Below are 121,896 nucleotides of genomic sequence, written 5' to 3'. Positions count from 1 at the left end.
AATTACATACACTGCACAACCGTCAATCTGTATTTTTTGCATTTTGTATTTTTAAATATTATTTGAGCGTATAGTAGTCGCAACTTGACCGCAATAGTTGACCTTAGGCTGATTATTCATATCGAATATTTCATTATAGTAATCAAGGGTGCTTAGGGTAGCCATGTATATTTATATTGAATAAGTTTGTATACATTGCAGTATCAAAGTAAATATACTTACATTTGATCAATTAAAACTTTCAAATACACTAATTTTTATTTACATAAATTTATATTTCCTTTTTCTCGTGCAGCTCGTTTTACGTACACTCCTTTTCAATAACAGGTTGTACCTCATTATGTATTATAATACAAAGGTCAACCATCGGGGTCAAGTTGCGTCCACTATACTCCTCGTTTAAATGGGTCAACAGTGTTGTTGTACTTATAAAATACATTGGTCCGGTTTATTGGTTGGCAAAGGGCTACGGATATGCGAAGTGCAATGTATTTTGTCATTATTTTTGGGCATGGATCCTCTTCAGTTTAGAACCGTACATGTTTACAAACACGTTTGTTTATTTTATGATAAGTACTTCTGAAAAGACGACTTGAACAAATAGCATGTACAGAATAAAAAGAAAACAATTTCTTTTAATGGCCAACAAAAACAGATTGTAATTTTGAATAATATGTTACCATTTGTAAGGTATATTGCTATAAAATGATACATTAAAATCCATATACCCTTTATATTCTAAAATAGTTCTTTTTAATAATATATTTCGTAAACAGAATGGCACTTCGGGAAATTCACTGAAGTGAAATTTATTGGCGAAAAGTTCATGTCTCGTCAGTAAATTTTCAACGTCACGTGGCCCAAATATACATATGCCCCGCACGATTTTCCCGTGGCACTGCGTGTTTTCCGTTCCCCACATTTTGTATCTTGAAAAAGAACTCTTGTGATGATCGTACAAATTTGTATATCCTGAAAAGATACATAATTGTTATTATTTCAAAAATTAATAAAAATTAATCAAATGGTAAAATATTTCACCAAATCAATTAGAATTATGTAAAACATTTTCTGCGTGTTTAAACAGGACAGAAAGCGATGCTTACAAGTCATTCTGTAGGGACTAACGGTTTGCCCTCGTCTATCCGCCCGTCAGCCGTTACTCTGTCAGTCAAAAAATGTGGATCATACTTTACTTGACACTTGATAAATCAATACTAGCAATTAAATGAGAGGGATATCCTACTGATTAAGGTGACGACCTCGCCACCTAAAGATCGCGGGTTCGAGGTTCCCTGGATTCACAGTCAGTTCTTAACATATACCATCAGTAATGGTTTTTCAAGGCAGCGGACTCAAGAATGAGCTAAAACAAATTAGTATAAACTAACTATACATGTCATGTCATTTACCTTGTTCCTCTTTATCTACGTGACAGTTATAAAAAATATCGCGTCGGGTATGGCGTCACATGTAAGCGTTATATTAAAATATTAACGTCGGCTACTTTTGTGCGTGGAAAAAGGAGATAAAATATATAATGATACCAGTCAGGATTTGAAAAAAAAGGTACGGGGCTACAGAAAAACAAGAACATCTTCTGCCTTTTAGGCGACAAAAAACGTTGGGTATTTGGTGGTGACCTATATTGCAACATAAACATGACATGTGTTTATACATTATCTGTAACTGATATGTATCATTTTGTAAGTATATGCAGGTCCAAACATTATTCATCAAGTGCAGCTGAGCAGAGGGAAACATTCATAACTCTCCAAGGTCTTTTATTAAAGAAACTGACAATGTATATTTGAGCCGCGCCATGGGAAAGGAAAAGTTCCGGAAAACCAATACAGTGCGTTTGAGAACTGTATGGATCCAGACAAGCCTGCACATCCGCGCAGTCTGGTCAGGATCCGTGCTGTTCGCTTTCAAACCCTATTTCTTTTAGAGAAACCGTTAGTGAACAGCATGGATCCTGACCAGACTGCGCGGATGTGCAGGCTGGTCTGGATCCATGCTGGTCGCAAACGCGCTATGTTGGTTTTCTCATGGCGCGGCTCATTTGATGAGACCCTCATTTTTTAACTCAGTACTTCTGTACAGCTAAAGTAAAGGAGTATTTCTGTATTAAATAGCCTTTTAAACTGACGGTTATTTGAAATAATTGTAGATTTTCTGCATAGGTGCCATGCCAAACAACTGTAAAATGGGACATACGTCCGCTCAGTTGCTTTTCGTTTGCATCAATGTTTTCAGGATGGACGAGCGCTCGGAGCGACCTTTTGGAGGCAGATTAACTATTTTTTTGAAATCAGATAGTGCTTTTTAGCTCACTTGAGCACGAAGTGCTCAAAGGTGAGCTTTTGTGATCGCCCTGTGTCCGTCGTCCGTCCGTCGTCAGTCGTCCGTCCGTCGTCGTCAACAATTTGACTGTTAACACTCTAGAGGTCATAATTTCGGCCCAATCTTAATGAAACTTGGTCAGAATGTTACTTTTAATTAAATCTTGGATAAGTTTGATATTGGGTCATCTGGAATCAAAAACTAGGTCACCAGGTCAAATCGAAGAAAAAGCTTGTTAACACTCTAGAGTTCACAATTTTGGCCCAATCTTAATGAAACTTGGTCAGAATGTTACCCTTAATAAAATCTTAGACGAGTTTGATATTGGATTATCTGGGGTTAAAAACTAGGTCACCAGGTCAAATCAAAGGAAAAGCTTGTTAACACTGTAGAGGCCACACTTATGACTTATCTTCATGAAACAATGTCAGAATGTTAATCTTGACGATCTCAAATTTCAGTTTGAATCTTGGTTATGTAGGGTCAGAAACTAATTAAAAACTAGGTAACTAGGTCACTAGGTCAAATCAAAGGAAAAGCTTGTTAACACTCTTAGAGGCCACATTTATAACTTTATGAAACTTGGTCAGAATGTTAACTTTTAATGATCTTTAGGTCAAGTTAGAATCTGGGTCTTGTGGGGTCAAAATCTAGGTCACCGGGTCAAATCAAAGGAAAAACTTGTTAACAGTCTAGAGGCCATATTTATGACTATATCTTCATGAAACTTAGTCAGAATGTTCATCTTGATAATCTTTAGGTCAAATTCAAATCTGGGTCAATTTGGGGTAAAAAACTAGGTCACTGTGTCAAATCAAAGGAAAAGGTAATAAACACTTTAGAGGCCACATTTATGACCATATCTTAATGAAACTTTGTCAGAATGTTAGTCTTGATGATCTTTAGGACAATAGGTCAGGTGAGCGATACAGGGTCTTCATGGCCCTCTTGTTTACCTAACAACATCTTAATTTCTGCGCAACATCAAATAGTCCCATTCATGACAATGTGGATGAAATATCAATGATAAAATATTAGTCCAGCCTCTGATTACAACACTGAATGCATACAGCTCAAGCAAGCTGACCATTTAGATTATATAAGATTTATCAATGATAAAATAGTTAAGTCAACGGTTATATCACTGACTGCAGTTTATATTATGTAAGTTCCTGATTCACATAGTTTCAGTTGCAGTGAGGCATTAACATATGCATAATAAAGAGTTAGAAACGCACGACTTTCAATGCTTTATACAGGGAGATAATCAAATGATTAAAATACTTTCAACTGTATGGCGCTCCAACGCGTCCACGGACTAAAATTACCTTCATAAGATCCTGGTGCCTTAAGCTTCCTGTTGCAGTTCAGTGTTGGAAAAACCATCTCGTCGGGTACCAGTATTTTTCTTGACCACATTAAAACACGATGTGCTATCTCGTCGGTCAGTAAATATTCGACGAATTTCCTAGTAAGTATGACATGGGTTGAGCTCTTGTAAACATCCAAACCGTGCGGAGGCGGACCCGACTCACGTAAACGGTGACGTCTGTAATCAAGATAGGTATAGATGAATTACCGGGAAGATAGACAACTATTGATTATTTGCAGAAAATAAAAGTCAACATCGGACTAGAAACAGAAAATATATACCCATTTGAATGCCATTTATGTAATGAAATGGCAGCCATTTTGGACACAGTGACATAATCATTCTTTCCCTGGGCATTACCATATATAGTAAATCAAAGAATAACAACTAACAGAAGGCCATATTATAATATGAACCTTTATTTGTGTGTAAAATATGTATCTTTGACGTAAGTTCCTTATTTAGTTATATCTAACATAATTTGCCATAAAATACCTTATTTGGTAATGCCTATATAAGGAAAGAACGGTGAGGTCACTGTGCATATAAATTGCAATATCTTTTTTTGTTTGTGGTCCGAGTTTTCGCCAGTTTATATTTTTCTTTAGACTCTTTCCAAATACATAAACTGTCCAATGTAAAATATTCCTCTTAAAGAGGTACTGAATCCTTAACGACAGTGTGCATTTTCCGTCAAATTATGTTTTTATTGCGAATTCGGCAATTTCCAGATTCTCTGAAAAAAAAATCCGTTGTGGTCAAAGGATACCGAAATCGTATACGAGAATTAATAACTATACGGAATGTACGGAAATTGCCTTTCACAATTACCTGTTTATGCATGTTGGCCTGGCATCAGTTTTGCAAAGCTGACGTTTAATCCGTTCACAGATGTCTTTTAGCCTGTTTATGACTAATATAGGCTGAATGCTAGACCCTGAACCTCCGTGGCAGAAATGTTAAGGTCAAAGTTTGAATCACTTCCCCTCACAGATGTGGGCTCGAGTGTCACTCGGGGAGTCGAATACCTCATGTGAGGAAGCCATCAAGCTGGCTTATGAAAGGTCTAAAGTTCTACCCAGGTGCCCGCCTGTGATGAAATAATGCACGGAGGGGTACATGGGGCTTTCTTCCATAATTCAAGCTGTAAAGTCGCCATATGAGCTATAACTGTGAGGGTTTCGACCCAACAAAAGAAAATGGATGCCGGACCAGTTTCTTGATTAGATATTGGTTTGTATATACTGGTCCTTCGTATAAAGCAGGTGAATTTGAAAACTTTAGGTTAAAAAAGGCAACTTTTTACTAATTCTTATACAACTTACTTAAACCTTTTATTGCATCTCATGTTGTTATGACCGCGAAGTGCTCCAAGTATTTTGGCAATTTCGTAATTAGTTCTTAGTGGAAATTCTTGTCCAGTCAAATTAATGAAATATTTCCAACTCTTTGTCTTGTTTAAAAGGTCTTTCATGCATGACATTTCAGCTTCAAGTATTGAATACTGGCCCCAATAGACGCTGATTAATTTTGTGGCTATCATCACGTTGTCGAAACAGTTTGCAAGGTTCATCACACGGTTTCTGAAAGGTTCCGGCGATTTGGCGTCAATATGTATACAGTATATGTTGTGACGTTTGTAAATTATACGTAATAAGAGCTCTATCATTTCGTAATCTGTATACACTAATATGCTGAAAGCTACTGGCATGTCTAGTTCTTCCTTGAAGACGTAACCATTTATTTTGTCTATCTCTCTGCGCAGCGCCTTACAATTTACGCGCCCCGGATCCGCCTAAAGCAATAATAAAAAGAAGTGTAAATAGCTACGTATACATTTTCAAACAATGAAAAATCGATTCTTAGCGTAATTTTAAGATTTTGTGAGTGTCAGTGCCCCTTGAATGATCATTCCTGGACTTTAGGTGTTTTCAAATATAATATAATTTACTGTTAAGCATAATGTGTATCATTTGCCCTGATCTATTCGCACATTCAACTGTTAGTAACATATACATTTTTTGGTACCTTTACGCCATATAAAAGAAACAAACCAAAAAATTAATTTTTTTTTAACTGTTACTAAACTGGCGCTTTATTATATTTGTAAATTCTCAATCGCAAATGGATAATAATTGAGTCGCTTCGTCAAATTGAAATTTGAAGCGTAAATCTAATTATTGTAATAGCAAACAATACCAAAATTTCTCATACATTCTGCCGACTACTAATAGAACAGTCCGCTGAATATCTATCGATAATAATTCATCCTTGTAAAATCTGTTCAGATAATAAGGCATTTACTACACGTTTCTCTGTGAATGATCGCGAGTTTCTCGGTGAAATATCGATTTCTCGGTGAATGATCGTGTGTTTCTCGGTGAATGATCGAGTTTATCGATGAATGATCGCGACTTTCTCGGTGAATGATCGAGTTTCTCTGTGAATGATCGCGACTTTCTCGGCGAATGATCGCGAGTTTTCGATGAAAGATCGAGTTTCTCTGTGAATGATCGCGAGTTTTTCGATGAATGATCGTTAGTCGGATTTCTCGGTGAATGATCACGAGTTTCTGGATGAATGATCACGAGTTTCTCGGTGAATGATCGAGATAGAGCAGCGAATATATCTGACAATTTCACCGTGAAAAAAATACTAGATATTGTTTCGCCGGTACGAAACTGTATTTGTTTAGAATGAATAAAATACTTTTAAACATTGTAACAAAATGAAGTAAAAGGAAAATATTCGTTTTTTCATTTTACATGAAAGACCACTCGTACTTTTTCATTCGTGTAAATACAGCATCTGTTTTTCTGTGAGTGAAATGTTTCTATATCTTCTTTCTTATACTATTGAATTTTGTTATAAATTTTACACACTCTCTTATGAGTGCCAACTCTAGTGCTTCTACATACCATCTTTTTGAATGTTGTTACGACACATACATTTAGGACAAAAAAAACCAAAACAAAAACAACACAACACAGCAATAATGTGTCATCTGTCCTCTATTACCAAGCGTAGATATATCTATTGTTACATTTTCCTATATAAAGTGTAGTGTTTTAATTCAATGCGAAAATTTTGTGTCATACTGTTATCTTAGTCGCTTTTTAACTGAAAAGAGTAACATTAAATAATGTAAGAGTGGCTTCATACTAAAGCATTGTTTTATTGTCATGTAACTACAAAACGTGTATATGCATGCATATATGACATGAAACCTAGAACAGAATCTGTTGTGTCTCAGAATTGGCTACAAGCTAAAAATTTTGTACACTGGTTTAGTTTTAACATTCATATCAAATGTAGATGAATATCCTATATTTTTAAAATTACTCTTGGCGACTTCTTTCTTGAGTTATGGTCAGTACTCTTGCTATTGTACGCGATTGTAAGGAAATACTCCTTTCACCGGGAACCGAAACCGTGAACTTCATTTTAAAAGCCAGACCCTCTACATACGTGATATACTTACTGTTAAAGTAATGTTGTATTTTGTACGGTTCTCTAGTTTATCGCAGATGTCTTCATTTACGAGAGCCCTCTCTTTCTCAGAAAACAGCAATGCGGATGGTTTAACAGGAACTATACTATCTCTTTTCCACACGTATAAAGTTTTTTTTCTTTGATCTGGTATGTAATTAAATTTCCCCAATGACTCATTAATTCGCAGATTAGAATGTCTAACGAAATCACTTATATTCGCCCCTGCACTACTTTTTGCACTACTTTTAACTGTATTCCACTTAAATGCTATTTGACTTAAAACACTGGAATCTGAATAATACAGAGTATATATCAAAAATATTCCAAGTCCTGTAATCTGGAAAAACAGAAATAGCAGGAAACTAATAGACCGACTTTTGATTCCACTGCAAATGTTATTTCCACAGCAAAGCTCACAAAAGCCTCAAAAGGTCCACCTGTTGTCATCACACACATTTGCGATTTCAGACATATTGCAAATCAAAGATCATACTTCAATGTATTCTATACTTACACAATTTCCACTTGTATTAGCTTTGTTTCCATGGTATTTCATATCCTCTGAGTTCCAATTGTGAATGTGTTAAGTTATAAGCGATCGATGCTAGGTTGACACTTACTCTAAATGACTAGAATATAACGTTACACTGTATGAGTTTTGATGCAGTTATAGTATGAATCTTGATAAATTATTCTCTTTGCACACTTAACATGCAATGCACGTCATCATCTATATATCATTGATTAAAAAAATACATCCGTCTGATTTGTCCTATAATTGTCCATATCCATCACTGAAAATTACACACATTACGATCACACACTTGAATTAAATTCTTGATATATGAAATTAAATTTGGGCATTTAATTAACCAATTTGATCATGGGATCATTATAAACAAACGTTAGTTTAAGAATATTTTATTGTAAATATTACACAAGATACAATCATACACGTACATACACACATTATCGCATAAACAACAGGATATTGACGGAAGTATTGGAATACTTATCGAGTGAGCCTCCGGAATGATAATACTTATTGATGGTTGTTATAGTAATGTGTAACACATGCTGAGTTATTGCTGAAAAGGGGAAAAAACAACAACAACAAAAATGGAAAGAAAAGATGAAATAAAAGTACTAGTATACAGAATTATTAGTATTTAGAATATTTTAGCAATATCAGGTACCCATAAAGTAACGGTATAAAATGCTGTATAAGAAACTATATTCACCAGAATAAAAAGGAAGGGAGAGGAAATGTAGAGAAAACGCATATGTTCAGAACAAATTCAATCATTTGTATTATCCATTTATATATATTCTTAGCCCAACGTAATTAATAAAACTGTCCTTTTTTTGCGTCCAAATTGTTACAAAAACTAAACTTAGATGTTTTGAGATACTCGGCTCATATCATGTTATAACTTAACACAGCGGAATGATAAGAAGGATATGTTAGAAGATGGTCAAAGTGATATTTGTATGAAGTTATTTCAAAACTGGGCTAACGGTTAAAGACATGAAGAACTATAATATTTTCTTTTAAAACTCTAAAGACCTCGTATTACTGCAAATCAATATGGTTTGAAGAAATTTGTGAAAGGACACGCAAGCAATGTTGCTTTGAAATTATTTTGAAATCGATAGATTTCCTAAAAGAAGATTTTCACAATTTTCCTTTTGGTTGCCATTATAACCAAACATCTTTGTAAATGACCTAGAATGAAGAAATCCATATGGGTATGAAGAACAGTGGACGGTGAATTGAAGTCGGTCGAAGGACGGAGACACAACAATCCTTAAACTTCGTACCAGAGGAGCTTACTAAAATAAGCATACGACAGACGAGACAAAATCAGAAACACTCCCAGTGTATATGTTTACACTTGTCCTGTAACAATATGAAAGCAATGGAATAAAGACATTTTGAACTGGCTTTAGACGATGCTTTTAGGCGTTTATATTGTAACGGAAACAGTTTGTACATGTGATATGGTAGTGATTCGCCGGATGTGCCGCCGTGGTCCGCTCGAATGTAGTCAATATCTGTATTATTATAGTGTCATATTCTCGTCTGGTAAAGACCATGTTGATGCGACATGTGATTTGCTAAAACATAAAATGTATCCAGAAAATTTTGAATTTGTACGTTATGCCAATTTTGGAAAAGTGCCGCAGGCATTTTGACGATGCCGCAGCCCCTTCGAGGTGCCGCAGGCACTTCAAAACGTTTCATAAATTTGGCCCATAACTACGTCTCAAATAAATCGCATTCGTACGATTATAATTTATATTTACAAATATAAAAAGTTTAGCAATCGGTTTATCATCGCGGGTAATCTTAAACTATAGTACGCGATTGTTCCGGTCAGTTGAAGCAAACTGTATTTCCAAAACATTATGCTTTTTGAAAATTGCCTTCTCTGCCCGTCCTATGCTGCTCGATATGTTTGGGGTTTTTTTTTCAAAGTTTTGTTTGCAGGGAATAAAATAGGTTTTTACGTACATGTAAAAACTATTAAAATTCTCCCGTTTGGTCGTTTATGAGCTATACTTATCAAGTTCTCCATTTCTCTGAAAACATTTTTAGAATATTTTTTTTTGTAGATATACTTAATATTTCCAGGAAACGTTAGGCTATTAAAATAACTACAGAAAATTTCAAACATCGATATAGTTTCTGATTTTATACCGTAATAACTGTCTAGCTAGTAAATGTCAGCTGTCCACAATGGGCTCTTACACAAATGGTATCGAGATTATAATGTGAATCATCGCAATAATATTAACAGGAAACTTTTGACTATTGAGACTCTTATTAGAAAACTTCGCTTTATCACGATAATTTCTTGAAGTATCGTGACAGCTACCTACCTATCTCGTGGCAGAGGTTATAATGCAGTAATTTGATCAAAAATGTGCTTCCGTGGTGTAGGTGTAGTCGAAAGAAGTCCCTAATAAATAGATCTTAAGTTTTCTATTTTTCGAGCATTTTCGCATAAATCGGGAGCCAAATGGGCATCATTCCACTCGTGAAATGAATTTTACATAAAATAGGATATTTTTCATGCTAATATTCGCTTGTTTTCGAGTTGTTTTACGTGAAAACGAAAGTAGGGTTTTTATTCTGCGGATCGCTTTCTGAAATGCGGCAATATGAGGGTACCTGACTTCAGTTGACTTGCATTCCACTGCATACTATTCAACACCCCTTTTTCTTTTCGTTTTCTTGAAGGAAATGTTGTTTATCTGTTCTTCCATTTGTCTGTTTGTCTAGTTTCGGGCAAATTTATGTCCCGATACTTTTTGAAAGTGCCTGCGGCACCTCGAAGATGCTGCGGCATCGTCAAAATGCCTGCGGCACTTTTCCAAAAGTGGCATAACGTTCAAATTCGGAATTTTCTGGACACATTTTATGTTTTAGCAGATCACATGTCATTTATAAATATAATTTACGACGGCAGAGACGACATCGTTTGGGTCAGCAAAAAGAAATCGAGTCTAAACAGTCACTGATGTGAAAAAATCAGGTTTCATTCTCAACTTATTTGTCCTTACGTTTCTAGGAAATTATTCATTTGCCACAAATTTTAGCATGGATATGTAGATAAGATACATCTACACCCCGCTACATTCCCCGATTTTTGAACAAAATACTCCAAAAATCAAAATGACAAAAATCACTCACCGATCTCGCTCGTTTTGTAAACATTGACGAAGTACCTGCGGTACAGGAAGCGAAGTGCCTTCAATCCTCGTCGGCACAGTCAGTACCGCAGGCACTGTATAGTACCCGTGTAATACGACCAGTGTTTTAGGACAGAAATATTCTGATGTTTCTTCTAACTAAATATGATTTATAAATATTTACATTTCTGGAGTGTTGGAGTGTGTGTATGAGGGATGGGGGTGAGAGAGAAGGGGGGGGGGGGGTATGTGTGGGAAGGCGGAAATATAGGTTAATTAGGGGAATGAGAAAAAACAAAACAATTTTAAGAGACTAAAAGTAAAATAATATCAAAATTCCCGCTTTAACTAAAAAAATTGTACAGAGGTCCACATAGGATCTTTCTCCGCCATTGAAGCTTAATAGTTACCTTATGACTTATGACCTCCAAACAAAGAAATAGAATCCATGGCTGATTAATAGAAAATCTTCGCACGGTTTTCTACAGCTGGTACAAAACACAGTTACAGTCTTCGTGTCGCGTAGTTAAACATCCTGTTGTGTAACAGGCCCGGATCGCGGCCCGAGCCGATCCCCCACCCCCAACCCCACCCTTTTCTGGCTTAGTAGCGACTTATACTCATCTAGGTTGCACCGACTATTTTGGAAATAATATTTTCTCAAAATGTAGACCCAAAACGCCCCAGAGGCGAACATTTTACACTTATTTTTAAAATTCCCCAGGGGGAAGAATCCAAGACCAAAAATGCATCAGAGGCAACCATTTTATACCTGTTTTTCAAACTTTCCCTCCCATAACCCCTCCCATGCACCGACATTTTGAACAAAAAATGCAATAAAAGTCCAGTATTCCATACCTGTATTGTGAAGGGGAAAAGACCCTAACCACCTAAAATAAGGGGAGTGCCCCTCTAGTACGTACCTCAAAAAATAGACAAAAAGCACCACAGGCCAGCATTTCATACCTGTAAATAAAAAACTTTCCCACAAATACGGATAGAGGAACCCTGTACCTACCGCACGTCGCCGGTGACGCTTTTGTTTTTAACTGGTGCCCCCTTCCCCTCCTCCATCAACAATTTCTGGCCCCCGGGCTGTTGTGTAACGAAATTCAGGTCGACTCAAGACATGCGATACAACGCGCGACAATACGGAGCGTGAGCTTAATATCTCATGAGCTAAACAGGACGCCATAGAATTACATATTCAGACCTGAAATAAATTTAGTACTGTGTCGCGTACTAAGTTAGTGCTCAAACCTTTATATATAGCAGATATAACGTATGTATGGTGCGGGACCACTGAAAAGCAAACGTGCAGATTAGAGTGAAAGGTCATTTCAGCCCTTCCAAAATCAACACATTGCATACTGATGCATGCAAGCATGCATTACCCAATCTTATCTCTAACTTGTAAAGACTGTTTAACTTACCTTATTTTGCTGTGCGACATTTAGCGTTGGAGTTGCGACATATAACGGTGGGCAAATTTTTGTGACATTTAACGTTAAAGGTGCGACATTTAGCGGCAGACGATTTTGCGACATTTAACGGTGGTTGCGACATTTAACGTCAACCTTGCGACATATAACGGTGGTTGCGACATTTAGCGTCGTTGCGACATTTAACGTTGCCACAATGTCTTGTATTTTGTCATTCTGGTTTAGCATGGATCCCCTTCAATTTGGAACCGTCTATGTTTACAAACACGTTTGTTTATCTTATGATGAGTATTATTATTATTATTATTATTATTATACCAGATTTATTGAGCGCCCTTTTCATATGGAATATACGTTCAAAGGCGCTTTACAATTAAACATGTGACATATCGCAGATATGTAGGAAAATAACAAAAAAATGACATATGCAATCACAAAACTGAAACTGAACAATTTGATTAAACGCCTTTTTCATGAATGATATATTCAGTGGCGTTGTACATAATAATAAAAATAATAGTTATTACAACAATATCATAAACGAACGATGTAACAAACAGCCATGACCGCACCCCTCCCCTTGAGGTCGATTTACCCCTATTGCCAATACCAGTGCTTTAAGCATCTGGTACGCCCAGACGGGCTTCATATAGAGGTTCAACCCCCCGGTTAATGGTGCCTTCATATACTGTATTAGATACAAATACCACACACTTCAAGTGAAACTCAAGTCTTGCAAAAAACACACACATAGAACGTCATAACACTTAAAATGTGACATGATGAAATAAAAGATGAATTGTCGATTTAGTTAATTGCATGATGAATTGTACAGTTAAGAGATCTTAGTCATCGACGAATGACTTGCCGTAGTTCTGTATCACAAAAATAACGATGGAATATTTATTATGGGTAGAACAGTCACAGTTGGTATCTATGTGTTGTAGAAAATTTTGAAAAGGTGTGTTTTGAGAGCTCTTTTGAATGAATTAAGTGATGAATCTTTTCTGAGATTGTCAGGAAGAGAGTTCCATAGTTTTGCGGCGGCAACTCTGAAACTTCTGTCCCCGTAGGCAACCAGTCGACTTTTTTGTGGCACAAGGGTCGTTGCTGCACTTGCTGACCTCAGATTTCTAGTTGGCACGTACACCTCTAGTAAGTCTCTCATATACACCGGCGACTGTCCATGCAGGGCCTTGAATGTTTGAATGAGAATTTTGTATTTGATTCTGTCTTGTATTTGAAGCCAATGAAGATCTTTAAGGATTGGTGTTATATGTTCAAAACGGGTTGTTTTCGTAATAAGACGTGCAGCTGTGTTTTGGACATTTTGCAGTTTGCTCGTTGTTACTTTTGGCACGCCGACAAAAGAGCATTGCAGTAATCTAATCGTGAGGTTACAAGCGAGTTATAAGGGTTTTGGAGGCTTCAGTTGTCAAATGTGGTCGAATATGACCAATGTGTCGTATTTGGCCGTAGCATATTCGAGTCACAGAATTAACATGATGGTCCATGTGCATGTTCGAATCAAACGTAGCACCAAGGTTTCGAACAGTTTTTGATGGTCTTATGCTCGTTTCGCCAACTTTCAGTTCTAGATTTTCAACATGATTGGAGTGTTTTTGACTCGAAAAAAGAATTACTTCAGTTTTGTCTGCATTTAATTTTAACATGTTTGAATTCATCCATGAGATGATTTCTTTCAGGCATTGTTCAACTCGTTTGATTGTGGCTGCTTTTGATGCTTGGTCAACTGGTTTAAACGATAGATATAGTTCTGAAAAGACGACTTAAACAAATAGCATGTACAGAATAAAAAGAATACAAGTTCTTTTAATTGCAAAAAAACAGATTGTAATTTTGAATAATATGTTACCATTTGTAAGGTATATTGCTATAAAATGATACATTAAAATCCATATACCCTTTATATTCTAAAATAGTTCTTTTTAATAATATATTTCGTAAACAGAATGGCACTTCGGGAAATTCACTGAAGTGAAATTTATTGGCGAAAAGTTCATGTCTCGTCAGTAAATTTTCAACGTCACGTGGCCCAAATATACATATGTCCCGCACGATTTTCCCGTGGCACTGCGTGTCTCCCTTTCTCCATATTTTATATCTTGAAACAAAGCTCTTGTTATGATCGTACAAACTTGGATGTTCTGAAAAAAAAATACATTATTGTTATTATTCCAAAAATCACTATTGTGATAAAAATTCGCGAAATTAATTAAAATTATGTAAAAAAATTCTCTGTGTTAAGATTGGACAGAAAGCGTTGCTTACACGTCATATACTAGGCATAGGAATAGAGATCATAATTGCACCTTTCCTATCCTACCAGTGTTCTGTATTAAAAAAGTGGATCATTGATACATTTTGATACAAGCAAACTGTATTATCTGCACTATTTTTAACTACTGTACTCGTTTTATTATTGCTGTTAAAAGTTATTTTTATTACATATGTAAGTTGAACAGAATCATAGGAACCTGTCTTAAGGGGTAAATCAAACACAAATGAATAAATCCTTAATGATTTTGTTGTACAAAAAAGTATGATATTGTGTCTTAAACAGTTTTCATTTTCCTCTCAATTGTGTAATTGCAAGGGAAGTAAACTAATAGATCTCTACTTATAAGTACTAGCCCAAGGCAAGAGTTGTCATTCTTTGTGGATCACAACTTTAAATTAAAAATTAAAACTTCTGTTATTGATATTAACAAAACTATCATAAACTTCACATTTGTGAAATCATTTTTGGTTGTTTCAAGGACTTGGAAATTAATTTCTAGACTTTATTTAATGTAATTCTATCATAGAAAATTTTAGGGCCTATCTCTACATATACAGGATTTTTACCTGTAGGGACTAACGGTCTGTCCTCGTCTATACATCCGTCAGCAGTTACTCCGTCAGTCAAAAAAATGCTTGATACTTGATAAATTAATACAAGCAATTAAAAGAGAGGGATATTCTAGTGGTTAAGGTGACGACCTCTCTATCGTAAGTTCCTGATTCACGTGAGGTCTCAAATAGTTTCAGTGTCACTGTGGTATTAATTTATGCATAATTAAGAGTTACAAAAGCACGACTTTCAATGCTTTATACAGGGAAATAATCAATGGATTAAAAATACTTTCTGCTACGATAATGCAATATTCAACCCTCTATACTAAGTACAGAATAAGGGGAATGGCTTGAAGTTGATAACAAAAGATGTCTTAGCTGCATTTTAAGTGAAACGTAAATACGTTGTAAGTCTAAGATGATTGATGTTATTCACAGTGCAAAAAAAAAAAATGAAAATAAAGAAAAAAAAAGTAGAAAAAAGGCGCTTCAACGCGTTGGAGTCTTTTCAGATATCGGGCTAAAATTACCTTCATAAGATCCCGGCGCCTTAAGCTTTCTGTTGCAGTTCAATATTGGGAAAACCATCTCGTCGGGTATCAGGATTTTTTTTGACCACATTAAAACACGATGTGCTATCTCGTCGGTCAGCAAATATTCGACGAATTTCCTAGTAAGAATGACATGGGTTGAGCTCTTGTAAACCTCTAAACCGTGCGGAGGTGGACCCGACCTACGTAAACGGTAATGTCTGTAATTGAAATAGGTATAGGTTATAACACACTAAATAGTTGTTGTTCTTTATTCTATATAAAATGGACCTTTTTTCCAATGGCCGAAGCACACATCAGGACCCATTTTAAATGTCTGTAACTTACATTTTCTTGAAGAATATTGTCAGTGCTAAATAAAAATCAAAAGAAAAGAGGGGTCATGTTTGAGGGAAGAAAAAAAAATTCAGTCAAACACACAAACTGCAAAATCAGCTAAAAAATTAGACCCTAAATTATAGTGGTGGTTTATGATCTAAGTTTCTATGAAAACTTCTGTCATGATGTTATTTCATTATGAAAATGCTACCTACATGTCAAGCATAGATCTGTTATGTGATTTTAGCAAAACTATTTGGAAAGAAAATGAGGAAAAATAGCTTTACAGAGCAAAAAATCCCCAAAAAACTGAGAACAATTTGTATCCGACTACCATTTTTTTCGCACCATATTTCTATTTAGTGCCTGTATGCCTATAAGTAAACAAATAGTGCTAAAAAATAGTGGTCAATTACAGGAAAGGGAGACAACTATTAATTATTTGTTAAAAATTGGATTAGCCCGTTCGTAGTTGAACAGGAAATCTTTAATTAAAGTATAAAATCAATATGTATATCTTCCATTCTTGTCGAGCCCGCTTGCGGAAGCGAAAACATAGTTGTCCAAATGGCTGTTTGGTGTATGTGCGTTTGTGCGTTTGTGCGTCCGTGTAATGCGCAAACCCCAGGTTCCTATCTCAAAGGTCAAGGTCACACTTACAGGTCAAAGGTCTAATTCAAAAATGACTTTGTCCGGAGCATTTCTTCTTCATGCATGGAGGGATTTTGATGTATCTTGGCACAATTGTTTACCATCATGAGATGGAGTGTCTTGCGCAAGAACCAGGTCCCTAAGTCTAAGGTCAAGGTCACACTTAGAGGTCAAAGGATACAAGAATGACAACTTTGTCCGGAGCATTTCTTCTTCATGCATGGAGGGAATTTGATGTAACCTGGCTCAAATGTTCACCACCATGAGACGGAGTGTCATGCGCAAGAACCAGGTACTTTGGTCTACGGTCAAGGTCACACTTAGAGGTCAAAAGCCAGATACAAGAATGACTTTGTCTGGAGCATTTCTTTTTGATGCATAGAGGGATTTTGATGTAACTTGGCACAATTGTTCATCATCATGAGAGGAGTGTCATGCGCAAGATCCTAGAACTACTTCCCTTTGTTGTTACTATAAATAGCTTATATTCGTAATTTTTTTATTACTGGTCATAGGGAAAAATCAAGACTTTTCTGTAGCATAACATGCATGTTACATCCAATTTTCAGGTGTATTTTGACCTATCTCTACTGGTGAGGATATTTGTGTGGACTTAGATATTTTTTTTAAGATTTATGTCCCTTTGTTGTTACTTTAAATAACTTATATTGTAACTTTTTGCAATCTCTTTTTTATTTGGCATTAATGTTTGCCTCAATGAGACAAGGAGTGTAATGTGCAACTCCCAGTTCTTTTGACAGCTGGCGGTGTCGACATGTTGCCCATGGGCATCTCGTTGATATACTTCATTCTATTGCCAGTGATAATCTAGATTTAGCTTTCATCAATTGATTATATGTCAAGTAACGTCCATATGGAAAACTTGCAATGTTGTAAAAGAAAATATAGAAATACGGACAGTTTACTAACATCTTAGACTGAACGGGAAGAACGGAAACAGAAACTACGGTACCAGAAAAGTAACCCTTATCATGCTGGACACGATTGATTCTGCCTTAGTGATCAGTGTAGATCATGATCAGCCTGCTCCACCGTGCAGATTGATCAAGATCTGCACTGTTCGCTATTCAGTCAGTATATGTTTTTGGTAAGCAACGTTTTTAACAGTTAATGGTACTGTCCTAATTGAAAGATGGACAAGTTCAGTGTAGAAATTTAGCAGGGTAAGGGCTAATATGTTTCAAAAAAAATAATTTGTTTGTAGAAAACTCTGAAAGCTGTCCGTTTGAAAACATATTTTATTGGTAGTTTGCTAATAACAATATTACAATTAAAGCTTACTTAGAGAGCACATGTGTTAAGTAGCCACTTGCCTTAAGCAGTCAGTCAGCTACCTTCCCAAATTGACTTTTTGTTCTGATTTTCATATGTGTTAAGCAGCAGTCTGCATCAAGTACCCTGGCTGGTGGCTCAGTACAGGTTTGACTCCATTATGCTTCCGAAACCCGGGATTATTTTCTTTCATTTTTAACCTGCTTTCAAATGATCATATTAACACCCAGCATATTATTATCATTCTTTCCTACTTTTGAATTACTTTTGAATTGCCGATCAATGGATGCCAAAATCGCATACGAGAATACATGACTGTAGAGAATGTACGGAAATTGCCTTACACATCCCCATTTACCTGATTATGAATGTTGGCCTGACATCAGTTTTGCAAAGCTGATGTTTTATCAGTTTGCAGATGTCTTCCTGTTCATGTCTAATATCGGCTGAATGCCAGACTGGGGGCCTTTGCGGCCGAGTGGTTAAGGTCGCAGACTTCGAATCACTTGCCCTTCACCGATATGGGCTCGATCCTCACTCGGGGCGTTGAGTTCTTCATGTGAGGAAGCCATCCAGTTGACTTAAATTATGGAAGGTCGGTGGTTCAACGCAGGTGCCCGCCCATGATGGAATAATGCATGGAGGGTCACCTGGGGTCTTCCTCCACCATTAAATCAATCTAGAAAGTCGCCATATGACCTATACTTGTGTCGGTGCGACGTTCAACCAAACAAACAAAAATAAATGCCGGACCAGTATCATGATCATTTCTGGATATTGGTCCGAAATAACAAAGCTTAAATTTAATTAATATAAAACAAATGAACGAGAAAAAAGGCAAATATTTACTAATTCTTATACAACTTACTCAAAGTTTTTACTGCATCTCATGTTATTGTAACCTCGAAGTGCTCCAAGTATTTTGGCAATTTCGTAATTAGTTCTTAGTGGAAATTCTTGTCCAGTCAAATTAATAAAATATTTCCAACTCTTTGTCTTGTTGAAAAGGTCTTTCATGCATGACATTTCAGCTTCAAGTATGGAAAACTGGCCCCAATAGACGCTGACTAATTTTGTGGCTATCATCACGTTGTCGAAACAGTTTGCAAGCTTCATCACACGGTTTCTGAAAGGTTCCGGCGACTTGGCGTCAATATGTATACAGTATGTGTTGTGACGTTTGTAAACTGTACGTAATAAGAGCTCTATCATTTCGTAATCTGTATACACTAATATACTGTAAGCTACTGGCATGTCAAGTTCTTCATTGAAGACGTACCCATTTATTTCGTCCATTTCTCTTCGCATCGCCTTGCAATCTATGCGCTCCGGATCTGCCTGTAACAAAAATGACAAGTGATATATAAAAAGCTGCATCTTTAAACAATTAAAAAATAAAGATTCTTGGAATAGGCCTAAGATTTTAGGAGAGTCAGTGCCCTTTGAATGGTCATTTCTGGGCACCGGATATGTTCGAATAGTGTAAATAAATGCATACATATTATCCATCTAAATTTTATACTCTTAGACATAATGTTTGTTATTTGCCCTGATCAATTCGCATATTCATCTGCATATTTTGTTTCATTCGCAAATGAGTATCACTTATATGAGTCGCTTCGTCAAATTGAAATTCGAAGCGTAAAATCTAATTATTGTAGGCTAAAACAATACACCGGGTTATAGCAAACGACTACAATATCTCATACATTCTGTCAATTATTAATAGTCCGCTAAACATCTATTGATAATAGTTCATACATGTAAAACCTGTTCACATAGTTAAGTATTTACAATATATTTCTTGGCGAGTGATCGCGAGTTTCTCGGTAAATGATCGCGAGTTTCTCGTTGAATGATCGCGAGTTTCCCTTTGAATAGTCGCAAGTTTCTCGGTGAATGATCGCGAGTTTCTCGGTGAATGATCGCAAGTTTCTTGGTAATGATTTCTGAATGGTCTTAATTAAGTTTCAGAATGATTGGGTTTCACAGTGAATTATAATGACTATCTTGGTGAATGATCATTAGTTTCTCGGTGTATGATCGCGAGTTTCTCGTTGGTGAATGATCGCGAGTTTCTCGTTGGTGAATGATCGCGAGTTTCTCGATGAATGACCGCGAGTTTCTCGTTGAATGATCGCGAGTTTCTCGATAAATGATTGCAAGCTTTTCGGTGAATGATGGCGAGTTTCTTGTTAAATGATTTTGAATGGTTTCAAGTTTCCGGGTGAATGAGTTTCACAGTGAGTAATCGTGAGTTTCGTCGTGACTGGTCATGAGTTTCTCGGAGAATGATCGAATTTCTCGTTGAATGCTCGCGTATCGAGTTTCTCTTGGAATGACTGGGAGTTCCTAGGTGAATGATCGCGAGCTTCTCCTTGAACAATCGCGAGTTTCTCGATGAATGATCACGAGTTTCTCGATGAATGATCACGAGTTTCTCGGTTAATAATCGAGGTAGCACAGCGAATATATCTGCCAATTGTAGCGTGAAAAATACTGGATATTATTTTACCGGTACGAAACTGTATTTGAATAGAATATGAATAAAATACTTTGAAACATTGCAACAAAATGAAATAAGAATAAAATATTCATTCGTTCGTTTTACATGTAAGATCACTCGTACATTTTCATTCTTGTAAGTACAGAATCTGTTTTTGTCTGGGTATTATATATATGAGTAAATATTTCAAGATTTTGTATTTGTACACACTCTCTTATAAATGTCATTCAAGTGCTCCAACATACCACCTTTTTGTATGTTGTTACGACATATACATATGAAGGCAATGACATACGTAGGGTGCTTTTATAGGCATATTTAAGAATGGCATTACGCAAAACTGTCCTATCACACATTCAGAACAAAAACAGGCAATAATGTGTCATCTGTCCTATTATTAAAAGATAGCACCTTTTCATTTCGGGTGATAGATATGTATTCTATTGTTATATTTTTGTAAGTCAAGTCTAGTGTTTAAATTCAGTGATATTTAGTTGTTAACTCAAAAGAGTAACAATAAGTAATGTAAGAGTAGCTTCATACAAAAGCATTGTTTTATCGTCATGTAACTACAAAACACATGTATATGCATGCATATATATGACACTGAAATCTTGAACAGAATCTGATGTGTCACAGAATTGGCTACCGTTGCCTAAATGCATAAAGGGCAAAAATTTCCTAGGAACATAATTTCTTTTATTTTTGTGTACTGACTGAGAATCAAGTTTAAAACGGAAATATGTATAAAAAATCATAGGTACTCAGGGTTGATCTTGAATGATCTGTCCTTGAAAGTAGATTTGTTCAGTATTTTCCGACTTTCAACGACAGATAATTCTTGACAAAGACTGGGTCCCTATGGTTTGTTTAATTTCAAATTTCTGTTTTTCATTTGATTCTTTGTCAGCAAAAAAGTTTAAAGAAGAAATTCTCTCTGTAAAAAATTGTTTGCCCCATGTCAATATAGAGACTGTTGCAAATGTCCTTAACTATGGACATGACAAATTGATACCGCAAAGTACTGGTCTTTTCCAAGGACCGAAGTTTTTAAACTATGTATAATGACTGCAAATGAAGTCTCAAACAGAAATGAAAATTAGAATACACATTTCTCTTGCCTAGCTCTTGAATTATCTGCCCTTGAATATTGGATTTTAATTTGTATTTTCTGATTTTCAAGAGCAGATAATTCAAGATCAAGCCTGGGTACCTATGGTTTTTATATGCAATTGTGGCATTTACCTTTAACATTTATATCAAATGTAGATAAAGGTCCTACATTATTAAAATTACTCTTGGCGTCTTCTTTCTTGAGTTACGGTCAGTACTCTTGCTATTATAAACGATTGCAAGGAAATACTTCTTTCACCGGGTACCGAAACCGTGAACTTCATTTCAAAAGCCAGACACTCTACATACATGATAGACTTACTGTTAAAGTAATGTTGTATTTTGTCCTGCTCTCTAATTTAGTGCAGATGTCTTCATTCACGAGAGCCCTCTCTTTCCCATAAAACAGTAATGTGGAGGGTTTAACAGGAATCACACTATCTCTTTTCCACAAGTACAAAGTTTTTCTTTGTTCAGGTATATAATTAAATTTCCCCAATGACTCATTAATTCGCAGACTAGAATATCTAACGGAATCAGATATATTCGTCCCTGCACTACTTTCGACTGTATTCCAGTTCCATGCTATTTCACTTAAAACACCGGAATCTGTATAATACAGAGTATATATCAAAATTATTCCAAGTCCTGTAATCTGGATTAACAGGAATACGAAGAAATGAATAGACAGACTTTTGATTCCACTGCAAATGTTAATTCCACAGTAAAGCTCACAAAACCTCCTATAGGTCCACCTGTTTTCCTCGCATACATTGACGATTCCAGACATATTGCAAATCAAAGATCACACTTCATTGTATTCCATGCTTATACAAACTTGTATTAGCTTCTGTTTCCATGGTATTTCATATTCTCTGATTTCCAATTGTGAATGTGTTAAGTTATAAGCGATCGATGCTAGGTTGACACTTACTCTTAATAACTAGAATATAAAGTTACACTTATTTTGATGCAGTTACAATGTTAATCTTGATAGATATTTCTCTTTGCACACTTAATATGCAATGCACGCCATCGTCTATATATCATTGATGAAATACATACATTCGTCTGTTTGGTCCAATACTTGCACATGTCCACATCTACCACTGAAAATTATACACAATACGATCAAACACTTAAATTTTAAATTCTTGATATATGGAAAACAAAATTAGGTATTTGATTAACCAATTTGATCACGTGTCCCTCATAAACACACGTTTAGAACTAATCCAAGTACTTGTTATCTTTATGTTATCCATTTGTATATGCTTAGTCCAACGTAATTAATAAAATTGATTTTTGCTTAAAGGCGTCCAAATTGTTACACAAACTGAACTTAAATATTTTGAGATACCCGGCCCATATCAGGTTATAACTGTACAGTATTGTAACGAGCCGGGTATATTATAAACAATAGACATGTCAACTACGCTAACTTAAACAATAGCTATGCCATATGATCTGATACAGTTAGTTTGTAAGAGGATACTCTTGTGAAAATATAATTATATCATTAAATAATGATACAATTTAAATTGCAACTATAGTAAAAACACATTTGATGTTGTTCGAAGTTTGTAAAATTATACTTAAAGACAGTAATATAAATAAATAAAATATGGATACCGCGTGCTACTTCGGATCTTTCGAGTGTACTTATTTATTTTTGTGTCCTCATTGTACGTGTATTCATATACTCAATATGAAATTCAGAAAATTACATTTTCCATCCGTTACGACTATTAATAAACCATTAAAATAATGCCTATGTTACAGTATTGAACTATTTCTGCTATGATAATTTGAAAACGTCACCGAAGATACAATGAATTTTATTGAAGCATAAACATACCTTTTTGTATTCCAACTAATATCTTTTTTTTTTTACATAATTATGGCAGCCATAAATTAGTAAATACATTTAGAATAGACACGGACATACTACGCCAAAGGCATGCATTTATGATCATTATTTTTCATTGTTTTAAGATAATTATTTTTGACGTTCTTGAATGCTTTATTGATAAAATGATAAAGTTCTATGACAACACCGAACGTTTAGGTCAAGTTACTTCTATGTTAAACCACTAAAGAAATATAGCTTAAGTGTCAACGAAGAGTAATTAATAGGATGTCGTTGATTTCATAAGAGGTAATGAACGTTTTCAAGGTCTGAATATTATGTAGAGAAAAGGACAGCCTGCCAAAGTACATGATTTTCAAATGTCACCTTCGGGTATCCGTAGATTATGTCTAGGTAGTAATTGCATACCTTGACATGTTATTTGATCGCCGCGATAAACAAAATAACGTGTAAAAATAACGTAGCAATGAATTGTAATAACATCTGACTTGTTTACATACTCCAGGCTATTTTAAAAGTCGTTATTTACCTTAAGTGATGAAATACATATAAAATATATGAAATTTCAAGAGGTTACATTTTGTTACAGTAAAATCTGCTTTCCAAAAAGTTTATTTTTCAAGTCAAAGTGTTCATTTGCATAAACATGTACATTGTACACAATGGCATCGCAAATTATCTTGTTTCTGTAGTTAAATCAATGAACTGACCCTTAACTGCCATATTTACTAGCCACGTGACTTTATTTCATGCGCTAACTGTTCGCTGAAATATATCGACAGACTTTATGCTTCGAGATGTATCAAATATATAACTTCACTAGTATGGAACTGTTACTGAACTCCGAAGTCCATAAAATATAAGTAGCTTATAATATCTAAATTAAAAAATATATATTCATGAGCTGCTTTTAAGTTGTTATTCATTAAAAAGGCTGCGGTGGACAAGAACACTTCTGGTGGAATTTGAAGATGGACATTCATTTCTGCAGATCGGCAAGCTATACTATTGATCTTGATAAATTAAATAAAAAATAGTGTTCAAAAGTTCGAGTCATCAGTTGAAATATCTACGCTACCAGAAGGAACCATGTATTCAGTCGATCTTCTTTTGGGTTTTTCTGTACATGGCCGCACAAGCTCACTTGCATTTCCGTATAAGAATGCCTATCAAATTCATTTTCGTCTCCTCAACATGCGCCCCAATAATAACAGTTTAAGGTATCCGATCCATAAATAAGCAAGTTCTATATAACAGTGCTATTAGATATATCAAATATTGATGCCTGATAAGCAAATATAATTTTGGTATCATTTTAAAGTGTATCGTCTACTGAAAAGAAATATAAATTGCATGACAAAAGCAGTTGTAGAATTTTTATATTTTTACTTTTTAGTTTTCAATGATACTTCAACAGAAATCCAGTTATCAAAATGTAAGATTTATCATTTCGCAGTAAAAAAAGAAAAATGACTGTAGTAATTATGCATATTATCTAAGGTCATCTTATTTTTATGGGGATGTGGTTTACAAACTTCGTAAGATCTTGGGTCATGGTTATTTTCCAAACGTATTTGAAAAGATTATCAAAAGTTTTATTAAAAGAGGTTACGACCCAACTGTTTTGAGACATACCGCATGTTTAGTGTTCAACCCGTTTACAGTTGGACACTACGCTTCCCTCTTTGATTGCGTCTGACGGAAGAGGGGGAGGACTCTATGATGAGCAGTTTTTAAATCCTACCAGGACTGAACTGTTTTGATATTTGTCTTCTGGCCTGTTTCGTCGGGCCCTTAAGGGTGTTTCTCTTGTTGCTCTGTCTTCTGAAAGGCATTGAGTACATACATTTTTGGTTCTTAAGGTTTGCTTTTTATATATTTATACACGAGCATTTTTGTGTTTTACATACCATGCCTTTTTGTTTCCATTACGTGTGTTAGAGATTCTCCTGGAGGGGATTGCTTTTATTTACACTATCCCATGTCTTTGGAACATGGTGGGGGTAAGAGTGAGGTTGGGTGCGCACCATAAACCGGTTTAAGCTCCCCAGTGGTGTTTTTGCTACTGACCGTTCCAAGGCGGTGCCCCACTGTGTTCCTTTGTTTGTTCGTTTTGTCCTTGTGTGTTGACTTTGTGTGCGCGCGTGTGTGTATGCTTATTGTTCGTCTTGTCCTTATGTGTTGGCTTTGAGTGTGTGTGTGTGTGTGTGTGTTGTTCGTTTTGTCCTGGTGTGTGGGCTTTGAGTGTGGGTGTGTGTGGTGCACGCGTTTGCGTGCTGGGGGTTCGTTTTGAGGAGGCTGCGCTTTTGGTGCGTGGCATTCCCTGTTTGATATTTTTCTTTGTTTTTATTTACTAATTCTTGTTCAGCAATGTTATCCATTTGTGGATCGGATACCTTAATTGGCTATTCACACTCTTGATTACCTTATGACAGATTTATCAGAAAACTAAAATAATATCTTACATGGTGCCATTTTCAAGTCAAAAGATGACTAAGTATTCTTTGAGTTGTGCAAAACTTCAAATACCATCAACATTTTCCTTTTGGTTGCCATGGTAACCAAAAATCTTCGAAAATTACCCTAGAATTGAAGAAATCCATAAAGGTATTAAGAACCATGGACGGGCGGATTGAAGTCGGCCGGAGAACGGACACACAACTATCCTAAAACCTCGTACCCGAGGAGCTTACAAAATAAGCATATGGCAGACGAGACAAAATTAGAAACACTCCCAGTAAACAATGTGTTGCATTAGTATTTTTTAATTTTAAAACGTTATGAAAACCCCAAATGTGTAACATCGAAATTTATTTTCTGAATCCATTTTTGTTCTGGCATATGTTCTGAACTCGGCTAGACAGTTCATATATTTTTTAACAGAAGGACAACAACAAAAACAACATAAAAGGTTTGCCTCTTTTATCTTGCACATAGGCAGTCAAAGAATTATAATATTTTATTTTAATTATAGTCGTAGAATTAACCACTGTTGTTGCATGGTGTGAAATCAAGGACGGCAACTTTACGAAAGAGACTGAATAACTTAAATCTTTGATATAGGTGCGCGTGGTACCATTCCTTTTAAGAACTGGATTGAGCGATACTTCTTCGCTTTATAATTAACTCGACTCTTTGAAGCTGGCATATACGGCCTTTAACCTTTTTCTGCTGTTAAACAACGCAAACATTTTGGGGCTATAAAAATGTACATGCGGAAATGGAATAGGTTATGAAATAGTCAAGACATAACATGTTCTTACGTGCAGATAAACTATTTGTACATCATTAGTGTAATGCCCATTTATAGGTATTTGACTGATGTTATTTATCACCGAAGTCAGTGATAAGTAGGGAAATTGATAACAATGAGTTAATTGCCTATAATTCGAAAAGCTTTTTCTATGGTTTTAGTAAAAAATATTGATACACTGAGAATGCAAACGCATTGAAAGAAGGAAGTATTTTGCACAAGCTTCATCTTTTTATTTATTATATGAAATGTCTGTTTAAACTGAAATATAAACATTGGAATTATGAAGAAACAAAACGAAATAGAAAGGTAAGGTCTCTTTTATGTGATAGTTTCTTTGTAACAGATATGAATTTACTGAAATTAAAATGATATGTTGCGGATTCTTATAGCTACAAATGTACTTGAAAAATAGCGAAAAATAGAAAATAAACCGATTTCCCAATACAATTAATACAGTAACAACCTGGGTGTAATATGTTGTGTCAGGTAGAAATGCAATATTTGAATAAATTATGTCTCAGATATACATGTGTATATAACGGAATCATATTCTAACATAAGATAAACACTCTTTTCCTTTTTTTTAGAAAAAGAGTACTCTCATAGATATATACTTTCTTTGTCTGTTTGTAACTAGCTGAAAAGAAGATCTAGCGAACGAGTTTATGCATCATTTCTCCCTTTAAACAAAAATGTTCTTTATATATTCAAAGGATGGCCAAAACGGCATAGATTCTATGTATTGCTGAAGTCACTGCAAATAAAATACATTGCAAATAATTCTGTTTAATTTTGTTTTAATAGTGCTGGGATTTGCAATGGCCTATTCTCTTTAAGCAGCCTTTTCAAATCTTCTCAGCTATTGCCAGTTACTGCCAGGTAAAGTACAACAACGGAATATACCCTATGCGTTCAAAGATGCGCAATGTGAATTATCAATGTATCTTTAAGGACATCACCCACATCGGTTAAGTGATCATTATTCAGGAAGGGTATAAAAGTACGTGAAATATCACCATAAAGAGGAACATGATAGATATCCATCACACACAAAAGTCCGTCTTTTTTCTAGAATACAAAAGGCGAAAGCCCTTGGGCCGTTACTAGATATGCCATTATGATCAGAAGGCACACTGTAGACGTAAATTAACCTCTAAGTACTTCATTGCCATTACAGAAAACTAGTATTGCCCCGGAAAAACAAATTTCTACAATAATATTAAGCCGGTTAAGAAATGCTAAAGATCGAAAGCCAGTGTCCTGTCCGATGTTCTATAACCTTTATTGTTTCATATTTATTAACAGCTATTGACTCTATTATGGAAGCAAGCAATATTTAACCATTTTCGAATGCCAAAGGTTCCCGGATAAAAGTCTGAGAAATGTGAAAGTAAATGTTAGACTTACTTTATCTTTCAGACTTGCAAGTAAACGACAAAGCTCTTTGTCTCATCTCAGTTCACGTTTGTCAACAAACGATGGTGCGATGGCCATAGGATGTGGTAAGTATTTAAAATGTTTTACCTTACAAATTATTCTCACTTTAAAGTTCCACAATGCTTTAGATTTTATGTAAAAGAAGTAAAGTAACTGTCCAAATGGAGAATATGCATTTTACATGGTTAGAAAAGCACTTCTTTCAATGCTGCACATGTACTTGTTAAGTCAGGGTCATAAAGGGAGGTAATCAAGAACAATGGATTAAATAATACGATCTGCTATGTTAATAAAAAAATTAAAGCTATGACAGTTATCTAAGATAAAATTACAAAAAAAGAAAGTAACAAGAAGTTATGTATTTCATGTTCATTATAGAAAATGTGGCAATCACATTTTGTACAAAGCTGCTAGGACCATCAAAATTGCATAAATGCACTACTGTCAATATTTTGCTCTACTGTTACATGCATTTGAGGGTGATAGCAGAACTGTTATCCTGAGAAAAAGCCAAGGCCGACATTAATTTGCAAGGGTTCACAATATTTGCTAATGTACTCAAATATTTCTATATATATATATATATTTTATTCTGCCGAAAAATATTTACTGCAGCTGACAAAATGGAAAGAGCATTGTATAACACAATTTTAACTTTCGTAGTAAAGTAAGTTCTAGTTAGAGCACTAAATTCCATTCACAATGGAGGACCATCTCCCAGAAGGGACTATCTCGCCTAGCGCAAGGAAAAGATCTATTCACATTCTTTCGGTTAAACCCACAAAATCCGCATGTTTGACCGAATTACTGACATTATTTCCACAGTGTCGTTTCTTACAATCTAAATCAATGTCAGTGTTGACCATAAAATGGCAGGACCAGACTCTGTCAAAGACATGCAAAGCTACTTCTGCTAAATACATGCAATAGTCTATCGTATCTGATCTCGGTATCATGTATGAGTTCATTGATACTTACTACATTAATTTCACTCAATTTTCTCTATCATAGGTCGGCTATTTCGTGCAGATTATCTAAGTACTCGTGGGAAATGGTTGCACCTGGGAAAACTTCTCACTGTGGTATTTATACCGATTCTGGGAGGATGGGCGTTTACGCTGTATTCTCTAGCAGACAACGTAGTGGAAAAAGACACAAAGGTGGAGGTAAGAATAAAAACAAAATAGGGGAAGGGGTGCGTCAGGGGCCTGTCATGACGCAAAAGATGGTGAAGTATGAATAATTTCAAGTATTCGGGATGTTTACATGTTACTAAAGCACACGTGATACCGGCTTAAATCACGGATGGTGATAGACATTTGCGAATTAGGATGAAAGACGAAGACTAGACTTACAAAGTCTGTTGCGATCAAATAATCTGTAATAATGTTAATTACTTTCTTCATACTGACACTGATATTGTCTCAGAAAACTATTTTCTCTCTAGGCTCATCTCAACAGACATATAAAATGCGATTCTGAGGTTATATAATGTCATGAAGAGCAATTAGTACCACCTGTCAATAGCCACCCTAAACTGACCGGCAACAAGATTAATTGAACTATTTCAAATTACCTGTACCAGATGTTTGATTTTTCTCTAGAAATGAATGAAAGTAAAGCCTTTACCACATTGTAAATTTCCTGCAGAAGTGCTCAAGCATTTATAGTAGCTCAATAGCTGACGTTTTTATCATTTAGATCTATATACTTCAAAATACTTTTTATTACTTTTGTTGTTATGGACAATATGACAAGAATTTATGTTTTTATCATAATATCATTACAACTGTTTTTGAAATCGTTAGATAGACTTCTGTGGTCAATTAATACAGATATATTTCATGAAAATACTAGTAATATGAATTTACAGAACCAACAATAGACAGAACATGTATAATTTCATTAAAATTTCCTGATTATCTAATAAATTATATATTTGTAAATTATTAAACATCTCCCTTCTTTCAATGTCTCACACAAACTTCGTAAGTATAAATTAAAGACACATTTGAGAAAGTTCTGACTTTGACAGATGAAGTAGTCAATAATTCAGTATTGTTTTATTAAATATTTTTGAACTTTTTATTTCTTGTTGTTGGGGGTATGTAGTTAGGATAGAGTTGTACTGTCACGGTTTGGTCATGCAGTGGCATTTAATGGTAGAGGAAGACCCCAGGTGCACCTCAAGGCATCGTTCCAGGCATGGGCAGACATCAGGTTAGAACCGCCGACCTAGACGGTTTATGAGCATGAAGAATTCAAACATATCATGTGAAGTTTCTAACCTTTACCATTCGGCCATGGAGGTGCCTCTCTTGAAATTATATAGACAGTGCAAAAGTATAATTAAAGTATATCATGAAAGCTACTAAATATAATGACCGCCAGTTACAGTTTTGACCGATTGTGTGATTTGATCAATAAACTTTCTCCCATTAAAGGCACTGGCTTACAAACTTTGGCTAAAAATGATCTTTCTTTAAAATTGAAGTTTTGTCATATCATGAACATCAGAATATGAGTTTTTGTTTCTAAACTATCTTTAGAATGCTCAAGAAAACAAAAGTCGAGAATCGAACCCGGACCGCCACGGCAATGAAAATATTCCTGCTGTCTTTAACAAGACACCACGCAGGAATATGTATACAACAACCCCTAAATGAATATATTTATAATTAGGCAGTTTACCTCGAGTAAAACGTTACAAACGATTTCAATTTCCAGTGTAAAAAATAGTAAAAAGAACATGTGTTTCCATAACATATAGTCTGTCAGTTATTAATTTTCAAAGCTTTATTAAGAGGCATTAATTTCGCGATACCTAAAATTTTCTCTTGATTCTGTTGTCCTATGATCTCGAGAACAGTGCTTTTAATAATCAATATTTGTTTGGTGGTACGAGCAAACTTTTTTTTTTACATACAGGTCAAGTATTAACTAGTTACAGGAAATTACTGTAACTGGTTGAAGGTCAGTAATTCAAATCCTTCTTTGTTTCATATAAAAAACGACAACTTCAGGTCGTTTTTACGTATCTTTATAGAACATCACTTTTTCCTAAATATAATTTTTATGAAAGTTCTATCATAAATTAACGAAAAAATGAAAAGAAAATAGGGGGTTGAATAGCTCCTAGTGAAATTCCAGTCAGTTGTGGTCTGCTACCCAAAAAATGGCGCATATTTACTCTTGTCCGCGCAATAAACACCTACTTCCGGTTTCGATCTGCAAAACTTGCCATGTTGGGTGTATAAACATGAAAATAATCTCATTTCATGCAAAATGAATTCTAGCAGTGAAAAAATGTGATTAAAGCACTCGTTCTACACGAATTTGCGCAAAAAATGGGAAAATTAGGATCTATTTATTATGGACTTCTTTCGACTACACCACGGAAGCACATTTTCGACCGAATTACTGACATTATTCCAACTGCAGCAAAGTTGATTAAAATCTGGAAAGTAGATCCCTCGGAAGCACCGAAAACAATGCAAACAGTGAAAATTGCAGACTCGGTTTGATTGAGTCTGTTCATGAGCAGTAACGGAAAATGCAACACTGCCCACGCCCCCTAGCACAGGCTTAAGCAGTATTCAATCTTCAAATTTAAATTAGTTGAAATCAATGATCCCGAAGGACCAGAAAATAACACCTCTCCCATTCATGAACACATTTGCAATGATCTCTAATGAAATGGTGATTATTATATCGTTAGAGACAGAGGTAAGGGATACATGTATTGTAATTTTTTTGTTCAGAAAGTGCTATTAGAGAGGATTGATTTTATGGCCAAGTGCTTTACGTTTAATGATTCTAACGACTGATGCCAGTCTAGACGAAGACGAGTCAAGGGAGCATTTCAACATAATTTAATTACATATTATGCGCGGGTACGAAACACGCACCTTTAACAGATGGTAAGGTTGGGGTTTTTACGGTGTTCCGTTAGGGCCAGCGCTTGCTCCCTGTGAACGCGAAGCGCGAAGGTACGACGGTACGATGGCGAAGCGCGGCAGTACGATGGCGAAGCGCGACAGTACGATGGTGACAACACGACAGTGCGATGGCGAAGCGCGACAGTACGATGGCGAAGCGCGACAGTACGATGGTGACAGTCCGTCGTACTGTCGCGCTTCGCCATCGTACTGTCGCGCTTCGCCATCGTACTGTCGCGCTTCACCATCGTTGTGTCGCGCTTCGCCATCGCACTGTCGCGCTTCACCATCGTAGTGTCACCATCGTACTGTCGCGCTTCGCCATCGTACTGTCGCGCTTCGCCATCGCACTGTCGCGCTTCACCATCGTACTGTCGCGCTTCGCCATCGCACTGTCGCGCTTCACCATCGTAGTGTCACCATCGTACTGTCGCGCTTCGCCATCGTACTGTCGCGTTTCACTATCTTTTCTCTGTTTACTTACGGGCCGACTTTAATTAAACTCTGTATTGTATAGTATTGTCAACTCTGTCCAATGATCAAATAATTGGAACGCTTTTCGGCACGGGTATTATTGAAATGAATAACACTAGACCTGATGTTATTCAAAAGAAAATTCTCCGGCAGAGTGTCACTCAAATGAATATCATCTGGCATGATGATATTAAAAAATATCATACCTTAATATTGTTTGAAATGTACTATTCCAAAATAGGTTCCGTTGGTCTATGTTTACTTGAGGGATAATAAAAACGAATATCACCCAACCGAGCGTTATTTATGAACAAAATAACATTGTATTCAAAATAAACCTCTCTGTGGAAAAATAAATTAATGATAATGTATTTACATGTAATTAATTGTTTTGCTCATATATTTCAAGCCAGGAAACGTTAAAAGTATATATTGTCAGCTAAAAATAATAAAAATACACTGTTGTATAAATTTTGCTTATAAAGCTTTTGGGTACATTTTATGCAAAAGTGTTAATTAGGTCTAGAATACAGTTGTTTGTTTCCGTTTACCCGACCGACCCTGTCTTTTTACCACTGACCCTAAAGTTTTAATTGAAGAAACGTATTGGATAAAAATGTAGATTTATGTTAAACAAGATTATTAGTAAGTAAATTCAAAGCACGTCCCTCCGTCTGACCGTACAATTCTATACATTAAAGTCGGCCCTTAAGTAAACATAGAAAAGTCGGCGAAGCGCGACAGTACGATGGCGAAGCGCGACAGTACGATGGTGACACTACGATGGTGAAGCACGACAGTGCGATGGCGAAGCGCGACAGTACGATGGTGAAGCGCGACAGTACGATGGCGAAGCGCGACACTGCGATGGTGAAGTGCGACACTGCGATGCCGAAGCGCGACAGTACGATGGCGAAGCGCGACAGTACGATGGTGAAGCGCGACAGTGCGATGGCGAATAGCGACACTACGATGGTAAAGCGCGACAGTACGATGGCGAAGCGCGACAGTATGACGGACTGTCACCATCATACTATCGCGCTTCGCCATCGTACTGTCGCGCTTCGCCATCGTACTGTCGTACCTTCGCGCTTCGCGTTCACAGGGAGCAAGCGCTGGCCCTAACGGAACACCGTAGTTTTTGTATGGTAATGTAGATTTGTCTAAGTCTGTCGGTCCGTCCCTCCGTCTGAGACAATGTATGTTACACATATTTCAAAGAAATAATTAGAAACTTTACAGATATCTTATTCAATATTAGGAGCTTTGCAAATGACGCTTTGATTTTAGCTTAACTGATCATCAATTGCTCAAGGTCCATCGTCGTCCGACACTTTCAGTTTACACACTAGCGGCTACATCCACATATTATGAAACTTGGTCGATGTTTGTCTTAATAAAATTTAGTCATATGGGGTAACTAAAAGCTCACTGCGTCAAATTATAGGAAGCCATTGAAAACTGTTCACTATAAAGCCTTGGTTAAGTTGGAAACTGGGTTATGAGATCATAATCAGGTCAAGTTGTAGTAAAACTTTACTAAAACCCTAGAGGCCATATTTCCTTCTTAACCTGTATGTAATTTAATCAGTATATTTGTCTTTATGAAATTCAAATCAAGTTTAAAACTTGTATATTTGTGGTCAAAAAAGGGGTTAAATCAGATTACGTAGTTTAAATCTTGACCTAGTCCTAGGATCCAAAAACAAGTAAAATGTGTGTAGAATATTGAAATATGTGTATTACTTTGTATATGTAAAAAATAATAAAAAAAAAACAAAAAAAAAAACTTCATAACATTTTTGCGAATAGAATGTTTACTACAATGTAGATTTTAATGAAACTTCTCACCGTTGTAATTAAATATTATGACTTGTAATGTGGTGAAATACAATGTATAGGTCTGTGTGCTTATTTTTGAGATATTTGACCATGATTAATATGAACCGCACATTTCACGTTAATTTAAAGACATTATTTTGAATTTTTTTTATGTGTCAGATGTTTTAATATCATATTTTAACTTTAAAAAGATAGTAAAAATGCCATTGTAATAAATTTGCAGGTTGCAATTAATTCATAAAACGATAAAAAGAAAGAATCCAAAGAGACACATACTGATCAGATAGAAAAAGAGCCTCTAAAGTGTTATCAAGGTTTTTTCTATTGTTTGGCCTAGTGACCTAGTTTATGGTTTCCGGGTGTTAACATTGAAATTGTTATAGACGAGGGATGGATATAGGGAGGTCACAATTTCTCACCTTGAGCACTCTGTGCTCAGTTGAGCTAAAACAAAACATCAGTTATAAAATGTCTAATGTTGGATAATATTTCTATAAAGTTTTATGACTTAATGTCAAAATATTCTAGAGATATGTGCAATACAAATTTCCTCTGAAACGGATGGACGGACAGATAGGCAGACAGACAAAGGTGAATCTTTACCCTAACAGCACACAATGGGGGCATAATTAAGTCCACCTTATCACCGATATATGTTTGTTTTTCTTCCGCACATTTCTGGCTACTTAAAATATCCATCTTCCTAGCAAGTCACATTCGTCTTTGTGTTAATTCGCAAACTGAATACCATGTTCATATAATGAATAACAAGATTCATAACACATTAATCTATGTTAGATATTCACTCCTTGTCAAATTTTGATTAAAGTGGGTAGATATTTCCTGTCCAAAAAAGACGTATGACTTTTCTAAAATGTAAGAGACAATTAGAAAGTTCCTATTATATTTAAAGAAAGACTAACTGTGGTGATTATATAGGTATGTCATGTAAGTATGGTTATCCTTCCAAAAATATAGAGAATAGTCATACCAATAGGAGAGACCTTGCCACTGCTTTGGGTGTCGTTAAGAAAATTGCTGGATGTTGTTTAAGAAATGGTTTATACATGGGGCTAGAGGGCGTGGACGGTAGCATGCATTTCCACTACCATCCATGAACAGGCTCAATCAAACCGAGCCTGTAACATTTTCGTTTTTGTCGTGTCGAGCGACCTGTGGAGTTTCCACTTCATACAGTTATTTGGCGACAAACAAAGCTAAATACGGTTTCAGATATATCATTTCGATTCTAACAAGTTATCGATGATTATCATGTACATCCTTGACGTCATCCACTAACTATTTGCATGTTTTAAGTGGGTTTCTCTTTGACATTTGACGACATGACGTAATAATTGTGACGTACGAAAAATGAAGTGTTGCATAATAATATACAATTTTCAGTCTTCTTGTTTAATAGTAAATTCTAACACGGCACGCTTTATTTCCATATGAACAAAGAAGAATGAAACTGTGTTTTTATGCAACAACACGGCACGCCTTATTTCCCTATGAATGAAGAAGAATGAAACTGTGTTTTTATGCAACACACACACTGTTTGTACGTCACGATTATGATGTCATGGCGTAAAACGTCACAGCGGCGTGCTGGAAAAGAAAACTACACAAAACTGGCGACAATTTTTTGAATATCTTCAAAAATGTAAATTTCCCCTAATAACATGTTGGAAGCAAAATAATATATCTCATTTAGTGATTTGCTCTTGAATAAAATCATTTTGTGTCGTTCAGATGCGTATTATTTTATCACTCGGGCGGCTGCACCCTCGTGATATAATTCTTTCGCATTTGAACTCCAAACAGTTATTTATTCAACGACAAACCACAAAATGAGATATATTACTTCTTAAACAAATCAGGTCTGTAGAATAAACACTTACGCTTAGTCTTATTATAGGCTCAAACCTTGATGCTGAGGGCGATCAAATTGGGTCGGCTAATATATACCATCCAGAAGGAGCGAGACATGAGCATTTTATACATTAGTAGGATCGGACCGGGTACCAAGGCCTTCCTTATCGATGAGTATGACCAGACAGACAAAGCTTTTGCCGACATGTGGGACTGGCCATTAGAATTTACAGTTCATGAAAAGCAGTACTTCCGTTCTAAAAGAAAACTCATTAACCATATCAATTCTCGGAGGAATAAACTCGATCCAAATTCACCAGATGTATACGGCGAGATAAACTTTTACAGCGAAATTGTCGAGTTCTTTATGGAATGGATGATTGAACGGATTCGAGAGAGCGGTTTTGGAAACATTTGGAAATCTCTTGTGGTTTTCCAGAAAATAACACGTTGTATGTTAGACACAGGAGCAGAGAGAGCATATGGAGCAATGTTTTTTGCTCAAGGAAATTTTCCCGACCAAGATCTATACGATAACTACTTCCGGAGGATATTTCGTTTTAACTACAACTACAAAAGCGCTACTTTCTACTCAGACCTAGTGGACCCGCTCATAGATTCAAGATCAGATCAAGTTACTTACACCAAATCAATAAGAATATTGAGGGACGAGATAAAGAATAGCAACTTCTCTGGGAATTACAAGTCTACAGAAAAGGCGGAAGATTACTTCGACAATTCAACTTTTCGGGTGGACTATTTATATTCGATTCAGGAAGCGGTTGCATCAAGGGTAATAGGGCGTATTAATACAACGGTCAAAGGTTACACAGAAAACATCATTATCTACAGCGTGACGGCTGCTCTCGTTATCATTGCATGTCCTTTTATCATGTCGTTTTCTGAAGCACTGACTAGCAACATGCAAGAATATTCCAAAATCCTTGTGAAGGCCTCAGACGAACTGAACAAGGAAAGATCCAAAACAGATTCCCTGTTGTATCAAATGCTGCCAAGACCAATTGCCGATCGACTCAAAAGAAAGAGTGCCGTAGAATCCGAATTTTTCAAATCGTGTACTGTGATGTTTACCAGCGTAGTGGACTTCATTCAACTGAGTATTGAGTATTCGCCTATGGAATTAATCGACCTACTGAACATTCTGTACTCGTCTATAGACAACAAGATAGAAATGTACGACGTGTACAAAGTGGAGACAATCAATGACACCTATATGGTTGTTTCAGGTAAGATATCGTTCTTTGGCCTGAGTTAAAAATCTGAGATTGGAAACCAGTTTTAGAATTTTCCCATCTATTAATTCTAAATTTAGCTTAATTAAGGTAGTTTTGCACATTCGGATCAATATTCTTTCAACAAAGTAGAATTTGATTAAACCCTGATTTTTCAATAATTCAGAATGTACATAGAAAATTAGGCAAATAAAAAGATAGGGTCGAGTGCCTGAAATTTTGCTGGGCTGATTTGAAAAATTTGTTACCCACATAAGTTTTCATAATGAGAGTCTATGGGAAAATCACAATTTTGATGACATTTTTGTGAAAAGTTTTCTTTTCTACCATGTAGATTTTAATGAAAGTTCTTGCGATTATAAATTAACCTATGGTCTATATATGGTGAAATGAAATGTACAGGTATGTGTGCTTGTTTTTTAAGATATTTGACCACCATTAATAAAGGGATTCGCACATTTCAACCTTAGAGGTGGAGTTTTAGACTGGTTTGGTTCTCGGTTTTACGCCTAGAGTTTGAAAGCTAGTCTCAGAATGCAGCAATAGTATTGGTCACACACCATTAAATAGTTTTCCCTATATATTCTATATAAAACCGACATTTTTTAAAGAGCTACCAAACATAGCTAGACCCATTTCAGAGAACAAATCCTTACCTCATTTTAAAGAGTTATGATAAAACTGATATAAAATGAAGAGAAAAGTAGGGGTCATGTATCTTCTAAGAGAGATTTCTCTTGTCACATTTGCTTATTGTAAAATCACATCAAAATCACACTGCTGTGACCTGTAAGTACTACTCATACTAAAATTGAATTTCACTTCACCAGATACAACATCCTCTCCAATTTTTCCTACTAAAATGTCAAAAATACGTCCACAATTAAATTTAAACAGAAACCAGCTTTAATTAAGACCTCTGTGGCCATGTGAAAAACTGGTGTCCAAAAACATGTCCGCCATTACGCGACTAGAACAGATGGCTCCCATGCTGGTTCCTTTACTATAGTTAAAATGTGTGCTTACAATCTGGTAGTCATGCCTTGGAGATTTTAGGCTGGTCTCCAGTCTCGATTTTGTAACCTCGGACCCTGACCAGCCTTAATATTAAAATCATCTTTGAGAGATTACAGGAGGTAAGAATTATTTTGTTATAATTGTACAGGAACCCTCTGAAACAAACTTTACAAGGCGTAGTCTTCATTCGGAGCTCGTACTTAGTACGTGTATTATCCATATAACAATTACAGTTGTAACATTCACTCAAAAAACTCAAAAATGATGTTTTAAATCGACTTACAATAAGGTTGCCAACGAAGCCACTTTTTAAAAAATAATGCAGATAAAATGTTGTTTAAAGTGTTGTTAAATAGAAATTAGAAAATGTTTCTTTACAATGGAAAGCAACTCACTTATGGTTTTATAAGGTACAGAAAACAAACATTTTGTATGTCAGACATTAAATAACAAAATGAGACAGGTGTACTGATATTTAACAAACAAAGAAAAGCGGTTGTGCTATGCATCGTTTATCTAATAATTAGGCATGTTACAGTGTTAACAATGCTAAAAAGAACAAGGATAAATATCAAACAGGGAATGCCACGTTCCAAAAACGCAGCTTCCCAAAACAAAACTCACAGCACGCAGATGTGCACAATGCAAACACACACACTCACATACAAAGCAAACACACAAGGACAAAACGAACAAGTAAAGGAACACAGTGGGGTACCCCCACCATGTTCCAAAGTCACGGGACAGTGTAAATAAAATTAATCCCCGCCAGGTGAATCTCAACATTGTAAGGATGAAGGGAAATTGCTGCTTTATGCGGTATTCTTTGTTTTATCCAGGAGTGCCAGTCCGAAATGGTTCCAGACATGCGTCGGAAATTGCATACCTTGCCTTGGATGTAGTCTCTTCAGTGAGGTACAAGACGCTGTTGTCAGTGAGCACCAAACAACCATTGCAATTGTTAATTGGCATAAGCACTGGTAAGCCATTCTATTACCTCGTTTTAGTTTTGTTATGGAATTAGAATGTGTATTCGGAATAATTCGGTTACAAGCCTGATGAAAGACTAGAGCCCAAAGCTCAATACCACATATTAAAGAGCTATCAGTGGACCATTGTTACAAAACGCATTTTTACAATTTTTTTACAATCATAGTCACTTTTATATGCTAGCATGAACTCGAGTCTCTATTACATATAATTTTATTTCCTAACACGTAAAACTCCTTCGCGTTTCCCGCAAGCAAGAATTTATCTATGGTTGGAATACAGGGATGGGGAAAAACTTTAGCAGTAAGCATTGTTCAGTTGATGGTGAGTAAGATAGTTCATTCCCTTTCATGGAAAGCGTTTCATAAAGCGTTTTATGTTATATACCATCTTGATTATCATGTTTCGCTCTTAATCCAAATGTTTCTGCGCAGTTCATGCGAAATAATCTTTATAATTAGTCCCTACCTCGTCTGTAATAATGTGCATTATAATATATGTGCGCTCTGAACTGAATTTGTTCACAGGTAGAAGGTAAGACACGTGTAAATGAGTAAATGAACCAAGCAAAGTAGTCCACCGGATAAAAATTTAAAGTATGCTCTCAATTGAATTATCAGCCTTTTACTCCTGATTGAATTGTCTTTCTAGAGGAGAGACCTGCCAACTATAGGACATATTCATCTACAATATGGATACCCCGATATACCAAAATCGGCTACATATCGTAATCTCTAAGCCTTACAGTTTTGCGTTTGGAACAAGGAAAAAAAGTCAGGATAATATCAGCATTGACATAAAACACTTAAAACCTGTTTTCTAGGTTCTGTATCAGCTGGTGTTGTGGGCACAGTGATGTTGAGATACTGTTTGTTTGGAGATACGGTCAATACAGCATCAAGAATGAAATCAAACGGGTTACGTAAGTTCTTTCATATTTTCAATATATTTTTAACTTACACCCCGCCTACAAAAGAAACAAGCAGTGCTAAAAAAGAAAATGACGATAATTCTCTAACTTATCTGCTAATAATTTGTGATACAGTTAGTTCTTTGTCACTACTGACAATAATCTATAGATTCTATTCCACTATGTGCCATGCCTGTACGATGTGTATACATAATTAGTATTACCTGTCAATTATTCCTATATCAGTACAAACTAGATAAAAGTTCCAATGACAGGATTTGTGGTACACATTTGCGTCATTGTCAAGGATTTACCTAGGCAAAATATCAGAATAAATTATATGCTTATGCGTTAATATTGTCCTATTACGGGTTGTGTTTTTCGAAATGACTTGTGTTTACTTTTGCAAAAAGATAATAAATCATATCATGGAACGTCAAGCATAAAAAACTAAACCGTTTAAACTTTAAATAACATTTCCGCTTTCAGCGGACAGGATCCATATCAGCGAATCAACTTACAGAAACCTAAACAAGACGGGAATCTTCATCATGTCACCAAGAGGAAAAATTGAAGTCAAGGTAGGTCTCAGCAGTATTCAAAGAGTACTGACACAGGTGTTATCAATTTGTTGTCCCCACAAGCCATGAATCATTACCGTCACTTCGTATGACGATGCTATCTTGATCAAAATCAATGCCATTTGCATGGAATGAATGAAAATCAAACAATATTTTTCTAACATTTTATAACCTGCATTAGAAAATGTTGTTTTTTTTTTTGAATACCTGAAATTATCTCAGTCAATAGCATCTAAAAATGAAAATATTTTTATAAGAATTCTGTTCGAACATTTCTGGTGGCACAGATATATAATTCAATATAAAATCTAGTTATGTAAGTGAAAACGAGGTTCTGGAAAGTTCGTATAGAAGCTCCTTGCATGCAAATTACACTACATTACACTGTTAATGTTAGGGTGGTCCTCAATACTTCAGCGCCTTTAATAAGTCATGTGTAAATATACAATAAGAGAATATATAAGCATATATATAATATAATAACATAGTAAAACTTGCGAGGATCGACCTGTATCTCGCGGCGTATAAAAACTTTATTACTCACATGTTTGGTGAAAATAATTTTGGTTTAAAAACGGATTTGCGATAAAAAGAATCAGACATATCCTGTTTGATGGTCATGTGAAATATATTTTAAACAAGAATACATTGACCTTCTCTTACCTTTCAAGGAGATATTATACTTTAAGTTATGATGAAAACATGATGTTATCACAATGCAAAAATGTCCATGTTTACGGATGAGAAATTAATGATATCATGCTGACATTGAAACAACTCTAACTATCGGATTGGCACTGAGCATATTTTTAACTTGACCTAGACAAAGTTGAAAATGTCGACTGACCATCAAACTCAGTATTATTTATAACACTTGTCAAAAAGTGGCAAGACTGACTTTGGAAACCATTTTTAGATGGCAATTTTGCCGTTGAACAATTTCAACATTGATGTCAAGATCAACCAATTAAACCTTGCACTGAAGTATTTAGTAAGTTGCTATTACATCCTGTTACATATAGCTTTACTTTCAGTGAAATATTAAGTCGATTTGGTCATTTATCTGGTTCCCTGTCCTATAATGGTTCCCATCAAAATGTCTTCCCGTTATAATATGGTCATATAACTTGCAGGGTAAAGGAGAGATGAACACGTACTGGCTTACAGAAGCAGTCCGTGCCAGAGATAAAGACCCCTCCAAATATACACTTCCTGGGGAAGTAGACGTCTTACCGGAAACTGAGGCTACAGAATTTACATCGAAAGCACAGGGAACCAGCAGTGACATGCGCACGAGTACAAACCGGAAGAAGATTTCACGAAGTGTGAATCCGATTAAAATGAAGGGTGATTCGGAAACATCAACACAAAGGAAAAGTGTAGCCTCTGGTTTAGGGGGCGAATGGAACTACTGAGATTACCATTTGACTTAAGTGTTGTTTTTATTTCTGGTCCTTTTGTGTCATGTTGTCCATTTACCAATTCAATGTTTCTGTAAAATATAGTTCCACTAAAGCCTGCTCTAGGGGACGTAAGTAATGATATGTTGAACTTTCATAACATACCTAAAAAGCCCAATCAGACCGGGTCTGATTTTATATGTTTGCGGTCTTTGTTTCAGTCAGTCTTAAAGAAATTTTAAAATTTTCGTCAATGACATTTGTCAAGAATTTATTATATAAGCGTCATTTTGAAGAATTTTATATTATCTTTTTTTTTCAGAAACAATATCTAGTTGTTTTAAATTTGTGATAAAAACATAATTCAATGGATATTTTTCATTGTTAACTTCAATAGAGCTTTGTTACCTGATATTATCGAGCAAAATAATCTCATACTCTCCTACAGGTAGTGAAAAAGTCTTATATGTCAGACAAGTGTTTGAAAATCAGGAAAATATCACGAAAGCAATGAGAAGTAACGTTATTAAAAAGACAATTTATCACAAATGTGTACTGTCTGCCAATGAAATCGACGTGAAAGTATCACTATAAGAATTAAAAAATATAGAAAACACTTTTCTAATCATTTTCAATTCTATTTGTCTGGAATCTTAAAGAAAAAAGTAAGTATTTTTGCCATTAAATTTTATTATCAAACTTATCAGCTGTCATACCCCTACCTCATATAATAGAAAAACTGCTTTTACTTTTCAGTGCTATCATAACTAAGATTTGAAAGTAGTTATGGTAACTGTAAATGATACAAAGATAATTTTGGTAAAACAGAGAAAACAATGACAAAATGTAGAAATTCCTATAGAGAAGAGGTGATTTCTATCCACCATTCAGTTGTTTATTAATGTCTGGATCAATATAAAGCAGTCACAGAAATAGTATTATCTGTAAACTAAAGACTAAGAGTCCAACGTCACGTGATTGTGATTTTTGGGATTATTTGTGCATAAAAAATACGGCATACCTAGCGTTGTGTAATAATCAGTTACAGTTTTAGTTTTATTTGGCAAATCAGCAAATCATATTGCAAAGGAAGAGAGACATTTTCACCGAATGTCATACATTCATCTGACCTTGAACAATAAAGCCCAAGTATGACCATACGTTTTCTTCTATTCTTTTGGTTATTTTTTTGAAACTTTCAGAATTACACGTTTGTAAATTTATATTAATAAATGTTTGTTTGACAGAAACGAACTTTATTTTCTTTTTTTATACCGAATAAGTTTGTTTAAGGTAGTTCTGCACATTTTGATCGAATTTTGTTCTACAATGTAGAATTTGATTAAACCCTGATTTTTCAAAACTTCAGAATATACTTAGAAAATTCAGCAAATAAAAAAGATATGATAGTGTGCTTGATTTTTCACTAGACTGATTTGAAAAATTGAACCATACGCAATTTTTCATAAAGGGGGTCAACGGCAAAATCACAACTTTCATAACGTTTTTGCAAATATATTTTTTTCTACAATGCAGATTTTAATGAAACTTCTGACAGTCGTAAACGAACATATGGTCTATAATATGGTGAAATAAAATACATATGTCCGTGTGCTTATTTTTGAAATATTTGACCATAATTAATGTGAAATGCACATTTAAAGACACTTTTAAGACATTATTTTGAATTATTTAACGTGTCAGATGTTTTAATATCATATTTTAACTTTAAATAGACAGTAAAAGTTCCATTGTAATAAATTTACTCATGGGTTGCCATTCATTCATAGAATGATTTTCATTTCCGTACGCCGAATCCAGGCTTTATCCCACGTTTTCCGGATAAATGACGCTACGCTATCACTTCCGGTTTACCAAACGTGCATAATTACCTTAAATTTAATAATTACAAAGAATAATTATATAGACTGCACAAGCTTCAATCTGTACATTTTGTATTTTGTATTTTTATATATATTTGAGCGTACTTCTGAAAAGACGACTTAAACAAATAGCATAGAATAAAAAGAAGACAATATTTTAATTGCAAACAAAAACATATTGTAATTTTGAATAATATGTTACCATTTGTAAGGTATATTGTTATAAAATGATACATTAAAATCCATATACCCTTTATATTCTAAAATAGTTCTTTTTAATAATATATTTCGTAAACAGAATGGCACTTCGGGAAATTCACTGAAGTGAAATTTATTGGCGAAAAGTTCATGTCTCGTCAGTAAATTTTCAACGTCACGTGGCCCAAATATACATATGCCCCGCACGATTTTCCCGTGGCACTGGGTGTTTCCCGGTCTCCATATTTTGTATCTTGAAACAAAGCTCTTGTTATGATCGTACAAACTTGGATATTCTGAAAAAAATACATGATTGTTATTTTTTTTCAAAAATTAATCAAATAATAAAAAATTTCGCGAAATCAATTAAAATTATGTAAAACATTTTCTGCGTGTTTAAATAGTACAGAAACAAGCGATGCTTTCACCTGTAGGGGCTAACGGTTTGCCCTCGTCTATCCGCCCGTCAGCCGTTACTCTGTCAGTCAAAAAATGTGGATCATACTTTACATAACACTTGATAAATTAATACTAGCAATTAAATGAGAGAGATATCCTAGTGGTTAAGGTGACGACCTCTCTACCCATAGATCGCGGGTCCGAGCTCCGCTAAATTCACGGCCAGGTCTTTAATATACCATCAGAATTGGTTTTTCAAGGCAGCGGACTCAAGAGTGAGCGAAAATAAATCAGTATAAACTAACTTTAACTATACATGTCATGTCATTTTATCTTGTTCCTCTTTATCTACGTGTCAGATATAAAAGATAACGCGTCGGGTATCGCGTCACATAAGTTTAACGTCGGCTATTTTTGTGCTTGGCCAGAGGAGATAAAGAATATAATGATTCCAGTCAGGATTTGAAAAAAATGTACAGGACTACAGAAAAAAAAAAGAAACATCTTGTGCGTTTTAGGCGGCAAAAAGACGTTGGATATTTGGTGGTGCCCTTTATTTCACAACATAAACATGACACGTGTTTATACATTACCTGTAAGTGATAAGTATTACTTTGTAAGTGAATACTTATCCAAACATTATTCATGAAGTGCAGCTGAGCAGAGGGAAACATTTATAAGTCTCCAAGGCCTTTTATTAAAGAAAATGACAATGGACTTTTGTTGAGACCCTCTTTTAAGTCAGTACTTCTGTACTGCTAAAGTAAAAGAATATTTCTGTCTGGAATGGCATTATACAGCCTTTTAAATTGACGGTAATTTACAATAAATTTAGACTTTCTGCATGGGTTTCATGCCAAACAACTATAAAATGGAACATATGTCCGCTAAGTTGCTTTTCGTTTGCACCAATGTCTTGAGGATGGACGAGTGCTCGGAGATTTTTTTTGGGAGGCGGGTTAACTAATTTTCTGGAATCAGATAGTGCTTATTCTATTCCTAAAAACTTCTTAATTTCTGCGCAACATCAAATAGTCCCATTCATGAGCAATGCTGGTGAATTATCAATGATAAAGTATTGGTCCAGCCTCTGATTACAACTGAATGCATACAGGTCAAGCTGTATGTAAGATTGATCAATGATAAATAGTTCAGCCAACGGTTACATCACTGACTGCAGTTTAGTTTATGTAAGTTCCTGATTCACGTGAGATCTCACATAGTTTCAGTTGCACAGAGGTATTAATATATGCATAATTAAGAGTTAGAAAAGCACGAATTTCAATGCTTTATACAGGGAGATAATCAATAGATTAAAATACTTTCTACTATATGAGGGCGTGGGGGGAGGGGGGCGCTCCAACGCGTCCACGGACTAAAATTACCTTCATAAGATCCTGGTGCCTTAAGCTTTCTGTTGCAGTTCAGTGTTGGAAATACCATCTCGTCGGGTATCAGTATTTTTCTTGACCACATTAAAACACGCTGTGCTATCTTGTCGGTCAGTAAATATTCGACGAATTTCCTAGTAAGTATGACATGGGTTGAGCTCTTGTAAACTTCCAAACCGTGCGGAGGCGGACCCGACCCACGTAAACGGTAACGTCTGTAATTGAGACAGGTATCGATCAATTACCGGACAACTATTGATTATTTGTAGAATATTGTTTCTTTAAAAAAAGATTAGTCCGTTCGCAGCTGAACAAGAAATTTTCAATTTAGTATAAAAATCAATATTTACACTTTTCCATTTCTAAATATACGTCATTCTTCTGCTAGTGTTAATCTAGTTTTAGCTTTCAATCAGTTGATTATATGTCTAGTAACCGTTCCATACAGAAAACTTGCAATGTTGTTATAGAAAACATAGAAATACGGACAGGTGACCAAAAACTGAACAAGAAGAATAGAAACCGGAAAATCAATAAGTTTCAGTAGAAACAATTTGTTGCCAGATTACTCTGACAGCTGTCCGTTTGAAAACTTATTAAATTGGTTGTTTGTAAATAACGTTTGTGTTAAGCAGCCACTTGCCATAAGCAGCCAATTACCTTAAGCAGCCGTCAGCTAAAATTCCAAAAGTGATCTTTTGTTCTAATTACAACTTGTCTTAAGCAGTCGTCTGCCTCAGGTATACATTTAATACGACGTTGACTGCATAATGCTTCCGATACCCGGAATACATTTTTTTTTCATTTTTAACATGCTTTCTAACGTTCATTATAACAATCAGCTTGCATAAAATTATTATCCTGACCTGCTTTAGAATTGCTGGTGGAAAACTGTGTTCATTAAAGGGAAATATGTAATATTTCGCAAAATTCCTTATAAGAAAGAACTAACCGAAACGTTTGTATTGACGAAAAAAGTGTCAAAATCGGACTACAAACAAAATAGCCATTTGAATACCATCTATGTGATGAAATGGCAGCCATTTTGGGCACAGTGACATAATCATTCTTTCCCTATATGGGCATTACCATATATGGTAAATCAGTGAATAACAACTAAGTGAAGGCCATATTATAATATGAACCTTAATTTGTGTGTAAAAGTGTGTATCTTAAACTTAAGTTCAATGTTTAATTATATTCAACATTATTTTGCCATAAAATACCATATATGGTAATGCCTATATAAGGAAAGAACGATGAGGTCACTGTGCATTTAAATTGCTATATCTTATTTGTTTGTGGTCCGATTTTCATAATATTTTTGCCAGTTTATATTTTTCTTTAAACTCTTTCCAAAAACAAACATTGTCAAATATTAAATATTCCCCTTTAAGCTACAGAACCCTTAACGACAGTGTGCATTTTCCGTCAAATTACGTATTTTCCGACTGCGATTTCGGCAATCTCCAGATTCTATGAAAATAAATATTTTCCCTTGTGGTCAAAGGATGCCAAAACATAATTATAAGGAATGTACGGAAATTGCCTTTCACAATTACTTGACTATTAATGTTGGCCTGGCATCAGTTTTGCAAAGCTGACGTTTAATCGGTTCACAGATGTCGTTTAGCCTGTCGGACCTCTGTGGCCGAGTGGTTAAGGTCACTGACTTTGAATCACTTGCCCCTCACCGATGTGGGCTCGAGCCTCACTGGGGGCGTTGAATTCTTCATGAAAGGAAGCCATCCAGCTGGCTTATGGAAGGTCGGTGGTTCTACCCAGGTGCCCGAAATAAGGCACGGAGGGGTACATGGGGTCTTCCTCCATCATTAAAGCTGTAAAGTCGCCATATGAGCTATAATTGTGTCGGTGCGACTTTCAACCCAACAAAAAAAAAATGAATGCCGGACAAGTTTCATGATCAGGTATTGGTTTGTACATATTGGTCCGAAATACCAATGCTTATTAATATAAAACAGGTGAATTTGAAAACTTTAGGTAAAAAAGAGGCAATTTTTTACTAATTCTTATACAACTTACTCAAAGTTTTTATTGCATCTCATGTTGTTGTGACCTCGAAGTGCTCCTAGTATTTTGGCAATTTCGTAATTAGTTCTTAGCGGAAATTCTTGTCCAGTCAAATTAATGAAATATTTCCAAGTCTTTGTCTTGTTCAAAAGGTCTTTCATACATGACATTTCAGCTTCCAGTATGGAAAACTGGCCCCAATAGACGCTGACTAGTTTTGTGGCTATCATCACATTGTCGAAACAGTTTGCAAGCTTCAACACACGGTTTCTGAAAGGTTCCGGCGACTTGGCGTCAATATGTATACAGTATGTGTTGTGACGTTTGTAAATTGTACGTAATAAGAGCTCTATCATTTCGTAATCTGTATACACTAAAATACTGTAAGCGATTGGCATGTCTAGTTCGTCCATGAAGACGTACCCATTTATTTCGTCCATTTCTCTTCGCAGCGCCTTGCAATCTATGCGCTCTGGATCTGCCTGTAACAAAAATGAGGTTTAAATTGCTACATTTTTAAACAATAAAAAATTGATTCTTGGCATAGCTCTAAGATTTTGTGAGAGTCAGTGCCCATTGAATAATCATTTCTGGACATAAGGTGTTAGCAAATAGCGTAAATATATGCATAATTATATATTTATTTAAATTCCGTAATGTTAGACATATGTATTATTTGCCCTGATCTATTCGCAGCATATTCAAGTGCTGGCAACATATTTATATTTTGGTGCCTTAAAAACGCCATATAAAAGAAACAAACCAAGAATTAAATATGTTTAACTATCTGATATCATAACACCGGCGCTATAATTATTTTACCGCAAATGAATATCTAATCAATGTAGGTTAACCTTTAGCCTGCTGGCGGCAAGTGATTCTGCTTTTGCGACGAGCGCAGACCAAGATCAGCCTGCACATCATGGTCTGCACTGTTCGCTATTCAGTCAGTAAATTTTCAGTGAACACCCCTTAAAATAATAATGGTACTGCCCAAATTGAATGATGGAACAGTCCATTTTAGAAATTTAGCAGGCTAAAGGTTAAACAATGCACCGGGGTAGTACCAAAATACTACAGAACCTCATATTCCGTCAATGTTTTTAACTGATTAAACTAACAGTTATCAACCGAACAGCTACCGATAATAGTTCAACCTTGTAAAGCCTATTCTACAACAGTGAATATATCTCATAATTTTACCGTGAAAAATATTGGATAATGTGTCACTGATATGAAACTGCATTTGTATTAAATGAAAAAATACTTAAAACATTGCAACAGCATTAAAATAAAAACAAAAAATGTCCGCTTTACATGTAACATCTCTCATGAACACTAGCTCTTACATTTTCATTCGTAAAAATACTGCATCTGGTCTTCTCTGGGTAAAAATATCTCTTATTCCTGTATTTATATATATACCCTCTTTTATATATGGCATTCATTTGCTTCCACATGCCATCTATTTGTATGTTTTTACGACATTTACATATAAACCGTAACACAAATTTGAACAAAATTTCTGTTCTGTTCAGTTTGATATGAAAATGCCACGCTGGTTATCTTATCATGATACCTTAATATCAACCATAATGACCAAACCTTTAGTGGGAAAGGCAACTTTCATTCAGTTGTAATTCCGTCTGAAAAGTTCCCCGGAATCCTAGGTAGGCAGTGAAAGAATTTTTCAAAATTGGCAAAGAAATAAGAAAATTATAAATATTTCAATCTTGCACCAAGATAACGGCCATTTTGTTTCCATGGCAACATGAAACATTCAGTTTGTGTTTAGATATTTGTTTGAACTGTATTTTCATAATTTTGCAACTTTTCCCAACTAGAAAGAACGAAATTAACACGCTATATATCTAAAAATCAAAAGAGTAACAACATTTAATACTTTATACTGAAGCATTGTTTTTTTTTCGTCATGCAACTATAAAACGTATGTACATGACACTAAAATCAAGAATAGAATCTAGTGTGTCCCAGACAAGCTAGAAATTAAGTACATTGGTTTTAGTTTAAATCTGATTTAACATTCATATCAATTTTTTGTAGATAAGGTCCTACATAATTTTTAATTGCGCATGACGGCTAGTTCCTAGAGTTGTGGCTAGTACCCGTGCTTTAATAAAGCACTGTAAGGACATACCCCTTTCCCCGGGTATACTTACAGTTAAAGTGATGTTGTTTTTTGTCCGGTTCTCTAATTTAGTGCAGATGTCCTCATTCACGAGAGCCCTCTCTTTCCCAGCAAACAGTAATGTGGAGGGTTTTACAGGAACGGCACCATCTCTTTTCCACACGTATAAAGTTTTTCTTTGTTCAGGTATATAATTAAATTTCCCCAGTGACTCATTAATTCGCAGACTAGAATATCTAGTGAAATCAGATATATTCGTCCCTGCAATACTTTCTGCACTACTTTCGACTGTATTTCAGTTCCATGCTATTTCACTTAAAACACCGGAATCTGTATAATACAGAGTATATATCAAAAATATTCCAAGTCCTGTAATCTGGATTAACAAGAATACGAGGAAATGAATAGACATACTTTTGATTCCACTGCAAATGTTAATTCCATAGGAAAGCTCACAAAACCTCCTATAGGTCCACCTGTTGTCCTCACATACATTGACGATTTCAGACATAATGCAAATCAAAGATCACACTTCATTGTATTCTATGCTTATACAATTTCAACTTGTATTAGCTTCTATTTCCATGGTATTTCATATTCTCTGATTTCCAATTGTGAATGTGTTAAGTTATAAGCGATCAGGTCGACACCTATTCTAAATGACTAGAATATAACGTTACTCTGTATTTTGATGCAGTTATAATGTGAATGTTGATAAATATTTCTCTTTGCACACTTAACATGCAATGCACGCCATCGTCTATATGCCATTGATGAAAATACATATACATCCGTCTGTTTGGTCCAATACTTGTCCACATCCACCACTGAAAATTATACACATTACGATCAAACACTTACATTAAAGTTCTTGATACATGGGAAAAATAGGTATGTTTTTAACTCATTTGATCATGTGATAAACACATATGGAGAGCGAATCCAAGTATTTGTTATCTTTATGTTTTCCATTTGTATATTCTTAGTCCAACGTAATTAATAAAAACTAATTTTTGCTAAAAAGCGTCCAAATTGTTACATGTTTTGACTGAGATACTCGGCCCATATCACATTATAATTGTATTGTAACGAGCCGGGTATATTATAAACAATAGACTTGTCAAAACTGTTTTGTAAACTACGCTGAATTAAACAATATGATGTGATACAGTTAGTTTGTGAGATGGTACTATTGTGAAAATTTTATCATTAAATAATTAATGAAATTTAAATTGCAACTAAAAACACGTTTGATGTTGTTCAAAGACAGAAATATAAAGAAATAAATAAAATCTAGATATCGCGTGTTTCTTCGAAAATTTCGCGTGTATTCATTTATTTATTTTGGTCTCCTCATTATAAATACAACAACATGTATATTCATATACTTACGCAATATGAAATTCAGAAAAATACATTTGCCATTCAAGAAGACTATTAATAAAGCATTAAAATAATGCCAATGTCACAGTATTGAACTATTTCCGCTATGATAATTTGAAAACGTCACCGAAGATACAATGAATTTTATTTAAGAAATAATTAGTTCTTAAGTGTGGTTTATCGTAGAATAACCCGTGTTTTGAGTTCTTATGCGTAAGAATATATCACGAAAGCCGTAGGCTTGAGTGATATATTGTTTCGCATAAAAACGAAAAACTCGGGTTATTCTACGATAAATCACACTTGGGAACTTATTATTTCGATTCTAACACGACATTTTAGTATCAAAAATGTTAGAAAAAAAGTGGTAACTACTTTTTACGACCGTACTACGCACCTGGATCCGATGACGGCATTGCACGCGAGTGGTATATTGCAGAATAACCCGAGATAGATTTTGCTCTAAATGTATATAGGTTATTTGCTGGTCGTGTTAGAATGAAGCATAAACATACCTTTTTATATTCCAAATAATATCGATCCTTACAAAATTATGGCAGCCATAAATTATTTTACATTTAGAACAGAGACGGACATACTATGCCAAAGGCATGCATTTATGATTATTATTTTGCATTGTTGTAAGATAATTGTTTTTGTTGTTTTATCTGATTTTTCTTGAATGCTTTATTGATAAAATGATAAAGTTATGTGACAACACCTACGTTTAGGTCAAGTTACTTCTATGTTAAGACAAGATTATGGGCCAATTGCAAGCTTAAGTGTCAACGAAGAGTAATTCATAAAATGTCGTTAATTTCATATCAGGTAATGAAAGTTTTCAAGGGTTGAATATGATGTGGAGAGAGGGACAGCCTGCCAAAGTACATGATTTTCAAATGTCACCTTCGGTTTTTCCGTAGATTATGTCTATGTAGTACTTGCATACCTTGACATGTTATTAGATCGCCGCGATAAACACAATAACGTCTAAAAGTAATATAGCAATGAATTGTAACAACATTTGTTTTGTTTACATACTCAAGGTTATTTTGAACGTCGATATATACATTAAGTGATAAAATAGATATATAATATGAAACTTCAAGATGTTACCTTTTGTTACTGTAAAATCTGCTTTCCAAAAGTTTTGTTTTTCAAGTCAAAGTGTTTATTTGCATAAACATACACATATCGGTAGCCCAAATTAGCTTGATCCGGTAGTTCAATCAGTGAATTGACCAATTAAATGTCATGCTAGCAGCTTACATGCCACATGGCTTTATTTCATGCGCTGAAATATATCGGCTGACTGTATGCTGATAATAGACCTTTATCACGGACACGGACATGGAAATGGAAATGTAAACGTACTCTGTACTTCGGTCAAATTTGGGTTTTTTTTCTTAAACATGTTTTAGGATTCCTAAGCGTGATAGTGTGTATTGAGAATATGTATAAATTATGAATTATTGCGCACATTTTTTAAAATTAAGTACATGGATAAAAAGTTGCATGTCGTATAAGCTTACAGAAAACAGTGAATGCGGTAGAAAATATGTACAGATCTTTTACCTTTTTGTTTACACTTAGTGTGTGGGAACGGGTTGGGTGTATTAAAACAATATAAAGAAATACGACGAATTGAAGAAAATATGAATAGAAATTATAAAAATAACTGAGGGGCGGTGTATGAGTGTATCAGGGGAAGGTAGAATGGTATAGGTCTTTGGGTGATACTAAAATATTAAAAGAGGAGATAGTATAAATTTATTTATTTATTTTCTCATGTATTGGTGGTCAGGGTGTAAGAGTCGGTGGGTATGAGGAAAATAGATACTTTGAAACAATATGATCTATAACACAGCCTGTAAACACTGGTTCCGCCTGTTTTGGTGCCGAGTGAGGTGAGTGGAAGAAAAAGTTAATAATACTATCAAGGTGGCGCAAAGTAGTAAAGAAAGATTACATTCTGTTACAATTTGGAACCACGTATTTCAATAATTAGAGGTTATTATACAGGGCTGGTATGCCGTAAGGCGATATTGGCATACTAGGAGAGGTATAAGCTGGAGGGCAAATACCGGTCTAGTATGCCGATATCGCCTCAAGGCACACCAGCCCTGTTTTATAACCTCTTTATTGCATATGTTCCACTCTACTGTTATGTGAAGTGAAAACGAGATTTTAAAAAATAATATTGCACACCGTCATTGAATGTTCATGTAATGCGCGGGAACGTCAACGTTGTCTGATGACAATGACGTCTTTTTCTTTCCTAGCGGGGAAAGTATACATTTGTCCGAGCACGCGCCATGAATAGATATTACTGTCTTTCCCTAGGGAAAAACCTTGTCTAAAATAGCGTGCACTTAGGTGACGTCACATAGTACTGGCACTATTATGACGTCATAAACATATAAATAATGTCAGGAAATACTCAAATTTATTTGTCTCCATAATCTATTTTGAACGTGATAGGCAAGCAAAATGATCTAACAAGTCTGCCTATGTAAGACGGCTGTTTTCCCAAACCTCGGGACAGCTTAGATAGAAAACCTCGCTAACGCTCGGTTTTCCATTCCACGCTGTCCCTCGGGTAGGGAAAACCCCGTCTTACACAGGCAGGCATGTAAGATCCTTATATTCTTTCAGACATTTGTTATAAATTCATGCATTCTAGGACCGTAGTTTCTTGTGTCAACCTTATTCAACCACACTAGGAGAGGAAGCTAGCGAAATTATTGTAATATATATTATGCATTATTTTGTAAAAAGATGTTAATTTATAAATAGATCTACTTCACATCTTGTCAGTGGAAGTAAAAAATCTGGATGTTTTGTGCAGCTGGAAGTGTGCCTGATATCGCCGGAAGTATATCTGGTGATATCTGGTGATGCTCATTGCAGAGCTGGAGCAGTCTTCTGCTGATGTCCGGAAGTGGTTATTATTGGAGCGCACAGCAAAAGTATGCAATTCTAACACGACCCGATTTGTTTCCTATTAAATAAAGAAGGCTGAAAACTGTGTGTTATTATTCAACAATTAATTTTTCTGACGTCACAATTATTACGTCATAGCGTTAGACGGTATAACGGCGCGCTGGAAAAGAAATCAACAGAAATCAGGCAAATATTTGATGGATATCGTCAAGGACGTACATAATAATCCTTGATAGCGTGTTAGAATCGATATAATATATCTCAAACAGTGATTTGCTCGTGAATGAAATCATTGTTTGTCGATTAGATGCGTATTATTATATCACGAGGGCTGTGCCATCGTGATATAATTCCTTCGCTTTTAAACTCCAAACAGTGATTTTATTCAACGACAAATCTCTGTTTGGGATATATATTATTTCTTAAATAATTGCGTGTCCGCATATCGATAGCAGGCACACCAGCTCACACGAAAACTAATATCGGTCTCATGCTGCTCAAATACGTTTAAATTCAGTGCAAATTTGTTACTATATTTAGTAACATATGCAATAAACGGGCAATATTTAGTTCCTATCATAGATGACTTTAATATGTAATATGTAATATGAAACCGATTTGCAAAGATTTACCGTTTTACGGTAGCACTTTTGAGAGTAGTAACATAAAGTCTATTCAAAATGAAAGTTTAATTTTGGCCATGTATTCCGCTGGAAAAGAAATCAACAGAAATCAGGCAAATATTTGATGGATATCGTCAAGAACGTACATAATAGTCCTTGATAGCGTGTTAGAATCGATATAATATATCTCAAACAGTGATTTGCTCGTGAATGAAATCATTGTTTGTCGGTTAGATGCGTATTATTATATCACGAGGGCTGTGCCATCGTGATATAATTCCTTCGCTTTTAAACTCCAAACAGTGATTTTATTCAACGACAAATCACTGTTTGGGATATATATTATTTCTTAAATAATTGCGTGTCCGCATATCGATAGCAGGCACACCAGCTCACACGAAAACTAATATCGGCCTCATGCTGCTCAAATACGTTTAAATTCAGTGCAAATTTGTTACTATATTTAGTAACATATGCAATAAACGGGCAATATATAGTTCCTATCACAGATGACTTTAATATGTAATATGTAATATGAAACCGATTTGCAAAGATTTACTGTTTTACGGTAGCACTTTTGAGAGTAGTAACATAAAGTCTATTCAAAACGAAAGTTTAATTTTGGCCATGTATTCCGCTGGAAAAGAAATCAACAGAAATCAGGCAAATATTTGATGGATATTGTCAAGAACGTACATAATAATCCTTGATAGCGTGTTAGAATCGATATAATATATCTCAAACAGTGATTTGCTCGTGAATGAAATCATTGTTTGTCGGTTAGATGCGTATTATTATATCACGAGGGCTGTGCCATCGTGATATAATTCCTTCGCTTTTAAACTCCAAACAGTGATTTTATTCAACGACAAATCACTGTTTGGGATATATATTATTTCTTAAATAATTGCGTGTCCGCATATCGATAGCAGGCACACCAGCTCACACGAAAACTAATATCGGTCTCATGCTGCTCAAATACGTTTAAATTCAGTGCAAATTTGTTACTATATTTAGTAACATATGCAATAAACGGGCAATATTTAGTTCCTATCATAGATGACTTTAATATGTAATATGTAATATGAAACCGATTTGCAAAGATTTACTGTTTTACGGTAGCACTTTTGAGAGTAGTAACATAAAGTCTATTCAAAATGAAAGTTTAATTTTGGCCATGTATTCCGCTGGAAAAGAAATCAACAGAAATCAGGCAAATATTTGATGGATATCGTCAAGAACGTACATAATAGTCCTTGATAGCGTGTTAGAATCGATATAATATATCTCAAACAGTGATTTGCTCGTGAATGAAATCATTGTTTGTCGGTTAGATGCGTATTATTATATCACGAGGGCTGTGCCATCGTGATATAATTCCTTCGCTTTTAAACTCCAAACAGTGATTTTATTCAACGACAAATCACTGTTTGGGATATATATTATTTCTTAAATAATTGCGTGTCCGCATATCGATAGCAGGCACACCAGCTCACACGAAAACTAATATCGGCCTCATGCTGCTCAAATACGTTTAAATTCAGTGCAAATTTGTTACTATATTTAGTAACATATGCAATAAACGGGCAATATATAGTTCCTATCATAGATGACTTTAATATGTAATATGTAATATGAAACCGATTTGCAAAGATTTACTGTTTTACGGTAGCACTTTTGAGAGTAGTAACATAAAGTCTATTCAAAACGAAAGTTGAATTTTGGCCATGTATTCCGCTCCGATTTGTACAACATTAGATTTTCACAGAAATATACCGCATACTTTATTACAAAATGAATGATGTGGTTGACTGATTGTTCACTCGTCTATATACACGTTTGATATACGAGATGGAGCCAACACCGCTGTGTAGGCGTTAAGAACCAGAATAGGAGCCTATATGTTTTATTAAACTGAACATGGTATTTTATTTTCATAAGATGCAGATATAAGTGTTCGTCTGTGTTTTCCTTGGAGACAAGATTTATCCCAACAAACACCCACTTGTGACGCCGTTCATATCGGCACAGTTAAGACTACAAAATGGCCGAGAGCGCAGGAAGCGTGCCAAATTCAACAATCTTGTACATAAGTGTCCATTTAAAAACGGAAATGAAATGCTACAAAACTGTTGGATTAGTATGGCGGCAGCAGATTATAACACTGCCAAGAGTTGTAAAGATATGCTGTGCCTTGATAATTAGGCGAAAACATTTAAATTTGATATCTTAAAAAATAAATTTTCATGTTTTGAGAAATCCCCAAGATTTTGACCCTTAATAACATTGTACGTCTACATTGTACGTGTCAATAGGAGCTTCAAGCAGTATCATCTATATAATTTCACTCTTACGTAACTGTAATTGAACTCCAAAGTCCATGAAATATAAGCAAGCAGAATTTCATATAGCTTATAAAATCTAAATTTAGTCTAAGTTGTTATTTCTTAAAACATGTTATTTTTGTTTTTGGCTGCGGTGGGCAAGGTACCTCTATTGGAATTTGAAGAAGGACTTTCATTTCTACAGATCGGCAAGCTACACTATTGACCATGATATGTTAAATAAAAGGAATAGAGTTCCGAAAGTTCGAGTCTTCAGCTGAAATATCCCGTTACGCTACCAGAAGGAACCATGTATTCAGTCGATCTTCTTTTGGTTTTTTCTGTGCATGACCGCACAAGAAAGTTTAAGTTTATGTGCCTATCAAATTAAATTTCGTCTCCTCAACATGCGCCAATAATAACAGTTAAAGGTGTCCGATCCACAAGTTCTATATAGCAGTGCTACTAGATATATCAACTATTAATGCCTGGTAAGCTCATATAATTTTGGTATCATTATAAAGTGTATTGTCTACTGAAAAGAAAATATAAAAACCTTTGCCATAAATATATTATAAAATATTTATAGTTCTACAGTTTAGTTTTCAATGATATTTCAACAGAAATATAGTTATCAAAATGTAAGATTTATCATCTCGCAGTCAAAAAACATGACTGTAGTGGTTCATGCATATTATCTAAGGTCATCTTATTTACTAATTCTTGCTCAGCAAACACAACTCTTTCATATGATACCAACAAAGATGAGGTCACCAAGCATCGAACTGTTGTCCATTTGTGGATCGGATACCTTAATTTGCTATTCACACACTTGATGATTTATCGTAAAACTTAAATAATATCTTGCATGGTGGCATCTTCAGTTAAAAAAAATGCCTAAGTATTTTTTGAGTTGTGTAAAACTTAAATATTACCATATTGTTTAAAAATAACACAGCAGAATTATCTGAAGGATATGTAAGAAGTTTGTCCATGTGATATTAGTATGAAGTTATTTCAAAACTGGCCCAAAGGTTAAAGAGATGAAGATCTATAATATTGTTTTTAAAAAAGACTCTAAAGACCTCGTATTACTGCAAATCAATATGGCTTGAAGAAATTTGTGAAAGGACATGCAATCAACTTTTCTTTGAAATTATTTTGAAATCGATCGATTTCCTAGAAGAAGATTATCAACATTTTCCTTTTGGTTGCCATGGTAACCAAAAAACTTCGTAAATGACGTAGAATTGAAGAAATCCATAAGGGTATGAAGAACAATGGACGGGCGGATTGAAGTCGGCCGGAGGACGGACACACAACTATCCTAAAACCTCGTACCCGAGGAGCTTACAAAATTAAGCATATGGCAGACGAGACAAAATTAGAAACACTCCCAGTAAACAATGTGTTGCATTAGTATTTTTTAACTTTAAAATGTTGTGAAAACCCCAAATGTGTAACATATAAATTTATTTTCTGAATCCATTTCTGTTCTGGCATATGTTGTAAACTCGGCTAGACAGTTCATATATTTTTAAAGAGAAGGACAACAACACAAACAACATCTTTTATCTTGCACATAGGCAGCCAAAGAATCATAATATTTTATTTTAATTATAGTCGTAGAATTAACCACTGTTGTTGCACGGTGTGAAATCAAGGACCGCAACTTTTCGAAAGAGACTGAATATATTAAATTTTTGATATAGGTGCGCGTGGTACCATTCTTTTTAAGAATTGGATTGAGCAATACTTCTTCGCTTTATAATTAACTCGTCTCTTTGAAGCTGGCATATATTAATATATTAAAGGCCTTTAACCTTTTTCTGCTGTTAAACAACGCAAACATTTTGGGGCTATAAAAATGTACATGCGAAAATGGAATAGGTTATGAAATAGTCAAGACATATCATGTTTTTCCGTGCAGATAAACTATTTGTACATCATTAGTGTAATGCCCATTTATAGGTATGTGACTGATGTTATTTATCACCGAAGTCAGTGATAAGTAGGGAAATTGATAACAATGAGTTAATTGCCCATACTTTGAAAAGCTTATCTATGGTTTTAGTAAAAAATATTGATACACTGAGAATGCAAACGCATTGGAAAAAGGAAGTATTTTGCACAAGCTTCATCTTTTATTTATTATATGAACTGTCTGTTTAAACTGAAATATAAACATTGGAATTATGAAGAAACAAAACGAAATAGAAAGGTAAGGTCACTTTTATGTGATAGTTTCTTTGTAACAGATATGAATTTACTGCGGATTCTTATAGCTACAAATGTACTTGAAAAATAGCGAAAAATAGAAAATAAACCGATTTCCCAATACAATTAATACAGTAACAACTGGGTGTAATTTATTGTGTCAGGTAGAAATGCAATATTTGAACAAATTATGTCTCAGATATACATGTATATATAACGGAATCATATTCTGACATCAGATAAACACTCTTTTCCTTTTTTTTTAGAAAAAGAGTACTCTAATAGATATATACTAGAGTTTATGCATCATTTCTCCCTTTAAACAAAGATGTTCTTTATTTATTCAAAGGATAGCCAAAAACGGCATAGATTCTACGTATTGCTGAAGTCATTGCAAATGAAATACATTGCAAATAATTTTGTTTAATTTTGTTATAATAGTTCTGGGTTTTGCAATGGCCTATTCTCTTTAAGCAGCCTTTTCAAATCTTCTAAGCTATTGCCAGTTACTGCCAGGTAATGTACAATAATGGAATATACCCTATGCATACAAAGATGCGCAATGTGAATTATCAATGTATCTTTAAGGACATCACCCACATCGGTTAAGTGATCATTATTCAGGAAGGGTATAAAAGTACGTGAAATATCACCATAAAGAGGGACATGATAGATATCCATCACACACAAAATTCCGTCTTTTTCTAGAATACAAAAGGCGAAAGCCCTTGTGCCGTTACCAGATATGCCATTATGATCAGAAGGCACACCGTAGACGTAAATTAAGCTCTAAGTACTGCATTGGAATAACAGAAAACTAGTATTGCCCCGGAAAAACAAATTTCTACAATAATATTAAGCCGGTTAAGAAATGCACAAGATCGAAAGCCAGTGTCATGTCCGATGTTCTATAATAACCTTTATTGTTTCATATTTAATAACAGCTATTGACTCTACTGTGGAAGCAAGCAATGTTTAACCATATTCGAATGCGAAAGGTTCCCGGATAAAAGTCTGAGAAATGTGAAAGTAAATATTAGACTTACTTTATCTTTCAGACTTGCAAGTAAACGACAAAGCTCTTTGTCTCATCTCAGTTCACGTTTGTCAACAAACGATGGTGCGATGGCCATAGGATGTGGTAAGTATTTAAAACGTTTTACCTTTCACATTATTCTCACTTTAAAGTTCCACAATGCTTTAGATTTTATGTAAAAGAAGTAACTGTCCAAATGGAGAATATGCATTTTTACATGGTTAGAAAAGCACTTCTTTCAATGTTGCACATGTACTTGTTCAGTCAGGGTCATAAAATGAAGTTATCAAGAACAATGGATTAAATAATACGATCTACTATGTTAATAAAAAATTTAAAGCTATGACAGTTATCCAACATAAAATTACAAAAAAGAAAGTAACAAGAAGTTATGTATTTCATGTTCATTATAGAAAATGTGGCAACCACATTTTGTACAAAGTTGCTAGGACCATCAAAATTGCATGAATGCACTGCTGTCAATATTTTGCTCTACTGTTACATGCATTTGAGGGTGTTAGCAGAACTGTTATCCTGAGAAAAAGCCAAGGCCGACATTAATGTGCAAGGGTTCACAATATTTGCTAATGTACATCAAATATTTCTATATATAATATATATATATATATATATATTATATTATATAATATATATAATATATATATATGATATATATTTATAATTATATAATATTATTATATATATATATAATATTATTCTGCCGAAAAATATTTACGGCTGTTTACAAAATGGAAAGAGCATTGTATAACACAATTTTAACTTTCGTAGTAAAGTAAGTTCTAGTTAGAGCACTAAATTCCATTCATAGTGGAGGACCATCTCCCAGAAGGGACTACCTCGCCTAGCGCAAGGAAAAGATCTATTTACGTTCTTTCGGTTAAACCCACAAAATCACATGTTTGACCGAATTACTGACATTATTTCCACAGTGTCGTTTCTTACAATCTAAATCAATGTCAGTGTTGACCATAAAAGGCCATGACCAGACTCTGTCAAAGACATGCAAAGCTACTTCTGCTAAATACATGCAATAGTCTATCGTATCTGATCTCGGTATCATGTATGAGTTCATTGATACTTACTACATTAACTTCATTCAATTTTCTCTATCATAGGTCGGCTATTTCGTGCAGATTATCTAAGTACTCGTGGGAAATGGTTGCATCTGGGAAAACTTCTCACTGTGGTATTTATACCGATTCTGGGAGGATGGGCGTTTAAGCTGTATTCTCTAGCAGACAACGTAGTGGAAAAAGACACAACGATGGAGGTAAGAACAAAAACATAATAGGGGAAGGGGTGCGTCAGGGGCCCGTCATGACGCAAAAGATGGTGAAGTATGAATAATTTCAAGTATTCAGGATATTTACATGTTACTAAAGCACACGTGATACCGGCTTAAAAGACGGATGGTGATAGACATTTGCGAATTAGGATGAAAGACGAAGACTAGACTTACAAAGTCAAATAATCTGTAATAATGTTGATTATTTTCTTCATACTGACACTGATATTTTTTCAGAAAACCATTTTCTCTCTAGGCTCATCTCAACAGACATATCAAATGCGATTCTGAGGTTAAATAATGTAATGAAGAGCGATTAGTACCACCTGTCAATAGCCACCCTAAACTGACCAGCAACAAGATTATTTGTACTATTTCAAATTACCTGTACCAGATGTTTGATTTTTCTCTAGAAATGAATGAAAGTAAATCCTTTACCACATTGTAAATTTCCTGCAGAAATGCTCAAGCATTTATAGTTGCTGAATAGCTGACGTTAAATTTTTTTAACATTTAGATCTATATACTTCAAAATATTTTTATTACTTTTGTTGTTATGGACAATATGACAGAAGTTTATGTTTTACCATAATATCATTACAACTGTTTTTGAAATCGTTAGATAGACTTCTGTGGTCAATTAATACAGATATATTTCATGAAAATACTAGTAATATGAATTTTTTACAGAACCAATAATAGACAGAACATGTATAATTTCATCAAAATTTCCTGATTATCTAATAAATTATATATTTGTAAATTATTAAACATCTCCCTTCTTTCAATGTCTCACACAAACTTCATAAGTATAAATTAAAGACGCATTTGACAAAGTTCTGACTTTGACAGATGAAGTAGTCAATAATTCAATATTGTTTTATTAGATATTTTTGAACTTTTTATTTCTTGTTTTTGGGGGTATGTAGTTGGGGTAGAGTCGCACTGTCACGGTTTGGTCATGCAGTGGCATCAATGGTAGAGGAAGACCCCAGGTGCACCTCAAGGCATTATTCCAGGCATGGGCAGACATCAGGTTACAACCGCCGACCTAGACGGTTTATGAGCATGAAGAATTCAAACATCTCATGTGAAGATTCGAACCTTTACCATTCGGCCATGGAGGTGCCTCTCTTGAAGTTATGTAAACAGTGCAAAAGTATAATTAAAGTATATCATGAAAGCTACTAAATATAATGACCGCCAGTTACAGTTTTGACCGATTTTGTGATTTGATCAATAAACTTTCTCCCATTAAAGGCACACAAAATTTGGCTAAAAATGATCTTTCTTTAAAATTGAAGTTTGGTCATATTATGAACATTAGAATATGAGTTTTTGTTTCTAAACTATCTTTAGAATGCTCAATCAAGAAAACAAATGTCGGGAATCGAACCCGGACCGCCACGGCAATGAAAATATTCCTGCTGTCTTTAACAATACACCACGCAGGAATATGTATACAACGACCCTTAAATGTAAATATTTATAATTAGGCAGTTTACCTCGAGTAAAACGTTACAAACGTTTTTCAATTTCCAGTGTAAAAATTAGTAAAAACAACATGTGTTTCCATAACATATAGTCTGTCAGTTATTAAGTTTCAAAGCTTTCTTAAGAGGCATAGCATTAATTTCGCGATACCTAAAATTTTCTCTTTATTCTGTTGTCCTATGATCTCGAGAAAAGTGCTTTTAATAATCAATATTTGTTTGGTGGTACCAGCAATCTTTTTTTTTACATACAGGTCAAATATTAACTAGTTACAGGAAATTACTGTAACTGGTTGAAGGTCAGTAATTCAAATCCTTCTTTATTTCATATAAAAAACGACAACTTCAGGTCGTTTTTACGTATCTTTATAGAACATCACTTTTTCCTACACCTATTTTTCATGAAAGTTCTATCATAAATTAACAAAAAAATGAAAAGAAAATAGGGAGTTGAGTAGATCCTAGTGAAATGCCAGTCAGTTGTGGTCTGCTACCCAAATAATGGCGCATATTTACTCTTGTCCGCGCAATAAACACCTACTTCCGGTTTCGATCTGCAAAACTTGCCATGTTGGGTGAATGAATTCTAGCAGTGAAAAAATGTGATTAAAGCACTCTACACGAATTTGCGCAAAAAATGGGATAATTAGGATCTATTTATTATGGACTTCTTTCGACTACACCACGGAAGCACATTTTCGACCGAATTACTGACCTTATTCCAACTGCAGTAATGTTGATTAAGACCTCTTCCATTCATGAACACATTTGCAATGATCTCTAATAAGATGGTGCTTATTATATCGTTAGAGTCAGAGGTAAGGGATACATGTATTGTAATTTTTTTTCAGAAAGTGCTATTAGAGAGGATTGATTTTATGGCCAAGTGCTTTACGTTTAATGACTCTAACGACTGATGCCAGTCTAGACGAAGATGAGTCAAGGGAGCATTTCAACATAATTTAATTACATATTATGCGCGGGTACGAAACACGCACCTTTAACAGATGATAAGTTGGTTTTTTACGGTGTTCCGTTAGGGCCAGCGATTGCTCCCTGTGAACGCGAAGTGCGAAGGTACGACGGTACGATGGCAAAGCGCGACAGTACGATGGCGAAGCTCGACAGTACGATGGTGACAACACGAGAGCGCGATGGCGAAGCGCGACAGAACGATGGTGACAGTCCGTCGTAGTGTTGCGCTTCGCCATCGTACTGTCGCGCTTCACCATCGTATAGAGATAGTACCTAAGTTTTTCAAATCATAGGTTTGAAGTTAAAAAGCTTTGAAATGAAGAGAAATGTCCATATATTTCTCAAAAACAGAAATATAGACAATATTTTAACCAGAAGTGCGGAGTTATGAGCATTTAATATTTTCATGATAACGAAAATTTTGTGATCAAGGAAATGTAACTCTTCTTGAACATGGAGAGCATAACATCAAAGGGACATAATATAGTCAATATTTTTCTAATTGGGTGCATTTGATTTAAACATCAACTTTGATCTGGATTTCTAAATACTGATCCATGATACTGTGTGCTAAAAATTTAGACATCTGGAACAGTCTATTAACAGCAAAACTATGCTTAGCAGAATCTAAATAGAGTTAAGCTCTAACTGGGACTCGAACCCTAGGACCTCTCACCCCTAAGGCAGACACTCTACCACTTCCCTATAACAGCAGTAGCTAATAGCTATGCGTTTAATTGCTGGATTACATTGCGTGAACTGAAACAATAATCGGTGAACTCCGGATTATCGGCGTATTCGCTTTGTTACCTAACGGCAATTTTTGTGTAAAGAAAAATTATAATCTAATGCTGCCAACGTCATTATGGTCAAATCTGCCCAAATTTCTTGACGTGTTGTTCAGAGTATGAACTTACTAACTGGCAGTACCAGTGAAATATACTTACACTGAATCTTTTATATTTGCCCTTTTTGCAGCTGCCGAACGGCGAAGACGATGAGATTTGTCCAAATATAAGTAATTATTTTACCAGTTTTGAGAGGATTTCAATTGATGGCAAATTACAGTTACAAACTAAATACCTTTCTGCAACACATGGAGTCATTAGCATTCACTGTCAATCAGTATTATGACTGAGATCGACTGTCATTCATTCATTTCAAAGTTTCATAGACAGAGTCCGTTGTTTACATTTTTATCGTAACCGGTGCACTTGTAAAAATCACTTTAGTTTGAAAAATCAAAGTATGCGAAGAGCTATGGTACGGTCTCTACATCGTAGTGTCGCGCTTCGCCATCGCACTGTCGCGCTTCTCAATCGTAGTGTCACCATCGTACTGTCGCGCTTTGCCATCGCACTGTCGCGCTTCACCATCGTACTGTCGCGCTTCGCCATCGCACTGTCGTGCTTCATCATCGTAGTGTCACCATCGTACTGTCGCGCTTTGCCATCGTACTGTCGCGCTTTGCCATCGTACTGTCGCGCTTCGCCATCGCACTGTCGCGCTTCACCATCGTACTGTCACCATCGTACTGTCGCGCTCCGCCATCGTACTGTCGCGCTTCACCATCCTACTGTCGCGCTTCGTCATCGCACTGTTGCGCTTCACCATCGTAGTGTCACCATCGTACTGTCGCGCTTTGCCATCGTACTGTCGCGTTCCACTATCTTTTCTCTGTTTATTTAAGGGCCGACTTTAATTAAACTCTGTATTACGGTGTTTCGTTAGGGCCAGCGCCAGCTCCCTTGAACGCGAAGCGCGAAGGTACGACAGTAAGATTGCGAAGCGCAACAGTACGATGGCGAAGCGCGACAGTACGATGGTGACAACACGACAGTACGATGGCGAAGCGCGACAGTACGATGGTGACAGTCCGTCGTACTGTCGCGCTTCGCCATCGTACTGTCGCGCTTCACCATCGTAGTGTCACCATCGTACTGTCGCGCTTTGCCATCGTACTGTCGCTCTTCACCATCGTATTGTCGCGCTTCACCATCGCACTGTCGCGCTTCACCATCGTAGTGTCACCATCGGACTGTCACGCTTCGCCATCGTACTGTCGCGCTTCACCATCTTTTCTCTATTTACTTAAGGACCGACTTTAATTAAACTCTATATTGTATAGTATTGTCAACTCTGTCCAATGATCAAATAATTTCGGCACAGGTATTATTGAAATGAATATCACCAGACCTGATGTTATTTAAATGAATATCACCCGGCAGCTGTTATCCAAACGAATATCACCCGGGTGTTATTCAAATGAAAATTCCCAGGCAGGGTGCCACTCAAATGAATATCATCGGGCATGATGACATTAAAAAAATATCATACCTTAATATTGTTTGAAATGTACTATTCCAAAATAAGCTCCGTTGGTCTATGGCTATTTTACATTATTTACTTGAGGGAGAATAAAATTGAATATCAACCGGTAGGGTGTTGCTTAAACGAATATCACCCAACCGAGTGTTATTTATGAACAAAATAACATTGTATTCAACATTAACCTCTCTGTGGAAAAATAAATGATAATGTATTTACATGTAATTAATTATTTTGTGAGAAAATGTTGTTAAATCAGCTCATATATTTCAAGCCAGGAAACGTTAAAAGTATATATTGTCAGCTAAAAATAATAAAAATACAACGTTGTATAAATTTTGCTTATAAAGCTTTTGGGTAAATTTTATGCAAAAGTGTTAATTAGGTCTAGAATGCAGTTGTTTGTTTCCGCTTATCCGATTGACCCTGTCTTTTTACCACTGACCCTAAAGCTTTAATTGAAGAAACGTATTGGATAAAAATGTAGACTTAAGTTAAACAAGATTATTAGTAAGTAAATCCATAGCACGTCCCTCCGTCTGACCATACAATTCTATACATTAAAGTCTGTCCTTAAGTAAACAGATAAAGGTATAAACAGTCAAAATGGTTTAGTTTTATATGAAACAATATGCTAATATAATTAGACTACCGGTATCGTGGAGAGCCGCATGCCGCTTTTTTGAATTTTTGAACACCTCACCTTCTCATTATGTTAATATATGTAAAAGAAATCGGTATGTATAAACACAGTCAATTCATACACTTGAAGTACATAAGGACAGTGTAAAAACAAATTTAGGAACTAAATAAGTCAGGAAGACGACATATTGAATGAATATGATACTGTGCACCTGTACTATAGAATCATACTAGAATTTAGGTATCGTAAAATATTGGCATACAATTTGGAAAATATATATACTATAAAGGTTTTCATGAACTTAAATATACCTTTTATTTCGTGTCATAAAAACCAAAACATTTCTTTTACCCAATGATATGAATTTAGTATATTATAAGAATACAATGATAAATACCCGTATTTTGTTTCACTTCTGTAAAAAAAGTTCATTTTCAGTATTATATAATTATATGAATCGCGCCATGAGAAAACCAACATAGTGCGTTTGCGACCAGTATGGATCCAGACCAGCCTGCGCATCCGAGCACGCTAGTCAGGATCCATGCTGTTCGCCAACGGTTTCCCTAATTGCAATAGGCTTTGAAAGCGATCAGCATGGATCCTGACCAGACTGCGCGGATGAGCAGGCTGGTCTGGATCCACACTGGTCGCAAACGCAAACGCACTATGATGGTTTTCTCATGGTGCGGCTCATATCTTTTTTTTTTTTTTTTTGCATTGGGCACTCTTTATTTCACAATGGATGAGAAGTAATTTATCTCGAAATATTACAGGGTTTTGCATGATTATAAGTTAACGAAACAATAAAACCTTACATTCAACGGGTATTTTTACTTATCCTACCCTCATATAAGATATAGCGCAATATCGGCCTGCCTAATAAACTTTGCCTTATCTAGTCAGTGTCAATATATCACTTTTGCGGGAACTTGAAATCACTTATTTTATCAAAATTTTGCATTTAAATCATCACCATTGTATTGGAAATGTCTGAAATTAGAAAATGAGTGGTCAAATCAAAGGTTTTTATCCTGAAACAAAAAAGTTATTGCTATTTTTCACTTTTACAGCACTTCAGCCGGAAATTTTGAAAACATTTTTTTTTCCGAATTTTTCTTTGAAACTGTAATCATTGTATTGGAAATGTTCTAACTAAGAAAATATTTATAGGTTATTAGATTTGTATCGAGAAATAGCCACGAGAAGAACGAGCGCATCTTCCTCGAAGCTAAGATAATAATCTTTTATTTGACGCTCGAATATGGTCAGATGATAGGCATGTAATAATACATTTTCTATGGCTTTGCAAAGGAAGAGAGGCACTTTCACCGAATGTCATACATTCATCTGACCTCGAACAATAAAAACCATTGTATGACCATACATTTTCTCCTATTCTTTTGGTGATTTTTATGAAACTTCCAGAATTACACGTTTGTAAATTCATATAGTTGTTTGCTTCACAGAAACGAACTGTCTTTATTTTCTTTAATTATTATACAGAACAGAACAGAACAGAACATATTCTTTATTTCCAATAACTTAAACAATATAATGTTTCTCGTTACATAGCATCAGTATAGAGTATATTTATGTGTCACTAAGGACGGTGAACAAAATCAGATAGTGAAATAAATACATGTGCTTATAGAGGGTGAACTAAAATAGCAACCGTAACATGTGATATTTACTTGAAGTATACAATATATGAATGCAAAGCAAATGGAACATTTTTGTCGTCGGAGCTATGGGTACAGTATTAGCAATGATATTCACCTAGATAAGTAACCAGTGAAATAATTAAGACAAAACAAGTGTCTATCATTATCGGTGCTATGCTGATAAAATTGCCGAGTATAATAAATGTGTCAGAATACAAATGCAATAGTATATCGAATGATAATGATTAACGATACTAATAGGTACTCACATATAAATAACTAAGAAAGAAAATATAGAAATGCGATAGGCCTTACCGAAACGAAAATGTAAGGATAACCAGGCGCGTGCGACAAACGGAGAACAAGCACGGATACATAATACCTCAACATGCCTTGTAGAAAAAAAAAACAAGGCATGAAGAGTTACGAAGAGTGTAAATAACTAAAAAGTGCTAAAATATGCCGCAGTATGACAAAAGAGAGGTATCTTAAGTCGATATATGCAGCACTGGTGCGATTGCATGACAAAGTAACCATAGCTCCGGCTACAGATATAAATAAATTATATACATCAGCAGATCATGATGTTTGTAAACATGAAGGTAATGTCAATAGCATATTATATTAAACTCCTACTGTATAGCTACAGAAAGACCTTTTCGTAATATGAAAGCATTATAAATAAATTTACTAAGCTTCAATAAAACTGAACGTTGAGTATTATGCATTAGTTGAGTAAATTTGTATACACTAGGTCGACGATAATAATATGGCTTGATATACAATTTCCTAATGGTGTCATATACTGGAAATTTAATAATAAAATGGTACTCATCTTCTATATCGCCGCTATTACACAATAAACAATATCTTTGGTTATGATCAACCCTGTTAGCGCCATAACGGCCAGATTCGATTTTTAATTGATGCGATGAAAGGCGAAGACGAGAAAATGCAATTTTAAGTTTAGGCGATAAGAAATCTAGATAGTTTTCAAATCCAAATGTGGTTTTAAACAACTTATATGAACATAAGCATCTGCTGTTGTTAATACCATTATAACAATTTTGTACAAAATTTTCAATCACTCATTCTTGAATACAATATGGAACGTATTAAGATCCACAATATCTGGATTAATCCATACATACGAAAACCCGTAACTATCTAATAATTGTTTAACGTTAGATGCCCAATTCGTTCTACCCATATCAATATCACTTACTAAATAATAATATAAATTTTGTATAAAAATATATGTTAATCAGACTTAACAACCTTCAACCAGTATTTTATAATACGTACATATCTGTTTACATATAATGGGTATCTGCCTAGTTCGCTATAAATACCATAATTACAAGTAGATGTCTTAACATGAAGAAGCAATTTACAAAATTTCATATGGATTCTTTCAATTGGTTTTGATTTACCAAAACCCCATATCTCAATGCCATAACATAATGCTGACGTAACAAATGAGTCAAATAATTGCAAAACAGTACTAGGTTTAAGAGATAATTTACTAATATTGTTTAGTAGAACGTTCATAGCTTTAAGGCCCTTTCCAGCAATTGTTTCTTGATTTGATAGAAATGTACCAGTATAATTAAACACTGTTCCTAAGTAGTTATAACTGTCAACGACTTCGAGGGTCTTATTGTCATAATACCAAACTTCATTACGTCTAACTGGTCCACGCTTTCTAAAAACAACTATTTTACTTTTATCTGGGTTAACTTGAAAACCCCAGTTTACACAATATTCCTTTAACAAATTTAAAGGATTTTGTAAATCCTCTGGATTCTTACCAATAATGACCATGTCATCGGCGAACAACAATAAAATAAAAGTAAACTCATCTAAATTGAAGCCGTTATCGACACCGTCAATCAAAGATACCTCTATGTCTCCTAGGAAAAGAGAAAAAAGAACGGGCGAAATTACTTCCCCTTGTTTTAAGCCCAATGAACATTAAAAACAATCCGAATACGTCTTACACCCCCGTATACAGGGCTTAACTTTAGAATACATGTCTCGAATAATACGCAGAGTTTTACCAGCAATTCCTAGTTTAATTAATTTGAACCACAATCCATTATGATATATACTATCAAAAGCTTTCTGAAAATCAATAAAAGCACATGACAGACGGCCATTATTATTTAAAACTTTTTGAATGAGTGCATTTAATATAAAAATGGCATCAACAGTCGAACGACCCTTTCTAAATCCAAACTGAGCATCACTAAGTATATTATTACTTTCAATCCAGATATTAATTCTTTGGTTAAGGATACCTGTAAATATTTTCGAAAAACAACTAACTAATGTAATACCTCTATAGTTACTGGCTAATTCCGGATCGTTTTTCTTATGTAATGGTACAGTTATGCCTTCCTTTCATCCAACTATCAGGAAAAAATCCTGAATTGAATATACCGTTAAAAATATCAGCCAAATGTGATGCTAAAATATCTGATGTCTCAATAAAATACTCATTTAGTAACTGATCACCAGCAAAAGACTTACCTTTTTTGTAAGAGTATGTAAGACCTTCATAATTTCTGATACCGTAATCGGAACATCTAACTCTTCGAAAATACAGTCATCAACATTCAAGTCGTGATTATTACAAAAGGTGTCAGCGTCATTATTAACACAGTTAGGTAAATCATCATTCAATGTCGATAAATAGTTATAAAACTCATCAAGCGAAATATTGTTACTTGATGATTTCTTATTACTTTTGAAACATTTCCAAAACCCTTTAGGTTTGCTATGTCTCAAACGTTCAATATCTTTTATGCGTTGAAACTCATAACGCCTTTTCTTAGTTTTTACAAGACGCTTATAAACGCCATTTAAAGTACACATATTAGGCCTATTTTCGTCAGTTTTATGACAATTATATCGATTGACTGCAGCCAAATAATTATTTTTTTTGCAATCTGACAGTCATTATCGATCCAACCAGCCTGTTTGCTCAATTTATTCGATACTTTAGGCCTATTAGACACTGTTACATTTCTAGTAAATAAAGGCTCTGCTACACTAAGCATAGTATTCGTAAACTCGGAAACACAAGAACTTAATGCAGCTCTGTTGTTAAAATCAGTATTTAATGTTATAGCATTGAAATCTGCAAGCTTCGAAATGATATCGTTACGAAACTGATTACGTAATTCGTCATTCCACTTTATACTCTTTCTTTCATACTTATCATTATTATTCAATGTATTTGTGTTACAATATAACGAAAAGTTGATAGCTGCATGATCAGACAAATGGGAAAAATGCTTAATGCAAAAATCCGCAAGTGTACCAAAACATCGTTCGTACACAACCAAATAGTCAATAACACTAGCTCCCGCAGGGCATGCATAAGTATAATTGCCTACACAAAAGTCTTTTCCAAGTCTACCATTAACGATACGCATCGAACAAGATTTACATAAATCAAGCAGTTTAATACCGTTATTGTTGTGCGCATTGAGTCCATTGATATACGGTCCATCGGTATATCCGGACAATAGTCATCATTGTCAATGAAATTCACTGATCTATCATAAACAATATAATCCCTTCTGTCCCCATTTCCGACCCTTGCATTCCAGTCACCAACTATCATGACGTCACCACGTGGTTCAAATTCATGAATGTCATATTGAAGCAGTTAAAAAAAAAATCATCTGTTATCATGTTGTATGCTGGCGAATTTTCGACCCAAATATGAATTCCTGCTAAGTATATGTCATTTTTCGTATTGAAGAAATTTTTATCAAGCCGCAACCAAATTATAGTATCATGGTGATTTTTAACGATTTTAGCTCCTTTACTAATAGAATTTTTAATATATAACACTAGGCCTCCACTGTTCCTTTTAGCCCTCCTATTCTGGTACTTTCTATAGAAATTATAACATTTGTAACCATCAATATCCAAATCCGACTTCCAGTTCCCCCATGATTCGTATAAAAAGATAATATCATTTTTCGATAAACAGTTCAAAAAGTCCTCATCTTCAAGTTTAAAACGATTCAGACCGTTAATGTTCCAAGAATGAATAGAGAGTTCATCCTCAACGCGCCCCTATACAGAATAAGTTTGTTTTCTTAATTACAAAGAATAATTATATAAATTGCAAATAATTCAATTTGTAATTTGTGTATTTTGTATTTTTAAATATATTTGAGCGTACTTCTGAAAGATGACTTAAGGTGATGTCACTTTTTGAATTTCCGGTGAATAACAAAAAACCAAAGAATATTCAGTTGTTTCCAAAAACCGTTATATCATGATTCAACCAAATAGTTTCCTTTGTATACCAGAAAGGAACAATTCTTATATCTTAATATTGAGATTTGGTACCTTTATAACAGACAATAAACTAAAACAATAGACATTCATATGTGACGTCGGTGAGCTCAACAAAGCAATTTCAAGCACATATACTAATGTGGAATGTAAAGTAAGTTACACATTACAATATCCGTCCAAGATACTTTCAAAAACAATGCATTTGCAGAATAGAGAGATAAAAATAATTTTGACAGCTCGTGAAAACTAATGACAAATTTTGACAGGTATATGATGACTCATGACCTAATTAATTTTTTTCTGTTATTTCTAACTAAAATGGGTATTCTTTATTGTAGCTTACAACTCATACATTAAAACAATAAAAGAATATATTGTTACCTCACTGATGTTTTGTCCATCCATCTCTCGTACGAATTCCTATTGTTTCAGTCTTTTGTCAGTAATTAGAGCAACTCACAGTGTTGCAATTATACAAAACACATCCCATATTTTCATATAGATATTGAGGATTTATCTAATGAGCACATGTATTACAAACACAATTTCAATACCGACTGTGTATTGTAATAAAGCTAAACTATCTCAGCCGTGACGTCTCCTTAAGCAAATAGCATGTACAGAATAAAAAGAATACAAGTTCTTTTAATGACAAACAAAAACATATTGTAATTTTGAATAATATGTTACCATTTGTAAGGTATATTGCTATAAAATGATACATTAAAATCCATATACCCTTTATATTCTAAAATAGTTCTTTTTAATAATATATTTCGTAAACAGAATGACACTTCGGGAAATTCACTGAAGTGAAATTTATTGGCGAAAAGTTCATGTCTCGTCAGTAAATTTTCAACGTCACGTGGCCCAAATGTACATATGTCCCGCATGATTTTCCCGTGGCACTGCGTGCCTTCATGTCTCCATATTTTATATCTTGAAACAAAGCTCTTGTTATGATCGTATAAACTTGGATGTTCTGAAAAAAATTCATAATTGTTATTATTTCAAAAATCAATAAAATGATAAAAAATTATTTAAATTAATTAAGATAATGTAAAACATTTTCTACGTGTTAAAATTGGACAGAAAGCGTTGCTTACACGTCATATACAGGATTTTTACCTGTAGGTACTAACGGTCTGTCCTCGTCTATCCACCCGTCAGCCGTTACTCCGTCAGTCAAAAAATGCTTGACACTTGATAAATTAATACAAGCAATTAAATGAGAGGGATATCCCAGTGGTTAAGGTGACGACCTCTCTATCCATAGATCACGGATTCGAGCTCCTCTGGATTCACGGCCAGATCTTCACATATACTATCAGAATTGGTTTTTCAAGGCAGCGGACTCAAGAGTGAGCTAAAATAAATTAATATAAACTAACTATACATGTCATGCCATTTTATCTTGTTCCTCTTTATCTACGTAACAGTTATAAAAGATATCGCGTCGGGTATCCCGTCACATACAAGCGTTACATTAAAATTTTAACGTTGGCTATTTTTGTGCGTGGCCAGAGGAGATAAAAAATATAATGATACCAGTCAGGATTTGGAAAAAAAATGTACGGGGCTACGTAAGATAGCAAGAACATCTTGTGCGTTAGGCGAAAAAAAAGACGTTGGATATCTGGTGGTGCCCTTTATTGCAACATAAACATGACACGTGTCTATACACTACCTGTGTGTGTTATGTATTACGTATAGGTTAATAAATGGGAGAGCAGTGCCTTTGAGTGATAATAGCCCTAGCAAGGTGATAATAGCCCGAGGGCTTTAGTCCGAGTGCTATATTATCTTCTTCCAGGGCCATTATCAGTAAAAGGCACCGCTCTCGCATGTATTTACCTGTTTATTACATGTTGCCTATAATATAGTAAGAAAAGTTTAGTGTGTCATTTTTATGAGTGCTGGCATCTACTGGCATAATAATTTTCAGCTTTTCAGTTTCTACATTAGATCTATATGTATAAGAGACTATATACAGTATAAAATCAAATGCCTTGATAGTTGTACTATGTTGCTTATAGCATAGTTCAGGGTTGAAAATAAGTTATATGATGAAGATACGACGTTATGCACAAGATAATAAAACTAATAATTGAAATAATTCGCTTTTTTACCTCCACGAAACGTCATGGCGTCATTTCTGTTTACGGACGTTAATTTCCCGCGCTAACGTCAGGGCCATTATCGATAATGGCCCCGGGGCTAATTACAATAATATAATGCATGACGCAATGCGATAACAGGAGAATTTTCAGCACAAATGTGTTACTATTTATAGGTACTCATGTAATAATTTGATAGTAAATGCACATCCAAACATTATTCATCAAGCGCAGCTGAGCAGAGGGAAACATTTATAACTCTCCAAGAAAAAGACAACGGACATTTGTTCAGACCCTCATCTTTTAAGTCTGACTCAGTACTTCTGTACTACTAAACTGAAGGAATATTTCTGATTTAAACTTCATTCTATAGCCTTTTAAACTGACGGTAATTTGCTATAGATTTTCTGCATGTGTGTCATGCCAAACAACTATAAAATGGGACATATTTCCGCTAAGTTGCTTTTCGTTTGCACCAATGTCTTCTGGAAGGACGATCGCTTGCAAACAGTTTTGGCGGTTAAACTAATTTTCTGAAATTAGTACTTATTTTATTCCCAACAACATCTAAATTGGTGCGCTACATCAAATAGTCCCGTTCATGAACAATGCGGATGAATTATCAATGATAAAGTATTGACCCAGCCCCGGGTGCATACAGGTTAAGCTGACCAGTTTATCAATGATAACATAGTTCAGCCAACGGTTACATCACTGACTGCAGTTTAGATCATGTAAGTTCCTGATTCACGTGAGGTCTCAATTAGTTTCAGTGGCACTGTGGTATTAATTTATGCATAATTAAGAGTTAGAAAAGCACGACTTTCAATGCTTTATACAGGGAAATAATCAATGGATTAAAAATACTTTCTGCTATGATAATGCAATATTCAACCCTCTATACTAAGTACAGAATATGGGGAATGGCTTGAAGTGGATAACATCGGGCTAAAATTACCTTTATAAGATCCCGGCGCCTTAAGCTTTCTGTTGCAGTTCAATATTGGAAAAACCATCTCGTCGGGTATCAGTAGTTTTCTTGACCACATTAAAACACGATGTGCTATCTCGTCGGTCAGTAAATATTCAACGAATTTCCTAGTAAGAATGACATGGGTTGAGGCCTTGTAAACCTCCAAACCGTGCGGAGGCGGACCCGACGTACGTAAACGGTAATGTCTGTAATTGAAATAGGTATAGGTTATAACACACTAAAAAGTTGTTGTTCTTTATTCTATATAAAATGGACCTATTTCCAATGGCCACATCAGGACCCATTTTGAATGTCTGTAACTTACATTTTCTTAAAGAATATTGTCAGTGCTAAATGAAAATCAAAAGAAAAGAGGGGGTCATGTTTGATGCAAGAAAAATAATTTCAGTCAAACACACAAACTGTAAAATCAGCTAAACAATCAGACCCTAAATGGTGCATCATCTATGTTTCCATGAAAACTTCTGTCATGATGTTGTTTCATTATGAAAATGCTACCTACATGTAAGCATAGATCTGTCATGTGATTTTAGCAAAAATAATTGCAAAGAAAATAAGGAAAATAGCTCTACAGAGCAAAAAAACTGAGGACTATTTGTATCCGCCATTATGCGACTACCATTTTTTTCGCGCCATTTTTCTATCAGTGTCTGTATGCCTTTAAGTAAACAAATAGTGCTAAAAAATTAGTGGTCAGTTACCGGAAAGGGAGACAACTATTGGTTATTTGTTAAAAATTGGCTTAGCCCGTTCGTAGTTGAACAGGAAATCTTTAATTAAAGTATAAAATCAATATGTATATCTTCCATTTTTGATATACTTCATTCTATTTCTAGTGATAATCTAGATTTAGCTTTCATCAGTTGATTATACGTCAAGTAACGTCCATATGGAAAACTTGCAATGTTGTAAAAGAAAATATAGAAAAACGGACAGTTTACTAATATCTTAGACTGAACGGGAAGAACGGAAACACAAACTACGGTACCAGAAAATTAACCCTTATGCTGGACACGATTGATCCTGCCTTAGTGACCAGTGTAGATCATGATCTGCATGCTCCACCATGCAGTCTGATCAAGATCTGCACTGTTCGCTATTCAGTCAGTATAATTTTGGTAAGCAACCTTTTTAACAGTTAATGGTACTGTCTAAATTGAAAGATGGACAAGTTCATTGTAGAAATTTAGCAGGATAAGGGCTAATATGTTTCAACAGAAATAATTTGTTTGCAGAAAACTCTGATAGCTGTCCGTTTTAAAACATATTTTATTGGTAGTTTGGTAATAACAAAATTACAATTAAAGCTAATTTAGAGGGCACATGTGTTAAGTAGCCACTTGCCTTCAGCAGCTAGTCAGCTACCTTCCCAAATTGACTTTTTGTTCTGATTTTCATTTGTGTTTAAGCAGCAATCTGCATCAAATACCCTGGCTGGTGGCTCAATAAAGGTTTTACTCCATTATGCTTCCGATACCCGGGATTATTTTCTTTCATTTTTAACATTATTTCAAATGATCATATTAATACCCAGCATATTATTATCATTCTTTCCTACTTTTGAATTACTTTTGAATTGCCGATCAATGGATACCAAAATCGCATACGAGAATACATGACTGTAGAGAATGTACGGAAATTGCCTTACACCACCCCAATTACCTGATTATGAATGTTGGCCTGACATCAGTTTTGCAAAGCTGACGTTTAATCGGTTCACAGATGTCTTTTAGTCTGTTCATGTCTAATATCGGCTGAATGCCAGACTTGGGGCCTTCGTGGCCGAGTGGTTAAGGTCGCAGACTTCGAATCACTTGCCCCTCACCGATGTGGACTCGATCCTCACTCGGGGCGTTGAATTCTTCATGTGAAGAAGCCATCCAGTTGACTTAAATCATGGAAGGTCGGTGGATCAACCCAGGTGCCCGCCCATGATGGAATAATGCATGGAGGGTCACCTGGGGTCTTCCTCCACCATTAAATCAATCTGGAAAGTCGCCATATGACCTATACTTGTGTTGGTGCGACGTTCAACCAAACAAACAAAAATGAATGCCGGACCAGTAGCATGATCATTTGTGGATATTGGTCCGATATAACAAAGCTTAAATTTAATTAATATAGAACAGGTGAAAGAGAAAAGAGGCAAATATTTATTAATTCTTATACAACTTACTCAAAGTTTTTACTGCATCCTATGTTGTTGTGACCTCGAAGTGCTCTAAGTATTTTGGCAATTTCGTAATTAGTTCTTAGTGGAAATTCTTGTCCAGTCAAATTAATAAAATATTTCCAACTCTTTGTCTTGTTGAAAAGGTCTTTCATGCATGACATTTCAGCTTCAAGTATAGAAAACTGGCCCCAATAGACGCTGACTAATTTTGTGGCTATCATCACGTTGTCGAAACAGTTTGCAAGCTTCATCACACGGTTTCTGAAATGTTCCGGCGACTTGGCGTCAATATGTATACAGTATGTGTTGTGACGTTTGTAAACTGTACGTAATAAGAGCTCTATCATTTCGTAATCTGTATACACTAATATACTGTAAGCTATTGGCATGTCAAGTTCTTCCTTGAAGACGTACCCATTTATTTCGTCCATTTCTCTTCGCATCGCCTTGCAATGTATGCGCTTCGGATCCTCCTGTAACAAAAATAACAAGTGATGTAAATAGCTGCATCTTTAAACAATTAAAACAAAAAGATTCTTGGAATAGCCCTAAGATTTTATGATAGTCAGTGCCCTTTGAATGGTCATTTCTGGGCACCGGATGTGTTCGAATAGTGTAGATAATAGTGTAGATAAATGAATATATATTATCCATCTAAATTCTATACTCTTAGACATAATGTTTGTTATTTGCCCTGATCTATTCGCATATTCATCTGCATATTTTGTTTCATTCGCAAATGAATATCGCTTATATGAGTCGCTTCGTCAAATTGAAATTCGAAGCGTAAAATCTAATTATTGTAGATTTAAACAATACACCGGGTAATAGCAAATGACTAAAATATCTCATATATTCTGTAAATTATTAATGAATAGTCCGCTAAACATCTATCGATAATAGTTCATACTCGTAAAACCTGTTCACATAATTAAGTATTTACTATATGTTTCTTGGCGAGTGATCGCGAGTTTCTCTGTGAATGATCGCGAGTTTCTTGTTGAATGATCGCGAGTTTCTCGGTGAATGATCGCAAGTTCGGTGAATGATCGCGAGTTTCTCGGTGAATGATCGCAAGTTTCTTGGTAAATGATTTCTGAATGGATTCAGAATGATTGAGTTTCACAGTGAATTATAATGACTTTCTTGGTGAATGATCATTAGTTTCTCGGTGTATGATCGCGAGTTTCTCGTTGAATGATCACGAGTTTCTCGTTGGTGAATGATCGCGAGTTTCTCGTTGAATGATTGCGAGTTTCTCGATGAATGACCGCGAGTTTCTCGTTGAATGATTGCGAGTTTCTCGATGAATGATTGCAAGTTTTTTTCGGTGAATGATTGCGAGTTTCTTGGTAAATGATGTTTGAATGGTTTCAAGTTTCAGGGTGAATGAGTTTCACAGTGAGTAATCGTGAGTTTCGTGGTGACTGGTCACGAGTTTCTCGGAGAATGATCGAATTTCTCGGTGAATGCTCGCGTATCGAGTTTCTCTTGGAATGACTGCGAGTTCCTAGGTGAATGATCGCGAATTTCTCGGTGAATGATTGCGTTTCTTTGTGAATGATCGCGAGTTTCTCCTTGAATGATTGTGAGTTTCTCGGTGAATGATCACGAGTTTCTCGGTGAATAATCGAGATAGAACAGCGAATATATCTGCCAATTGTAGCGTGAAAAAATACTGGATATTGTTTCACCGGTACGAAACTGTATTTGTATAGAATGAATAAAATACTTTGAAACTTTGCAACAAAATGAAGTAAGAATAAAATATTCATTCGTTTACTCGTACATTTTCATTCTTGTAAGTACAGAATCTGTTTTTGTCTGGGAATTATATATATGAGTAAATATTTCAAGATTTTGTATTTGTACACACTCTCTTATAAATGTCATTCAAGTGCTCCAACATACCATCTTTTTGTATGTTGTTACGACATATACATATGAAAGCAATGACATACGTAAGGTGCTTTTAGGTATATTTAAGAATGGTATTAAGCAAAACTGTGCTATCTAACATTAAGAACAAAAAAAGCAATACTGTGTCATCTGTCCTCTGTTACCAAGCTTATTATTAAAAGATAGCACCTTTTCATTTCGGGTAATCGATATGTATTCTGTAGTTATATTTTTGTAAGTCAAGTCTAGTGTTTAAATTCAGTAATATTTAGTCGCCTTGTTAACTCAAAAGAGTAACAATAAGTAATGTAAGAGTGGCTTCATACTAAAGCATTGTTTTATCGTCATGTAACTACAAAACACATGTATACGCATGCATATAATTATATGACACTGAAATCATGAACAGAATCTAGTGTGTCTCCGAATTGGCTACACAGCCAAAATCAAAATTTTGACCCACTTATAATTAGAAAAATCTTCAAAATGTGAAAGTTAAATAACAGTTCTTAACTTGAATTATTTAAAAGTCCAACATCTCCTGGTTGGTTCTGAAAAATTTCTATCACAACATTGGTAGCGTTTAAACAATATCGAATGTTGATACATATGTCCATTTACTCTTGTTACGGAGGGTAGATTTTAGTGACCATCTATATTTTTAGACATAAAGAAATTAAACATTAACGCAGTTACTTAATGAAAAGAAACTCTTTAATGCAACATGTTTGAAAAAACATCTGATACATAATACATAATACGGTGTTCCGTTTGGACAATCGTGACTTTTTATTGAATCATAAACCGCGATGTACGATGGTACGATGATGAAACAATGATGGTACGATGATGAAATCTCGATAATGCGATGGTACGATGGTGAAATGTCGATGTAATATCGCGTTTTCATCATCGTACCATCGCGTTTTCACCATCGTACCATCGTATCATCGCGTTATCACCATCGTACCATCGCGTTTGCACCATCGTGCCGTCGCGTTTTCATGATCATACCATCGCATTATCACCATCGTACCATCGCGTTTTCACCATCGTGTCATCGCGTTTTCACCATCGTACCATTGCGTTAACACCATCGTACCATCGCATTTTCACCATCGTACCATCGCCTTCCGGTGGTCATGCGTAGTGGTACAGTTTATGTGTCAGTAAAATACAGGCTTGATACAATCTCATTTTTACATTGCACTATATACCTTCTAAATCCTAACAAGAATAAGCTGAATTTGAATAATATCATGTGACTATTATACCCAGCTTTTTATTTACTTTTATGCATACATAAAATACAAAGGATGTGGCCTTGAAGACTTTATACAGTTTTAATAAACTGAGCACTGAACATTTTGTAAAACATTTTGCGAAACAGCAGAATCTAAATAGTAAATTTCTTCTCATAAAATACATTGAGATACATTCATCTATTGTTAACAAAAATACAAGTGCACGAAACTACGCATTTCTAACCGGAAGGCGATGGTACGATGGTGAAAACGCGATGGCACGATGGTAAAAACGCGATGGTACGATGGTGAAACCGCGATGTAACGATGATGATAACTCGATGGCACGTTGGTGAAAACGCGATGGTACGATGGTGATAACGCGACGGCACGATGGTGAAAACGCGATGGTACGATGGGGAAAACGCGATGGCACGATGGTACGATGATGACAACGCGATGTCACGATGGTACGATGGTGATAACGCGATGGTACGATGATGTAAACGCGATATTACATCGACATTTCACTATCGTACCATCGCACCATCGCGATTTTGTCATCGTGCCATCGCATTTTCGTCATCGTATCATCGTGCATCGCCGTTTAGTATTAAATAAAAAGTCACGATTGTCCAAACGGAACACCGTAGATACACAATCCAATCAATATGACATTTTCTACCGTCAACACCGAGAGAGTAAAAAGGTATATGACTAACAATTTGAAGCTGTATTCTTAAAACAAAAATTTGAAATTATATTCAGGACAGATTTCCCCTTACATGTGCATAAATGTAAAATCACATTTACTGTTAAACAATAAATTATACTGTAGTTTTTCATTCTGACATGTTCAGTGTTAGACAAATGGCACAGGCACAGATTGGCATGTCTAATGAACAAAAGTTTACAATTAATTTATTTAAAAACATAGAGAAAAATAACAAGAGTGTTGTATGGCCTAGGCCGAAATATAATGAAGTTGTAGCAAAACTTCTCACCGGAAAGAAAACTTGTGCATCGGATTATTATCACAGTCAAAAGTAAGTACGCTACTATTTTGTATTTGCCTAAATAAGTATAAGTTTAGTTTAATCATATTTTATTGCATATAATTTTCATTTCTACATATATACATAACATACATAATAAATAATTATATATAACAGAGTAAGTACATCAATTATCCATATTATAATCGTTAATTATAATTATCTTCAAGACATCTTTTTCTATAAATAAAATGATAAATCTTAAAGTGTATTACGATGTCTTCCCTTTTGAATCCTTATAAAAAGCAAAGGGGGGTTTTGTCCTCCTTATGGCGGCTGAAAGGGCGCTGAATCATTTTCAGATCGATTGTCAAATATTAATGACATTGTTGATAAAAAGCAATACAAATAATGATTTTAAGTTTTTGAAAATATGTGAAATGAAAATACCAAGTTAAATATGAAGCGAACGTATATAATAAAAAGGCCAATAAACGACTGGTTGTGCCCTCTAGCCATAATGGCACACCTACTTTCATAATGGCCCTCGGGCAATTATAACGCTAGGTGCGCCATTATGGCAAGAAGGCACAACCCAGTCGTATATTAACCTCTTACTATCACACGTTTGACGTCGCGGGAGGGTAATAAAGCCATTAAATAAAAACGATAATACACCAGTGTAATAAAGTTTTGACGTTGACGTCGTTTATAGTAATTGAAAACGTTGGTCGAGTTGACTTATTTATATAGTAAAAGAAAGTAGAATTTTTGATGTTTCGACAGGAAAGACTTACATGTGATAAAAGAATATTACATTTGTGACTTTCCATACTTAATTTATTAAATTCGTTGAATAAAATTGATAAAATGCTCGGCCGAGCCTCGTATATTTTTCATTTTATTCAACTCGTATAATAAATTCAGTATGAAAAGACACACATGCAATATCCTCTATATCTCTGCTTTCCAGATTTTATGTACTTCACAACAGCGGGTGTTAAGTGCTGTGTGGCGGCCGTAAAAAGTCGCCCAGACTTCATCTCAGTGTTGTTTTTCGTTTTTCAGGGACCAATTTCGGTTATCATTCGGTATCATTCGGTCCATATGTAGACACATTGGTCAAGAAGGCTGACCCAAAAGGGCGAGACATAGTTCAAGTATTCAGAGAAGATATTGCCGATGTCCACGGTACGATCTTTTATTTTATGACAATATTATTGCCATTAATTTCAATGTCCGTATTTTAATGGTCTTTAAAATAATGTATAATAATCAAATGGCTCATGATTTAATAGCCCATTATACTAGTTACGTAAATGAAATAGGCAAATGTATCGAAAACCTTGTAACCTTTGCCTAATATACACTCATAGACATTTATAATCGGTCACCTATGATATTCGTATATTTCGTTTAGACTACGCTGAAAATAAAACAAATAGCATATGGAAATAAAGGTGATCGAGAAAATTTCAGTCGTGTAATTCAAATATTATCCAAGGTATCGCAATTACAACATTATTTGTGTATTTGTACCCGTTTAGCTGTTTGACCATCATATTTATGTCCGGATAGACTGAACTTGTAAAGTAAAATAAATTTGAAAAGAGACAGTGACAGCGTTTATACACATTAAAGTGATGTGCAACGTTCAAAGCAAACATAGATCTATACCTTTTTTAAATTCAGATCTTGACATGTTCATGAATACGCCCAAAGATCAGTTTTATCGTGCGGCACGAATTCACCAAGACCCTCAATGGAAGTTTTTATTGAAAGCCTACACGGTTCCTAAATACGCTAAGATTTTTACCAACTTCATCTTGTTTCCGGGTTCTCTAATTGCCAGATCTACGAAGGCTGTAGCGGAAGTGCCACAAGTAAGCAACTCACAATACTTTCTTTGAAATAAAAAAAAAACACCCTTAGTCATTTCGCCGCTATTTTTGAAGAAAATAGTACAATAGCTCATACATGCATTTTTGACGAAGATGAACACATAATTAAACATATTTAATCACGACAAATAATTAATGAAATAACTATTTATTTTGGGTACAGATAGGAAGAAATTGCCAAACACTTCTATGTTATGGTAAAAGGTATTCCATTCATTGTGTTGAAGTAGCTTAGACTTGTATTGACTAAAATATGTAAAGATGTTTTGATTTGTATACAAATTTTCTACTTCAGTCGGTCTTTACGCACAATAACCCAGACGTACGTGAGGTGCCATTGTCTTCAGCTTTCACTTCCGGTACCGCACGTGGGTATGCTAAATTGTACGGTATTCTTGCTAACGGAGGGGCGGATGGGAAGTATCGCTTGTTGTCAGAAAATGCTATTTATAAACTAGGGACGTCTGTAGTGTCTGGTGTGGACGCAGTTTCTGGACTATACGAGTCCTATAGCACAGGGATGCACATAATGGAGAATCCAAAGGTAAGGCTTGAAATTTACCAGCTGTTTGACCTTTTGCTTTGTTTTAATCTCAGTCATTTAAAACATTTTTCTTAATTTTATTCTACTCAATTTATACCAAACTGCAAACGTTTTACAAATGCGTTTCTGAATCATGGAGCTAATACGTGTGGCTATTGTTTCGGCTGAAATATAGCGCTTTAATATCATCATGCAAACCAATGAAACATGATTTTGTATTTTATAGGAGTATGAATTATATTCTTTCATGTAAGGAAACCACCCTGCATGCCCGCGGTATAGGCTGATAGTTCTACCTAGATACCAACCAATTCCTGAAACAATGGAATAGCCATTATATTTTCTTGTCAAGGTCGTTGGTTCTACCCAGATGACTGTTCATACCGAAACATTTCCCTTGAAGACCTTTAGGGGGTCTTTTCCCGTCATCAAAAGCTTGAAAAGTCGCAGTATGACCTAAATTGTATAGGTTCGACTCTTAGACCTATTAAATGAATTACATTTTGGTCTGTTTCAAAGATATTGCTGCCCAGAACCAAACTCGCAATGAACAAAATCTTTTTGATACGAAATGCTGTAATACTGCTTAAAAATACAGACAGAATGATGTCATTAAAAAAAATGATTTTAGTAATTAGTAAATTTAAATAAAAATAAGTACTTCAGTGATGACAATTGTTTTTGAAAGTACATAATTATGTAGCCTATAAAATTTATAGAAGGTTTTTTGATTTTGAAAGTATGTAATTATGTAGCCTGTAAAATATGTCATAGCTTTTGTTTTTGAAAGTACATAATCATGTAGCCTGTAAAATATGTAGAAGCTTTTGTTTTTGAAAGTACTTAATCATATAGCCTGTAAAATATATCTATAGAAGGTTTTGTTTTTGAAAGTACGTAATCATGTAGCCTGTAAAATGTGTAGAAGCTTTAGTCACATGATAGAAATGCTACGTAAATAGAAGGAATTTTAGCTGTACACTATATCATAATCATAAATCATATTTATGATTGTTTAATAACATACATAAAATGTTTGATGCCTATTTAAACTTGTAAGACATATTTTCTTTTCAGAGACAACCAGTGTTTGGACATCCGGGTCACGGAGGTCAGATTGCACTAGCAGACTTGAACAATGGTCTTGGTATAGCATTTCTCACTAACTACATAACAGTCTATGCGCAAGGTGACCATCCACGATATTTGGCTCTTGTCCAAGAAATTTATAATTGTTTGGACGATTATTTAAAGAGCAAACAATAAAAGTCATTATAACTTGGTTTAAAACAGCGTGTGTATATCTTATAGGTAGCTATGTATCATGTATCTGTTAACTATTTAGATGTTTAACCACATCAACTTCTCCACGAACATAATGGAAGTTGTGTGCAAAGATATGAGCATTGAGCTAAAACTTAGTTGTTAAGCAGAAACAGGACAGATTAGGTTAAGATGATATGAACAAAGTTGAACTATAGTCAATCTACTGCTAAATATTTTATTGTGTCTCCAAATTTAGACACTAGATGTGTGCCAAAAGGACACTGGCACCCCCATGTCCTGTCACTGTACACGGTTGACTCTAAGTGAAATAGTTTTAAAGACCTGCTCCAGTCCTACCTTTTAACCTAATATAGTCACTAAAAAGCATGAAAATCCTGACTATGAACTATAAAATAACGTGTAGCGCGTGGCCTTTAACTGTTACCAATTGTAATCACGGGTTGCATACACGCAAATGAATTTGAATTGCCGCGGAGCAGTGCTTTAAGATATATGCAACATCAACTTTTAAGAACATTACGAGGGGTATTCAGTAAATACCCGGAAAAGTGCTCTCCATTCCATACTTCATGTATCATCAAACATAATTGAAATCGCTATAGATATAATGTAGACTAGGGAAAAGATTCTACTGAGTATATATGTCAAAATTTTATTGTCTCTGGATAAATAATAAGTACATGCTAGTCCCCATGGCAATGTCATGTAACCTCATCCGGTCCAAGTTTTTCTCTTTTTCTATTTTACATGCGCAACGTACCTTTTCTTCAAGCTACCTTTCCTTAAATTGGGCGAATATTAATGTGAAGTGCATGCATTACGCCAATAACGTCAAATTATAAATGTAACATAATTAAAATGTTTGGCTGGTATGTTGTGATTTCATGGATTGAAAATCAGAGTTGAACGCAGACATGGGATAACACTTTATGTTTTGAATCGAAAATCAAGGAAAGAGTCAAATGCTGCAAAATGTTAAAGGGCCTGAAGAAAACAAAAATCAAATAGTGGAGATGGAACGTTCAAAAGTGGTCAGGAGGATATTGCCGACGATCCGTGGTACAGATATGAACAATAATGTTCAGGCACGCTTTTATAAATTTAAAAGCTCCTTGATACGACTGTGTAAAATATATAACAATCCTCTTACGGTTTATTAGTTAATGACTCTAAGTCAAATATTTTTTGAGATGCATGCGATACATACTTCTATGCATATTTTTGACTAAATCTAATTATGTTTTATAATCCTCGGTCCAGTTCTTTTGGGTTGCATGTCTAACAAACTTTTAGACACTTTTAATGCATGTTTTTGACAGCAAAGCCAAGGGCCAAAACTATTGCCTGGCTGTATGAAATCCGAAGTAAAACACCAAATGCGTAATTGACGTGCAAAATGCCAGTCCTTGTGGTTTGGTGGCTTTGCGTAAACGCAACGCAAAGTGCCCCTCCCCTAAGGAAATAAGGTAAAGACAAATATGGGGGTAGGGACACAAATAGAATTTTATTAATTTAGTAAGTAAACAAAACAACAAATTAGTAAGTAAACAAAACAACAAATATTTTGCTGAGCGAGCAACGCGAGCATGGCAATATATACGCACCTTTTCTCTTCTTGATCTTCTTGATCGAAGAAATGGATAAGAAAAGAAACGAACTATAGGTTTACTGATTTGAACAACGCCCACTAGGGTACAGTCGTTTGTATGCTATGCTGATTTAAAATTTTGAAATAGTATTACTTAATAGGCTCTTTACAAAATGTATTTAAAAGATGTCCAAAATTTAAAATTTATCCTACGTCAGCGAAGATCTAAACTAAAATGGTAAAATCAGAATGGTTAGAAGCATTAAGAACAATAAGCACTACCTGGGCCCATATCTGACAACATTCTTATTTGTAATTCAAATATCTAAAAAAAATCTAGGTACCATTAATAGACTCGATCAAACCAAGTCTGCTATTTATTTTCTTTGCTGTAAATTTTATTTCCTTTATAACGCATATAAACTGTTGAATCTTTGTATATATATTTCATTGTTGTCGTATAAGCTATATTATTTACAGATTGTATTAAGGTTGACAAATATATAAGACAGAGAGGATTTGTAGCATTTCATAGATTAAGCCTAAATTTCAGTCAAATTTAAATTGAGGAATATGAACACAGTACCACACATCTATATATATTCTGGCTATGAATGCGAACAAAGGAGTATCTAAAATGAACCTACTGAAAGCGGTCTCTTGATTTGGATGAGGTGTAATAGCCAAAATTTTTGGCATCTTTGCTAGGATATTTGTGCGCCAACCAATATGGAGAAAGGCAACCGTTGAAAGGTAAATACCGATTGGAAAATGTCACTTGATGTTAAGTCGGTTTTCTGTTCCTCTCCCTCCCGCCGATGCTACGAAGTGAAGAAATGAGACTCAGTGTACATTACCACAAATAATCACATTTATACTATGAGTGTTTTAAACCAAGTTGTAAGACTACATATGAGCCGTGCCATGGGAAAACCAACATAGTGGGTGTGCGACCAGCATGGATCCAGACCAGCCTGCGCATCCGCGCAGTCTGGTCAGGATCCATGCTGTTCGCTAACAGTTTCTCCAATTCCAATAGGCTTTAAAAGCAAACAGCATGGAGCCTGACCAGACTGCGCGGATGCGCAGGCTGGTCTGGATCCATGCTGGTCGCACACCCACTATGTTGGTTTTCCCATAGCACGGCTCATATTACAAAAATGTATTCCCGTAAGTACAGAAATAATTGTCAGCAATTAAATGGCAGACTTACCTTTTCTTCTGAATAGTTTTACCTTGTTTTGTACGTTCAATAAATCATGTAAATGGTAGACTTACCCTCTCGCTGAATAGTTTTACTTTGTTTTGTACGTTCAATAAATCATGTAAATGGTAGACTTACCCTCTCGCTGAATAGTTTTACCTTGTTTTGTACGTTCAATAAATCATGTAAATGGCAGACTTACCCTCTCGCTGAATAGTTTTACCTTGTTTTGTACGTTCAATAAATCATGTAAATGGTAGACTTACCCTCTCGCTGAATAGTTTTACTTTGTTTTGTACGTTCAATAAATCATGTAAATGGTAGACTTACCCTCTCGCTGAATAGTTTTACCTTGTTTTGTACGTTCAATAAATCATGTAAATGGCAGACTTACCCTCTCGCTGAATAGTTTTACCTTGTTTTGTACGTTCAATAAATCATGAAAATGGTAGACTTACCCTCTCGCTGAATAGTTTTACTTTGTTTTGTACGTTCAATAAATCATGTAAATGGTAGACTTATCTTCTCCCTGAATAGTTTTACTTTGTTTTGTACGGTCAGACCAGTGTGTACTTGTATATTTATGTTTCGTGTATTATCATTTGCTCCTTTGACATAATCTTAAATAATTAGAGGTTGTAAGGTCTCAAAATTCGACATTGTTGATTTATTTACATTGTCAAGTTCTTTGAAATATGAAATACTAGTTAGAACCAGGACTGCATTTGGCCTTTATCTAAAAGTCCCTCCTACTGTGATCTCTAACGTTTGTCTATGAAGCCTTTCTAAATTCAAGAGTCGCCATATGACCTATAATTGTGTCGGTGCGACGTTAATCCCAACAAAAAAAAAATAAAACGTATAAATTCAAACACTATGAATTACTACAATCAATAATGCGTCGAAAATAAAATACATCATTTACTGGCAGCCAGGAACATTGGTGAAATCCATCAGTGTGTTGTGTCAATATTTTGCTTGGTTGCGTTATTTGCTTGCAAAGAATCTTCTTGTAGATTTGATAGTGATTAATTAAGGTTTATTTATACATAAATACCGATATGGAACTAATAAGAATGCATTAACAGCTATCGGGAATTCGGACGTAAACGAAACCGAAATTGAAACATGTACGAATTAAATTCCTAGCCGAATTCGGCCTGAAAATGTGAAGAAGAACACACTTTTCCAACAGACTTGATTTTTTTCTTGATAATACAAAACTGGTAAACTGTCATCAAGGACCTACATGCAATTTCATAATTTTTTGAGATATATTTCAAATTCGTCGCTCTGTTTATAAATCGAACGAATCCACTTCATTCTACGACAGCGACAAAAACGGGTTCGGTTCGGACGCTTTTCTTGTTCAACGTGTATGCGGAACTTTGACTTATTTAATTGAGATGTTTTTCAATTTTCAAGTCATTGCTTTAAATACACTAAGAACCAAATCAAATATCAAAAATCATAAATTAATATAGTCAGTATAATATCTGAAGATATATATAATATGCATGGTATTAAAAATTCTAAGCTAGTTTCCACTTATTTACACTACTTTCATCATTTAATTGCATATACAATCATAATTTATGACACTGTAAAACAAATATAACTTAAAAAGCGGCTCATATCTTTAAGACGTGTATACATATTGCAGATGTACATGATTACTCAAGTATATCGTTTCTCAAAGTATGGGGCATAGTACATTTACATGTACATTTTAAACACAAAAAAATGGGATTTGTTAAACAGAGTGTAATATTTTGTATCTTGATAATTCTGTATACCTACACCTCGACGTTGTTGGAACCAAAACTACCAGTGAATGTGGACGGATATGTTCACCCGGCATTTAAACGAGTTGCAGACGTGTTCAGGTAAGATTTAAAGCAGTATGCCCCTAGTTTACTTGAACCGTTACAGCTATGTATACAAAGTGAGTTAAATACTGTTTTCCCTTTACATGATACTTAACACATTTTACAATCTGGGAGTCGGTTTTATGTAAATTACGTGTAAGAACGTCCCGGATACTCAAACATTTCCATTTTAAAAGAAGCACTTTAGCTTTATTCTGTTATATGGCAGAATATGTGCTTCAAAATGACTCTATGTATTCAGACCTTTGTGGTCACCTCTAGAATAAATGGACATTTCATTTTTACCTCAGCTTTTCATAACACGAAAATTTCAGTATCTGCCAGCTGATATCATACACTTGTTTGTGTATTATAATGTAATCTGAGTACGCTTTTATATCAATCAAACCCCATGCAAATATGTTTGCGATCCATGAATATTTAGCAGTTTAAACACACCAGCCTCACTGTCGTTTTGATGCAGAAAGCACTGCTGCGTTCGAGTCTGTTTCCACGCATAATGATTCAAATTTATGAATCCATGTTCAACAGAACCTCGCTTCTTTCTGTATAGCTATTTGCACATATATATTGTTAGACTTAAGAATTAACTTTCAAAAAGGTTCAGCAAATATGCAAAAAATATCGAATGGGACAAAATTCGAAATGGCACACCTGCCACCTTTAAGATTACCTATCAATATTTATGGTAAAGCAGAAGTATATTTGTTAAAAACTACACATATCTTACTTAGTTTATGCAGCTATTCAAACATCTGGTGTTATCTATTCTCTAAAAGGATTTGCTAAATATTTCTATTTTTTAACTACAAAGGCATTCAGGAACATCATTTTTAATAATGATTCATCCCAAATGACTCTTCAAAGTCTGTCTTACTCTAAGGCAAGCAGTCTGTCAGAGTGATTTCATTCCATTTTTTTATTCTGCAAAAGGGCATTTTTTTTCAGGGAAAATGTTGAACTCGACAGAAATCCTGGCATAGCATTTGCAGTTTACCACAGGGGTGAACTATTAGTTGATATGTGGGGTGGTGACGCCGACCTTGAGGCTCAGATACCTTGGAGCCGTGACACAATAGCGCTTGCGTACTCGGTATCTAAAGGTGTAGCAGCCATTGTTGTAGCTAAAATGGTTGAAAAGTAAGTATAGATGCGAATAGTCACATTAAACACGTCAAAAAGGACCACCTAGTAGGTTAATTATGCTTATAAATTATATTTTTCTTGTAGTCGTAAATTGAAATGATATTATTCCCATGGGAAACAGTAGAATATTCTAACATTTACAAGCGTACTAGTTACTACAACGAAATCGCTTTTTCGAGATAGTTATTTAATAATTGCCGTAAGCAGGCCACTTTGTATGTGATATTGATAATAATATTTGACAAACATTACTTAAATGCAGTTGTAAAAAGGCATTAAACTTCAACGAAAGGGGTAAGTGTATTCGTTATGATAACAGTCAGCAGTTTACGGTCGATTGCCTCTTCTCTGTATGTAATTTTATTATTCTACATTTGTTGTGACAAAATAATTTTCTCTTATCACAACAGGATGACGAAAATTTACTTACTAAGAAATTGTCGCATGAAAGAAAGGGTCAACTACCTTAAACAGCGTTGTTTTTTTTCATTTCATTTTAGAGGTCATCTAGATTATGCCCGTCCAGTTGCCAAATATTGGCCAGAATTTGCACAACAGGAAAAAGGAAATATCACGGTTGAGATGTTGCTTAGTCATCAGGTAGGAACAATGCGATTTTACGTAAATGACTGTCTTAGAATAACAGAAACCGTCCTACGTATTATTCCCAAACAATAATATAATATTACTTCATAATATACATAAAGGTTTCTGAATACATACACGTGTTCATATTTTCTTAAACAAAGAGTAGATCTATAACGTTGTGAATTTGCAAAATCTGGAATCCCGAGAACTGCCACGTGATAACGTGCTCATCGATAAATATTTCATTCCTGTAAGCAATTACTACTTTGCCAAAATTTGGAATACGCCCTGTTGATTGGAGCGATGGATATAATTTATTCAAAGAATGAATTGTTATGAGGTTTCTCTTAACTTCAACAGAAAGACAAAAACTACTCTACATTATCAAAAATAGAGAATTGAAGGTTTAGTTATGGTGTTACTGCTACAGCCAAAATTAACGACTATCAAATAATTGTCCAATGAGACAAGTTTGTAAAGTCCCCTACTTACACACTCTCCACCCTCCTACACGCCCCACATCTTCGGAAAAGAAAAGAAGAAACTACAGCAAAACAATCACAAATACAAGGGGATAGTGCGTCATTTATACACTAATAATATAACTAATTCGCCTTTTATACATTTGCCTTATATTCAGATGTTAAAAAAAAAGAACAATTACAATTAACATCATTCTTAATGTTTATCACTAATTCGGTTATGAAACTTTTCCTTTTGATCTGAAACTAAACATATTCTTCTACATTAATTGATTAGAGTACGCAGTATGTTCAGTCTACCTGTACTTACTTATACGAAAATATCTTAGAAATATTTCAGGCAGGTCTAGTGACACTTGATGAACCAATACATGTTCGAGATATCAAAGACAATCCAGAAAAGGTGGATAAAATACTGGCACGACAGAAAACATCTTGGCTAGCAGGTTAGATGCGCACTATTTATCGGAAATACGAACATTAATATATTTGTTTCTTAAGCTATAACTTATAATTATAATATGAATTTTCAAATTTGTGTTTGAGAAGAAAGTATCGTCTTTGAAGACTCCAAGAGAATTGTTTATTACAGTACACATCTGGTTTAGACAGGTGAAAAAGTACAGCTCCTAAGACAGATCTAAAACGATAAGGTCGTTTAATTTTCCTTTCTTCAGGTACCAATTTCGGTTACCATTCGTTATCGTCCGGTCCATATGTAGACACATTAGTCAAAAAGGCTGACCCTAAAGGTCGGGACATAGTTCAAATATTCAAAGAAGATATTGCCGATGTCCATGGTAAGTTCATTCATTTTAATGGCCTATATTATAATTGCAAATAATTTAATTGCCAGTTATCACTGGTCCATAATATAATAGATGGCCGTTGGCACAGTAAATATAAAGTAGAGCATTCTTCGGCTGTGCCACAACTTCAACAGCCTGGACAGGTGCTATATAATATCCCACCCACATTTCAACCAAATACAATACGCAATATATGACATATCACCTAATAAGTATATGAGCCGTGCCATGAGAAAACCAACATAGTGGGTTTGCGACCAGCATGGATCCTTCATCTTGTTTCCGGGATCTTTGTTTGCCAGATCTACAAGAGCAGTGGCGGAATTTTCAAAGGTAAGTGATCCCCATTCTTTTTTTTTCTATAAAAATTGTATCTCTCTTTCCACAATTGATGACGAAAAAGGTACAAGTAAGTACAATTTAGGCCTTAATGATTTACATGCATTTTGATCTCATTATTGAAAACATTCTATTATTATACTAGTAATCAATAATTCATGGTATTATTTCACGTTTTGTGCAGAGTTAGAAAAAGCTTACTTTTGTCTTTAAGTTAGATCTTGAGGAAAAACATTATTCCTGTCGTAGCAGTAGCTTACTTTAGAGTGGTTTAACAAACTGAAATGTGCATTGGTAATTTTTATACAGTATAATATTTGTTTTTCAGTCTGTCTTTACGCACAATAACCCAGATCTACGCTAGGTGCCAGTTTCTTCTGTCTTCACTTCCGGCACTGCACGTGCGTATGCAAAACTATACGGGATTCTAGCTAATGGAGGGGCGGGCCTGCTTTCAGAAAATACTGTTAATAAACTAGGAACGCCCATTGTGTCTGGTGTGGATTCAGTTACAGGACTTAATGGTTCTTGTAGCACAGGGATGCAAATAATGGAGAATCCAAAGGTAAGGCGTGAAATACGTCAGTTCTTGTTTTGTTATAATCGCATTCATTCAAAGTGAATCTTATATACTGTAACTAAATTTTACATCATACTGTAAACTTTTACATGCGGATACGTATGGCTATTTTCTTTAATGAAATAAAAGGCTCTAATGAGATTAAACATATGAATGAAATATGATATTGTAGTTCGTTTGATTATAAATTTCATACAGTCTGTTTAGAACTTATTCGCTGTCCGACATAGAACGACATTCACAATAAATAAAATCGTGTTGATACGGATTGCTGTAATAAAGCTTCAAAAACATCCAAATATTTATATCATTTTGTAAAACAGAGACAGTACTTCCATTACTTAGTAATCGTAAATGTAAAGAGAAGAGTAAAAATATGTGATTCAATGTTGCCGTTATTCTTATAAACATAAATAAATGTGTAGAAAAACATTCTTAAACGTTACCAACATAATAAAAATTCTATATGAATTTTAAATACTTTAAGTTGTATCAATAATTTTATTCATTATTTTATACAATACAATACAATATACTTTATAAGCATTAAACATCATACAGTGTTTATAGCTATGAAATTAACCTAACAATATGCAGTGAGAGCAATAGTTCATACATTTCTGAAGAACAAAAGTTATGAATGAACAGAATAATACAATATGTTCATGACGTAATACGTTTTTTGTTTGCAAAGAAAATAAATTTTGCAAGGTTGTTAATAATCTTTCTGGAAGAAGTTGACATAAGTGCATCAAATTTTTGAAGGGTTGGCCAATGGAGATAATATGGTTTGAAGTACTTAACTCTTAATTCTCGATAATGAGGACATACAAGAAGGAAGTGAAACTCCGTTTCAGGTTTTTGCATATTACATGATTTACAGATTCTTTCTTCGCGCGGGATATTATGATATATTTATAAGATATATGTACAGGTGGCTTTTTGTTTTAAAACGAGTGTTGTTCCCTTTATGTATATATGTGTGTGCCTCTTTAAATATTTTTTCTTCAGAGACAACCAGTGTTTGGACATCCGGGTCACGGCGGTCAGATTGCACTGGCGGATGTAAACAATGGTCTTGGTATAGCATTTCTCACTAACTACATAACAGTCTATGCGCAAGGTGACCATCCACGATATTTGGCACTTGTCCAAGAACTTTATAATATTTTGGACGATTATTTAAAGAGCAAGCGATAAAAGACTTGAAGCAGCGTGTGTATATCAAAGAGATGGATGAATATTATGTATATGTTATATATTTAGATGTTTTAACACGAACTTTTCCACGAAAATATTGAAACTCCTTGTAAAATAAACGAGAGCTGTCAAAAGATTGACAGGAATCGTGCTAAAATGGTGTTATAATGTTGAAGTGATAGAGGTCTGCTTTAAGCTACTACAATGTGTTTTTATGTTGCTTTGGATACGCGAAAAAGATTTCTTGTCATTTGAAAGGTATTTTGGTTAGTGAGTGATAAAGCACCAAGTTTTTTGATAAGAAAGGCAATATGTTACCTCAATGCCTGTGAAAGTGGTTAGCAAAATAACTATGTAACACATATATCAGCTGATTCGAACAGAGGCAACAACAATAAAGATACTAGCTATTCTTTTAAGGGCATTTATTAAACATATATACTATAAAAGAATAGAATTCCTTTAAGCACCGAGCCCAGCAATATCAATCTGGGTCTGTATAATAAAACCAACATTCCTCAAATCCGAAACTTTGGCTTAGACTTTAAGTCTCTATAACTTAAAAAATTGCCGTAACTTTGTAATTCATCAGTACTACTGAAACAGTGTAGTGCATAGCTGGTAAATCCAACAGTGAAACGCTCAATATCGTTTTAAATGTAATCAATGTGTTAATAAATTTCCATGAATTACATCTAAAAATGGAAAAGGCCTTTTCACAAAACTGATGATACTGAAGAGTGGACGCTACTGTTTGATAAGTGTAAGAGAACTAGCAGATGTTTTTATCAGAGAATTTACAGGGACAAACATGCAGCTATATTACCATGGGTGGTATTTGCTTTAATCGTAAAGGACACTTTTGAAGAAAATATAAGATATATAGTTACCTTTTAGATATAAAGTAAGAGCTGCTTAGAGTAATGTGAAGGCAATTCCGGTTCCTTCTTTTACATTGGCAGGCACCAAACAGATAGGCAATCAGTAACCTTTATTTAACTAATCGACCTGACAAGCCCCGCCTCGAACGAGACACACCTCCGATCTCGATATGCGCCTTCTATATTTGGATTATTAGTGTATTATAGCAGGAATAAGATATTTACCAACTTGAAATGTAAATATTTCAGAACTACAAAAAATATTTAAACTAGTGTATTCATAAACATGTAAACTATGTAAAATAGACTTTACGTTATCAATGTCATTGGCACAGCCGATTTATTATAAAGAAAATCAGTGTGGCTATAGGAGAAATTTGCATCACAGGTTACATTCTACCAATTCAATTCCTTATTTATTTCATATTAATAACAAAACATTCAGACCTCATTTTCAGCACTTTAGAGCATTTCAATGATATGAAAACCATATATGGTCATTTAGTATAACATGTCTTCTTATCAAAAATAGAAAAATATTGACATGTTATGTTGTATATAAGAAAAATAATCTGTTCTGAGAAACATCACCCTCTAAAAATGCCCCCATGAAAACAGCCGTTTACCAATTACGCGTAGGTAGACATTTTTCGCAAAGAATAAAACTTATTCCAGGAAATTTACAATGAAAATGGTCTAGATCTATTCTCAATACAATAAGCAATAAACATAAGCCAAAAATTTAACTGTCACCTCCTCAAGTCACTCATTATACCAGATTTCATCCATAGCATGGAACTACACTTTGGACTACTTCACATGTAACACTGAGTAGTCACTTCCGGTTTGGTGTAATCCGTCCTAACAAAGGTTCTTGTTAAACTTCAGTGGATGTTTTAACTTTTATTGGAGCATAACAGGATACCCAGTTTATATATGACTCGAAATCGCCGTTACATAGATTGTGCTTTAAGACCGGACGATGTTAAAGAAAGTTTTTTTACCACTGTTAAAGATATCAAATAGACAAATTAAATCGTTTACTAAGGTACATTGGTGCATTTTCAGTTCAGTGCAATGTACATAGCTTACGGTAATTTGAATCTGGTAACGTAGAAATAGTCTGCTTCTGATGTTACAAAAGGTCAGTAACATTGTTTCTGTCGCTTACGCGTCGCTTGGAAGATGAAAAAGAAACAAAACTATCCCTGACAAAAGCGTAAGGGAGTCGACTCTTTGGCTAAGGGGTTAGAGAACTGGCCTTTCACACGAGCGATCCGGGTTCGAATCCCGCCACAGCTACTAGGGATTTTTCATCATAAAATGTTATTTCCTCTTAGAAATATATCCTCTTCAATTTCAGTTACGCTCTTAAATCGTAAGATTGTAGTGATGTTTATATTTGTATATTAAAAGTTGTCTTTTTTGTTGTAGTGCATATTTTCAACGTTTCTTTTGTGTGTTTTTCTAAAACATTTTGTTTTAAGTGTTTGGTCTTACTATACAAATCATACCTTTGCAAATAAACATAACTTTGTCGTTCGTGTATAATTAGCAGAATATTAAACATAAATTACGTTTTAATGGCAGCCGTTTGAATTTCTATAAATGGAAAAATGCCCAATGGCCAAGGAGCGAAAATCATCACATATTGAGTATGTTTTACCTTATATAAACGCAACTACTAGGTTATTTATAGTTTCGTTCAAAGAAAACTTTAAAATGTAACGATTTTGAATTTTCTTTAATAAAGAATATTCCCTAAAGATGACATGGTGTCACTCTTATAAACTGAATCTAAAAGAATAGGAAACACCAAAAGTACCTTGTATGTAATATTATTGCACTGCAAGGTTCCGTTAAAGTTCTACTGGACTGTCAAAAACATGTAACAATATTTTGTTCTTTTTTGTAACACACATTGAACAGTGGCCTTCACATGCTAATCCTGTTCTAAACCTTCTTCCTGGTATTACAAATATTTTTGTTTTACAAACAAGGTTAATCTTATTTGCAAGTAGATGCATGACTCTTTAAGAGTTTATTCTGAACATTTTTTGGTATTTAGGCCCTATTTGACTTGGTTTTACAAGTATTTCCGCAAGCAATCTAAACAAAGATATCATCTGGATAAAACATAACTGGATTTTGTTTTGTAGCCTCATTTATTCAAACAGCCCTCCTTAACAATACAACAATTTTATTCTTAATTTTAATAAAATGTTAATATGGAAAATATGGAAGTACAACTGTAGATACAATTAAACAGTACCATAAGTTTGCATAAGGTCTAGCAAATTACGAGTGTTTTGATTACTCAAGTTGCCTCAACATCTGTAATTTTCTGCAGTATGGACTTGTAACTGAAGATACATGTATACAATTTTATTTTTCTTGGTTGAACTCGCTTGCAAAGAATCTTCTCTTAGACTTTATTAACTATTTTACTCATTAAAATAATTAAATTGATGTGCCCCACAAATATTTGCATACCCTAGAAAATCAGTTGTTATTATTCCATACCGAATTATGAAGCTGAAAAGTTGTTCATTAAATGGTCCTTATTTTCTGGAAAACTGTTTGTCGGCATTATGGACATGGTCAAATAGACCGACATAGATTGTTATGTAACCTCAGTTACGAGCGAAATAGGAACAGCTTATCAAAAATGTAAGCCATGCTATGAGTCATTGCTTAACATTCATGGCTAAGCGTTTCCATACTCTAAATGGACGGGCTTCAGTATGCATATTTACAAAGCAATGTGTTGTTATTACATACCATTTAGGACAGGTGCGCCGGCACAATTTCTGCTATATAAAGATAACCGGCGACAAAGCGATTAGTATTTTAAATGATTTTGTAACATACATTAAGATAAACTATGTTTCAGGTTCAATTAGCTCTTTGTTTTGTTGGTTTGATGTTCGAGACGGCACTTGGTAAGATATACTATGTTTCATTCTTGATTAAGATTTAAGGCATTTATGGAATACTAGTAATGTATTTACATTTGTTTTCTAAAGGTCATGATCATACAATCATGGAGAAATGTAAAATCAAGTGTTATTTGTAATTGATAAAAAATGATAAAAATATAAATTCCGCTTTCCTAACGACTAACAAAAGAAAACAAATTTATAGAATGGGCTATTTCGCTCAAAGTTAACATTCTTGTTGTCTTAATGAAACTTCATTGATTGAAGAACATTCAACTTATGCATTCTAATTGTCATTATAGTAAAGTTTAACAAATAACTTTGATTGAATTGATTTTAAAAATGAATGTCTAGGAATAATAATAGCGAACTGAATACCTGGTAACTTAATTGACTAACTTACTATTTAAACGCTGAGTTACTGGTAAACTGAATGTCTGGAAACTGAGAATGACTGGTAAAGTAACTGACAAATGCATATCGGACAAACTCAGTATCTGATTAACAAGAAAAGAGGCGTGGATGCCATGTAAGATGTCTGATATACTTTATTTCTCGTTTTGACTTTGTGCCAGACTCACTGTGGTGGAGATTATTTTATGACCGATACTGAATATCAATTAAAATTACTGATCCGGCTTGTACGGTGTGCCGAAAAGCTTGTAATCGTACTTATTATACACTCGTAGTATTCTAAATAAAATTGCAAAAAATAAGAAATCATATGTCTTAAATATTTATAATGTTACACACAAAAAGCATAAATTGTATTTTTACTTTTTACAGTTAATCTATTTATCTGTATTACAGATATGTCTGATAGGTCGATAACTGCCTCCGTTACTCTATGTGTTTTTCAGTACCTGAAATGATATGATCAAAATCATAAAGCAATATGTAAAGTGATCTGAAATACAAATTTCAGTTAGACACTACCTATTTTAGATATATGTGTAGTTAACCTGCTCAAAGTACACAGTCTGAAAAAAGAAAAACAAAACACTAAAGTATCATTTTCTGAAAAAGAGATATATGAACTCAAGAAAATGACCTCGGGTGAAATATTTGGACAAACTGGATATAACTTCGCTATGACTTTATTATCGGTTTAGGTGAATGTTGACCTCGTACCTCATGCAAACCATGCACATTTTACCTATAGATATGCATGAAAAATCATGCATAAATGATACATGGATTAGCAGCCTGAAGTGAAGTGAAACTGTATAGATCAAATCAATTAATGCCCCTGGGGAAATTGTGACATTTGTTGTTGTGGAATTTGTCAACAAACAGAAATTTCTTTGTAAAAAAGTCGAAACTCACAGAGTTTCACAAGGTAAAATATGTTGAAAAGGCTACTGCTGGAAAGAGGACAGTCTCTGCTACCCATATATCTGCGTATGGGAAAACTATATAGAAATATGAGAAAGTCAAAGAAATCAATTTCAGGACTGTTAGATGCTCCTTTATCCTGCATAGCATTTAACATTTCATAGCTTACTTTTCCATTGCATTGATATAACATGGACATGATTAGGATTGACAAATGGTGTTCACTCAATCATTTCACTCTAAAAACAGATTGCTTCCCATGTGGAAAGAGGGCTTAGGGAATTCTCTATGTAAAGGATGAATTTATATTTCTTTCAATGTACATAAGCAATCGACAGATGACAAGTTTGCCATTATATTGTTGTTAATCAAATAAAACTGGACATTCCGATCATACATTTACTTTAAAAATTCTACACAACAGCAATGTTTATTTGTGTAAATGGATTCTGTTTTATACAATAACAAGCCATTTGAAGCATGTTCTCATTTCGGAGCATTTTTTTACCTACATATGAATTATTATAACTTTAATGAACAGCTTCAATCAGCTTCTGAATATTACCATTATCTAAACGCTCTTTTAACAGTTACATAGTTATGATAATAAAATTTGCAAGTATTTTGCTAAATTTGATACGAGTCAGTAACATTCAAAATAATCTAAATGCACTTCTGCAACAAGATATATGTGTATAATTACCTAATTTTTATTAAGATGAAATTACAAACTCCGTAAGTTTTTTGGATATTGGCAATGACGACCAATATTTTTTAGAACTGTCAATTAAACGTTTTTTTCTAAGATAGGCTTAGTGATAAAACTGCAAATTTAATTGGTCAGCCATTTAACAATTGGTTATTGTGTTTCGAGGTTTTTTGTATAGTTGTCTTCCCAACGCGTTTCTATGGTAACTGTTTCGTTTGTAAGGAACTGACCTGACGGGGACTAATTTCGTCTACACGTGTAAATCAGGAACTTGATGTATCAGCATCAAAATGTATTTTCGTAATATCATTTCGAAAATGCTTTTACAGTGGATGAACTGAAGTTTCTCGTTATAATTTTGTTAACTACAGCTGACTGTTAGTGTCGTGTTAATAAAATAGTATATTTCCTTGGACCTTATGTAATGTAAATGTTTAAAAGAATTCCACTTAAGGTGGTGTGCGACCTTTATTTATTTTTAGACAGATCTATGAAAATTGAACTAAGGAAAAAAGAGCATATTTCTGATTTATTCCCGTTTTCCGTTTGGCTTTAATCCATGCCACATTTGTTTGGTACGCTGTCAAACTTGGCCACTAACGGCACCTTTTGGGCGTCATTTTTTGACGTCAATTTCACTGTTTTTCCACGATTTTCAGCATATCTCTGTTTTAGGTGGAAGCGGACACGAATGAAATTAACATGTTTTTAAAATATAAGAAATTTCTTTTCCTATGATAAAAATTTTGTGAATGATCTATGACGTACTTTAAGATTATGACGTATTAAAGCGTTAGACATACATAAAGCGTAACGTAGAGTTCTGCTGAAAAATGTCCGTTTTTCAGTAAAACTTTTTTTTTCAAGTCGAGGAATTGTGTTTAAATTTCAATCGTAAATGCGCAAATATATTTACTTGCGTTTGATTAAGAAGAAATATATGTCACCGATTTCGTTTTTTTTTTCAGTAGGACCAATTTTCTTTCCCCACCCCCCAGGGCTAAAACGCGACGTTATGTATAGTATTTTTAAAGTAACATTGAAGATTTTGGACGATTTCAGAAAACTAGTATTATGATGTATATTGCCGCAAGTTATCGTAAAAATATAAGTCAAATGAAAACATGTACTGAAGTATAAGGAAATAACACTTGTAATTCGAATTATAACGTTTTTTCCCCTTGAATATGAATAAACGTTGTATTCAAATTTAATGTATGATTATAATGGAATTACATCTGTAAAAAAGCGCATCATAAAATAAAATCTCTTCTATAAGGTTATTAGTTTTTAATTTTAATGTGGGATTATAACAGAATAATACATATATCAATTTAAAAATTACCTAATGCACAACGAGACAGTACATACACGTACGGCATCAATGTAAAACTTTATAACTAAGCGCTTTTGAAGTCTGATTATTGCTATTTGTATAAACGTTGAACTGTTAACTGAGTTTGTTTATGTATTCATTTTTTATTTAAAGAATTCCTCTATACTTTTTATTATTGATATTCTGTTTGTAACTCGAGCTCGATTGTTGATTTTCTCACTTAATAAAACTTTTAATCCATCCGTATTATTTCTCTGAAACGCTGCTTTTAGTGCTTTGTAGTTTAATTGGCTAGAACAAATCTTTTTGGCGATATTGTTTGAAATGTTATTTTTTTCCATCACATATCATCGGACGCTGCAAATTGCTAACTGAGTTTCGATTCTTTGCAACATCATTTGTGTACATAAATGCATCGTTTACTTTTATTGAATGCTTTAGTGTTGCTTTTTGATCAACTCCAAAAACATACTTCAACAGCACAAATTTGCTACAGTTTTTCAAATTTAAGGTACTTTCTATAGAATTTTTGTACCTAAAGCAAAAGGGTGACGCTCTTAAAATCTCTTGTACTCTGTGTTGTTATATTTTCTGGTCACTTTGGATCATTTAGTCCAATCCCAATCAGTGTGTCTGTATAATAGAACACCACCTATACAAGTGTTAGGGGAGCATGAATGGTGTTGCAAATTTAGTAACATCCAATGGACAGACTCAGTCAAATCGAATCTCCTACTATTTGGTTTAGTTGCGTAATATTCTTGCAAAGTATGAAACTATAGCATTTTCGCTACTAATAAATAATTTCTTTCTGTTCAAAGGAGAATGCGTGGCGACGTTGGAAAAACCATCAAAACTTCCCTGTCCAGCAGGAATGAGGGATGACGGAACAAGCTGTTGGAAGGATCCGTATGGAAGAGGAGTTGGTCGCATCCCAGATAAAAGCCCATGCCCATCCGGACTACGTGATGATGGAACAAGTTCTTGGACGACGCACATATCTATGGGAAAGGGTGTTGCTGCACGTTATGGGGATGCTGTGGAAAATGCAGATCAGGTTACCACGACGATGGCTGTACTTGCAGAAAAGTTGGCGTTGGTATAAAAGTAACATTGGCGCAGCGACAAATCTGTCGGAGTAATGAGGATAAATATGGTGCACTTTGCTACCCCAAATGTAGATCTGGCTATCGCAATGTTGGTTGCTGTGTATGCGAACCAGTCGGTGGTCCTGGTATCAAGGTAGCACTCGCAGACAGATACCATTGCACTGGTACTTCAATCAAGGTCAACGCGATCTTCAAATGTCTTACAGTTAAGAATTGTCCTATGGTGGATCTTTTGGGAGAACTACAGAAGTTGGGTCATTCACTGACATCAGCTGAGGTAGCAGAACTTAGGAAGGGTCTGTCAGACATTGGACAGATGCTTTGATAAAAATGTCTGAAAAAAGAAACGCGCAACCAGTTGCTTCCTTTGAAATTATGTGTAATTTGCTTGTCTGATACGAACTTGTTCATATAAACGATTCCATAAGCATGTTCGCATGCAACACCTAACGTAAATACGATATTTGCTACCAATGTACTATCCAAAAAGCCATACAACTGAACTGACTTTTTTAAATAGTGACATTATTTTATATAGTTATTTGAACAATATCCTTCAACAAGCATATTCTATATATCATATTAGTTTCTTCCTCGTTGCATAACTTCACTCTGGTGATCAGTGGATAATAGTGTTTCTTCTTAATTTGATTTGCAGTGATAATTGAACACGAAGTAGATGTTGGAATGAACTTTTAATCAAAATGTAACTAGCAATAAGTGTCGTTAGAATTTTACAATTTGTTTTGGGATGTGCTACACCGTTTTTTAAAAGAGTTTTACGCTTTTAAATTTTACACTTACGTCAGAATGAAAATTTCTTTTTCTCATCCATAATGTTAATAGATTATTATTTTACATTAAGACAGTACATCGCTTTATAAAGCACAGGCTATATATTTAAGTTGCTCAGTCTAACCCTGCTATGTTTTTTTTCACTTTTTCTCTTTTGTCCGAATATATCATGAATTTGTTTACCTGCTACGTGCAGCCTGGCGCTAACGTAATACGTTTGTTTGTCTTTAGTTATATTTGTAACACGGACGAAGTAAAGCGTTTGATATATTGTTGCTGTTGTTTTGTCCAACTGCATGTTGTTCTGTTAATAGTTAGTGTGGTGTTGATACCTAATCTGAAGATTATCTGAAGATTATCTGCCATGTTTTCTTAATTTCGTAAATCCTATATCCTTGTCGCAAGGTATTGTAATTACAAGTGCATGAATCAAAGAGTTTCAAACTAACTAACAAACGAACCATCTAACTAGCTAGCGAACTAACTCGAAAAGGGCAGAGCAGAACAGTTAACTAGCTAGCTTAATCAATAAAACCCAACTAATAAACTAACTTACTTCTTTCTATCGGACTAACTAACTTATTAGAGCAGAAAAGAGCAATTAAGTAGAACTAACTAGCTAACTTACTAACTAAAAACTAACTAACTAAATAACTCACACACTCACTCAACCACTTCTGTCTCTGCACATACAGTACTCTCCTTTGAAATTGAAGCTTGCATTAATGAATACACGTGCGAAGCAACTTAACACATTTACACATAAACACAAATGACTGCCATTATAAAAAGTAATATACATACGCAAAAATAAAAGAAATGGAAAAACCACAGGCACCGCATTGGAACAGCCAGAGGAAATACCACCTCTAAGGAGGTTAACCTAGGAACTGTTGCATATCTATATCCTCACTCTGTCACGGCTCCTTATCACCACAGACACACATTGTTAAATATACATATGATTTTGTGTATGTATACATTATAACATACACAGAAATACAAATGTAAATCAGTTCTACTGCAATGTATATGGATTATGATAAACCGATAATCTACTCCTGTATACATTATGTATTTAGTTAGAAAGGTAACTGTAATGTTTATTCAGTCTTGTGTAGTTACAAATGTATCAAGTAACATGCGTCGTTTTACTCGATCAACTTTACTGGCCAAACGACGACAATAAGTGGGAACATCAGTGTCCGATGGAAACATTTTAAAGGGAAAACATAAACTTCATCAGGTTATTATCTCTCTATTTGGCCTCAGGTGTTTACAACATGGACCTTTTCTACACATATCACACACTGCACATACGTTCATGTTTTAGCCTTCAATAACATTACTTACTAATATTGTTTTTATTTTCATTTACAATGCCTGTTCAGTAACTGTACATGATAAACCAGACCGATGTAGGGTTGAGTTTCATTTGAGTTTTCCATGTGAGGCGGCCATTCAGCTGATTTACGGAATGCACGTGGTTTTTCCCAGCTGTCTGCCGATGATGAAATAACTTGGATCATCCACAACCATAAGAAAATGGAAAATCGCAATAAGACGTAAAATTGTTGGCGTGGCATTAAACCCAATAAAAACAAAACAAACAAAAAATACATAATTTAGCAGCCAGAAAACAGGTTTCAAAACCAGTGTCAGAATGCTGTCGTGCTATTGGCCAAATTAAGCACGAAGTTCGGAGATCCTTTGGACCAAGCAAAACAATAGCAGACTCAAAATGAACGCGTCTGTTAATTAGAGACACTGAAATATAAAGTATTGTTTGTGACTACTAACACTGGTTTAAGCAGAGCTTCCATTTACATAAGGACTCAAAACTACCACCACTTAGGGTGGGGTTTAAATATTTCTGTAACCATTAAATCAGGGGTCAAATTGCTGTTAAAAGAAACCATATCCAAATAAATCAGTTTAGGCTAAATGAAAACTGGAATTGGGAAAGGATAGCAAAGTGGAATCCTTCAATCTTTCTCACTGGCTTGCGCATTGTAAAGACACTCATAAATAATGCAATTCAATCGTCAAAACCTGTGACACATGATTCGAAATCAATAACGACACTTCAACATGCAAGTATGTAGCAGAAAATAACATACGACTAGAGATAGTACTAGACACCAGTCAATTACACAAATACTATCCTTGTCTGGTTTAATATCTATGCAGCTGTATGATACCATATATACATATATAAATACCTGTATGTTACCATATATATCATAAACCCTTCTCAAATGCGCTCATTTGATTGGTCGAAATAAGTGCACGCGCGGGTCCGCAAAAAGCGATAGTGACCTGCAAAGTGATAAAGACTTTTGTGATATCACTTTTTCTTATATGTATGAAATATGGGCCAGACAAATGAATGCATTTGAGAAGGGCATATAATATAACAATTATAGACGTATGCCGCGGTCAATATCATTTTTACAGGTCCGTAAAAACACATATGGACCGAAACATAAGTCAATAACTTAATAATATGCACCTATATGATACCATATATATGCACCTGTATGATACCATATTCCGTCTAGAGGCTCAATGACATAAAATCAACCCCGGAGTTATGCTGTAAACATTTTTGTTGATTTACCTGCAGGAAAGACACTTTCATAGTTCAGGTAATTCAAACATCAAAGCCTGTGGAGAGTTCTAAATTATTGAAAACACTGTCAAAGACAAAGATCAAATAGTAAAAGCCTCAACTGAAGTGACATCTCACCGGTTTTTAAATCAATAACGAGCTTTTAGATGATAAGATGAAGAAAATGTCTTTTCTTTAGATAATTTTATGTACATGACATTTTGTTTCCAAAACAAACAACTTATAGATTCGTTTCTAGCTGATAACATATACTAAACAAAAATGAATCAATGCAGTCTATCGTGAGAACAAAAATGCATATTCACTATTAAATACATAGATAAAGCAACTCTGGACTCAGAAAATCAGATTATTTCATTTATTGAATGGCAAAGTATCATTTTGACAGGTCATTCAAATAAAAACTGCAGGGATACAGCCTGGTTATAGTGATAATTTTGCTTCAGTCCGGTGTACGTATCTCTTCAACAAACTGTTGAATTTCGACCCTTTTATCGCTAATATAAATCTCCTTTGACAATTGAAACAGCCACTATGGATTATCACGGCGATACAAAAGAGACTGCTTTACTGATACATGTTTTAGCTGTTAATCTAAAAGCGGATGATACAATGCCTGCATAACTGATCATGATCTAGACAAAACTTACCGCAATACTCAACTAGTGATTACTGTATAAAAGACAGACATCCAATATATCCCTATTACACATTTTCATTAATTACTAATGTGTACAGGTTTGGTATTAGTTTCAGAGGAGCCTGACATGTTTATTACAACGGAAGTTAGACGTTTGTCCAAGGCTAAACGTTTTACATTTTGAATTCGTTAATACTGTTGTTCGTCACTATTTACAAAACTGATAGTACTATAATTGTTGTTTAGTCTGTCACGACAAATTCAAATATTCAGAACAGAATCTGGAACACAATTCTGTGTAAACAAAACCCGATATCGTTCTACCTGATATCCTTGTATCCACTTAAAGCCTTTTGTAGATAGATCTCTCTATTGACAAAATCTAGTAGAGGTGCTAACAACCACGACTGATATTTTACCTCTATCCTACAGAACATAAGCCGACCACATCATACATTTTATATAACCTTTCGTTGCAGCGTGCTTTAATCTATATAAACAAGTCGTGCCACTTGCTTAGCAACATGCTCAAACAGTACCCTGGATGTCCTAGATACACGTATTCATATAAAAATGGAGTGATAGGACAAAGTGATAGTATATACAATTATATCTCAATCTTTGGCATGAAGTAGTTATTCACAGAAATAAGCACAAAACATACAAAAGAAAAAAAGAAAAACTGCGTCATATTTTTATAAACATTGTAGACGTTATATTTTTGTTAAATTAGCTTTTATTGACGTTTTAAGTTTTTCAAAGTGGTGTATAGGCTTTTAAGTAAGCTTTTATTGAGATATCTTATAAGCTTTTACTGACATGTTCTTCATTTCCCCTGTTAAATCCGGTTTAAGTTGCATGGTTAATGGTAGTAATTTGTCTGGTAAATGTCTGATTACAACTTTTGTTGCTTTTGACATTAGTGTATGCATTTCTTGAAATAAATTAGTGAAGATGTCTTATTTTTTCTTTCATTGTCTTGAACCATAGCCACTTCAAATGTTGTAAACCAATGCAAAAGGTATCAATCTAAATGACTCCTATAATTAATTTAACTTTTCAGAGTTGAAGCTTCCAAATGGGGAAGAAATCTTTTTAATCTTTCACAATTTTTCCCACATGTTTAAAGTTTTCATATTATGAAATGATATTACCATGATATGCGTTACATTTTCACATTTTTTTATCTGAAACTTGACACTTGGCGGATGTTTTAACGAGCAGTATGTTTCGAAACCTGCCAGACATAGGTCGATATAATGCGTCACATATTATACGAAATGGGACTATAACGTAATTAATTCCGTCACATGTTACAATGCTTACAAAGAAAACTATGCAAAGTTTGTGATTTCAAACGCTTATGCAGAAGTATCATATATCTCCAAGCCTTATCTGAATATTAGCAAAACTAGAAGCGTTCAAAGCATCATGCCTAGACTGAAGTCAAACGGATATAATATAATAAGAATGTGTTTTCTGACATGTCTGTTTAACATAAAGTCACAAATATACATTTAACCCTAAATATCATGTTTTCCTATTTAAAGAAATAGTAAAAAATACATGAAACATATCCAGGCAAGCGTGATTGAGTAATACAGCAAATATTCTAGCGAGATAATGTGTTGCATTTGTCAATTTACTCTGCTTATGATACATTTGAGGAAATATGATTTATAAGTCATTGTGAGACATGTGGTATAGCAAAATCATATAAAAACTATAGGAACTCACAGTTCAATATATTGGTAACGAAGTCTTTTGATCACATGTATTTGTATACTGTTAAGCTATGATATATTTTTAAGTCTTTAGAAAACATTGTATTATCATACTGGTGTTTTTGTTGGCTGCTAATTTAAAGCATAAAAACCTTATCTTTAGGCTTTACACTTATGAAAAGAAATCAGATTACTTTATCTTCTGTGTTTTAATGTTTGTTTCTTCTAAGTAATCATCTGTGTATGTGTTTCAAAATTATCAGGCAAATAGACATTATTAGGTATTCATATGTGTAGGAACAGAATCTTGTGATCATCCAACATATGGATTGACTGTATTAACTAAAGAAAATTTTCCTTTTGATGTATAAATCATGAAATCTCGAAACGGGCTTACACAAAAATACATTTGTCAAATGGTAATATCGCAATAATTTAATTCAAAGCCAAAGATTTATTAACATCCAAAACAATTGATATATTTAGTTATTTATTGAAATGTATAAATCATGAAAAAGCCCAATGCGCTTACACACAAGTGTATTTGTCAAAGGTTCAATACAAAAGACACAGCTTGGTTAAACTCCAGCAAAATGAATTTTAATGAGCAAGCTTTTTTCTCTTTTCTAAATCATGTAGTAATCATGAAATAGTCAAAGGGTTTAAATAGAACACATTTGCCATATGGGCAACATTACAATTCAATATCTTATATTAATTTGAAGCAATAGTTTTCCATCCAAAACAAAGTAAATTGCTTTGCAAACTTTGTTCTTTTTTTTTGTTTATTCAAGAAATAAATCATGAAGTAGCCAAACAGGCTTATATGGGTACTAGGCCACCGTCCATTTCATGAACGTTCATTTGTCAATAACGGTCAGTTTGAAATTTCCCGACAAATTTAAACTCCTTTAAATTACTGCACGCAAGAACCACATGCTCTATGCGGTCAGCGGCAACTGTTATATCTTAAATGGTTGCATATTTTGTCCCCATTTCAATAGCTCAATTTCAATAGCTCTAAACCCAGGGCCCGCCAATACCAGCTGTGGTGTTTGTGCAAAAATTGTAAACATTAACCACAGGGTTCTTCATTGTACTGACTGTGAGATGTGTTGCCACAAAAAGTGCTCAGATTTGACAGACAACATGTATAAACAATATAAGCTGTCACAGCTTTCTTTGTTCACATGCCCTGCATGTATATCCCCACATGCTCCATCTCCTGCTAGTCAGCTTCCGGCATCAGCAGATATCCCACTGAATACATCTAGTGACACATCTGAAACTTTTGATTTTAGCCAATGTGAGTCAAATGACACTGAATTTTTGACCAGGTTACAAAAGCAAAATGATCCAACCCTAAGAAATTTGTGCTTACCTAAATATTAACATTTAAGACACAAATTCCATTTTATTGACGACTGTTGACTTGCTTTTTCTAGGAGAGACTAAACTGGATGACACTTATGTTGATGCAGAGTTCTCAGTAGACAATTAGCACTTCTGAAGGGATGACAGGACATCCAGAGGTAGTGACCTAGCTGCATATCTCAGAAGTGACCTTGCTGGTGACAGAAAATCCAGTCTAGAATTTCAGGTGAGTGAATCAATTGGTGGTGATATGAAATTTGACAATATGAAATGGTTTATCTGTGGAATTTATAGGTCTCCAGCTTTACCAAATGATGAATCTTTTGAAGATATGTATAACACAATTGACAAAATTTCAGTGAAATATGTCCACAAAATAATTCTTGGAGATACAAATTATGACTATTTGAACAGATATACGAGGGATGATCAATATATAACGGGAAAATGCTTATAACTTTTTTTATTATCATATCGATCTTTTTCACATTTCAGCCAGAAGTAGGTACATATATAAGCAATGTATCGCTAAATTTTCAGGTTTATACTAATATAATGCTAAAATCAACAGTAGCTAAGGTAACGCTCAATATGCATAGGCGGGGCATTTTGAATACTTTTCACCATTTTCACGTAAGTTCAAACCGTTACAGTTTTCATTCAAGCAACGGTACGTTGGTGAAAATTAGCAGTTATGGTCACTTAAGACAAACGCGTAGGATGATGACGTCATGCACGAGTTATGACGTCATATGTTACGTCCTGCACGTGTTACTGTTCCGTGGTAGTAAGAAGGCGAAAGATCAAAAGTTTGCTCTAATTTTTTTTAGTTTTGAAGAGAAAAAGTAAAAATGAAGTTGTGCAAGAAATACAGGATACCTTTAGTGATCGTTCAATGTCGAAAACAAGAATTTATGTATGGTATGACTGATTAAACAACGGTTGGGAACATGCGTTTGATTTAACACAGAGTGGCCGGAAAGTGACGTAGACGCACGGTAAGAACGTTACAAGGGTGAAAGATCTCATAAACAGCGATAGGCGGTTAACTGTCAGAGAACTGTGTAATAAACTGAACTTGTCATATGAAATTGTCCATACAATCTTAAAGAAAAGGTTTAATAAGAGAAAATTGCAACACGTTGCATCCGGAAACGCCCAGAAAAGTTGGACCATTTCATTCTGCATCATGGCAATGCGCCATCCCACACCTCGAAAGCGACCACAAGTCACATAGAATATCTAGTAATTAATCTGCAAGATTATCCTCCTTATTCACCGGATTTGTCGCCAAATGACTTTTACCTGTTTCTGACACTGAAACGTGAATTGCGGGGTGTAAAGATGAATTGTTCATTTTCAGAACTTCGTAAGAAAGTGTTGAATGTGCTGAACGCAATTCCCAAAGATGATTATCGTAATTCACTTCTACCCTAGGTAAAATTGAAAAAAAGTGGAAACCCGTTGGCAAATGTATTAATGTAAAAGGAAAGTATTTCGAGAAGTTTTAAAAAATGTATGACATTTACTACAGTAAAGTTAAGTTTAAAACGTTGAACTCAGTTGTACGTCAATTAGCGCGTAAATGACGTTGCCCCGCCTATGGGTTTCATAGGTTGGCAAAATTTTTGTCAATTGTTAATTTTTCAATATATTTTCAAACTATTTCATGTGATTTTTTTCTAATATATCTTTTTACCCCAGTATAATATATCTCTTGAAAATGATAAGTACAAACAAATTTATAAACATTTTCCCGTTATATATTGATCATCCCTCGTAAGTGCAAAGTTTTGTGTCAGATATGTGACAATTTTTGACTTCAAAATTTTAAGTAAAGAACCACATGTTTTCCAAACTTGTCTGTGCCTAGTCTTCTTGATGTGATACTGACAAATACTCCTGCTAAATTTGATCAAACTTTTAACTTTTCATGTGGAGTCAGTGATGTTCACAACCCTACTCCTAACCCTAAACCCTTGATTCCAATATTTCGAATGTGAATATATAGTTCATAATCATTATAAAATCCGCGGCTGCTTGTTTTTGTTGTTTAAAACAGTAGTCCTCAGTTGCTTCACACAGTCACACAATGCCAAGATTATAAAAGTAAATTTGAGACTATTTTTACACGTCCAGAATATTTGTGTAATGCGGTCACGTAGAAATAGAAAAAAAACTCAAACAACGAGATGTTGAAACTTGGTACAGTAATGCGTCCATGGACTGGTCTTTGCGGTCTCCAGTTTATCCATGACAACACCGAGGCTAACAAAACTGACATCGTTCAAAAATTTCTGTGACTGAGATGAAAAAGTGGTACAAATCAATCATCCCGCTTACTCACCAGATCTAAGTCATGACTTTTCCTCTTTCCAAAAGATGCTGTCTGGGTGCAAATACTTTTCGAATGAAGCACTTTTGAGAGGTATTTTACAGTTACTTAAGACCATACCAAGAGGAAGCTACACTGCAGCGTTCACCTCTTGGATTTCTTGAAGTCAAGTCCGAATGCTTTGAATGGATAAACTAAATTTGAAGTCCGTACACAGACTGTGTACATTGTACCATATTCCAGCTCAATTGTCAGTTTTTGAATAATGACCGTCGTATATAATATACTATACAAAGTACCATTGAATAATATCTCATAGTAGACATAGTAGTATGAGTTGAATCAGTTGACAGCTACATAAACAGGTTTAGACGTAGTGTAGAAATGAGAGTCGCGATATGCCTGTAAAATACATAAACCAAGATATTGTTGTCAAAGAAGGGCTTATCCAAAATGCTGTTGCAGGCGTATATTTCACGGCATATGTGGTGCACTGAAAAACCTATGAATAAGATCACGAATTTCGTTAAGAACGGGCCCTGAATTGAGAGGAAGGTATTAGATCTGTCTATCCCTTTTGCTTTTTGACCATCGGGCTTTACATGAAAGGATATACTCTGCTTTGCACCATTTTTTTTAAACCTGATGTGTTTGAGAAAATGTACATATTAGATTTTAATCTTTGTTTACTAGTACAAATTTTAATGCCCAAACTGTGTGTGTCTTTAAAATCTGTAAAATGTAACTAATATCGCCATGTGTTGTATACAGGTTCTGTACTAATGTGCTCAAGTTTAGATCCACTTGGTGCATTTGCCATGGCAGACGTAGCACTGTTTAGTAATATTTTTATTTTAAAAAGAACTGAATACACATTGAGAGTGCAGAGAACATTTATATGTTGATTTACGATCTTGGTCATGTTAAAAGGTTCTGGTGTTGATAATTGCAAGTTCTGTCCGAGTCGTACCTTTATCAACATTATTACTGCTTGTTTTAAATTAAATTGATATCTATGACAACAATCAACAATTGTTTTCATATTTTCCCATTTTCATCTTGTTGTTTTCAAGATCATGTCAATGATTTTTGTCCAAAATACATTTGATTATCATGTTATCGACTCTTTGATATTGATAAAAGTTTGGTGATACTAGTTCTACAGATTTATAAATGTTAATAATATAACATAGATATTCATTATGTTATATTTTCTGGCCCTATGGAACCATAGAATTCATTCAATATTTATGTAATAGAATTCCGTTTAAGCCTGGATCCTGCACTTTTCATTACCTCTCATTGGAAGACTGAGACAAAGCAAGACTATTATTTTGCTTCGTTGCGATGTTCCAACCTTCTAAATACAGTAGGGCTATTATAATAATAGCTCGATCTGGGCTGCTGTATTTGGCTCGGGTGGGTTTTGCTAGATTCGATTTCACGAGGTGCGCAAACACCTAGTGTGAACCGTCCTTGTAAAATCCACGAGAGCCGAATACAAAATCCCAGATCTAGCCACTGTTGTAATTACCCTTTTATTATATACCTCCACCTTTTTTGTTTGTTGTTTTGTTATCGAACGAATTCTTAAATGTTTGTCTATGTTAAGATAGAAATTTGTGAAGTTTTTGTGTGCACTAATTATAGAATTGTGTTTGATCATGTACATTAAATGAAAATAGTCCGGCAACATACAACACAAAAGATACAATACGAATTGTCTTTCTGCCTGCTCATATTTACTTATGAAATACAAGCTGTATTTTTGACAGAATTTATATTTGTATTTAATTATATTAGTGTGTTGATGCTTCGGAATATTACATGCAAGAATAAATCCATTTAAGTGTCTGTCTAATTTTGAAAATAATGTAATATCTGCTAATTCTATTGAATAACCCTTGCATGGTTGTGTAATGCGAAAGATATTATTTATTCAAAAGCTTGAAGTCATGTGATAGAATTACGTTAAACATCATATGATCGCGTGTCTTTGAAGATAACGGGGAAAAACGAAAATTTCTTTAAGAGTGGTTTCTAGTTATTATACTGTCAGTTTATGAACGTTTAGGAACTTTTGCTTTGAAAGCTGACATGGATTAAAAATGAGGTTTCTCTTGTTTGGATGTGTCTTGACTTGTGTGGAAGTCTGGACCTTTATATCCTCTGCTGGTATAAGCTTCACGAAATACCACTATGATCTCAATTTAGCTGGATATCGGTGTGTTCCTCACAAAACTGTCTTTGAAACTGACAACGTATCTGATCCTGTACAATGTGTAAAGCAATGTCACCTCACTAAAAAATGTCGTAGCGTGTTCTACCAACCGGATTCTAACAAGTGCATCGGGTGTCGTAATAATCCTGACATCCAGACAGCAAATCTGAAAACGTGCAATGGTTCACAATACATTCGATCTAAACCAGTTTACAGTAAGTATTAGCTTAGTGTTTATTAATACCTGCACCGAAGAAACTTTAAATAGATGTTTCCCATTTTTGCTACTTATATGTTTAATGAACGTTTATTCATTTAAACTAATCTAATACATGTCAGGACAAAATTTTCTGCGGGTTTTTAATCTGCGGTCTTATTGTCTTCCGCAGAAAACGTAGAAATAAAGTTCCCGCAGAAAAAGTACTTATACGGTAATGGGATTCTTTTGTGCGAGACCCATCGTTTATGAAGTGGGCACATCTCAAAATATTTGCTGACGCACAAAACATGAAAATATCAAAAACATAAACAAAAGCTTATTTAGCAAATCAAAATTTGTCAAGTGTTTTCTTGTATTACAGATTGTATTTCTATTTATTGGTCAACATTGATCCGCCTGTTTGGTTTTAGTAAACAACTAATAATTTATCATAAATGGATATCTACTTCTAATAGAAGCTTGTTTAACCAGTCATTTCAGTATTTATTCATTCGAGTTACCATTGACAATAAAGGAGAGTATGTAATTACAATAAAAAAGGAACATTTCTATATAATTTGGAATGTTTGTAATATAAATGTAGACAAAACCTGACGATTGGATTTCAGAAATCAAATACAATTCCATTATGGTCAAAACAATGGGTGGCAAAAATCAGTATGTTCAAAACTGAAGCACTGACTTTGTCATTTTCAAGCCGGCATAAATTATTATTAAATTAATACATTGATTTTACAAGGATTACATTTCTACAATACCACAAGCATATTTGTGATACGTTTCGTCAAGACAAAATCTGTTTCCATATTGTATTAAAAAGCTTTGCATCAATTTACTTTAAAATGGGGGTGTTTCTCGACATTATTAAAACAGCTGCAGAAATTGAAATGCCAATATGTAAACATTTTATAGATAATCCTATTTTCAGCTGTGGGTTCGCAGTTTAAGATGCTCTAAACTGGCAATAGAAACTCGACACAACTTTGTATACACTTCTATTTCAACCTTTAAGTACACGAAAGATACTGTTAAGTTACGAAATCTAAATAGACGCGCAAAACTAGTACGTTTTAAAACAATTTCACAAATCTATAAAGGACACAAAAAGATTCCAACTGTCTTAGTATAAATTGAGCCGCGCCATGGGAAAACCAACATAGTGGGTATGCGACCAGCATGGATCCAGACCAGCCTGCGCATCCGCGCAGTCTGGTCAGGATCCATGCTGTTCGCTAACAGTTTCTCCAATTCCAATAGGCTTTAAAAGCGAACAGCATGGAGCCTGACCAGACTGCGCGGATGCGCAGACTGGTCTGGATCCATGCTGGTCGCAAACCCACTATGTTGGTTTTCTCATGGCACGGCTCAAATACACTTTTGCTGTGAGAACAACAATAAATAAGAACATTTCCTATTTGATCTTTTCTGTTAATTACAATTTTCTGTAAGAATGTGTTATCTGGAAAAAAAAATCACACCATGTATTCAGCTCTGATTATTACTTAATATTGCTAAATCTTCTTGTAGTTTGAATTTATGTTTTATATACAATAAAATAAGTTAAATTGAAATTAGAATTTATTAATAAATGATAATAAATTGTTTGCTTAATCCATCGGTTATTATGTCTACCACCATATAGTGGTGTGGGAGACATATTGATTTACTCCAGTCTGCGTGTCTGTGTGTCTGTCTGTGTGTGTGTGTGTTTGTCTGTCTGTCACAAAGCTTTTCCGCACTCTAAGTTGAACATTTCTTATCTGATTTTCACCAAACTTAAATAAAATGTGTTTGACCATAAGACCTCGGCCAAGTTCGATAACTAGCCAAATCGGTCCAGGCGTATTGGAGTTATGGCCCTTAAATTACCAAAAATCAGCCTTTTTAATCTTGTCCGCACTCTAAGCCAAACATTTCTCATCCGATCTTTACCAAACTTGAACAAAATGTGTTTGACCATAAGACCTCAGCCAAGTTCGATAACTAGCCAAATCGGTTCAGGCATTTTGGAGTTATGGCCCTTGAATTACCGAAAAATCGGCCTTTTTACTCTTGTCCGCACTCTAAGTCGAACATTTCTCATCCGATCTTCACCAAACTTGAACAAAATGTGTTTGACCCTGAGACCTTAGCCAAGTTCGATAACTAGCTAAATCGGTCTAGGCATTTTGGAGTTACGGCCCTTGAATTATCAAAATATCGGCCTTTTTACTCTTGTCTGCTCTCTCTGTCGAACATTTTTCATCCAATCTTCACCAAACTTGAACAAAATGTATTTTGCCATAAGACCTTAGCCAAGTTCGATAACTAGCCAAATCGGCCCAGGCACTTTCGATTTATGGCCCTTGAATTACTGATTGGATCCACTCGTCCAGACCATCTAATTGGATCTACTCGTCTAAACCGTCAAGAGAAACTAGACATTTTTGATAAGGGCAGTTGTGGGAGACATGCGCTTTTCTCAAAAGCATCTCTAGTATTTTATTTTAATGTTAGCTGAAGAAACAGACTGCAAAGCTATTTTGAAGGACAGGCGCTCTGCACCAAGTGGCATATATAAAATAAGATTATGGAAGTCAAAGAAAATAATATCAGTATTCTGTGATATGGACACAGATGGTGGAGGCTGGACGGTGAGTTTATTGGAATTCCTAATACAAATGGGCTATATAATTGACATTTCTAATACAAATGGGCTAGATAATTGGCATTCCTTATAAAAAATGGGCTAGATAATTGGCATTCCTAATTAAATGGGCTAGATAATTGGCATTCCAAATACAAATCGACTAGATAATAAATTTTAACAGTCGCGTTTGGTACACTTGTTATATGTCGTAATGAATTACACATCTCGATGAGTACGACGCTGAAAAAATAAGAAATAGTTTATTTATATGACGGTGACATTGTCAAACTGATATTGAAAAAGTGACAGTATGAAAGTTAGGTATTTCAAAACTGTCATGTATATTACAGTTTGTGCCTTTGATCAGAAAGTACAATATCATTATAACATTTAATAAACCATCTCTATATATCTGTTTTATTTAGGAAAAAAGACTGCATGCAGTTTAAAACAGTCTAAATCATAGATACGAAATTAGTATAATACCATGAAAGACAATTAGGACATTAAATTTCGTATAAATTTACAAGATAATGAATTTTTATTTATGGGGTACTCATCTTAGCAGCAGATTATGCAGTGTAGTATGCTTCGAATTATGTATTATTTGACACGTGCCATGGGAAAACAAACATAGTGGGTTTGCGACCAGCATCCGCGCAGTCTGGTCAGGATCCATGCTGTTCGCTTCCAAAGCCTAATGGAATTAGAGAAACTAATAGCGAACATCATGGATCCTGATCAGACTGCGCGGATGCGCCGGCTGATCTGGATCCATGCTGGTCGCAAACCCACTATCTTGGTTTTTTCATGGCACGGCTCATTTCGATGTTATATGCTCAACTTTACAAGTCTCCTTTAAGTATATATTCATACGCATGAAATATGACACTCTTATTTTCTTCTTGAAGTTTTTTTTGTAAAAAGTATCTTACTTAAATAAAAAAAACTTGTATTTTTAAACCGGAAATTATTAAGATGTATTGCAAACTGAAAGCAATTAATATGAAACTACATCTGGTAAAAGCGAGTAATCAAACAATTTGAACAAGCGTTTAAAATATTGTTAACATCTTTTCGAATATCTCATTAACTGAACTTTAAATTCGTCCGTAGTACACTTAAATTATTAACGCATGGAAGAATGTCCACTATTGAAAGATGCATTTCAATTACTTGAGATTATACATCTAGCAACATGTTGGTCTTGCATATCTATAGGATGTATGAGACAAAGATCTAATTCAAATATATTTTCATAAAACCTTGATATTCGGTGACAATCGTTTTTTTTTTTCTTCTTTTTTTTTTTATAAATCACGATGTCACAAAGTAAAATATTTATTATGATTCAAGTCGGTAACAAGTGTAAATATAACTGTGTGTAATAATTTGATCTCCTTCTTTGTCAAAAAGCGTCAAATATATTTCCCACATTTGCAGATGTAAATACTTGCTGAAATGTACCATTGAATTTATTTATTCTTTCATTTGTAGACGATTCATACCCGGTTTGACGGTTCGACTGACTTCAACAGAAGTTTCTCCGAATACGAAAATGGCTTTGGTGCGGTTAATGGTGAATATTGGCTAGGTAAGTTAAAATCAATTTTCCAATCTAATTTCCTCAAAATGTGATGAAGCGTTTGTGTCATACTGAAACACCTAGAAGTGCATTTTAATTATAATCTTTGGTGAGACATAATGCATTATGAGAAAGGAATGTGTTTATATTTTGCGTGTGTTCCAGAATCTGTATAAAGTTTAATTACCTTACAAACCGAGGGGTTAGAGTCTGAAGGTCCTTAGTACATATAAATAAAGAAGAAACTTACTAACTTCTGTAACTAACAGAACAAAAAATGGGAATATCATTAAAGCCTTACAAATTGCACTTAACCAGTATGTATGTCAACTTGTTTGTTTCCATGTCGTTCTTTTAAAGTGCTTTATTTCTTTATATTTTACTGCTACATTTATATTTGTCGTAATATACGGCGTATTACTGCATTTCTTATATACTGTATATTTGCAGTATATATTTCTGACTCTTATCATGACAACATGATGTGATTGTATAGTAATCATGAACCCTATCGAGGCCAAATTAAAGCATGTTAAAGCCTTTGAATAGAAAGGAAGCATTATCTAAATAAAATGTACATAATATCTTTAACGAAATATAACTATATATAATAATATGTGAAACAAAAGAGTTCGATGTTACTTAAGTGATTCGATAATTTTATTTATTAT

At 34.7% G+C, this 121,896-nt stretch overlaps 9 protein-coding genes across 11 annotated transcripts in view; 5 read left to right on the top strand and 4 right to left on the bottom strand.

Annotated features, from left to right (window-relative positions):
• Window positions 1–608: 608 nt before the first annotated feature.
• LOC123562925 (beta-1,3-galactosyl-O-glycosyl-glycoprotein beta-1,6-N-acetylglucosaminyltransferase 7-like) lies at window positions 609–9,344 on the bottom strand. 2 transcript variants are annotated; one of them, XR_006688682.2, is made up of 3 exons: window positions 7,200–9,340; window positions 3,675–3,895; window positions 609–972 (listed from the first exon to the last, which is right to left on the bottom strand). XR_006688682.2 is itself a non-coding variant. In XM_053525595.1 (3 exons), the coding sequence occupies exons 1-3, from the start codon at window positions 7,754–7,756 to the stop codon at window positions 677–679; spliced, it is 549 nt and encodes a 182-aa protein (XP_053381570.1). In that variant the 5' UTR covers window positions 7,757–9,344; the 3' UTR covers window positions 609–676. The 2 variants fall into 2 exon arrangements, 1 of the variants encoding a protein (XP_053381570.1); XM_053525595.1 differs by having other exon boundaries at window positions 7,725–9,344.
• Window positions 9,345–11,705: 2,361 nt separating this feature from the next.
• On the bottom strand, window positions 11,706–23,020 carry LOC123562913 (beta-1,3-galactosyl-O-glycosyl-glycoprotein beta-1,6-N-acetylglucosaminyltransferase 3-like). The gene is made up of 4 exons (XM_045355503.2): window positions 21,959–23,020; window positions 18,886–19,355; window positions 15,735–15,955; window positions 11,706–14,516 (listed from the first exon to the last, which is right to left on the bottom strand). The coding sequence occupies exons 1-4, from the start codon at window positions 22,424–22,426 to the stop codon at window positions 14,221–14,223; spliced, it is 1,455 nt and encodes a 484-aa protein (XP_045211438.2). The 5' UTR covers window positions 22,427–23,020; the 3' UTR covers window positions 11,706–14,220.
• A 13,357-nt stretch (window positions 23,021–36,377) lies between these two features.
• LOC123530161 (adenylate cyclase, germination specific-like) lies at window positions 36,378–43,339 on the top strand. The gene is made up of 5 exons (XM_045310928.2): window positions 36,378–37,572; window positions 39,435–39,575; window positions 40,409–40,507; window positions 40,985–41,076; window positions 42,210–43,339. Exons 1-5 carry the CDS (start codon window positions 36,384–36,386, stop codon window positions 42,489–42,491), a joined length of 1,803 nt encoding a protein of 600 aa, XP_045166863.2. The 5' UTR covers window positions 36,378–36,383; the 3' UTR covers window positions 42,492–43,339.
• LOC123562903 (beta-1,3-galactosyl-O-glycosyl-glycoprotein beta-1,6-N-acetylglucosaminyltransferase-like) lies at window positions 43,299–51,553 on the bottom strand. The gene is made up of 4 exons (XM_045355492.2): window positions 50,559–51,553; window positions 48,391–48,860; window positions 46,342–46,562; window positions 43,299–44,853 (listed from the first exon to the last, which is right to left on the bottom strand). The coding sequence occupies exons 2-4, from the start codon at window positions 48,816–48,818 to the stop codon at window positions 44,558–44,560; spliced, it is 945 nt and encodes a 314-aa protein (XP_045211427.2). The 5' UTR covers window positions 48,819–48,860; window positions 50,559–51,553; the 3' UTR covers window positions 43,299–44,557.
• Window positions 51,554–69,313: 17,760 nt separating this feature from the next.
• On the bottom strand, window positions 69,314–79,530 carry LOC128549166 (beta-1,3-galactosyl-O-glycosyl-glycoprotein beta-1,6-N-acetylglucosaminyltransferase-like). Its single transcript, XM_053525594.1, has 3 exons — window positions 79,070–79,530; window positions 76,858–77,078; window positions 69,314–74,764 (listed from the first exon to the last, which is right to left on the bottom strand). Exons 1-3 carry the CDS (start codon window positions 79,507–79,509, stop codon window positions 74,469–74,471), a joined length of 957 nt encoding a protein of 318 aa, XP_053381569.1. The 5' UTR covers window positions 79,510–79,530; the 3' UTR covers window positions 69,314–74,468.
• Window positions 79,531–84,183: 4,653 nt separating this feature from the next.
• Window positions 84,184–90,113, top strand: LOC128549165 (beta-lactamase domain-containing protein 2-like). The gene is made up of 4 exons (XM_053525593.1): window positions 84,184–84,395; window positions 84,897–85,087; window positions 85,401–85,649; window positions 86,727–90,113. The coding sequence occupies exons 2-4, from the start codon at window positions 84,905–84,907 to the stop codon at window positions 86,913–86,915; spliced, it is 621 nt and encodes a 206-aa protein (XP_053381568.1). The 5' UTR covers window positions 84,184–84,395; window positions 84,897–84,904; the 3' UTR covers window positions 86,916–90,113.
• A 1,335-nt stretch (window positions 90,114–91,448) lies between these two features.
• LOC128549164 (beta-lactamase domain-containing protein 2-like) lies at window positions 91,449–99,243 on the top strand. The gene is made up of 7 exons (XM_053525592.1): window positions 91,449–91,614; window positions 92,566–92,757; window positions 93,264–93,363; window positions 94,174–94,279; window positions 94,511–94,633; window positions 95,310–95,546; window positions 96,573–99,243. The coding sequence occupies exons 1-6, from the start codon at window positions 91,472–91,474 to the stop codon at window positions 95,327–95,329; spliced, it is 684 nt and encodes a 227-aa protein (XP_053381567.1). The 5' UTR covers window positions 91,449–91,471; the 3' UTR covers window positions 95,330–95,546; window positions 96,573–99,243.
• Window positions 99,244–100,459: 1,216 nt separating this feature from the next.
• Window positions 100,460–106,137, top strand: LOC128549163 (uncharacterized). The gene is made up of 2 exons (XM_053525591.1): window positions 100,460–100,584; window positions 104,783–106,137. The coding sequence occupies exons 1-2, from the start codon at window positions 100,527–100,529 to the stop codon at window positions 105,064–105,066; spliced, it is 342 nt and encodes a 113-aa protein (XP_053381566.1). The 5' UTR covers window positions 100,460–100,526; the 3' UTR covers window positions 105,067–106,137.
• Window positions 106,138–112,355: 6,218 nt separating this feature from the next.
• Window positions 112,356–121,896, top strand: part of LOC128549162 (ficolin-2-like) — a 13,805-nt gene continuing 4,264 nt past the window's right edge. Inside the window, exons 1-3 of one of the 2 annotated variants that reach the window (XM_053525590.1) lie at window positions 112,356–112,461; window positions 119,508–119,644; window positions 121,138–121,234. In XM_053525590.1, coding sequence (XP_053381565.1) covers window positions 119,618–119,644; window positions 121,138–121,234 — 124 coding nt within the window. In that variant the 5' untranslated portion in view covers window positions 112,356–112,461; window positions 119,508–119,617. Of the gene's footprint in view, window positions 112,462–115,866; window positions 117,007–119,507; window positions 119,645–121,137; window positions 121,235–121,896 lie in introns of those variants that run through there. The other variant, XM_053525589.1, reaches the window with a different exon arrangement.

The sequence above is a fragment of the Mercenaria mercenaria genome, chromosome 15 (assembly GCF_021730395.1).
Source record: "Mercenaria mercenaria strain notata chromosome 15, MADL_Memer_1, whole genome shotgun sequence".
Classification (NCBI taxonomy): domain Eukaryota; kingdom Metazoa; phylum Mollusca; class Bivalvia; order Venerida; family Veneridae; genus Mercenaria; species Mercenaria mercenaria.
The sequence above is the reverse complement of the archived record's forward strand: the minus strand, read 5'-3'. Positions and strand labels throughout refer to the sequence as shown.

Bases quoted from the DNA above. Each gene is read 5' to 3' on its own strand.
- LOC123562913 (XM_045355503.2), bottom strand. From the start codon at position 22,426: ATGTCTGGAATCGTCAATGTATGCGAGGAAAACAGGTGGACCTATAGG. The intron at 19,356-21,958 runs GTAAGTCTATCA...TTTTTGTTACAG, and splicing joins AATACAACATTACTTTAACA to GCAGATCCGGAGCGCATAGA. The intron at 14,517-15,734 runs GTAATTTTAGCC...TTTTTTTTTCAG, and splicing joins GGCGCCGGGATCTTATGAAG to AACATCCAAGTTTGTACGAT.
- LOC128549165 (XM_053525593.1), top strand. From the start codon at position 84,905: ATGTTCATGAATACGCCCAAAGATCAGTTTTATCGTGCGGCACGAATT. The intron at 85,088-85,400 runs GTAAGCAACTCA...TTTCTACTTCAG, and splicing joins CTGTAGCGGAAGTGCCACAA to TCGGTCTTTACGCACAATAA. The intron at 85,650-86,726 runs GTAAGGCTTGAA...TTTTCTTTTCAG, and splicing joins ACATAATGGAGAATCCAAAG to AGACAACCAGTGTTTGGACA.
- LOC123530161 (XM_045310928.2), top strand. From the start codon at position 36,384: ATGCTGAGGGCGATCAAATTGGGTCGGCTAATATATACCATCCAGAAG. The intron at 37,573-39,434 runs GTAAGATATCGT...TGTTTTATCCAG, and splicing joins CACCTATATGGTTGTTTCAG to GAGTGCCAGTCCGAAATGGT. The intron at 39,576-40,408 runs GTAAGCCATTCT...CCTGTTTTCTAG, and splicing joins GTTAATTGGCATAAGCACTG to GTTCTGTATCAGCTGGTGTT.
- LOC123562925 (XM_053525595.1), bottom strand. From the start codon at position 7,756: ATGGAAACAAAGCTAATACAAGTGGAAATTGT. The intron at 3,896-7,724 runs GTAAGTATAGAA...TCTTGATTACAG, and splicing joins CTAATACAAGTGGAAATTGT to ACGTCACCGTTTACGTGAGT. The intron at 973-3,674 runs GTAATTTTAGTC...GTATCTTTTCAG, and splicing joins GGCACCAGGATCTTATGAAG to GATATACAAATTTGTACGAT.
- LOC128549163 (XM_053525591.1), top strand. From the start codon at position 100,527: ATGTTTCAGGTTCAATTAGCTCTTTGTTTTGTTGGTTTGATGTTCGAG. The intron at 100,585-104,782 runs GTAAGATATACT...TTCTGTTCAAAG, and splicing joins GATGTTCGAGACGGCACTTG to GAGAATGCGTGGCGACGTTG.
- LOC128549164 (XM_053525592.1), top strand. From the start codon at position 91,472: ATGGGATTTGTTAAACAGAGTGTAATATTTTGTATCTTGATAATTCTG. The intron at 92,758-93,263 runs GTAAGTATAGAT...ATTTCATTTTAG, and splicing joins GTAGCTAAAATGGTTGAAAA to AGGTCATCTAGATTATGCCC. The intron at 94,634-95,309 runs GTAAGTTCATTC...TTTGTTTTTCAG, and splicing joins AGATATTGCCGATGTCCATG to TCTGTCTTTACGCACAATAA.
- LOC128549166 (XM_053525594.1), bottom strand. From the start codon at position 79,509: ATGCGAAGAGAAATGGACGAAATAAATGGGTACGTCTTCAAGGAAGAA. The intron at 77,079-79,069 runs GTAAGTTGTATA...TTTCAATTACAG, and splicing joins GGATGCAGTAAAAACTTTGA to ACATTACCGTTTACGTACGT. The intron at 74,765-76,857 runs GTAATTTTAGCC...AATTTTTTTCAG, and splicing joins GGCGCCGGGATCTTATAAAG to AACATCCAAGTTTATACGAT.
- LOC123562903 (XM_045355492.2), bottom strand. From the start codon at position 48,818: ATGGACGAAATAAATGGGTACGTCTTCATGGACGAACTAGACATGCCA. The intron at 46,563-48,390 runs GTAAGTTGTATA...TCTCAATTACAG, and splicing joins AGATGCAATAAAAACTTTGA to ACGTTACCGTTTACGTGGGT. The intron at 44,854-46,341 runs GTAATTTTAGTC...TATTTTTTTCAG, and splicing joins GGCACCAGGATCTTATGAAG to AATATCCAAGTTTGTACGAT.